The 144,179-nt window shown below is 40.6% G+C and overlaps 1 protein-coding gene and 2 non-coding genes across 3 annotated transcripts; 2 read left to right on the top strand and 1 right to left on the bottom strand.

The window, feature by feature from the left end:
* Positions 1-39,079: 39,079 nt before the first annotated feature.
* LOC124721505 (tubulin alpha-1 chain-like) lies at positions 39,080-82,628 on the top strand. Its single transcript, XM_047246521.1, has 4 exons — positions 39,080-39,222; positions 67,617-67,836; positions 75,351-75,652; positions 81,663-82,628. The coding sequence occupies exons 1-4, from the start codon at positions 39,220-39,222 to the stop codon at positions 82,482-82,484; spliced, it is 1,347 nt and encodes a 448-aa protein (XP_047102477.1). The 5' UTR covers positions 39,080-39,219; the 3' UTR covers positions 82,485-82,628.
* Positions 82,629-92,521: 9,893 nt separating this feature from the next.
* On the bottom strand, positions 92,522-92,596 carry Trnat-ugu. The gene has a single exon. It is a non-coding gene; the product is annotated as a tRNA-Thr (tRNA).
* An 895-nt stretch (positions 92,597-93,491) lies between these two features.
* Positions 93,492-93,566, top strand: Trnat-ugu. Its single transcript has one exon. It is a non-coding gene; the product is annotated as a tRNA-Thr (tRNA).
* Positions 93,567-144,179: the final 50,613 nt, after the last annotated feature.

Below are 144,179 nucleotides of genomic sequence, written 5' to 3'. Positions count from 1 at the left end.
GTTTTTCCATTAATTTAAGGGGAGACCGGCAGTCCACCTATAAATTTTCTAATATTTTCGTATCGACTACATCAACATTTATCTGATAGCTTCCCTGGCATCCTTGTACTCAAGGACATCTGCAAAATTGTTTGCTTTAAACCATACGTTATTCTTTTCATCTGATACCATAAATACATGTTTACCTTTGTATATAAGCTTCTTGTTGATGAGATGTATGCTTGACACAATTTATATTTAATAAAAATTTAAATATAATAACTGAGTTGCTGTTGCTAGGTTGATTCATGCATTGAGAAAATTTTGTATTGTTGACGTATCTGTTATCACTACTATTCATTATTTGCTTATTTCATATTTTTTCTTTCTTTCTTGGGGCATTTGTCCCACTTCGACGTTGGGTCGGCCGTGTTACTATTGATTTGACAGTGTTAGTTTCAGAAACTGGCCAGATGCCCCTCCTACCGCTACCCCGAACCCCCCGGATGGAATTAGTGTGCCCCAGCTGTGTGCATCTAGTGTAAGCCATGTAATAGTGTGAACGTTTTCAAATGCCTGCAAGTCGTGTAACTGAGGAAGAACGTGGGGACCAGCCTAGTATTCACCTAACAGGATGCGGAAAACTGCCTAAAAACCACATCCAGGCAAGCCGGCATACTGGTCCTCGTCGTTAATCTGCTGGGCAGATTCGATATGGGGCCGGCGCGCGTACCCAAGTCCAGGAAGCAGAGCACAAGCGCTCTTGGCTACCCTGGCGGGTGTCCTGACAGAAATAAAATTTATTTCATATTTTTTACTGAAATCTATTATAATGAACGAATGAAGGCAAATGAAAATAGTATAATGTTAACAAAATGTAATGAACTAAAATTATCTGAAGCCGTGATACACTCTATTTATATTACTCTCTCTCTCTCTCTCTCTCTCTGTCTATACAGGGTGAGTTACCTAACGTTACCGCTGGATATATTTCGTAAACCACATCAAATACTGACGAACCGATTCCACAGACCGAACGTGAGGAGAGGGGCTAGTGTAATTGTTTAATACAAACCATACAAAAATGCACGGAAGTATGTTTTTTAACACAGACCTACGTTTTTTTAAATGGAACCACGTTAGTTTTGTTAGCACATCTGAACATATAAACAAATACGTAATCAGTGCCGTTTGTTGCATTGTAAAATGTCAATTTCATCCGGAGATATTGTAACCTAAAGTTGACGCTTGAAACCTCCGACGTTCAGTTGCGTGTTGTAACAAACACGGGCCACGGTCGGCGAGCAGCATCTGCAGGGACATGTTTACGATGACGACCGTGTTTACGAGTGTGGCTGTAGTGCACTGTTGTGGTTTGGTCTAGCTGTCGCAGTGTCCGCATGTAGCGCTTGCTGCTATTGTTATTCTGCATTCGTCTCCGCACGCAGACCAACTGTAGTAAACCGTGTTACCAGACGTCTGTGATAGTGTAGTGTTGTAGGAACTGTGACCATGGTGTATTCGAACTCTGAAAAGGCGGAGATGATACTCATCTATGGCGAGTGTCGACGAAATGCAGCTGAAGCATGCAGGGTGTATGCAGAACGGTACCCGGACAGAGAGCATCCAACGTGCCGCACATTGCAAAACATCTATCGCCAACTGTATGCAACAGGTATGGTCGTAGCACGCAAACGGGTCCGTAACAGGCCCGTCACAGGAGAAGCGGGTGCAGTTGGTGTGTTAGCTGCTGTTGCCATGAACCCACACATGAGTACACGGGACATTGCGAGAGCCAGTGGACTGAGTCAAAGTAGTGTCATGCGCATACTGCATCGTCACCGCTTTCACCCGTTTCATGTGTCACTACATCAGCAATCACATGGTGGTGACTTTAACCATCGAGTGCAATTCTGTCAATGGGCATTAACAGAGAATGTGTGGCAGTTCTATCTGTTTACCGATGAAGCGGGTTTCACAAACCACGGGGCAGTGAATCTACGGAACATGCATTACTGGTCCGTGGACAATCCTCGCTGGCTAAGACAGGTAGAGCGACAGCGACCATGGACTGTAAATGTATGGTGCGGAATCATTGGCGACCACCCCATTGGTCCTCATTTCACTGCAGGGGCCCAAACAGCTGCAACATACATCGCGTTTCTACAGAATGATCTGCCAACGTTGCTCGAAAATGTCCCTCTGGAAACGCGTCGACGTATGTAGTATCAGCATATGGTGCACCAGCACATTCCACAATTAACACTAGGCTGACCCTTGACAGGATGTTCAACGGGCGTTTCATAGGACGTGGAGGACGTATAAATTGGCCAGCCCGTTCTACTGATCTTACACCTCTGGACTTCTTTCTGTGGGGTACGTTAAAGGAGAATGTGTACCGTGATGTGCCTACAACCCCAGTGGATATGAAACAACGTATTGTGGCAGCCTGCGACGACATTACACCAGATGTACTTCGGCGTGTACGACATTCATTACGCCAGAGATTGCAATTGTGTGCAGCAAATGATGGCCACCACATTGAACATCTATTGGCCTGACATGTCGGGACACACTCTATGCCACTCCGTAATTGAAAACCGAAATCATGTGTGTACGTGTACCTCACCCCTCATGGTAATTTACATGTGCGTCAGTGAAAAAGACCAGTAAAAAGGTGTTAGCATGTGGACGTAATGTACTGTTCCAGTCTCTTCTGTAGCTAAGGTCCATCACCGTTCCCTTTGGATCCCTACGTAAATCGGTGCTCTCCGATACACACGATCGACAGCGGAGGAGTGGTACTCAAGTGTCAACTTTAGGTTACAATATCTCTGGATGTAATTAACATTTTACAATGCAACAAACGGCACTGATTACGTATTTGTTTATATGTTCAGATGTGCTAACAAAACTAACGGGGTTCCATTAAAAAAAACGTAAGTTTGTGTTAAAAAACATACCTCCCTGCATTTTTTTATGGTTTGTATTAACCAATTACACTAGCCCCCTCTCCTCACGTTCGGTCTGTGGAATCGATTCGTCAGTATTTGATGTGGTTTACGAAATATATCCAGCGGTATATGTAATTTTGCTACAGCTAGAAAATATCTAGCTAAATCGCAAATGGTTTTACCATAATGAAGATAATTATCATTTTCTTTTTCCCAAAATTTACTCTGTTTAATACTATCTTATTGATTAATGTTGGCCAGGGTATAAATTAATTTAAGCAAATCTTCAATTTTCTCAAAGTCTTTCTCAAAACGTTTTTTAATTCTTCTTCCTTTTTTGGATTTTACATTGCCATTGTATTTACTAGATAATAATTTATTTATACCTAATACAAATAGTCTCTGCTAAATGGGAGTGATCAAGTACTAGAAGTGTAAAAATTGTGAACTGGAGAAGTTAACTGATGAAACTTCCTGGCAGATTAAAACTGTGTGCCAGACCGAGAGTTGAACTTGGGACGGGCAAGGTTCGCAGAAGAGCTTCTGTAAAGATTGGAAGGTAGGAGACGAGATACTGGCAGAAGTAAGGCTGTGAGGACGGGGTGTGAGTCGTGCTTGGGTAGCTCAGTTGGTAGAGCACTTGCCCGTGAAAGGCAAAGGTCCCGAGTTCGAGTCTCGGTCTGGCACATAGTTTTAATCTGCCAGGAAGTTTCATATCAGCGCACGCTCCGCTGCAGAGTGAAAATCTCATTCTGGAAGTTAACTGATGTTTTTCACCCACATAAATATTCAGAGAATAAGCGTTCACATATACATAAAGAATGTGTTAGTAAATATTAAATAAATAGGCATAATAAAATGATTGGTGTTTGTGGAAAATATATTACACCTAAATATTATAAGAATCGTTTAAAACGAATTTCAAGTGGTGAACATTCTAAAATATTATCCATAAAAAATGGTGCTAATGAGCGACTAACAGGTTGTGAAACATGTATTAATTGTAAAGAAACTAAAAACTTTGGTTGTTTTTACTTAAATCTTACATCTAGCGAACATCTCTCAAGTAGTTGCAGGATTTGTTAACGAGATAATGTATAAAATAGAAAAGTGATGTGTAAATGTGGAAAAAAATAATTAAAAATGATCTCAAAAAACATTTCCTGTCAGCAAACCACATAAAATTAACTGAAAATGAAATTTAATTAATCACTGTAGTTGCTATTACTGTGTAGAATTTCTTAAATGTACCTGATTTTTTTTCATTTTTCACAAGTTAATAAATTCTTCTCTATTAAGTGGAGACTAAATTGAGATCTTTTACAGTCTCTCAACTTTGTAATGTTCGCAGAAGAAGTAGTTTAAATAATTATAGCAGTTTAAGGAAAGGTAATTTAACTACTTCACATAATTTATCTTTCCATATTAATAACACTTCAAAGTTAAATACCATGAAAATTCTTGAGACCAAAAATCTTGGCATTAGAGGCTACAGCAAAGTAAGGAAATCAAAATTAACTAATTTAGTTTTGTCACGAAATTTCCCACTCCATACTCAATTATTCCAAAAGACTAGCTCAAAACCAAACTTTGTACTTACTACAAATTACTTTTGAAAATTTTATGATGATAATTTTGAAGAAACTCAACCACAAATAACAAAAAAAAATAGTGAAACTAGATCATGTATTTCCATTCAGTAATAAACAGTCTGAACCAAAAAAAGGAGATAAATCAGAAAGAGTTACTGGAAATTAAGTAATCAAGATCAAAATTTAATAAAAAAATTAAGGCATGGTATATTGACTAAAAATTGTGTTTAACGAAACTAATATTAGCCTTAGTATTAGATACTACAGCATCAGCCACTATTCAGGTCAGCTGCACTTTTAAATACATGCTCCGCCAGGTATGCTGCAGTGTCTCCTACAGCCACCACTGTACATGAGGGTGCTGCCAATGAGAAGCAAGCAACCAGTCTCCAAAGCTCCAGTTGTGGCTATACTGTCCCCATTCAGACTTTCATAGTGACCAGGGCTCACTATCTTCTTAATTGATTTTGTATTGAAGAGTGACAGATTTATAGATCTTTTGTATCTGTATGTATTTCTACATTCAAATCTACTGTTAGCAACTGGCACAACTAAGTTATGTACATTTTTTACTATTTGGCATTAGGTGTAGAATAAATAAATATTTGAATTCTCTGTACATGAACGGCACCTGTTCCTTGGTCTTGCATCCACTAAAGAACCACACAGTGTAAAAGAAGACATAACAGATACCATTAATGAAAAAAGAGATTGTGTTATGAAAGCACTCAGTTCTGTGCTAGAGGCAGCTGCAAACGAGAACTGACTTCATGAAAGGAAATAAACATAACAACCACAAATCCAAAAATGTTTTATCCAATTTCTATGGGATGTAAAGTATCAGATAATACTAAACACTCTGTTCAACTTTTGTGCAGTTAAATTGCAGATATTGTTATATTAGTAGAGTATACCAAGATTATTATATTTTCCAGTGCTTAAAAGTAAAAAAAATAGTTTCCACATATTTTCAAGACTCAAAAAAATTAAAACTTCATAGAACCTATTCCTGATATCAGATATTATTGTGTTTATACTATGAAAAAAAAGAAGAAAAATATTTCTCAGGTGGCATAGTCAAAATCTAAAAAAAATATGTATTCAATATAAGCAGAGATATTAAAGAATACTGTAATTCTGATGAAGATATGTTGAAAAGAGGCTGCTTAGAACTAAGTCAACAGCTCCTTGAAATAGATAATATAGATCCATTCTGTTATTTTACAACTGCTTGAGTTTATATGGCTATAGACAGATTTAAATATTTTCCTAATGGAAAAATTGGTGTACAAAAAGAAAAACATAGTAAAGAGTCTATTGCTTGGCTAAACAGTTCAAATAATAATAATAATATTCAACATGTTCTTAAAGGTGCTGAAGTAAGTATAGCTGGAGAAAAAGTAGATGGTTTTGATAAAGAAAACAATACTGTTTATCATTGTTTAAAAACTGAAACGATTAATAATAAAATAACGAATCTATGGATGACCTACATCAAAAAACATTAAGAAAAAGTACAAAACTGCGAAATTCTGGATGTAATTTAGTAGAGATGTGAGAATGTGATTGGATCAGTTCAGTAGAATATAAAAAACTTAAGAAAGTGAAACAGTTACCTGAAGTTATTGGACCTTAGAATTAAAAAAAATACGTTTTATGTGATCTCACCTGTTTTGGCATATGATGCATTGGTAACAACTACTGAAGTAAAATTGGAATTTATTACAGACATAGAAAAATTACAATTTCTTGAGCATGGTGTCTGAGGTGGAAATACGAAAAACGTGCCACATGATTCTGGCATATGCTACATTTTAGAAGTAGATCTCAAATAGCCCTGATATCCATGGTGACCAGCCTACTCCGACGTGCCCAAAAACTCAAGGTGGTCTTTGGTCTTTCCATTCCTTCAAACAGACAATGACGATGACTGCTGCTACAAATTTCGTGACATATCTTTTGGAGACAGCTCTTGCTGCATGCGTTTTGTGCTCCCAGCTATTCCAGATTCTGTAACTTTAAATGAGAAATAGCGTCCCTGTGTTGCAGCCAGTAATAAGTTGGTGAAATATGTCAAAATGTTAACAGTAAGGTATGTCATACTATGGTTCTTTTTTTGTGATGTGTGTGTGTCCAAAGTATGTGTTGAACAATTGCTAAGATAGCTCAACATCAGTAACGTGAACATTTCGCTTCCTCACTTGATTATCCAACTTTTTTTTCTTAATCTGCATGTTAACACTTTCAGAATCTCAAGGCATATAATACCATACTCGGAAAAAACGTAAGGCTTGTTCTAACTAGCAAAAATGCTTTGTCAGAGAGTTCGACTTGATGGTGCTTGCCTGCCTGTCAAGGAACCGTCATGTGTGTCATATTACGCCAAGCAAGCTGAGTCAAATGCGTTGGCGAGAATCACGAACTACATTCATGACACAAGTAGTATGATACACAATGGAGTGTAATTAGAACACCCAACAGAGCTTTCGGATACTTTTGAACACGACGACAGTTTAATTAAAATTCGGATCACTAGCATACTTTTGAACACGACTCTAATTTGACCAACATTCGAATACTTTTGAACAGGACAGGTTGTGTTACCGCTTGACAGCCCGTGTCCGGCGGCGCGGTGGCAGTCAGCTCCACGCATAACGTGAACTGTGTCCCGCTATCGGACTTCATTTGAAAAAAGCCGCCGCCGGCTCTCATATTTTGCAATCTTAAATCGTTGTCAGCTCTTAACCGCACATCCACAGTCATCTCGCAAAATGTGGATATGTTTTTTGCTTCTTAATTGTGATACTTCCTGTGTATGAGTAAGATGTAATCACCGTTTACAAAATGTGGTGTCTGCAAATAACGAAAATAGGAAACACTTCTTTGATGTTCTGCAGCTATTGTCTATAGGAAGTTAGTAAGGCCAGAAAGCTGCAGCGAAATACAGGTGATCTTGAACTTAAATAAATGCAATACACTTTTTTATGTTACAGGATAAAAAAGGGCGATTTGGATGTTACATTGCACTTTATCGAATTACCTAACCTCCATCTCAATAAAACTTGGTGGCGAGAAATTGCGAAATGGCTTTCTCGTGTTTAAAGATGAAAGTGTTCTCAAAATTCTGGTATGAGATCCTTCAGTTTTACTTCTTTTTCCTTCTCGATGCAATCTGTTTTAATCTTCTTTCATAGGCAACATAAAATATTATTTGCACATACCTACATCACAGGTACTAACAGCAAACTTTATTTTGACAGCTAGTTTTAAGTAAGTATAAGGGCCGATCAAAAAGTTTCCTTTTGAGGGCGTTGCTACAGTGTAGATGCTGGTATATAAGCATTGACATGTAGGGAAGGCATTTGTGTGGCCTTCATATCTTTTCGACGTGATTGCATTAAATGCAGAAACGTTAACTATGGTGACGTTGTTACGAAATGCGTCCAAACAGGACCTAAGTGCCCTTATTCTTTTCTTGGTAGGTGAACGACAAACACCTGTAGACATCCATCGAGGAATGAAGAATGTGCATGGGGCAGCATGTCTGTCGGAAACCACCATTGTGGAACGATACGCCAAGTTCCATGCTGGTCGCGATTCGAAACAAGACGGGGGTCGATCTGGGAGGCCAACCTCTTCCATTACAACTCAAGTGGGAGACACTCGAACATCCGTCGTATAATTCTGATCTCTGCTCATGCTATTGTGACGCCTTCGGTCCTTAGAAAAGGTCCTGAAGGGTTTAAGATTCCTGTTAGAAGAGGATGTGCAGCAGGCAGTTACAATGTTCTTCACGGAGCAGGACGTGGTGTTTACCAAATGGGTATCTTCAATCTGGTGCATTGGTGTTATCATTACCGCAAGTCCCTTGATGATTTTTTCTGATTAGCATAGCGAATCTGCACTGTGTGGCTTTCTAATGGAAACTTTTTGATCGTCCCTTATACTTACTTAAAACTAGTTGTAATAGGAAAATGTGCTACTAGTACCTATTATGTAGGTATGTGCGAATAATATTTTATATTGCCTATGAAAGGAGATTAAAATAGATTGGCCCAAGAACTAAAAAAGAAGAAAAACTGAACGATTTCATCCCAGAATTTTGAGGACACGTTCAGCTTTAAACACTGGTGTCCAAAACTAAAGCAACAAACGGCTATTTCCTCATCCTATGTCTTATTCACAATATGGTCAAACAAACTGTCAACGATCGTGTTCTGCATGCAAGACGGCATTCCGGTTAACGGGCAACCACGCCAACGATGACGACAGGGAACCTATTAAACTGGTTAGAGTTTCGGAGGTCTCCTGTATGTGTACCTCTGGCATGTCTTCACAGGAGGGAACGTCTAGAATGGAGTCGTCAAAATGCCACCTGGATGGTCGAACAGTGGCCAATGTTCTTTTCACGGATGCGTCCCAAATTGATCTGGAGAGTGATTCACGGCAGATTCGCATCTGGAAGGAACGTGTACACGATTTCGGGACCCAAACATTGTGGAGAGAGACCAGTATCGAGGAGGATCCCTAATGATGTTGGCAGGGATTATGCTGGCCACTCGGAAAACTTGTATGGGTGAATCGGCATATTGTAACTGCTGTCACGTATTAAAAAAATGTTGAAATGTGTGTGAAATCTTATGGGATTTAACTGCTAAGGTCATCAGTCCCTAAGCTTACACACTACTTAACCTAAATTATCCTAAGGACAAACACACACACCATGCCCGAGGAGGACTCGAACCTCCACCGGGACCAGCCGTACAGTCCATGACTGCAGCGCCTGAGGCCGCTCGGCTAATCCCACGCGGCGTGTCACGTATCGTGCCGATATCTTGGGGCCTCATGTGTCGTTGTTGCGAGGTGCTGTTGGCCCAGACTCTGTATTGATGAATCTCATAGAGCACAGGTGGCTGATTTTTTTTTTTTTTTTTGGGGGGGGGGGGGGCGGGGGACGTTATTACATGAATAGCGTGGCCTGCTCGCTCTCCCGATTTGAATCCCATAGTCCACGTCTGGGATGCACTAGGGAGATGGTCTGCATCGCGTCAACGTCTACCAACTACTCTCCTATACTTGCGAACAGCTCTGCAGGAATAATGGGCGTTGTTGCCATTGGCATCCAGAGCAAGCCCCATCGTTGTCAGAATGTTTTATGGCAAAATAAACGCAACCTAGCAAAATATCAATTTGTAGCTTTAATTTTGGACACCACTGTATAATCCAGAGGAGATGATTCGCATCGTCGTATACTCTATGTGAGCAAAAGTATCTAGAAACCCCTATGTGATGCAGAATTGACCACTAGATGTTACAAGAGGCGAACCCGCCAGTATAAAAAGAGGAAGAGGTTATTATGTTGCCAATAGAGAAGCAGTAAGAGCAGAATGGATAGTTCAGGGTGTTGTGTCCTACTTACTCGTCGAATATGGGGTGCCTTTCTCGGATCGCTAGATAACAATTCAAGCAAATTGAATTAATGGATTTTTATTACAAAAGGAAATGATTACAATATTTAAGTTTGGGGAAAACAGATGTGTCGCAAGCAGTGGTCGACAGACAAATAATAAGTCTCTTCAGTATATATAATTCGTAATACTGTGAAATTATACAGTTCCTAAGTCGCCCCTGTACAGCTCGTAGAACGGCTAGTCTAGTGGCCGCTTCTGTCTCGTTGTCGTCGTAGAGAGAGGTCGGTCAGCGTACTATTGGCTGACGTATTCTTCACAGCTCACTCTGTTGTACCGTTCTTGGTCGGCGTGCCGGCGCTTGACGTTACACCGGAACACAGGGGTGCTCAGTGACGTCAGTGCTAAGTGACGCTATATGTGCTGTAAAGATTGACGCCACTGGAGAGTGGATGGTTGGAAACTAACGATTTGGAATGATGGGTCACGCTATGCTCTGTGGCAATGTGATGCAGAACGTGCATCATATGTACACTATGTGATCAAATGTATCCGGACACCCCAAAAATCACACGTCTTTTTATGTTACGTGCATTGTGCTGCCACCTAGTGCCAGGTACACCATATCAGCGACATCAGTAGTCATTAGACATAGTGAGAGAGCAGACTGAGGCGCTCTGCGGAACTCACGGACTTCGAACGTAGTCAGGTGATTGGGTACCACTTGTGTCATACGTGTGCGCGCGAGATTTACACACTCCCAAACATCCATAGGTCCACTGTTTCCCATGTGATAGTGAAGTGGAAACGTGAAAGGACACGTACAGCACAAAAGCGTACAGGCCAACCTCGTCTGTTGACTGACAGAGACCGCCGACAGTTGAACAAAGTCGTAATGTGTTATAGGCAGACGTCTATCCAGGCCATCACACAGGAATAGGAATTCCAAACTGCATCAGGATCCACTGCAAGTGCTATGACAGTTACGAGGGAGGTGAGAAAACTTGGATTTCATGGTCGAGAGGCTGTTCATAAGCCACACATCACGCCGGTAAATGCCAAACGACGCCTCGCTTGGTGTAAGGAGCGTAAACATTGGACGATTGAACAATGGAAAAACGTTGTGTGGAGTGACGAATCACGGTACACAATTTAGCTATCCGATGGCAGGGTGTGGGTATGGCGAATGATGAGTGAACGTCATTTGCCAGCGTGTGTAGGGCCAACAGTAAAGTTCGGAGGCGGTGGTGTTATCGTGTGGTCGTGTTAAACATGGAGGGGGCTTGCACCCTTCGTTCTTTTGCATGGCACTATCACAGCACTAGCCTACACTGATGTTTTAAGCACCTTCTCGCTTCCCACTGTTGAAGAGCAATTCAGGGATGGCGACTGCATCTTTCAACACGATCGAGGACCTGTTCATAATGCACGGTCTGTGGCGAAGTGGTTACACGACAATAACATCCCTGAAATGGACTGGCCTGCGCAGAGTCCTGACCTGAATCCTACAGAACACCTGTGGGATGTTTTGGAACGCCGACTTCGTGTCAGGCTTCACCGACCGACATCGATACGTCCCCTCAGTGCAGCACTCCATGAAGAATGGGCTGCCATTCCCCAAGAAACCTTCCAGCACCTGACTGAACGTATCCCTGCGAGAGTGGAAGCTGTCATCAAGGCTAATGGTGGGCCAACACCATATTGAATTCCAGCATTACCGATGGAGGGCGCCACGAATTTGTGAGTCACTTTCAGCCAGATGCCCGGATACTTTGAATCACATAGTGTAGTTCCAACAGTGAAGTATGGAGGAGGTGGTGTTACGGTATGGGGATGTTTTCCGTGGTCAGGGCTGATTGTGCTTAAGGAAAGGCTAAATGCCAAAAGACATGAACACGTTTCACAGCACTGTGTACTGTGTACAGTTGAGGAACAATTCAGAGACATGACTCTTTGTATAAACATGATAACACACCCCAGCAGTACATGTGAGGCAATTGTTTGCGGGTAATAACATTCCTGTAATAGAGTGGCCTGTCCAGAGTTCCAACCACACCCCCACTGAACACCTTTGGGATGAGTTACAATACGGACTTCGCTCCAGGCCCCAGAATTCGACATCACTACCTTCTCTGGTTTCAGAACTTTAGGATTAATGGACTGCCATTTTCCACAGACATTGAGAAACCTCATTGGAAGCATCACCATCAGAGTTGAAACTGTCATAAAGACAAAGGGTGGTCACACATCATATTTATATCCACTTTTAGATGTCCATACAGTTTTGATCAGGCAGTGTACAGATCTTATCTGCAGATGGAAATTGCTTCAAATGTCTATACATTCAACGGATTGACTCCCAAATTCATCTGCAAATATATGCTCACGCAACCAAATACTTTAGTCGTATGATATTAACCCTTTGTCTCGATATTTGTCAACTCAGAAAGCTCCTTTTACTACACTCGTGTGCAAAACTGAAAGATGAAAGTAACTCTCACATGGTGTGTCATTGCCAAGTAATATAGCTGGGTGAAACTTCCACCTTGCATAGAAAGAACTGCTACACTGTAGTACTGGCGCTGCTCTAAAAAAGGCAAGCTGAAGCTACCTCTGTGCTGGAAAATGTGTTTAAACCTGTTGCTCAACCGCTACAGAGATTACAACAGCTATTGCGAAAGATGATAGACCAAGACAAGGAAGATGGAACCAAAGAAAACACTGTATTTATGAAAGCAGCCAGATAGAGATACTAGAAGAGAAAGAGAAGACGAGGAAGAAAAAGAAGAGGAAGAAGCATAAAATTATGAATATCACAAGGAAAATGATGATATAAACGAAGACGAGATACGAAAGACAATTATAGCAGAGATTAAATTTTTGTTGAACTAAAAGACAAAAATGTGTTACTTTGTATAAGGCATCAGATAGGAACCAAAAGCAAGAGTGTGAATGATTGGTGATTCACCGACAGATAGATGGAGATGACTGAATAATTCGCAATGTAAGATACCAAGAGTGACATAAAGACATTACCATTTGTTTAAAATATAACCTACGAATAAGAGTTACACAACATAAAACTTAAAAATTATAGTAAAATTCTCAGCGCTTCCAATGCTCTCCCCTTCAGACAAGTAAATTTTGACTGATTCTGTAAATCTACACATATCTTTAAGTCTGCATTACATAAAATTAGTGGATCATTACTGAGAGATGATGACATACGTATCAACATGGGAAAGAACACAATTTCAGATCCGTATTCAGCTGTGCCTAATGTTGGATCCAAAAAAATCGGACCAGGTACAGTCAGATGAGCGGATGCAATTCTAGAAGCATCCATTTCAACTTACCATCACATCTGATCAGATCAGATTTATTCAGGGTGGACCAATTCTGAAAGGAGAAGAAACAGTTGAAGAAGAAGGAGAGGAGTACAGACCCATATGAAGGAGATGTAAATGCTGAAGTCAAAGAAAACAATGTATTTATGAATTCAGAAGCTGGAGACATTACAGAAGAAAAAGAAGATAATGATTACAGTGAAGAAGCAGAAGAGCAGACGAGTACACGGAGTAAAATGACGTTCATAATCGGAAGATGGTCTCCAACAAATTGCCAGCATGTGTCGGTTTTGTCCACTGGAATGATCGAAATGAATTGGTAGAAAAGTTAGTTTTCTTGTTAGCTTTGAATGCGGTAGGCAACAGTTCAAATGATAACGATATATTATCTACTTCAAGAGGAACTTCGAGATGTATCAATTATTAATTGAATTTTACAGCGACTGTCAAAAATAGCAAATTGGATGTCTCACGGGATGAGAAGTTGCACATTAAAACATTCTGTCAGGAGAGAGACATTCACAAAAGAAGCGTATTTCAAATTGGAAAAATTTGGAAACATTGCCCGTAATTATTGTATGGTATTTCACATACCGACCAGCACACTTCAGATGTTGCGAACAGATGACGAGAAATCGTATTCAGTTTGAAAGAAGGAATTAATATATAGCAGAATTATAGTGATAATATTACAAGGTGGTCGTCACAGATAGTGATAATATGGAAAAATATTAAGTGTAAAAATCATTAAATGTAAAAACATTGCGCAATTTCCTCTTTGTAGCTAGAGGATATCTAACAGACTTTGCATGACTATGTTTGTATATGTGTTTGGTTGTGGTTGGCTTATACTGAGTGCAGTCATTCAAATGTGCATCTAACTTTCTTTTGAATATAATCTATTTTATATCTAGAGTATGTTTGTGTTGCGTATCTGAGTGAGAAAACATGTAAAAACATTAAATATGTGAATAAAGTAAAACATTAAACTTAAAAATATTATACAGTTTAAGCTCTGAATATCCCTCGATGCAGTTAGAGTGCGCACCTAACTTTTCTTTGGTATGTAATCTTTTTATAATAAAATTTTATAGATAGGATATTTTTGTTTGGATATTCCCCCCTCCCATTGCCCTTCTGCAATATATTACAAAAGGAGAGATGAAATTTACTGAATCAATGGAATTTTTGGTGGCTTTTTATGTTGGAAGTACTGTTAGAGAGAATAGTTTGAACATGACACAAAAATTTAGGTGTGTGCGAGTGTGTGTGTCCGCAGCTCGTGGTCGTGCGGTAGCGTTCTCGCTTCTCGCGCCCGGGTTCCCGGGTTCGATTCCCGGCGGGGTCAGGGATTTACTTCGCCTCGTGATGACTGGGTGTTCTGTGATGTCCTTAGGTTAGTTAGGTTTAAGTGGTTCTAAGTTCTAGGGGACTGATGACCATAGATGTTACGCCCCATAGTGCTCAGAGCCATTTGAACCATTTTTTTTTTTTTTTTTTTTTTTTTGCGTGTGTGTGTGTGTGTGTGTGTGTGTGTGTGTGTGCTAAAGTCATTTTAATAAATAATCTAATGCTTTTGAAGATGCCACAAAAGTGAAATTCAGGTATGTACTTCTGGATCAACAGACGTTGATGACGACTGACAGCTGTCCGAAATTAATTCAAGATGAATTCGCTGAATGTGAATATCTAGGCAACAGCCGTGCTAGGTATAGAATACTACCTATTAGTAAAATAAGAAAATTTGTGCCGGACTCGGACTCGAACCAGCCGAAATGCTTAAGGTGATCGTTTGCAATAAGTGGGAAATGCTAGTTCAAGTCCTGGTCCGACATAAACAGCGGCAGCTGCTGTGTAAGATCACATGAGCACGTAAACACCCAAACTTTTGACACGTTGCGGATTTATTGGCTATTTTTCTTTGAATGCTGTTAAATGTAATATAGATGCAGTAATCTGAAATACATTGCACTTAAATCTGTCGCACTATGCCACATTGCATGCCTCTAGACTCCATGATACTTGGCATCAGGGGCGCGAGCACACAGTTAGTTGTGCATGTTTTAAGGAGCTTCTGCGTAGGTGCGACTGGCATGACGTAATTGCCATATAGGTCAAAAACATGCGGATCAGATAAACAATGTGCACGGGTTGTGACGTGCACGACTAGGCCATACCACTCAACCACACGTCTATGTCAATGCCACTAGATGGTAGCACACTCCATTCGCTTGGCAATTGGCGTAAATCCCGTTAGGTGTTAGCACACTCTTCAGGTATGCCGATTCACTTGACATATAGTAAAATTAAATCGGGCTCAGTATATGTTATAGTTACAACTACAGAAAAATATGTTTTGTGGGCTACTGAATTAGTTGTAGTATATTAAGTTTTGAATTTTATCATACAGTAATCCTTTTGGATTCATAACAGGAGAGTGCACCAGTTTAGTTGGTTTCATTGACTTGTAGTCAGGTGACTATGTTGGTAGAAATTAAGGCGTTACTGCCTGAATTTACTCATTTCCATAAATGGCAGTTTTGTTGTAGTTGGTTGGGTACTGTGTGGGTGACAGTACGGCCAGGAAACAGTGAATCGTCTTTCGTGTGCAGTGTCAAAATGAACTCGATTTTAAGAGCTAACGGAAAACTAAATTACCAGGACAAGTTAGCCGCAAAGGAACTAGGGCCCCCCAGAACAGATTTGTTGATTGAGAGTGTTACAAAATCAAATAAACGTGACTACAAACGAACATTTAACAAAGAAGTGTACAATAAGCATAAGTGGTTGTGTGTGTGCAACATAAGACAGGCACTCTGTTGTTTCCCATGTCTGATTTTCATCCGGAAATTAATTCGTCTACTAGCACTGGTGTTAGTACCCGAACGCTCAATTCCTGGCAAAGCGAACATCAGTACTCAGCCTGACAGCGTATACAGAGTCTCTCAGGAAATATAACGAGCATGTGGACAGGAATAACATTTCCTCTCCGGGTTAATAGACTGCATAAAATTTTATGGGGCGTTTGATTTAGCTTTACGTGGAGACGATGAAAGGGAAGATTCAGAAAACGAAGGAGTGTTTCGTGGACTTCTAAATTTAGTAAGTTCAAAATGTTCAAATCAGTGTGAAATCTTATGGGACTTAACTGCTATGGTCATCAGTCCCGAAGCTTACACACTACTTAACCTAAATTATCGTAAGGACAAACACACGCTCCCATGCCCGAGGGAGGACTCGAACCTCCGCCGGGACCAACCGCACAGTCCATGACAGCATTTAGTAAGTGCTATTGACGTTTCAATGTAGGAACACTTGGAAACTGCAACTGTGTTTAAAGTTACATCCCAAACAGTTGAAAATAAACTTCTGAATTGTATGCTAAGTATATGCAGAGAAATAATAACACTAGAAATTTTAATTGCGCATTATTTAGCTATAATGGCGGACGAAACAACAGATATGTTCACCATGCAACAATTGGTGACTGCGTATAGATACGAACTTCATGGCTCTGTTGTGGAGAGATTTTGAGTCTTCATTAATCCTGACGCACAGGGTACTAGACGTTACTTAAGGTGATAAATTCTGAATTGCAAACGCATGCAGATGAAAAGAAGGAAAAGGTGATTGCACTAATGTTATGATGGTGCTGCTGCTATGAGCTGAGGCATTAACGGTGTTCAGGCAAGGATTAAGCAAGTATATCCTAGGGCTTGTCATGTTCACAGCTATGCTCGTCAATTTAATTTAGTCCTGCAAAAGCTGCATCTATAAAGAAATCTGGTTGAATATTTTTTTCTAATATCTCCGGCATTTCAACTTTTTTCTCCTGGTCGTCACACAGAATAAGTGTGCTGGACAGAAGTGCGCAGACTGGAGTACCACGGATAGTAGCTACAAGACGGGTGTTTAACATTTGGACAGTCAACACAGTTAAGGAGAACAAGAAAAATCTGATTGCGAGTTTGAAGAAATTATCGTCTCTGATCGTGCAGATGACAAAACCAGACGAGAAAGTTACCGCCTCCTCTCCAATTTGAAAGACCCTGAGTTCTTATTTCGGCAAGAATTTTTTCATAGGATCATGCCACACGCACCATACTCTTCACGTAATTTCAGGAATATGAAATACTGCCACTGAAGAACTTTCGTCATCTTGTGAAGAACAAATTCGGACGAAAAGGAAATCAGAATATAAAGTAGCAGATGCGAAGGAACTTTGTGACGCCATTATAAGTCGTGGCGCTGCTACAATGGTGCAGCTTCTATTAGACAACAGCTTAGATCTACACACATTTCCGCAATTATGTGAACGAATGACGATAATTATAACAAGTCCTCTTACAACAGTTGAACATGAATGTTGTCTCTCAACAATTTATTTATTTATTTATTTATTTATTGTTCCGTGGGACCAAATTAAGAAGAAGTCTCCATGGTCATGGAACGAGTCAATACATGAAATTATAACACGATTTTAGAAACAAATATAGTGAAATATAAGAAAAACATATTCAGGTGACAAGTCGTAAGTTTAAATAAAGAAAATCAACAATGTAACACAGGAATTTGCTTAATTTTTTAGCTCTTCCAGGAGCTCCTCGACAGAATAGAATGAGTGAGCCATGAGGAAACTCTTCAGTTTGGACTTAAAAGAGTTTGGGCTACGGCTAAGATTTTTGAGTTCTTGTGGTAGCTTATTGAAAATGGATGCAGCAGAATACTGCACTCCTTTCTGCACAAGAGTCAAGGAAGTGCAATCCACATGCAGATTTCTGCCTAGTATTAACTGAGTGAAAGCTGCTAACTCTTGGGAATAGGCTAATATTGCTAACAACAAACGACATTAAAGAAAATGTATACTGTGAGGGCAATGTCAAAATTCCCAGACTATTGAATAGGGGTCGACAAGAGTTTCTCGAACTTACACCACATATAGCTCGAATAGCCCGTTTTTGAGCCAAAAATACCCTTTTTGAATCAGAAGAATTACCCCAAAAAATAATACCATACGACATAAGCGTATGAAAATATGCGAAGTAGACTACTTTTCGTGTTGAAGTGTCACTTATTTCAGATACTGTTCTAATGCTAAATCAAGCAGCATTTAATTTCTGAACAAGATCCTGGACATGGGCTTTCCACAACAGCTTACTATCTATTCGAACGCCTAGGAACTTGAACTGTTCCGTCTCGCTTATAATATTCCCATTCTGTGTGATCAAAATATCGGTTCTTGTTGAATTGTGAGTTAGAAATTGTAAAAACTGAGTCTTACTGTGATTTAGCATCAAATTATTTTCCACAAGCCACGAACTTATTTCATGAACTACATTATTTGATACTGTTTCAATATTACACACAAGATCCTTCACTACCAAGCTGGTGTCATCAGCAAACAGAAATATTTTTGAATCACCTGTAATACTAGAAGGCATATCATTTATATAAATAAGAAACAGCAGTGGCCCCAGCACCGACCCTTGGGGAACGCCCCACTTAACGGTGCCTCATTGGGACTGAACATCACTACCACTCTCAATATTGTGGAGCATTACCTTCTGCTTTCTGTTCTTAAAGTAAGAGGCGAACCAATTGTAAGCTACTCCCCTTACTCCATAATGGTCCAACTTCTGCAGTAATATTTTGTGGTCAACACAGTCAAAAGCCTTCGTTAAAGCAAAGAAAACACCTAGCGTTCGCAACCTTTTATTTAATCCATCCAAAACCTCACAGAGAAAAGAGAATATAGCATTTTCAGTTGTTAAACCATTTCTAAAACCAAACTGAACATTTGACAGCAAATTATGTGAATTTAAATGCTCCAGTAACCTTGAATATAGAACCTTCTCAATAACTTTAGCAAACACCGATGGCATGGAAATAGGTCTAAAGTTGTCATCATTATCAATGTCTCCCTTTTTATAAAGTGGCTTCACTACCGAGTACTTTAATCGGTCAGGAAACCGACCACTCCTAAAGGAAAAGTTACAGATATGGCTAAGTACTGGGCTAACATACATAGAACAATACTTCAGTATTCTGCTAGATACCCCGTCATATCCATGAGAGTTCTTGGTCTTTAGTGATTTAATTATTAACTCAATCTCCCTCTTGTCAGCATCATGGAGGAGCATTTCAGGTAACAGTCTCGGAACACTTTTTTCTAAAAGCGCTATATGATTCCCTCTTGGGACTAGGTATCTATTTAGTTCACCTGCTATATTCAGAAAGTGATAATTAAATACTGTACATATATGCGACTTATCAGTAACACGGACATTCCCACTACGCACTGATTCTATATCCTCAACCTGTCTCTGCAGACCTGCCACTTCCTTTACGACTGACCATATGGTTTTAATTTTATCCTGAGACTTAACTATTCTATCTGCATACCACATACTTTTTGCCTTCCTAATAACATTTTTAAGCACCTTACAATACTGTTTGTAATGGGCTGCTGCATTTAGATTTTGACTGTTTCTAACGTTTTGATGTAATTGCCACTTTGTTCTACAAGATATTCTTATCCCTCTAGTCAGCCACCCAGGCTGCCTGTTTGTGCTAGTACCCTGTTTTGAACGTTCTAACGGAAAGCAACTTTCAAAGAGCATGAGAAAAGTCTTGAGAAAAGTATTATATTTATCGTCTACTGTATCAGCGCTATAAACATCTTGCCACTCTTGTTCCTTGATAAGGTTTACAAAGGTCTCTACAGCAACTGGATCAGCTTTCCTAAACAGGTGATGACTATATTTAACACGTGTTACAGCACAAAAATCTTTTAGAGTTAAAATTTGTGTAACATGATCTGAAAGGCCATTCACCTTTTTGCTAACAGAATGCCCTTCTAGTAATGAGGAATGAACAAAAATGTTGTCTATGGTTGTTCTACTGTTCCCTTGCACTCTCGTTGGAAAGAATACGGTTTGCATAAGATTATATGAATTAAGGAGGTCTACCAGTATGAGAAGGATGAGAACCTATCTTCTAAACACAATGGCGGAGAACAGACTTGTGGCATTGGTAGTGCTTGCAATTGAGAAAAAGTTTGTGAATCATACTAAAGACTTCAATCATAGAGTGAAGGAGGCATTTGCGAGATTGAAAAAGAAAAAATTGGTTCAAATGGTTCTGAGCACTATGGGACTTAACATCTGAGGTCGTCAGTCCCCTAGAACTAAGAACTACTTAAACGTAACTAACCTAAGGACATCACACACATCCATGCCCGAGGCAGGATTCGAACCTGCGACCGTAGCAGTCGCGCGGTTCCGGACTGAGCGCCTAGAACCGCTCGGCCACCGCGGCTGGCTGATTGAAAACAGACAATAGGCAATGTCATTTTACCGTATAGTTTTCTCTATTTTATGTGTACCTATAGTGCAGAGTATCAATATTAACTTTTGTGTGGACTATCCGGAGGAACAGGACATTTCAGAAGAAGAGATTATGCCTTTTTCCTGCTTCAGAAACAGAGACTTGGTGAGTGATAAAACTTCAGTGATATTAATATTTGACTGACGAGAAAGACAGTAGTGAAAGCTTATACATTATTTCGTTAAACTCCACTTAATTATGCAGAAAACAAAAAAGACCGAATGACGTGGTGAAGTGGGTAGCACATTGGACTCGCATTCGGGAGGACGACGGTTCAATCCCGCGTCCGGCTATCCTGATTCAGGCTTTCCGTGATTTCCCTAAATCGTTCCAGGTTAATGCAGGGACAGTTACTTTGAAAGGGCACGGTCGACCTCCTTCCCCGTCCTTCCCTAATCCGACGAGACCGATGACCTCGCAGTTTGGTCTCCTCTCTCAAAAACAACCCAACCCAACAACAAAGTTTCACAAAGGCGAGTCTTTCTTTAGTCAGACAAGTTATGCATATTATTATTATTGACACTGAACGCAGTTGTACAAATTGGTTTATAATCACAACTGTAATACAGCACATACTGTTTCACACATTCAGGTTGATCTGAGTCCAAAAGTTTGTGAACACCCAAAATGTATACTCACGAGCCGCCACTGGCCACAAATTTGCATATGTCACTAATAGGCAGTGCATCTATACCTAAAACAACCTATGCTTAGATATTCGCACTCAGCTAATTCACTTCGAGTTAAAATTCAGGTACCTTTATCATGGTGGGGCTATACATTGTGATTGCTAAAATGTACTTTACTATTATTGGCTGTATCCCTTTAATGAATGTCATAACTTTTTTCTCTGACACCGTCATCTTGCGTTTTTAAGCACCTTAATTGTACGTTTCAATTTTAATGGATGCTAAAAAATTTCCCATCTTACATTTTTTGAAGTGCTGTGAGTGGCTGAATAATTGAAAAATTTCTCGCCAGCGCCATCTTGATATGTTTAAATTTCTCACCAACGTGGCGTCATCGAAAGAGAGGTCTGATTTGTGACGTAATGCTGATGGCGTCATAGATAATGAGGCGCGGCTTTTGACGTCACAAATGTGAACAAATTAAAACTTTTAGCTTGTGAAGAAAGTGGTTTGGAAGCTCCGTAACTATACTACCGCCACTCAGATTCACCATGCCTCTTGGTGGTTGGGTCTTCGTCTTTTTCGGTGGTTTCAGGAGCACGACGGTTCAAATCCGCATCCGGCCAGCGTGATTTACGTTTCCCTTGATTTCCCTTGATCACTCTAGGAAAATGCCACGATGGTTACTTTGAAAAGGGCACGACAGATTTCCTTCTTCATCCTTTCATAATACGAGCATGTGCTCCATCTCTAATGACCTCGCTGTCGACGGGACGTTAAACTCTAATCTCCCATCTTTTTTTCGGTGGTGATGAATCCACGTGTTTCCACTGCTTCTTTGCTCCTTTGTTACGGGGTCGTACTGATATACCCAGCACTAGTCCATTGGTGATTAGGAAGCTAAAAAGTCATCTGGATTGGCCTGACACGCTGTAACATTTTCGCTGATGCCTCAGTTCTGGGGGGCTCTCTTTGAATGAGTGTGAGGAATCGTGGTATCCAGCCAGTGACGACGTTTTTCAAGTTCAAAATGTCGTACAAGATATTGACAACTGATCCAAAACTATTTTCACTTTTTATACTATCTCCGGGATTACGATGCGCCTATTTCGAGAACTAGGGCTTCAGCTTCTCTTGCGATTTCCGGTTCTTTCCAGAGATTTGACCTGTCACTTTGTTCTTCATCATTCAGGCTTGTCCGAGCACAATGGAAGCGTATACGATACAAACCACGGTGTCATATCATGACGCATTGCTACCATACGCTTTCACCAGCTCAGCATGTATTGTTGCACCGTTTTCCCCCTTCAGATTTAGAAAACGAATTATCACGCGATACTCCACTTTCCCCTTGTCTGCACCACTTTGTTTTGTCTCCTTTAGCAGTGTACTACGGTACTGTGACATGGTAATTTCAATGTGCACCAGGAGTACAGACATAGACCTACGAACAAATAGCCGAAATTAATTGCATAACTTAACCTTTTCGAAAAGACAACTGAAACTTAATGCCTATCCTCGTATTAGGCGCTATAACATGAACTTCTTGAACCATGATTAAAGTGCATAGTAATGGGAAGGGAAAGAAGTCACACATTGCAACATGGGAAGATTTGGACGATTAAGCGTCGCTCCACCGTTGAGGTCACTAACGATGGAGCCCAAGTTCGGATTGGACGAGGATAGCGAAGGAAATTCAAATGGAACATGCTGACATTTGCCTGAGGAGATTTATGAAAACTCTCGGAAACCTAAATCGGGATGACTGGAAAGGGATTTGAACTTTTTTCCTCCTGCATACTATGCCAGTTCGTTTACAATAGTATCTCCTCGCTAGGAAATAATCGTGAAGGAAGTAACAGCGGTGACTAAGCGACGCGTGGCCTTGGCATAACTACTCTCTAACCAGAAGCGAAGCGTTAATTTACATCTGAAACAGGAAACGCATGTTAGTTCTCCGCTGCTATTGAGGGAAGGCAGCAGCTGTTGCCTGCAGTGGAAAATCATTTACTGCTCTGACGACATCCTTCTCCTGTTCTCGTTACGCTCCTAAGGCCGAAGAAATTCCTCGTTGTGTACCAGGAGTAAAGTGAAGAAAAGTCAGTTGTTTTTCAATAATTGTTATTGCTAGAGAAAAATAAATGAAAAGCATGTGATGTAATAATCGTTGACTGACAGACTGACAGTTTAAATTGTTCTCCCACCTCCCTCCCCACCCCCCCACCCCCCTCCAAGTGAAAACCTTTATGTAACATATTCTTGCGGAATCTACATCTACATGACTACTCTGCAATTCACATTTAAGTGCTTGGCAGAGGGTTCATCTAACCACAATCATACTATCTCTCTACCATTCCACTCCCGAACAGCGCGCGGGATAAACGAACACCTAAACCTTTCTGTTCGAGCTGTGATTTCTCTTATTTTATTTTGATGATCATTCCTACCTATGTAGGTTGGGCTCAACAAAATATTTTCGCATTCGGAAGAGAAAGTTGGTGACTGAAATTTCGTAAATAGATCTCGCCGCGACGAAAAACGTCTTTGCTTTAATGACTTCCATCCCAATTCGCGTATCACATCTGCCACACTCTCTCCCCTATTACGTGATAATACAAAACGAGCTGCCCTTTTTTGCACCCTTTCGATGTCCTCCGTCAATCCCACCTGGTAAGGATCCCACACCGTGCAGCAATATTCTAACAGAGGACGAACGAGTGTAGTGTAAGCTTTCTCTTTAGTGGTCTTGTTGCATCTTCTAAGTGTCCTGCCAATGAAACGCAACCTTTGGCTCGCCTTCCCCACAATATAATCTATGTGGTCTTTCCAACTGAAGTTGTTGGTTGGTTGGTTGGTTGGTTTGGGGAAGGAGACCAGACAGCGTGGTCATCGGTCTCATCGTATTAGGGAAGGATTGGGAAGGAAGTCGGCCGTGCCCTTTCAGAGGAACCATCCCGGCATTTGCCTGGAGTGATTTAGGGAAATCACGGAAAACCTAAATCAGAATGGCCGGACGCGGGATTGAACCGTCGTCCTCCCGAATGCGAGTCCAGTGTCTAACCACTGCGCCACCCCGCTCGGTCTGAAGTTGTTCGTAATTTTTACACCCAGGTACTTAGTTGAATTGACAGCCTTGAAACTTGTACTATTTATCGAGTAATCGAATTCCAACGGATTTCTTTTGGAACTCATGTGGATCACCTCACACTTTTCGTTATTTAGCGTCAACTGCCACCTGCCACACCATACAGCAATCTTTTCTAAATCGCTTTGCAACTGATACTGATCTTCAGATGACCTTACTAGACGGTAAATTACAGCATCATCTGCGAACAACCTAAGAGAACTGCTCAGATTGTCACCCAGGTCATTTATATAGATCAGGAACAGCAGAGGTCCCAGGACGCTTCCCTGGGGAACACCTGACATCACTTCAGTTTTACTCGATGATTTGCCGTCTATTACTACGAACTGCGACCTTCCTGACAGGAAATCACGAATCCAGTCGCACAACTGAGACGATACCCCATAGGTCCGCAGCTTGATTAGAAGTCGCTTGTGAGGAACGGTGTCAAAAGCTTTCCGGAAATCTAGAAATACGGAATCAACTTGAGATCCTCTGCCGACAGCGGCCATTACTTCGTGCGAATAAAGAGCTAGCTGCGTTGCACAAGAACTATGTTTTCTGAAACCATGCTGATTACGTATCAATAGATCGTTCCCTTCGAGGTGATTCATAATGTTTGAATACAGTATATGCTCCAAAACCCTACTGCAAACCGACGTCAATGATATAGGTCTGTAGTTCGATGGATTACTCCTACTACCCTTCTTAAACACTGGTGCGACCTGCGCAATTTTCCAATCTGTAGATCCAGGATAGAGTAGCATGGAGAGCTGCATCAAACCAGTCTCAGGACTGAAGACCACAACAACAACAACAAGGTACAGATCTATCGGTGAGCGAGCGGTTGTATATGATTGCTAAGTAGGGAGCTATTGTATCAGCGTAATCTGAAAGGAACCTAATCGGTATACAATCTGGACCTGAAGACTTGCCCGTATCAAGCGATTTGAGTTGCTTCGCAACCCCTAAGGTATTTACTTCTAAGAACCTCATGCTAGCAGCTGTTCGTGTTTCAAATTCTGGAATATTCCATTCGTCTTCCCTGGTGAAGGAATTTCGGAAAACTGCGTTCAATAACTCCGCTTTAGCGGCACAGTCGTCGGTAACAGTACCATCGGCACTGCGCAGCGAAGGTATTGACTGCGTCTTGCCGCTTGTGTACTTTACATACGGCAAGAATTTCTTCGGATTTTCTACCAAATTTCGAGACAATGTTTCATTGTGGAACCTATTAAAGGCATCTCGCATTGAAGTCCGTGCCAAATTTCGCGCGTCTGTAAATTTTAGCCAATCTTCGGGATTTCGCTTTCTTCTGAACTTCGCATGCTTTTTCCGTTGCCTCTGCAACAGCGTTCAGACCTGTTTTGTGTACCACGGGGGATCAGTTCCATCTTTTATCAATTTATGAGGTACGAATCTCGCAATTGCTGTTGCTACTATATCTTTGAATTTGAGCCACATCTCGTCGACATTTGCATAGTCAGTTCAGAAGGAATGGAGATTGTCTCTTAGGAAGGCTTCTAGTGAGACTTTATCCACTTTTTTAAATAAAATTATTTTGCGTTTGTTTCTGGTGGATTTGGAAGAAACGGTATTGAGCCTAGCTACAACGACCTTGTGATCACTGATCCCTGTATCAGTCATGATGCTCTCTATCAGCTCTGGATTGTTTGTGGCTAAGAGGTCAAGTGTGTTTTCGCAAGCATTTACAATTCGCGTGGGTTCGTAGACTAACTGCTCGAAATAATTTTCTGAGAAAGCATTTAGGACAATCTCGGAAGATGTTTTCTGCCTACCACCGGTTTTGAACAAGTATTTTTGCCAACATGTCGAGGGAAGGTTGAAGGCTGAAGTCCCCACCAACTATAACAATAGAATGCAAAAGATTCTTGAAGTCATTTAAGAGGATTCTCCAGTCGTAGAATTTGTTTCTGCTATTATGCTTGTATTTAAAATCCCTGTTAAACTGGTTTTGTACCTTTGCTCAATCAACTATTCGTAAATGCACTGCGTAGCACAACATCCTTTTCGAAACCCTGTAATTGTCTCCCATTGCGACGCAGAAGATTGAAATTCTATTGTAAGCTGCTTATAATCTTCTTCTGTCATGGCGCAAAAGAACGGCGCCCTGCAATGTTACCCACGGGTTCGACAACGCTTCAAATTGGAAACTGTCGACACAAGCGAAGAACTGCCAGAGCTGAAGAAGCTCATTTAAGGTGTAAGATTAGTTAATGACATCAATTGCCAGAGTGGCACCAAAATTTACCACAATTTAACCCAACGCTACCGTGGACGCGTCAGACGATGGGAAGGTCATTATACCCCTTCTTACCCACATTTCACCCCTTTTTTCGACGACTCTGTGATGGAGGTCAGAGCGTCGACGCCCAGCGTAGAAATCACGCGGTTTTCTTATGTGAGGCCGAGGACAACATTTCAGATACACCACGTCTCTGTACCAACACGAAAAGGCATCAGGGTGTGGCATAAAAGGCGCCAGTTAAAGCACCAAACGTGTAATATGGTGGAGAAGGACTCAAAATTCCCATTAAGCAATCCAGATTAAGGCTTTCTGTGGTTTCTCTAACGTGATTACGGCAAGTGCCAAGAGGGTTTTCTCGAAGGGCACATGGTCAATTTCGTTTTCCATCTTTGACCTATCTGAACTGCACCCTGTCTCTGACGACTCCGCCGTCGACGGCATGTTAAGTATTGATCTTTCTGTCTTTGGTTTTCAAACATAAAGGAGCAGTCAATGAAAAGAAGACAGATGGAAATGATTAAATAAACTGTTTATTACGTCAAAAGTAATCGGCATAACTGTTAATACATTTATCCCACTGTGAGAAAACACGATCAATCTCTTATGGAAAAATGTTTGCTGTTGCCTACGGAACTATGGTTGTATCTCTACGTGCACTTCTTTGTTCAAAGGAAATCGGCGGCCACGAATGTCTCTCTTCAGGGCTCCAAAAATGGGGAAATCACATGGGGAGAAATCTGGACTGTATGGAAGATATGTAAGGGCTTACCAGCGAAACTGCTGCAGCGTACTCGAAACAACGTTGGCAATATGTGGGTGGTCCCATATATTGCAGAAGTTTCGGTGGAAAACCCTTGCACATTCTCCATACAGTCCCTATCTCTGCCCATGCGATTTCCGCTTTTTCTTGGAGACCGGAAGAAACACACTCATATTCGTCGATTTGCTTCGGACGTCGAGGTGCACGCGTAGGCACAGTTTTGGTTCCGTAGGCTAGTATGCTACGCAGATTCAAGTCAGCGTTGTTGAATGTACATCTGGACGACTTTCTTTCAGACACTGTTAAATCTATCGGTTGCATCTAGATTGGAAAGGGTCCTTAGAGTGCAAGTCGTTGATCGCATCCAGCTGAGCAGTGTCCACTCTTGAACTGCTTGAGATATTCTCTCTTCAAAGAACGAAAGTGGCTGAAGGCTTGTGCTTGCGACAGCTCGAAAATGAGCGCAGGCGGTGTTCGTACTTCTTAGCTGTTACATTCATTTAGTCTCATAAACGGGCACTGCGTTCTGGAACTGTACAATAATATCATAGTGAGTGTATATTTTCTAAAGATATCTTAGGGAAAACGCCAATTTGTATATTTTACGTAGCTGGATCAGCTTTTGACTCTACAGATAGAGCAAATGACGCGTGGTTCGATTGGTTTACTGTCGCTGTTTTGATCTTTTCCTTCCAGGTCTGTCTTTTTTCCAATTTTTGTGTTGGTGAGTGGAACAGGAGGGGAGTAGTTCTTTCCTTTGTATGTTGTATTATATTCTTATGTTTACCTTTCTCAGCCTACCGATGAGAATTAATGAGCTTTATTCTGCTATTCTACAGTAACTGCAGCACTACGAGGCAGGCGCCGGTGTTTTTGGCAATTGGCTCAAAAAAAAAATAATAATAATTGTAGTGTCGGTAGCTGGACCGACACCGGGATGTTGATGGCTGAAAATGAAAGCTTGACTACGCGGTAGCCGATAGTGCACGGCATACAGCAGACGGGCGTGAAGTCTGGAACATGAGAACTTATAAATGAATACGAAGAAAAGTATGTAGATGCTTTTTACTTAACTTTTATTGATTCCTTGGAATACATCTCTCTTGAATACTCGTAAGCTATAGGCACTGATACAAATGGCTCCTTGCTAGTTCGTAGCCATTAACTTCTGATGGCTATTCTGTCTCTCGGCTAATGAGAGAGAAAGGCTTCGTACAACTGGGCGATAGCTAGGTTCGCGTACACTGGGCGGTAGCTTGGTTCTCGTACAACTGGGGTCGAGTCCACTCTCGTATCACGAGACCTGCCTTGGTGGTGGCGCTAGGTCTGCGATCACAGTGGCGACACGCGGGTCCGACATGTACTACATGGACCGCGGCCGATTTAAACTACCACCTAGCAAGTGTGGTGTCTGGCGGTGACACCACATTCCTCCCCCGCAAATCGGCGAACGGTCGTGTAAGAAGGCTTCCGCCCGCCGTGGGGAGGACCACATGTTGACGTATGCGATGAGGTGGGTAGCCTAACAACAGGCGAGGCTGTGCCACCCGCACCCGGCCATCCGGTCCGAGGGGAGCTAGGAAACGCCTGCAAAACTAGTCCAGGGTGCACGTCAACATGTGGTGTATGCGCCCGTAATAAGACAGAAGGTAGTGAAGGGTCGACCTCCATTGCGTCGGGGTAGCCGACGCGCGATGACGTCATGTGGTCCGGAGCGGGCGGGCGTTCCATGGCGGAGGACAGCTGGTCACGGGAAGCGATCGGCGGCGCGTGACCCTGGGAGGCGCTTGGCGGCTGCAACGAAGCGTCGAATGCGGTCGGCGGCGGCGGCGGCTGCTGCTGCTGCTGCTGCTGCGGCGGCGGCTGCGGCGCGTCGCCATGGGGCAAAATGGAAGGCATCGTCGGTAACACCTGGGGATGAGGCGAGCCAGTAGATGGGTCCCCAGGGCGCTGACCGGACGGCACCGTCGCTGAAAGCAGACGGGGAGCGGCAGAACCCGAGCGACGACAGAGGCGCAGCTGATTGAGATGCCGACGCACCTCACCAGAGGCCCCCAAAACCAAATAGATCGCTTTTCCAAGTGTTAAGGATAATTTACTTCTGTCCGTGCTCTCAATGTCATTAACTACACACACACTGGCAAATTGAGTTTTCTTAAAACAGAAAATCTTGTACCTGAGAAATCTTTCTCCTGCAAGTTATCTGTCAACATGGACAGGCCTAGATGACAAGAACCTCATAATGACTATAAGCAATCTCTCTTCCTCCATAAGGAATGTAGCAGACTGAATGCGACTGGTGAACCTTTCTGCGCTGTACGTGGAGGTACAGGCTTGGACGGATGAAAAAGCGATGTCAAAGGTTTGTGGTCTGTGATGATGGTAAAGTGCCGACCATACAAGAAATCATGGAACTTAGTAACACCAAACACGAGAGCCAAAGCTTCTTTCTCTATCTGTGAATAATTTCTTTGCGCAGACGAGAGCAATTTGGACGCAAAGGCAATAGGGCGATCATGGGAGCCAACTTGGTGCGAAAGCACAGCACCGATCCCGAAATCCGATGCATCTACCATCAACAATAGGGGTTTCTGGGGATCGAATGGCGTAAGGCAAGTATTAGAAAGCAACGCCGATTTCAACTGGCGAAAGGCGCGTTCACATTCCGTCGTCCAGACGAACGGAACACCTTTACGGCGTAAGCGATGAAGCGGAGCTGAAATGGAAGAGGCATTGCGCACATATGTATGGTAATAATTAATTTTACCCAACACACTCTGTAGCTGTTTTAGATTTTGAGGGGAAGGCAAGTCGTGTATGGCACGGAGGTGCGCTGGACTCGGATGTATGCCTTGGGCATTAATGACATGTCCCAGGTATGGTAAGTCACGAGCAAAAAACACACATTTGTCCTTCCTCAAGCGAAGACCATTTTGCCGCAAGACCTGAAATAATGTTCGTAAATTCGCAAGATGATCTTCTTCTGTCTGTCCGGAGATCACTATATCGTCCAGAGAGTTTGCTGCAGTAGGGACCGACGCACAAATAGTTTGTAAATATTGCTGAAACAAGGCAGGGGCGGATGCACACCCGAATGGCAGTCTTTTGAAGCGGTACAATCCAAGATGCGTGTTAACCACCAATACGCGCTGGGATTCGTCGTCCACCGGTATTTGCAAGTACGCATCGGCTAGGTCCAACTTTGAAAAATATTTTCCCGGGCACAGTTTAGCAAAAAGATCTTCCGGGCGGGGCAAAGGAAAAGTAGCAGTCACTAGCTGTGGATTCACTGTGGCCTTGAAGTCCACGCAAAGTCTCAATTTTCCGGAAGGTTTTGGCAAAATTACTAAGGGTGAGGCCCAGAGAGAAGCTTGCACACATTCAATTACACCCTGTGATTCGAGATCGTGTAACGTTCGTGCGACCTCATCACGCAATGCGTGGGGAACATTGCGCGCCCTGAAAAATTTCGGTTGCGCGTTTACCTTCAGTTCTAAATGTGCTTCATAGTTTTTAGCGCAACCTAAGCCCGGTGCAAAAACGTCTGCAAATTCGTCACACAGCCGAGAAACACTGTCTGTAGGCACATTCTGATTCACTGATAGGACCTGATTGACAATAGACATGTTAAACAACTTAAATAAATCTAGACCAAATAAGTTCACTGCAGAAGAAGAACGAAGAACGTAAAATGACACAAGTTTTGTTTGTCCCTTGAATGTTGCAAGAAGGCTGCACTGTCCCAACACAGGAATTTTCTGTCCGGAATATGTAGTTAGCTTAACATTTGCGGCACGCAACGGAGGTGCGCCCAGTTGTTTGTATGTGTCGTGATTGAGCAATGAAACTGCAGCTCCGGTATCGAGCTGGAATGGTATCACTTTGCCTTCAAAGTCTAAGTCCACAAAAAGTTTATTGTCCTGCTGACGACAAGAGCGACTGTTTTGTGCAATTGGAACAGACACTGGTACAGAATCACTTGCTAATTGACGTGATTTCCGGCGACGTCGACGCACAGTTTTTGTGGGACGATCACAGTCACTGTGAGAGAAAGTGTCACTGGACGAAGTGGAATTAACGACATGAATGTCCATAGGCGAAGGTCCACGAGCCTGAGTGTCCTTGGTTCGATTCCGGCGCGAAGCAAAGGGCCTGGAATGATTGTGATTGTCTGATCTGAGCTTTTTCTGGCAAACACTTTGAACATGTCCTTTCTTATTGCAGAAAAAGCAAATAGCTTGGCGTGACGGGCAATGTTCACGCGAATGTCTAGTAGCACACCGCGGGCATGATTTCACTGCATTTGTGGGCTGGCGCGGCACACCTGGCTTAGCGCGCGGCGTCAGCTGTGCGGACGGCCGCGAGGGCAGTTGACTGGGCCGCGTTGCGCGAGCGCGCCCGGCGGGCCGGTTAATGTTACACACAGCTGGCGAAGATTCAAAAGATTCCTGAGCACAGTCAAGTGTGTCCTGTCTATCCAATATGTCTATCGCTTGTTGAAGGGAGGGATTAACTAGTTTCAAAATTTGCTCCCGTATGCGAACATCAGAAACGTTCTGTGCAATTGCATCACGCACCATTGTATCGGAATAAGAAAGACCACAGTCACATTCAAAGGCACAGTCCCTAGTAAGTCCTTGCAATGTTGCTACCCACTCCCTATTAGTTTGACCGGCCGTACGTTTTGTACGAAAAAACGTATACCGTTTTGCAACCACATTAACTGTTTCTTTGAAATAGGCATCTAAGGCAGACAAAATTTCCTCGTATGACAAAGTTGCTACGTCGCGTCGGGGAAACAATTTCACTATCACACGGTATGTGGACACACCGACACAAGAAAGCAAAAACGGCTGCCGCTCATTACCTTGAATTCTGTAGGCAGCCATGTGAAAGGCGAACTGACGAGACCACTCTTGCCAGGTCTCATCGGCTGCCACGTATGGTCGAAAGGGAGGTGCAACAGCGTTCAGTGGCAGCGGTAGCGAAGAAGCGGCGGCGGCCGCATCGGTGTGAATGGTACGTTGACCCTGGACGAGCTGTCCAAGGGCATCCAGTAACGCCTGCGTCTGCTGATTCTGCAAGCGATAAAATTCGGACAGTACATCTGGAGATTGTGGCGAAGCCATGACACAATTAAATGTAAGCAATCAGAAATAAATGTAAGCAATCAGAAAAAGGTCCTTTTCCCTCGTCGCCAATAATTGTAGTGTCGGTAGCTGGACCGACACCGGGATGTTGATGGCTGAAAATGAAAGCTTGACTACGCGGTAGCCGATAGTGCACGGCATACAGCAGACGGGCGTGAAGTCTGGAACATGAGAACTTATAAATGAATACGAAGAAAAGTATGTAGATGCTTTTTACTTAACTTTTATTGATTCCTTGGAATACATCTCTCTTGAATACTCGTAAGCTATAGGCACTGATACAAATGGCTCCTTGCTAGTTCGTAGCCATTAACTTCTGATGGCTATTCTGTCTCTCGGCTAATGAGAGAGAAAGGCTTCGTACAACTGGGCGATAGCTAGGTTCGCGTACACTGGGCGGTAGCTTGGTTCTCGTACAACTGGGGTCGAGTCCACTCTCGTATCACGAGACCTGCCTTGGTGGTGGCGCTAGGTCTGCGATCACAGTGGCGACACGCGGGTCCGACATGTACTACATGGACCGCGGCCGATTTAAACTACCACCTAGCAAGTGTGGTGTCTGGCGGTGACACCACAATAATAATAATAACATGGCTATGAGCACTATGGGACTTAACTTCTGAGGTCATCAGTCCAATAGAACTTAGAACTACTTAAACCTAACTAACCTAAGGACATCACACACATCCATGCCCGAGGCAGGATTCGAACCTGCGACCGTAGCGGTCTCGCGGTTCCAGACTGTAGCGCCTAGAACCGCTCGGCCACCCTGGCCGGCCTTTTGGCAATTGTAACCACTGATACATCCACTCGCACCATTACGACAGCCATTTATCCAACATGAACTGTGAAACGCTTCCTGTAGTATCCATATACACCGGTGTGCAAAATTAAGGGCGAAAGTAACTGCCAAGTAACATGGCTCGTTGGAACTTGGACCATGCGTAGAACGAACTGCCACGATAGAGTACAGAAGGTAACTGAAAGAAATACGCCGTGAGACGAGCATGATAGACACTTTTATTCACTTATTTATTTATTAAGCTTAAGTGACCGCGATTCATGATGGTCCCCTGGACATTCCAAAAGGCGGCGCATGGAACTTACGAGGGGCATTTGAAAAGTCCGTGCAAAGTCCGAGAGATGGCGCCACCGGCTCGTATCGAGGTCATGTTTAGTTAGTAGCATCTTTGGAAAGAATGCACACCAAGTTTCATCCGTATTGGTGTATTTCTTTGTGTTTGGCATTCATGTGAATCAAGGAAGTCGAATGATTGTCAAAAAATGGACGAAAAATAATTTCGTGTGGTGATTAAACATTACTTTATGAAAAGCAAAACGCCTCAGGAGACTAAAGAGAAGCTTGATAAACATTACGGTCACTCTGCACCTTCGATTAGAACGTTTATAAGTGATTTCAAAATTTTGGGAGTGTCCATAAGGGCACAAGGGTTGCTGAACGTTCTGGACGCCCTGTGGATGTTACGACTCCAGAAATAACTGATAAAATCCGTGCTATGGTGATAGATGACAGAAGAGTTGAGGTGCGTGAGATTGCTAGTGCTGTAGGCATCTCGAATGAACGGGTACATAATATTTTGCATAAACATTTGAAAATGAGAAAGCTGTCCGCAAGATAGGTTCCACGATTGCTCACGCTTGACCAAAAATGGAATTGTGTGAAGTGTTGCAAGGATGGTTTGCAGCTGTTCAGGAAGAATCCGCAGGACTTTAAGCGTCGTTACGCCACTGCGGATGAAACATGGATAAATTACTATACTCCTGCGACCAAAGAACAATCTAAACAATGAGTTGCCAATGGAGAATCTGCACCAAACCAGGGGAAGACCATTCCTTAGGCCGGAAAGCTTATGGCGACTGTCTTTTGGGATTCACAAGTGATAATTCTCATCGACTATCTGAAAACGGTTAAAACTATTACAGGTGTATATTATTCATCGTTATTGGACCGTCTGAAACCCAAGGTGCAATAAAACGCCGGCGATTGGACCGCAAAATAGGCCTTTTCGGTCACGACAATGCACCAGCATACACCTCAGCAGTTGTGGTCGCAAAATTAATGGAAATAGGATTCCAAATCGTTTCACATTCCCCATGTTCTCCAGACTTGGCTCCCTCGGACTACTATTTGTTCCCGAATTTGGAGAAATGGCTGGCGGGACAAAGATTTTATTCAAACGAGGAGGTGACTGCAGCAACTAATAGCTATTTTGCAGACTTGGACAATTCCTATTATTCAGAAGGGATCAACAAATTAGAACAGCGTTGGACGAAGCGTATAAGTCTAAAAGGAGACTTTGTCGAAAAATACAAAAGGTTTACTGCAAACACGTAAGTAGTTTTTATTTTTGCACGGACCTTTCAAACGCCCCTCGTAATACGCTATGTGATCACTATGCAGTGCATGCTCTGAAACGCGCTTGCATGCTGGCCGCAAGGTGGGTAAGAAGTTAATGTGGTGGTGCGTTCCATTCCTCCACCAGCGCGATAGGCAACTGCTGGATGGTCGTTGGTGCCTGTGGAAGTGCTGCAATACGTATGTTCAACACATCCCACACGTGCTCTATGGGGAGCGGAGAGGCCAGTCCATTCGCCGAATATGCTCTCGTTGCAAGAGCTCTTCCGCCTGTGCTGTTGATGCCGCTGCGCATGATGATTCATAAAAAATGAAGTAGGGGCCGAATACACCCCTGAAAACACGCGGGTGGGGAAGAAGTACTGTGTCACAATAACCTTGACCAGTGAGTGTACCGCCTTCAAAGATTTTAACACCAATGCGCCCACGCAACATTATGCCTCCCCACACCGCAACACCTCGACCACCAAAACGATCATGTTCGACAATGCTCAATGCACCTTCATATGGCGAGAGGTGGGTGCACTAATGCACCCAGCAACATTGTCGAGCATCATCGTTTTGGTGGTACAGGTGTTACGGCGTGGGGAGGTATATAATGTTTCGCAAAGTGCACAGGCGTTTGAAAAACGTCGCTGTTAGATGTCGAAATTTGTATATGAAGCCGTTGCATGTTAGGATAAATGCTGTCGTTTTGTCCAGTGTACCGTTTTTCTCCTTCATTATAACAACGTCTGTGACTACTCTTCCTGCAACTGCACGTTTATGTTCCCGATGTTGCGGCACATCGTAGTATCATTACAAAATCTGAGTATGTTATGAAGTTCTCGATTATTAAGACAGTTATCCAATTTTTTTATTCCTACCGCTTTTCCTCCCTGTTGTACTGTGGCAGCGCCCATCAGATTGCCAATACGTGCCATTTGCTCAGTATTCAAGATACCTATTAATCCAGGTAATTCTTCTTGGTGCAAAAAAGGGAAATATCATAATTGCTTCACCTTTCCTGCCGGCTGGGGTGGCAGAGCGGTTCTAGGCGCTACAGTATGGAACCGCGCGACCGCTGCGGTCGCAGGTTCGAATCCTGCCTCGGGCGTGGAAGTTTGTGATGTCCTTAGGTTAGTTAGGTTTAAGTAGTTCTAAGTTCTAGGGGACTGATGATTTCAGAAGTTAAGTCCCATAGTGCTCAGAGCCTTCTCCTTTCCTAACAACGGCGAACTGATTTTTATTCATTGGTACTTACTTATTGTGCTTTGGTTTCATCTTATTTGAAGGTTGATCAGGAAAACTCCCCTTTCAAAACACTCTGTTATTCAGTTTCGTGTTAATACTCTCCGTTAGTCCATCCAACCCGCTAGGATTATGAAAGTATTGGTCGTTCTGTTCCATGAATTTATTCTCACCAGCAGCTAAGGATATGCGTTTCGCCACAGGCAGATCCCAGTATACGCAATAAAGCCAAATACAACTGGATGCATCAGTCGCCGCAAAGGCTGCTGGCTAGCAACTGTTTCACATCACCTACCCAGTCCATGGACTCGCAGCTAAAGTTGAGCATGAGATGGTTTTTGTTCTAGAGTTTGCTCCTTCCTTGCTGTCTGAGTGTTAACGACAACTTCCCTGTTCTCTCTGACATAATACTCCACTGTCTTGACAATATGTGGTTGCTGAAGAGTTCCCGGAGCTTATGGCTACTGGGGATTGGAGGCACCAAACAGTCTCCAGTTGGGGCATCACAGGTTCGGCAAACCCGAACTCAGTCGTAGGTGACTGCGATCCCTGAGCTGTTAGCTATTTGGCAGGATTCTGAAAGCACATGTAGCGTGAGCACGGTGAGAATTCTGTTTTATGAGCTTTAGAAGGTACTGGTGTCACTGTCTCTGAGAAACGATAGTCGTCGACAGACTTGGTTATTTTCGTGTGTCGTGTGATCCTAAAGCGATACCTTGAAAATAGCAGAGAAAACGTCATATTCGCAATAATAAATTATTGCTTTACTCCAGTTGTCACCGTACACGTACCATCTGCTTGCAATTTTATTTGCTATCTATTTTTAGTCTATATAGCAGATTACCCGCTTGGTCACAGAAAGGGGGCGGAGCGTGTATTCGTAAGAAGTAAAACTGGTGAAAACGTGTGGTTATGGCGCATATATCGGCATGATATGTAGTACCAAATGCAATCACTGTATTTTGTGGGCATGTGTATTTATAACCACTCTTATTCATTTACAGAAAGAAACTAAAGCCAAAGTAGCTAAGTGTCCGAATAATTTTTCACACTGACCGTAACACGTTACTGACTCTATCTGTATTTTCCAAAAGAACGTTTGGACGGCCCTGCATAAGCCATGCACATGTATTTAATAATGATATCTAACCACGATCACTATCTACTCTGATTTACATTTTCCATGACTTTCAAGTTTCTTCTGTGGAGCTGGAGCGTTTACAAATATTCCACAAGTAATCCTTTCACATCTTTTATCTCAACATGTTTCAAGAAAGTAGGGACAGGTCAAGTTTTATTCGTAAAGTTTGTGTAAATCCGAAACTTCCCATCATCTAAAAAATTGCGCAGGTGATGAGAAAAATGGGACTGCACATGGCAGAAATTCAGAATGAGAAGATCGGGCACGAATATCGGGAGGCAGTCTCAAGTCTCTCTCTAAGTTTCAGAGTTCAAAACACTAGACTGGAAATACACAAAGTATTTGTCTTTCTGTGTTGATTAATGACGTAATTCATTTCCCTTCAGAAGATACAATATCTTCGACTGTCTCTTCGATTTGGTCGGAACGAGGTGGTCCTCTCTTCAATACAGCATTAACGCTCTGACAATTAAGATTTAGAATTTCTATTGTATTTCTAGATCACTGAGGTAAATACCCCGTAGATCCTGGACACGCCAAGAGCCATTTCCTCTCCTATCCTTGAAGAATCTCTAATACCTCTAAGTCAGACAGATAGCTGTATTCTAACCTTCCTCCCTTCTTCGACGTGTACAGAATTCTCGTGAACGACCAAAACCTATTGCAACACTCATTCATTCTCAGCTGAATTTATTAGATGATTTTTAAATTCAAGAAAGATATCTAATGAACAGTTGAAATAATATCTAATGAACAAATATCCTTAGAAGCATCATTCGATCATGGGGAAATAATGAAATCGTTTTTCACCCTGCTAAAGACCTGTTTAGAATAAGAATGAGTATTTAGTGATCACACTTTGCTTCTAAGTGCATTGTAAATTTGGTTTTATGACACAGGTATTTTAAACCTATTCTGAGAACTAACAGAAGCTGGTGATTTGAAATTATGTAAATTAAAGAGGAAAGGTCTCTTACCTGATAAAAATGTTTACTATCGATTTTGTTAGCTTGGCGTGACAACTCATTAGGTAAAGCACAATACATTAAATGTCCAGCCGTTTAAGCAAATAAAAAAAGAAGCTGGATGATCACAGGATCCAATGAAAAAGTAAGTTTCACACGAAAACCACAAATTCAAAAGCTGAGGCGACGTCAAACTGCGCTAGTAACATCTCGACACTGAAATGATAAAATTGATATTAATATAAAAAAAACACGTGCTTCACTGGTTAAAACCCAAAGAAAACAAATAGAAATATTTGAATTGCTGTAAACAGTATTTTGGACCGCGTGCAGTATAAAGGATAACAAAAAAGTGCGGAAATTGTCCTGACGTACGCAAGTTCTTAACGAAACTTCCAGCGGTAAGACAAGCTCATCTTATGTTTGTGAGACCTGTAGTAATTTGTATCCTGCTCAAAATTGTTCGTTCGTTAATACATTTGGGTGTGACAGGTTTGTAAGTGTACTGCAGATACTTCTGCCGGTGAAGTACCCCATAGTAACACGCCAAGAAAAGAACTGTAATTTCAGGAAAGAAGTCTGTTTGTGTGACTCTCCAGTACCTAAGTGACCTCTTTGCGAGAATACAGGGCAGTTTTCTGTATCGGCATCCGTGTCCGCTGCAGTTGCTTCGACTTATACTTGTTCCATCTCTCCCCGACACATCATTGAAATCCCGGTCCTCTCATTCTTCCGAAACGAGCCGCGTGTTGTCACAGTGTAGGAAGCTCCACCCTGAGGGCCATTTCTTGCGTGGCGTCCCAAAAATAAACCTTCTCCGGCCGTCTGCCAGCAGAGTCTTTAGTAGCGAAGACGCGAGTGTCTCGAATACCTGTTGCAGCGAGAGATCTTACGGAAATTGGATAAAAATGGTTGGTTTATGTACCTTATTCATTTCTTTTGAACGTAGTTATAGTTTTACGTATCTTTTATCTTTCCTCGTGTTTGAAAGCTGTTGTTGTAAGTTCAAAGCTAAGGATAAGTATGACCACGTGCATGAAACCTGTGGGGGTATGTATCTATACTTTCCTGAATGAAGTGTGTGAAGGCCATCTGATTGTAGTTATTTCAGAATACTATCTGAACACTTAAAAACTAAACTGTGTAAAGGAACAAAGGAAACTGCCCGACTACATTACGCCTGAGTGAGCCGGATAAATTCGGATTTAATAAGTAGAAGTACTGAGACGTGATCATATAATTTATTAGTATTCATTTCCTTCTCCTTTTATCGTCGAAGAGTGTGAGTACTTGTTAATACAAATTCATGATATGATGTAATCTGCAACATGTGCACACTTGCCAATACGTTACAACTCTTTGGCATCTTCATAGAAAGTGACAATGATCCTATATTTACTGACTAATAAAGCCGCGCAACGAGCGTCAGATTCTTGAAGCTTTGAAGATGATGTCCAACTGAAAATTCATGAAATCTTAGAATATGGATGCCAACCTTTGCAAGCGCCTTTGTTTCGTTAATTGCATTGATAGTGGTACCACTCCATAAGTACATACAATGATATAAAAGGTGTGCATTAGAAATAAATTTTGCTTCTTCTTCCGGACAAGGAATATATTTACAAAATAATGCCTCTTTAAATGTTCTTGTGCTTTTTAGTGTATGATGATTGTTAGGCAGATCCTAAGAGAGGATTAACTCACAAAAATGACAGACTATTTTGATGATCAGTTCCATGTATTAATATCAATAGTGCCAAGGTTGCTCAGTGGAAAATTCATTGCAAGGTGATTTGTTTTAGAACAGATTAGCGACACATTTGCCAGAGTAGAAATATATAACATACACAGAAACTGTATCAAATTCAGTTGTTTGGATTCGAGCCACGATGTGACCCACAATGTTAACCTATCTCAAATACTGACAAGAATTGTAGCTACAAGTAAGCAGTGATAATGTAAAAACAAGGTAAACTGTTGATACGTGAAATAAAATCAAAGAAACCTACGTTTTAAGCTCAGATTTCATCTAATGAGAGGTAAGAGGCAGCATCCGTACATAAGTCAATCATCTGACCAGAATATATACTTTCAGTTCAGTGATCTTTCATGCTGTCCGCCTGTTTAACTGAGCGATAAATACTTGCCTCCCATATACTGGGCCTGGGTTCGATTCCGGGCTGGTTTGGAGATTTTTCTCCGCGTGGGGACTGGGTGTTGTGTTATCAATTTTCATCCTTATCATCGGCCGCAAGTCACCCAAAAGTGGCGCCGACTGAAATAAGACTTGCGCTTGGCGGCCGAACCCAAATGGGACATCCCGGCCAGCAGTGCTATACGACCATTTCATTTCCATCTGTCATGCTCTGTTAATTTTCATTAGGTCACAGGTTTACAATACAGTGTTTTCTCCCTTGTTTGACGATAGTCAGGAATACTGTAAATAGCGGATATAAGCGTAATGTGTTTATATACATAGTAAAATGACGTAAAACTTAAATATTGCAAATACTTGTCAGCGAACGTGCTCCATTATGAAGAAAAGTCACGAAACACTGTTTTACTTTTGGTATACGAGAAGTATGTCTTTCTCCATCGAAATATTTAACTGAGCTACCTCCTGCATACAACAATACTTACAGTAATTTAAATGCATGTTGTAATTCTTTTCCATCTTCACGGAAAGTGACAATGACGCTATATTTACTGGCTAATAAACTCAGACTACTCGCGTCACGTTCTTGAAGCTCTGAAGAAGAAGATGTTCAACTGCAAATCCATGGAATCTCAGAATATGAACTGAATTCGTAAAACCGTATCCTGATATTACTATCCAGTTCTATTATTTATCCAGTTGTGCATCAGGGCGCAAATGGAGTCCAGGGCCATTGTGTAAAAGGTTCTGCAATTTGTAGAATAAGCAGTCAGTTATGTATCAACATGAAGGTCCAAATGCTATGCCTCATCATTGTGATTACACTGTTCTGCTAAGAGCTATTGAGTTCTTGACTTAGCAGATTTGGATGCTCACCATTCTGTATATATCCTCAATATGCTGACTTCAAAATGTTTCAAGTTTAGTTATTGTGTTGAATTATGGAGAGTATGAAATGTATTTTTCTGTTGTTGACAGTTTTCACCATGTACCTTAATAGGGTTCCCATAATTTATGTGTAACTGACCGAGAAATTTCTCTTAAACTGACTAAAAATGGACGAAATTTCGGAAGCAGAAACCAGGAGAAATCTCGAGGACATTTCTATTACGCTTAAAAAATGACATAATTAATAAAAATATTTTATCGGATTTGTGATTACCACTGTCTGTAGCTGTACCACAATAGCTAGCCTTTGAAAGATCATCGCTATTTTTATTTTATTTTTTTGCGGGGAGGGGGGGGGGCGGGGGGGCGCGGGGGGTTTCGCGTGCTAACACTGATTTCACAATTGCTGTTGATTTTATTCCGCCCAACGTCACATTTTTTACTACTCGCAATCATTAAAATTCTTGGAACTTAGCCTAGAAGTACAGTCCACTGATTTCAAAGACATATGATGTTTAATAGTATGATAGCACATTGCTGACTCCTCTGCTGTTACTAATTTGCCTTGTTTAAATGAATTTGGAATAAAATAACTGTCCATTTTTTGTTCTTGCAGATTACACGTTTGATTTACGCTTTACGGCAGTTAAATGATCCTTAATATCTACTCTACCTGCATGTGCAATGGAAACGCAACGCTTACAAATTATAACTTCCACTTCATAGTGACTTCTCCCTCATTTTATGAAAAACCTCTTGGAATGAACACTTCCCCTTTGGCACTGTGAGTTCACTTGAAAGAATCAAATACTTTAATAACAAATTAACTGCTATGTGACTTAGAGCAACATAGAAGCACATTGGTGGAAAGCTTAACCTAAATTGAGATAAGGGGCAACAATGGAAACTTAGCAGCATTACCACACAATAAGATTTCTTAACGGACTCAGTTAGCTGCGATAATAAAACCTTAGTTATTTAGATAACAGCCCGCATCTCGTGGTCGTGCGGTAGCGTTCTCGCTTCCCACGCCCGGGTTCCCGGGTTCGATTCCCGGCGGGGTCATGGATTTTCTCTGTCTCGTGATGGCTGGGTGTTGTGTGCTGTCCTTAGGTTAGTTAGGTTTAAGTAGTTCTAAGTACTGGGGGACTGATGACCATAGATGTTAAGTCCCATAGTGCTCAGAGCCATTTGAGCCATTTAGATTACAGCTGGAGTTGAAATACAGATTAAGGCAAGAATTTGGAGAAAAAGTAGACAGTCTTAGAATATTCCTCTGAAATCCGAAATCCGGATCAAACTGCCGTCCGGAAAACCGGGACATTTGGCAACCCTAAGTCCTTTCTTCATTTATCATTATTCTCTCTTCGTTTGTATTCATTTCAGTTCAATGTATTATAGGCATTTCTGTCCGTATTCACATTTCCTTCCTTCTTCTTTCTTCCAAGACATTTGGCTTAAAAATGTTCCAAAGAGGGCCGTTCGAAGTGCATGACGAGATAGGCCCACGCCAAAGGTGCAGGCACAGAGAGGGCACAGAATCTGACCAATTAAAAAAATGTGGTTTACAAATTAACCCGAAGAAGTACGTGAATTCTCCTACCCCTCGTATTCCTACCTTCCGCCCATGAGAAGAAGCACTTCCCTCGGCCGGTGACTGTAAAAGCACGCTGTGTCCTTTCTAAAGTGTCATTTCGTCCTTGCAATATGATGAAGACACTACTACGATCAAACAGACGTCTATCGATAACATGGTTTACGTGGTAACAGTGGGCTTAGTTCACACAGTTTGTCGTGTACACAACTTGCTCCTGCTCAACAATGGGTTTATTTCTGCAGCTTTGCTACGGTATTGTACGACCTCGGAGGTCGGTAAGCCGTTGCTGAACGAATATGGTATTTTACTGACGGCATCCGGTTTTTACCGTATGAGGACTGGAGCGACACTGTTTGAACAAGAGTGCTTTAAAGTATTTAACACAATCATAAGTGCACTAGATAACAGATCCCACAAGTACCAAAACATTTCATCTGACTAACTTCCTGTCAGGAAACGCCTTAAACGAAAGCTCTGTGTCTTATATTGAAATATGTGCAGCTGATTTTGTTGTCAAATATAGCAGAGATGTTGATACAGCGTAGCTAGTTAAAGTAATAGCTGCTTTGAAATTCCAGGTTTTCAGAACAGATCAAAAGCATTGAAACGGATTTCCATTTGGATATTTCGAAGGTTTTGCGAAGCACTGGTGTAAGTAAGTGATGCTTATCCAAACGTCGAAATAGATTTGCGAGCGACTGCAGTATTTTGAGTGAAAGCAGGCTGTTAACTCTAAAATAATGTCCATAGGATGTGACACAGCTGTTAAACTTGACTTCAGTGAGGATATCAGTTTGTTTTTTCGCTCAAAACGAAGAAACGCAAGTTAAAATTATAATACAAACATAATTATTGAAAGGGATATTTTCTCAGCTCTTAATTAAAACCTTTTTTCTTCTATTTCTGGTTAGTAATGTATTCACAATTGACAATTTATAAAGAACAAATAAAACCTGTTCTTTGTTATTGTTGTTATTATTTGCATATGGATTCTGTTGCATCACGCAGTAGTTTCAGATTAGTTTTCCCGATGTTCCACATGGTTCTTCTTCTCTCTGCGTAGGCCATTTTTCTTTCTTCAGTTCAATTGATTCCTTTTTCGTTTTAATCTTTCGACTCAACAGACTCCTGTCTACCACTTCCATTGCTTTTCTCGACTTCCTTTTTAACTTGTTTGGTCCATGACATATTCTTTAATTGTCCAATGTATCCCATAATCTTGTGTCAAAGCCTTGTTGTTGGGAGTCTTTGAACATGTCCATAAAATTTATATCCTCGTTTTCTAATGTTTGCTGCCAGGTTTGACAATTTCTCTGTTGCTTTACGGTATTTTAGTCTCAGGTCTTCCGTTTTGTCTGGGCCCAGAATTTTCCTCACAGTTCTTTGTGCTTTCCCAGTACGTTTTCCAGATCGCCTTTTCTGTTGAGAATTAAAACTTACGCTCACGTACAGAGCTTCAGGTGTTTTAACGTCTAACTTTTGTAAGTGTGGATAAGAACTTTTGGTTGTAAATGCCATGAGTTCTCCTGCACGCTGTCTAGAGTTTTTGTAATCGAAGTCTCAGTGCTTCCTTTACTGGTCTCGTTTGTTCTATGACCATTTTCGTTTGCCATACTTCGTGTCTAATTTCTGAACGTTAAATTTAGTACAAATCAAATCAGTCAAAAAATAAAAAAATAAAATAAAAAAACGGGGATTAGTTGGCCAGCTTTTTCATCGCATTCTTTAAAGACTTCTGTCATCGCTGTAACTTCACTGTCCGCTGATATCGCTGAATCTCCGAAAGTTAAGCAAGAGTTATTAACGTTATCTTTGTTCTTTCAAGCAGAATAAATTTCCAGAGATTTCGATTTTTTAAATTCTTTTTCCTATTTGATTTTTTAATTATTTTTCTCATTTCCTAAAGAATTCACTAAAATGAGATTGAAGCTGAATAGTGATAGCCCATTTGCTTCGCGAACTCTTGTTTTAGATTCAATCTTTCCCACTCAATTTTTACTTTGGACGTTGTGTCTGTCAGTGTTTCATTAATGACACTTGCTGTTTTTCAGTCTAGTCCCTGCCCTTCTAGGATATGAAACAGAGAAAGTCGGTCTTCCAAGTCATTCTTCTTGAAGTCGACAAAAGGGTAGATGATAGAGCTGGTTCGAGTTGTCATATATTTTTAATTTCTTTTTAGATTGAAGCTCTGTTCTACGCATCATCACCACGGTAGAAAGATCGTTTGGTATTCGCCCATCTTAAGTTCACGCTGTGTTTGTGTTCCTTTGAAGTAAACATACTGAGAGTATCTTCTACGTGAGTCGAAGGAGGAGGGTTTTCCTGCAGTTACTGACGCCTGTCCTGTCACCCTTTTTGAGGGGTGGATGGATGAATGCGTACTTCAAATCTTCTGGCAGATTTTCTGTGTGCCAAATATCCGTGATGATTTAAGTGAAAGTTCTGAAAGTGAGTTTTTCCCTATGTACTTCAATAACTCTGCGATTATTCCATTTTCCCCATATGTGCTGCTGCATTTTAGTCTAAGAGTATGTTTGTAGATTTCATCTCTGTTAGATGAATGTGATTCTGTGTGTGTGTGTGTGTGTGTGTGTGTGTGTGTGTGTGTGTGCGTGTGTAATAGTAATAGTAGTAGTAGTAGTAGTCGTCTCCCTGGGAAATCTTGTAGGTGGTTCTGGACAGTTGTGTAGGTGAGAGAAGGACCGAAATTGCTCCCTACAGTTGTGAATTATCAGAGCGAGTCGACCGTCCTGCTTTCTAAAACACCCTTTCCGCGTTGTGTATCCACTGATCCCTCCAATGAACGACCTGCATTAGTCACGCTTGTTGTACTTCGTAAAGCTAATTTAAAAAATTTAATATTGGTATTGATGTGTCTCCTCCATCTCTGCCTGATTAATATTACAACCTGCTTTTTAATCTCGAAAAAGTGTTCTTCAGTTCACGGTGATTTTTTGCTGTTGTATTTCTGTAAGGCTCTCTTTCGTTCTTCCAAAGTGTGGTACCATGCTTTGTCCCAGTAAGATTGTTTCCAGTGGGTTAGCTTTATGGCTTTCTGTATGGTCTTGGTTTGGAACTCTTCCCAGTGTCTGCCCTTTGTTTCTCCCATTCCTATTTTATATTGCAGGAGTTTTTTGGATCCTTTTTGTGTCAATTTTCTGAAGGTGTATACTGATGCAGTGTGATCTTTTGGAGTAAATTTAACTTTGGTGCGAACACGATCGATCCGAGTCGACGTCTGAAGCTCTGTGGATTTGTACATCATGATCTTCAAATTTTTTTGTTGGCACAACGCAATGAAACAGCCCATTCTTGTTTGTGAATTTCTGTGCTGAGAAATTGCTAATCGTTTGTTGGTGTACTTTTTCTCTGCCAAGTTGTGCTATGGAATTGCCTTGTAAGATTCTTACACCTGTTCGTTATTATACATCTTAATGTACAGTAGCTCCATAAACAATACATCAATACATCAATGCAATACCGTTTTACTTTTATACTACTTGCGATTTTTTTGCTGCAATTATACATTTAGTTCGTTGTGTGCGATGTTTTATATAAATATAGTTCAGTTAAGTAATATTTTCAATAATGCTTAATTTTTCTTAAACCTACTCAAACCTACTCAAAAACTAGGTGAAACTACGTAGAAAAAAAATGCAGAAATGTAGTTTTACGATTCGAGGGGGAAGGAGGTGGAGCAGAATTAACAGTTCTGTAAAGGGTACGGGGTCACTTCGGTACGGCGCCGGTTCGTAATAATGTTACTGTGTCGAATTAAGAGAACGTATGAAACGTAAAATAATTTGAAATGTTTTCAGCTCTTGGTGCCTCACAGCTAGCAAATCGTGTTTCACACCTCCGTCAGCTGCTATGAAAATCTCATCAACAGGCACAACGAAATTTTCAAATACAGCATCTGTGTGGACACATACATGACATTGCATCTCCCTTTACATGAAGTCGAAAACAGGAACTGGACAAGAGAACTCAATTTATATAATCCTTAATATAGTAGCACACCGCATCCATGAAAGGTGTTCATTTGAAACCGTGGGAGTTCACTGTAGGTTTTACGTGATTCATCCTTTTCTGTTCTGTGAAGAAAGTAGGAGGGTCAACGCTGGTTGTCGTTTGACATTCCTGGAAGAAGTTTCCAAGTAATTTCAGCGCAGTACCTTAAAACATGTTGGGACGTCAATCCACAAAAAGTATAGTACCAACACGTACTAGCTGGTACTCAAGCCTCATATTTCATTAAAACTCAGTGCGAGATACATAAAACACTACAACAGCAACCAATTGAACGAAACATACTGGTCTAAAGGCGGGAAGGCAGAGAGTCTAAAAACAAAGATATTTTACACTTAACTATACAGAGATAGTTCTCGTCTAATTGCGTCGTCACATAGGTTCCCCCCACCCCTTACAGAGTGGAGCATCTGGAATGAAGGGAGATTCGTGGCATACAGTTCTATCAGCCCCAGTGGGGGTTGGGGGTAAAATCGGAGAAGCCGATTGTCTGATGAAGAATGGTCTGATGATGACGTACACCTGACAACAGCCGTATTTAGGAGTCGGGGCGAATACAGGGGGAGCGGCCCAAAGCATTGTCTTCTTGCAACAGGTAGACCAGTCTGACACGTTCCAAGGACACCGTAGTGGGCTTGCCAGAAACCAACATCGTCACAATGTGTTCATACCGCGACAATACGAGGTAAGGAACTGAGTGTGTTTTCAATGGAATTTTGACAGAGTCAGGACACAGTATAACATGAGAGTACGTATATAACATGAGAGCATGTACGTAAATCTTAATGTACGAAGATATCAAGATCCGCGTGCCAATGTGCTGGAGATGGCGAAATTTGGAAATACAATTATTGACTTGTTGCAAGATGAATGGAGGGTCTCGCAGCATGTAGTCGTATAGCTGTTCTAAAACATTCGAAGGATGTCTGAATGGCTCACCATGCATTAACTCTCCTGCAGAAACTCGAATATCGGATTTAATTGCAGCACATAGTCTCAGTAACAGTAGCGGTAGGGTAGATAGCCACAAAGAGCCATGGCAGACTAGGGAAGACTTTAAAGTGCGATGCTATCGTTCCATCATCCCGTTACTGACCGGCTGATAGCTGGTGGTATGATCGTGTTTAAAGACATGTAAGTGTACCAGTTCGTGGAACCAACTAAACTTAAATTGACGTTCTTGTTCAGTTGTGATGTTGTTGGTTAGACTCTTCAGTTCAGAGCGACTGGTCGTGCTTATTTCCGGTCGCTGTTGTTCTTTGGGTAGCTGCGAGGAGTTTTGTATTTTCTCTCCTCTTGGCCGAATCGGAAATAATACCAATACCAGTTGTGTAACTGGTTGTTGACATCGCGGCGAGAGCTCAAATGGTTCAAATGGCTCTAAGCACTATGGGATTTAACATCTGATGTCTTCAATCCCCTGGACTTAGAACTACTTAAACCTAACTAACCTAAGGACATCACACACATCCATGCCCGAGGCAGGATTCGAATCTGCGACCGTAGCAGCCCCGTGGTTCCGGACTGAAGTGCCTAGAACCGCTCGAACACAGCGGCCGGCGGTGAGAACTTCGCCGGCTGCTGTGCTGTGGGCTTTTGTGAATTTGTGCTGTTTCTGTCAGATTGTGGGAGTTGCTGCCCTCTAGAGACGTCCAAAGCATTTAAATGTGTGACGCTATTACTACTTTGTGGGTCCCCGCACGACTTATTATGTAATAAAATACTACGTATGCGTTCAGTTACCAGTAACTAATAATACAAGTCCGCAGTATCATCTGAAACTACAGCACTTTTGATAGCGAAAGCCAAATGACTGCAGCATACTTGTTTTAATGTTGCATCAGACACTTCAGCTTCATTCACTGGTGTTCTTATGTTATATCAGAATTCAGACGGAGATTTATCACCAGTATCTTTACTTTTAAGAAATTGTTGAATGCGTAGGTCTCTTGATTTGCCAACGTAGCGGAGCATATCGTTTTTAAGCTGTTCATGCTTGTAAGGAAGGTTGTGTTATGAACGATGTTTGACAAAAATAAAAGAGTTTGAGTGTCTAAAGCACTGACAGTCGGGATGAAGTATAGACTGTCATCACATACACCATAGGCCACAAACGGAAGTTCCAGTTGTTTGTACCGTAGGTCCAGGTGTTGTGGCATGTACAGTGGAGCAACGATTTTGTTTTGTGGCACTTACGACGTGATGCAGCTAACCATAAATTGTATATGGGCTAAATATCGTGCAAATTGTCAGGCAATACTCCATCATTTGGAAGTACTGGAAGGGCAAGGATTACTGTTATTTTTTCCGAATTGCACGGTAACTGTTCTGACAAGACAGCATCTGTTGCAGCAAGCGTAGTATCCCCACACTTAATGTGTTTCTCACGATCCGTGGGTTTCTTTGGAATCAACTCGTCCGAGGACATATATCCACAGAAAATACAATAAGTATTCGATGATGATGAAACCGCACACTTTATTAAAACTCAATGAAAAAATACTACAACAGCGATCACTCGAAAAAAATTGCCAGCCAAAAGATGGAAAGACAGAGCGTCTAAAAACAAGGGTATTTTACACTTCATTGGTTCAGAGAGAGTTTTCGACTAAATGCGTGTCCCTAATGTTATGGGTAATATAATATATATTAGCTGATTTAGCTGTTTCATAAGCTTGTATGCCACTCTTCAGTCTGCAATGAAACCTTTCAATTTTTCCATTAACTTGTTGATGGTATCAGTAATCCTAGTCTATTTACTTTGCTAAGATTTGGGATACGCTAGTCTGAAACTGTATTGTTTGATTTGGTATTATCTGTTGTCGGGTTCCAAATCTGATAATACATGAATCAAAGGATGTTGGTGTTACTGTAACTGGTTAAATGTTTCGAAGGAGTACAACTTGTATCCAGCTGGTAAATCTATATGTGCTGTGCTTAATTTGTAAAGAAAAAAATGCATTAAACCATTTTAGCACACTTTTTTCGTCAGAGAGATGGTAAACAGTACACTAACCTTTTGGAGTGTGGTAGAGGACCCACTACATGAATACGTACACGTGAAAATAGTCACCAACAGTGTGGAATAGGCGATGTAGTATGTGCTATAATTTTGCTCTCCTCGCAGGCTGTAAATGCCTTAGTCAGTTGTCACTCATCCTTCTTTAAGTTTGGCCAGAAAAATTTGTATGTTATGAGCTTGACTGAAGATCACTCTCTTGGATGAGCCGTGTTGTGGTAATGCTTAAAACTCTGATCCTAAATTGTTTAGGAATATATAGACAAACGGTTTCAACAGATATATCACACTACAGTCTTAATCCATTAGGAGTAGTAAACTGCTTCGATTTCAGTGAAGTGTTGCAACTTGACTTAAGAGCTTGAGCTTAATCTTTCTCTTTTGAGATAGCTATTTCATCGTAGTCTATCATCTGTAATTCTTCCAGTCTAGACAGATGATCAGCCACTTCATTTTCTGTGCCGGACACAGAACACAAATCTGGTGTTAACTAAGAACTATAGTGGAGATAAAGGAGTGGTAATGGTGAAGTCTTCGCATTCTTTTATTTGAATGCATTAGTTTATGGGACTCTATCGGTGCAGGTAGAAAATGTTATTCCTTCAAGTAGATATTTGAAATATTTTACCATTAAATAAAGGGTAAGAAGTTTAGTGCAATTTTGCACATATATATTCGTAAAGTAATTGAACATAAAATTATGAACTGCTTGAGAAAAATTAAGTATTTTTGTATGGCCTAACACCACTACTGTCAGTCTTGATTCAGACGTATGACAGATGTTGTTCCAACTATTTATAAGACTCGAGACGTGCTTGGATTCTGTGAGCTATTATATTAAAAACATAATTACTAGCACATCTAAACAATGTTTAGTTCTGATATCCAGTTTCTGTTTTTGGCATTATATACGAGTGGAGGGAATATCGTGTAGCCTGTGTCTTGTCACAGATACTGTAACTGAATTACTTCTTGTGCCTGCTGATGATAAGTAACAATCGAAACTGCTAGAAATAATAGCGCTTTTCATAACAGCTGACAGTAACCTGTCCAGATAGCCATGCATATTAAAGCACCATTTCAGGGATGGGAAGGTGCACTGGCCCCGGATTGAATCTGCCTGGTGGATTAACAATTAGGGTCAGTGTTCTGGCCAACCTGGATGTGGTGTTCAGGCAGTCTCCCACATCCGGTAAGGTGAATACCGAGCTGATACTTAACTCCCAATTCAGTAACACGATTCATAAATATTTAGAAAACTTTTTCCCACTTCCACGTGGATAACGCTATATGTAGACAACTGGGGTACACATCCATCACGGGGGAGGGTGGTGGGGGAGGTGTAGGGCGAAAGGGGGGGGGCGGAATGGGGTGGTACAGGAAGGGCACCCGGCTGCCTCTTACATTAATCATGCCAAAACCGATACAGAACCATGCCGACCCTGTGCAAGATGCGTGGCAAATGCGTATGGAAAAGAAGGAGATAGCAGCTGACGATAGTACAACACCATTTTCTGTGAAATAATTTGATGAATGTTCCGTATAATTGAGCTGCCATAGCTGTTAAAACATTAAAGTAACTTATATCTAACTCACCACTGCAGCTGAGATAATGTGTTGCAAATAACTTCAACCGATGAAATGTAATTTTCTATTGTTGATTCTGTTCACGAGTTACCTTTCTTTATGAATCATTATCCCTTGTTCGTTTATTCTCCTCTCAATTCAGTGTTAGTCAATGGGCAACATCTGTGTAAAAGTGTGCAGCAGATAAATTATGGAATAAATTCTTCCTTGCACTCATTTTCTTTTTTCTTTTTTTTTTGTGAGAGCACAATTGTTTTATTGGAATATGTCTGATCTAAAAATTTTAGAATTTGAAATATTTTGCACATAATCACAAAATAATTTATACACGATTTCTGCAAAAATGATAAAAATTAAAATCTCAAGGATATGAAGATAACAAATATTGTCTCAAAATTAATACACTGTTGGAAGGAAATTAGAACACCGTTTTAGAAGTTTCCAATTCACTCAAGATCTATTGTTGCAATGGTGCATATGGATTACATGAAATGATTACATTTACAGATCAATAGCACAATCGGGTCCGAGGCATCAGGCATCGACCCTTGCTGAAACACCCATATTAGTATGTGGCGTAGCCTCCACAGTGGATACAGGTGCTGACTGGCAACTAGTCGATCATGCAGGTGGCGAATACTGTCCTGGGATACGTTATGCCACACGCTCGACCTGTTAACGTGTTTTTGTAAGAGTTATTCTCCGACAAGTCACACAGGTCACTTCTCATTCCATCACATCCAACACATGCTTGATTGGAGACACGTCTAGTGATCGTGCTGGCCAAGGAAGTTGCTGCAGGTCTTGTAAATCATGTTCAGTTTTAGGGGAGTGTGTGGACGAGAGTTATCCTGCTGGAACAACACATCACCTTCCTGTTGCAAGAATGGCAAAAGAACGTGTTTAGCAACATTCTGCAGGTACTGAACGTTGGTTGGTGTCCACTCCAGTAACACCAAAGGTGAACAAGAGTTTTAGCTAAACACACACCAGGCCACGAATTCTGGGGTGAGGACAGTGTGTCTTGGACGAATACACTCTACGAGACAGTGCTCACCAGTTCTATGTTGTACATGCAAACGACCATCACTTGTGCAGAGGCATAACCTGTTTTCGTCGCTGAAGACCGTAGTGTGCTATTTCATCTTCCAAGTGATCCTCTAATGGCACCAGTCGAGCCGTGCACGATGATGCTGTAGCACGAGCGGAATACGGGCCAGAGGTATGCACACCCATAGTCCCGTTGCTAACAACTGTTTCGCAACTTTTCGTGTTGACACGTCTGGGCTCACAAGCCCTCTCATCTCTGCTGTAGTAGCTGTTCGATCTGTCACTGCTGCCCTTACAACACTACGATCCTGGCGGGTGTCTGTGTTGCGTGGACATCCAGAACCTCATCTACGAGTGAGGAATGTTCACGTGACCACTAATACCAGCACTGTTGCACAACTGATGCAACACGTCCAACTTGTGAGTCAGTTCTTCTAAAGGATCGCCCTGCCATTCGGAAACCCCCAATTTGACACCTTTCAAAGCCGCTCAGTTGGCTGTAGGAAGCACGAGTTCGTGCATCTCTGTGGCATGGGTGCCTAATTGCTACACACGTTTGCATCACACTGAACCTTCTGACTGGTAGCATTCTCTGTTAGAGGGTAGACACAGATGGCGCTCAGCTAGCTATGCCATATGCTATCTGTTGGCGGATGACACTGAAACCATTATCAGTACATCCACTATTCCCATGGAGGCATATGACGGTTATCGGAGCACAATCGACGTCTTCTCATCATGTCTAGTTATTCTTTCCTTGCGCGAGTGAAAGTATGCAAATAAATATTTGCTACTCGTACTGTTGGATGAAAAGCACTGAAAGAAAAGCAGCTCAGCATTCATTACGCAAGTACCGTATACTGGAACAATTAAACATAAAAAATTAGGTGTATTATGAATGTGCTAGAGCAACCAGTTAAAAGTCAGGACACTAAGAAATACTACAATCTGAATGTTTAATACACTCCTGGAAATGGAAAAAAGAACACATTGACACCGGTGTGTCAGACCCACCATACTTGCTCCGGACACTGCGAGAGGGCTGTACAAGCTATGATCACACGCACGGCACAGCGGACACACCAGGAACCGCGGTGTTGGCCGTCGAATGGCGCTAGCTGCGCAGCATTTGTGCACCGCCGCCGTCAGTGTCAGCCAGTTTGCCGTGGCATACGGAGCTCCATCGCAGTCTTTAACACTGGTAGCATGCCGCGACAGCGTGGACGTGAACCGTATGTGCAGTTGACGGACTTTGAGCGAGGGCGTATAGTGGGCATGCGGGAGGCCGGGTGGACGTACCGCCGAATTGCTCAACACGTGGGGCGTGAGGTCTCCACAGTACATCGATGTTGTCGCCAGTGGTCGGCGGAAGGTGCACGTGCCCGTCGACCTGGGACCGGACCGCAGCGACGCACGGATGCACGCCAAGACCGTAGGATCCTACGCAGTGCCGTAGGGGACCGCACCGCCACTTCCCAGCAAATCAGGGACACTGTTGCTCCTGGGGTATCGGCGAGGACCATTCGCAACCGTCTCCATGAAGCTGGGCTACGGTCCCGCACACCGTTAGGCCGTCTTCCGCTCACGCCCCAACATCGTGCAGCCCGCCTCCAGTGGTGTCGCGACAGGCGTGAATGGAGGGACGAATGGAGACGTGTCGTCTTCAGCGATGAGAGTCGCTTCTGCCTTGGTGCCAATGATGGTCGTATGCGTGTTTGGCGCCGTGCAGGTGAGCGCCACAATCAGGACTGCATACGACCGAGGCACACAGGGCCAACACCTGGCATCATGGTGTGGGGAGCGATCTCCTACACTGGCCGTACACCACTGGTGATCGTCGAGGGGACACTGAATAGTGCACGGTACATCCAAACCGTCATCGAACCCATCGTTCTACCATTCCTAGACCGGCAAGGGAACTTGCTGTTCCAACAGGACAATGCACGTCCGCATGTATCCCGTGCCACCCAACGTGCTCTAGAAGGTGTAAGTCAACTACCCTGGCCAGCAAGATCTCCGGATCTGTCCCCCATTGAGCATGTTTGGGACTGGATGAAGCGTCGTCTCACGCGGTCTGCACGTCCAGCACGAACGCTGGTCCAACTGAGGCGCCAGGTGGAAATGGCATGGCAAGCCGTTCCACAGGACTACATCCAGCATCTCTACGATCTTCTCCATGGGAGAATAGCAGCCTGCATTGCTGCGAAAGGTGGATATACACTGTACTAGTGCCGACATTGTGCATGCTCTGTTGCCTGTGTCTATGTGCCTGTGGTTCTGTCAGTGTGATCATGTGATGTATCTGACCCCAGGAATGTGTCAATAAAGTTTCCCCTTCCTGGGACAATGAATTCACGGTGTTCTTATTTCAATTTCCAGGAGTGTAGATGTTGAATGAAAGGTTCCAGCAACATAAGAATCAGTTAATACCAAAATTATAATAGCAAAGTTAATAATACAATGAGATCATTGTTAAACCATTTTCGTGTTTTACCTCTTACAATGAGCATAAATCTTAATGCCAACTATGAAAAGATTTTTGGCCATGTGGTCACTAAGCATTGTTGACAGAATCACAGAGAATTATTCTCTACTAACTGAGAAACCTGATGTTGCCAGAGTATTTATTTATAGCTGTGCCTCAGACTTTGTATGCATGTAATTTATTTTTGATTTGTAAATCCTCTTTGCATACAATGTTTGAAGTAATAAGTTTTGGGACATGAACACAGAGCTTATTTGATTCACTTACGTGGGAGAGAGCCACATAGAGCTGGCAGTACAAAAAGCAAGTCACAGTAAGGTCCACGGCCACAACACGCAGCATCTGACCTTGTGCTTTGTTCATGGTCATGGCATAAGATAAACTCACTGGTGCACACGTTTAATTGTTAGGAATAAGGGGGTATAAAACCTCTCTTGCCTGCGTCACTTCTCGTCAAAATTTCTGCTTCTGCGATGTTACTTTGGTCAGAAGTAACTTTATGCCTCTGTGAGTGAAGGGTTGTGAGGAACGAGACAATGAATGACGTTCTCGATCAGAGTTACATCACGCCTCACTTTCGGAAGGAGTTCCCACAGAGTGAATTAAAGCCTGATGTTCTCGAACCACAGCAATTCTCACCTCACGATCTTCATTGAATTCTTGAAACAGCATAGTCCTCAGTCTTTCAGCTGTTCGAGTGTATTCAGAAAGACTCGACTGTTCTCTAATCATTTTTATTCTTAAATAAAATGAAACAAAAATGTAATGAGTAGGCACCCAGTTCACAAAGAAAACCTGATAAATTAGTTTTTCCTACGAAAAAATATAAATAAAATTTATCGGAAGAAGCAAAACTATGCCGTTAAGTTTTTAAGACAAAACTTGAAATCAGTAAATCCATACATATTAGCCAAGGAAATTCGCTGTTAGTTTGTATTCGTAAAAGTATGAGTGTGGCGCTGAATTCTGTCACTGCCATAAACTTCTGAAAATACATCTGTCACTGAGTTAAAATAAGCCCTGAATAAAGGAAGTAGGTACAACCTTCTATGTCTGGATTTCCGACAGTTGAACGATGTCATTGGTCAGTTTAACATCACGTGGTAGGCAAGACAGCCATCTTGGACCCAAGTTCCACAGTAGAGTAAATTGGCGAATTGATCTAATTAGCGGTTATCTTAGTGTATAGGGGCGTATGAAACATATAGCCTCATTTTATTTACATTAAGAGCTTAACAAAACGGACTTTTCTGTGGCGAAGACTACCGCAGTGTTATGCAGTGAACTATTGACGGGCAGAACGTGGTAGTAAGTTTTTCCAAATTCCGCAAGCCAAAAGGAATGCAGAAAGATGCAAAATATGACAACATCAAATTGCGAAGAAAGATACATTTCCATACAAGACAGGTAAACTATGTGAAATAAATAAACATTCCTTTCATTGATGCTTACTTAAATATGAACTTGATTATGTTTCATTATATCATAGTAATATTGCATGTGCATTTAAAGCACATTTAATAGCGTGCCAGATTAAAATTTCATATGATATTATATTTTAAAACCGGTATCTGTTTTCATTTCAAAAAATGGTTCAAATGGCTCTGAGCACTATGGGACTTAACATCTGAGGTCATCAGTCCCCTAGGACTTAGACCTTCTTAAACCTAACTAGCCTAAGGACATCACACACATCCATGCTCGAGACAGGTTTCGCACCTGCGATCGTAGCGGTCGCGCGTTTCCGGACTGAAGCGCCTAGAACCGCTCGGCCACACCGGCCGGCGTTTTCATTTCTTAGCTCAATTTAACACCTAATCAATTTGAGATGAATTGCAATTAAGAAATTGTATTTCACGCCACGAAACTGTTTAAAAATTTCTGGTCACATTACTCTTCCCAAACAAGTCATTGAAGACAATAGTTTGCCATTTCCAGTTGTCTCTGTTGTAAAACTGTACGATTTCTTCCAAACAGAAAAATGATAAAATTAAACATTGCCGGAAACCTACGAGAAAATATAATAGGAGCAGAGTATTATGGTAAAATGAAAGTTGATCCTGCTTATCAGTTTCAGATCGTAGTTTTTCAGCAGCTGTTAAATATACAGTAGGACAAAGGATACGTTAAAGTTCTGTTGTGTCAGCTGCATATTTTATAGCGGTTTTTTTGGTTTTAAATTAATGACCTCGAGAAACAGAAAAACTACAAAGCATACAGCTGTCGAAGGCAAACTCGATGATGCTGGCAGTTCTTCCTGAGTTATTAGGTCTACGCTGTTTGAAAATTTGGGAAAGAGGTATGAGGGAAACGGTATTAGTAATGGCAACAACCACAGCAAGTACCAATAAGAATTATCTTCTGAACGAAAACGGTTTCCATTATGTTTTATTGTGTACGATTTCACACGATGCCTTGTAAAACCTTTTCATCATAGTCCAAGCGATTAATTCAGTGCCATATTTTCCCAGTTGTAAGACAATAATGTGCCTTATTGCAGTTTCGCAATATTTTCATCCCAGTAACCATGGCAATTATCATCAGTAAATGCTGAATTCCTCATCGACTAGCTAGAACACAAGGGCAGGTCTATCTGTGATGAGTCAGAAAGCAACAGCGATGCAATTATGCATTTAGGCATAAGAGACAAAGATGAGATTGGGCGGGCAAGGACAGTCTTTGCATTATCTAGTTGGGAGAACAGCGAAAAGTTAAACAGAAATATACACTGCAAGATGTGGACTACATGCGACTTTTAGTAAGTCAACAGTATGGGAGTAAAAGAGTTCATAGATTAACACATTACCGCCAGCTGAGAGATGTGCCACAGCAAAAACTGGCTGTGAAAGTGTAAACATGAGAAATGCGTACAGCTATTGTAAGAGATAGTCACCAGTCAGATAATTTACTGCTTGTATTTTTTCACTTATTAAGATAAGTTGATAGTTATGTTAATGTAAAAAGAGTTATAATCTGCAAAGGAAACAGAAACGTCAAAGACATTAACATGTAATCAGAAGTATGAACTTGTGTTTCAATATGGTCATCAATTTCAAAATATCTCCCTGAAGCAAACTGAATGGCAATAATGTATATTGCTGTTATATCTGAAGGATACATTACTTATCACAAAAGTAACTGCAAAGAATTTTTCGTATTATGAGGAAAATAAAATGCTATGATTTAAGTGATGGACTTAATGAAAGTAATTTTAATCAGTTTGTACTATCAATAAAAACAAGGAAATAATTAAAAACTGTAGTTAATTGTTTACTTTATACACATACAGTCCCGTAAAATTCTTCGTAAATGAGCGTTTAACAATTCTGTCCATAGCGCTACTGTAGCTTCTTGCGTCCAAAACGGCGGCCGCCGCCAAATTGAAGGTACTTTCTTTATTCAGGGCTTTAAGTTAAAAAAACTAACAGCACCATCGATGGGATCTTTGATGTACTATGCTGTGATGATTAAACATCTGTACTACCAAGCTGTACAGACGATTTTAGATAACAAGTTAAATTATGAATGTTTTTTCTGTGTTCTAATTAGAATGAACCGAAGCCTGTATGTTGCCCCAATCTGTGCCCAATTTAGCTATAAAAACTCCATGAAAATGAGTCAAGTACTTTCGGAGTACTTACGCATGACATAGTAATAAGCATCCCTGGCGTAGAGAAGCAACTGAAAGAGCTGAAAACAAATAAGTCGCGAGGTCTGGATGGAATCTCAATTCGGTTTTACAAAGTAGCCTACGTCATTGTCCCCTGACTTAGTTTTCATCTATTGCGAATCTCTCGACCAGCGCAAAGTGCGAAGTGACTGGAAGAAAACGCAGGTGACTCTGGTATATAAGTATGTAAAAGAACGGACCCGCATAATTACAGACCAAATCCTTAACATCGGTTTGCTGCAGAATTCTAGAGCATATTCTGAGTTCGGATATAATAAATTTACTAGACATCGAAAAGATCATGTCCACGAATCAGCATGGGTTTAGAACGCATCGCTTCTGCGAAATCCAGCTTGCTCTTTTCTCACATACTACAGGGTGTTACAAAAAGGTACGGCCAAACTTTCAGGAAACATTCCTCACACACAAAGAAAGAAAATATGTTATGTTGACATGTGTCCGGAAACGCTTACTTTCCATGTTAGAGCTCATTTTATTAATTCTCTTCAAATCACATTAATCATGGAATGGAAACACACAGCAACAGAACGTATCAGCGTGACTTCAAACACTTTGTTACAAGAAATGTTCAAAATGTCCTCCGTTAGCGAGGATACATGCATCCACCCTCTGTCGCATGGAATCCTTGATGCGCTGATGCAGCCCTGGAGAATGGTGTATTGTATCACAGCCGTCCACAATACGAGAACGAGGAGTCTCTACATTTGGTACCGGGGTTGCGTAGACAAGAGCTTTCAAATGCCCCCATAAATGAAAGTCAAGAGGGTTGAGGTCAGGAGAGCGTGGAGGCCATGGAACTTGTCCGCCTCTACCAATCCATCGGTCACCGAATCTGTTGTTGAGAAGCGTACGAACACTTCGACTGACCACATGTTGTGTCGTACTTGTAAAGGTACATGTTCTAGCAGCATAGGTAGAGTATCCCGTATGAAATCATGGCGGTGAATCGAGGAAGTACAGTACATAATGACGAAACTAAAATGAGCTCTAACATGGAAATTAAGCGTTTCCGGACACATGTCCACATAACTTCTTTTCTTTATTTGTGTGTGAGAAATGTTTCCTGAAAGTTTGGCCGTACCTTTTAGTAACACCCTGTATACCACGAACTATGGATGAAGGGCAACAGGCAGATTTCGTAAATCTCGATTTCCAGAAAGCATTCGACACAGTACCCCACTGTAGACTGTTAACGAAGGTACGTGCATACGGAATGAGCTCCCAGACATATGACTGGCTCGAAGATTTCTTAAGTAATAGAACCAATAGAGCCCAGTATGTTGTCCTCAATGGCGAGTGTTCATCAGAGACAGGGGTAACGTCAGGAGTGCCCCAGGGAAGTGTGTCAGGATCATTGCTATTTTCTATACACATACATGATCTGGCACACAGGGTGGGCAGAAGTCTGTGGTTATTCACTCATGATGCTATAGTATACAGGAAGAAGTTGAAGATAAGTTACTGTAGGTTGATACAAGATGACCTAGACAAAATTTCTAGTTGGTATGATAAATGGCAGCTGGCTCTTAATGTATCAAAATGTAAGTTAATGCGGATGAGCAGGAAAAATAAACCCTTCATGTTCAGGAATAGCATTAGTAGTGTCCTTCTTGACACTATCCTGTTGTTTAAATATTTGGGCATAACGTTGCGAAGTGATATCAAATGGAACGAGCATGTAAGGATTGTGGTAGGGAAGGCAAATGGTTGACTTCAATTTATTGGGAGAATCTTAGGAAAGTGTGGTTCACCTGTAAAGGAGACGGTATATAGGGCGCTAGTGCGACCCATTCTTGAGTACTGCTCGAGTGTTCGGAATCCACACTAGGTCAGATTGAAAGACGACATCGAAGCAATTCAGAGGCGAGTTGCTAGATTTGCTACTGGTAGGTTCGATCAGCAAGCAAGTGTTACTTTTATGCTTCAGGAGCTTAAGTGGGAATCCCTGCAGGCAAGAAGATATTCATTTCAAACATTCTCTTGCAGGGTTTGCTCAAGAGATAGGATTATAGCTGAACAGGAGGAGAAAATTAGAGCCCTTCAGGCTGGTTTGGACAGTGTCTGCAAGTTTCCCAATTGGCACAACCAATAAATTTGCCTTGCTAACCACAGTTAAGTAAGGAAGAGGCTCCAGTAGAAGTAGATGTAGTTAAGATGCAACAGAATTTCACTAGGAAGCCAACTGTTTCAAAAAATGTAGAAAGTAAGAGGAAAGTTCTGTTGCTAGGTAGCAGCCATGGAAGAGGTGTGGGCCAGATTTTGCAGGGAAAATCAGGTGACAGGTACCAGGTCACAAACTTTTTCAAGCCAAGTGCAAGTCTTAGCCAGGTGGTAGAGGATATAGGTTCCTTGTGCAAGGGATTCACAAAGCATGATCATGTGATGGTAGTGGGTGGAGTGGGAAACAGTATTGATAGGGATCAGGGCAACAGCATTGAGTGTGACCAGGTGAAAATAGCCTCGGCAACGACCCATACCAATGTTGGGCTGGTGCCTGCTTTCGTGCGGCATGATCAGCCCCAGTTGAACCGCTCTGTCAGGAGGGTAAATATGGAGTTGGATCAGTTGTGTAGGGTGGCCACTCTGTCGAACATTGGATTGGTTCCTGTCGAGGCTACTGATAGGGGGGATTTCACAAGGCATGGCCTACATCTCAATAGGAAAGGGAAGGGTAAGCTGGCAGGGTTGTTAGCGAAATCTATAAGGGGTGACACTAGTACTCATGGATGTACCTCTTTTTTAGGCTAATATCAGTGTCCAACGAGAAGTTCAGGCAGGCAGGTGCTAAAGAGGTCCAAAACTCACAAAATTCTCACAACAGGAAAATAAATAATAATGTTACCATATTTAACCAAAATATTGGTGGATTAAAGAAAAAAGTAGATTCTCAGAAAAGTAAAGTGAAAAATAATGTTACCATTTTTCACCAAAATATTCCGGGATTGAAGAATAAAGTAGATGAGCTCCTGGTTTGTTTAGATGACATTGAATCTAATAATGTAATAGATATACTATGCCTGTCTGAGCATCACATTGTGTCTGATGTGGAAAAGGTAAATATCAGTGGTTATAAACTAGCTGCACATATGAGTAGAGAGAATAAGGTGGGAGGAGGAGTTGCCACATATGTCAAAAGTTATCACTGTGTAGAAAGCTTAGATACAAAAAAGTTTTCTCTAGAGCAACATATAGAAGCATGTGCCTGTCAACTTAAACTGAAGGAAGGCTCTTTTATAATTGTAACAGTGTATAGGTCCCCTTCAGGAAACTTTCATTTATTCCTGGAAAACTTGGATACCTTGTTGTGCTATCTGTCAGATAGGGGAAAGAAAATTATTATTTGTGGTGACTTTAATGTTGATTCACTGAAAGAGTGTAATAGGAAGAATGACTTGGAAGTCTTGCTCGGCTCTTTCAGTTTGACATCTGTCATTAATTTTCCTACTCGGGTAGCAAAGGACAGCAGCACATTGATAGATAACACTTTTATAGACCAAGATAGGTTTAAAAACATAAATTCTTGTCCTGTTGAGAATCGGCTTTCTGTTCATGATGCTCAGCTAGTTACAGTATATGACATAGCTCCTTACAGTAATTCAAAACTACCCTCCAAAGTTGTGCATTCAATTAATGACTCAACAATTAGAAACTTCAGAGAAAATCTTCAGCAGCTAGACTGGGATGAGGTGTACAACGAACCCGATGCTAATTTAAAATATAACTTATTTCATGATTCACTTGTAAGAGAATTTGAAAACTGTTTCCCCAAGAAAGTAGTTAAATCTAATTATAAGAAACTATTCAAAAAACCTTGGCTTACTAAAGGAATAAAAATATCTTGTAACCACAAAAGGGAACTGTATCTAATAACAAGAAAGAGAAAAGACCCAGAAACAGCCAAATATTATAAAAACTACTGTGCTACATTGAGAGACGTCATTAAAAAGTCCAGAAGCATGTGCATCATGTCTGAGATTAATACTTCTGATAACAAAATCAAAACAATTTGGAATATTATTACAAGGGAGACAGGACAACCAAGAGTACAGTATGATGGCATTACCATCAAAGCGAATGGAAACTTGATAAACAGCAAGCCGGAAGTCAAAAACTTTTGAATAATCATCTTTAAATGTTGTAGAGAAAATAGGATCTAAATGTTCATTAAAAGAAGCAAGGCAGTTAATGGAAGAGGCCTTACCCACACCATTTGATACAATTTAAATTCCACCTACCTCTCCATCTGAAATTAGGAAGATAATAAACTCTCTCAAGAATAAAAGCTTACATGGGATTGATGGCATTTCCAGCAGGATAATAAAAGCTTGTTCCCAAGAAATAAGTGGGATTCTTAGCCACATATGTAATAGCTCTCTGAAGCAGGGTATTTTCCCAGATAGACTGAAGTATGCCATTGTTATACCACCGCATAAAAAAGGGGATACGTCTGGTGTCAACAACTACTGTCCAATCTCTCTTCTGACTGCCTTATCCAAAATTCTTGAAAAAAGTAATGTATTGTAGAGTAGCTTCACACCTTTGTAAAAATAAAGTTTTAACAAAATATCAGTTTGGTTTCCAGAAGGGTTTTTCAACGGAAAATGCTATATATACTTTCACTAATGAAATATTAAATGCTCTGAGTAACCGGAAGTTACCTGTTGGGATTTTTTGTGAGCTATCAAAGGCTTTTGATTGTGTAAATCATGGCATACTTCTACATAAGCTCAAGTATTGTGGTATGAATGGGACAGTGCTCAAATGGTTTAAATCACACCTAACTGTAAGAGTGCAGAAAGTTGAAATAAACAGTTCACATAATATGCAAAAGACTGGTGATTTCTCAGAGAGGGGAACAATCAAGAATGGGGTGCCGCAAGGTTCAGTCTTGGGTCCTCTGCTGTTCTTAATATATATTAATGACTTGCCATTCTATATTCACGAAGATGCAAAGCTGGTACTTTTTGCCGATGATACAACTATAGCTATCACACCTGACAGACAAGAATTAACTGGTGAAATTGTAAATGATGTTTTTCAGAAAATCATTAAGTGGTTCTCTGCAAATGGGCTCTCATTAAACTTTGACAAAACACAGTATAAACAGTTCCACAAAGTAAACGGAATGACCCCATTAATAAATATAGACTTCGATCAGAAATCGGTAGCTAAGGTAGAATATTCAAAATTTCTAGGTGTATGCATTGATGAGGGGTTGAACTGGAAAAAACACACTGAGGATCTGCTGAAACATTTGAGTTCAGCTACTTATGCTATTAGGGTCATTGCAAATTTTGGCGATATACATCTGAGTAAATTACCTTACCACGCCTATTTTCATTCTCTGCATTCATATGGCATCATATTCTGCGTTAACTCATCATTGAGTAAAAGAGTGTTCATTGCACAAAAGCGTGTAATCAGAATAATTGCTGGAGCTCATCCAAGATCATCCTGCAGACACTTATTTGAAGAGCTAGAAACTTCACTGTAGCCTCACAATATATATATTCACTTATGAAACTTGTTATCGCCCGCATCTCGTGGTCGTGCGGTAGCGTTCTCGCTTCCCACGTCCGGGTTCCCGGGTTTGATTCCCGGCGGGGTCAGGGATTTTCTCTGCCTCGTGATGGCTGGGTGTTGTGTGATGTCCTTAGGTTAGTTAGGTTTAAGTAGTTCTAAGTTCTAGGGGACTGATGACCATAGATGTTAAGTCCCATAGTGCTCAGAGCCATCTGAACCAAACTTGTTATTAACAATCCAAACGAATTCAAAAGTAATAGCAGTGTACATGGCTACAACACTAGGAGAAAGGATGATCTTCACAAGTCAAGGTTAAATCTAACTTTGGCTCAGAAGGGGTAAATTATGCTGCCACAAAAATCTTTGGACACTTACCTAATAGCATCAAAAATCTGACAGATTGCCATATAGCATTTAAAAGGAAATTAAAACAATTTCTTAATGGCAACTCCTTCTACTCATTAGATGAATTTTTGGATATAGTAAGTGGGTAATTTCCCAACCTCAAAAATAGATAAATAAATAAATAAATTTGAGTGTCATGTTATATCTTGTCTAATGTAATATCTTGTATAGACACCTTTTATTAACCTGACCCGTCCCACATCATTACAAAGTGTCGTATTCATGATCTATGGAACAAGTACTAATCTAACCTACTGAGAAAGTTTAGAGAACTGACATTTGAAGCTGACTGCAGAACTATCCTACTGCCGAAAACACTCATTTCATGCGGGGACCATAAAGATAAGGTATGAGAAATTAGGGCACATACAGAGGCATATAGACACACATTTTTCCTTCGCTCTCTCTGTGAGTGGAACAGGAAAGGAAACCACTAGTCGTCATTAAGGGTACCCTCTGTCACGCGTGTTCAAACAAACACAGTTTTAGATAAAATTTTCAGTCACGATTTTTTTTTTTTTTTTTTTTTTTTTTTTTTTTTTTTTTTTTTTTTTTTTTTGTGTGATACGATTTTGATGAAATAAAGCCTATACGTTGCCACAAGCTATGTTCAAGTTACTGTGAAAGCCCTATGGAACTTGGTATAGTAGTTCTGGAGATTAGCATGTTAAAACAGACAAACATACATGTCAGTTTTACAGTTTTATTATCAGTACCATACAGATATACACTATGTCATCAAAAGTACCTGGACACCTGGCTGAAAATGACTTACAACTTCCTAGTGCCCTCCATCGGTAATGCTGGAATTCAGTATGGTGTTGGCCCACCCTTAGCCTTGATGATAGCTTCCACTCTCGCAGGCATACGTTCAATCAGGTGCTGGAAAGTTTCTTGGGGAATAGCAGCCCACACTCCACGGAGTACTCCACTGAGGAGAGGTATCGATGTCAGTTGGTGAGGCCTGGCACGAAGTCAGCATTCCAAACATCCCAAAGGTGTTCTATAGAATTCAGGTCAGGACTGTTTAGGAGTGTAGAAATTTCATGTACAGACATATGACAGAGTGACATCCAATCACCTGACAACGTTTGAAGTTGGTGAGTTCTGCAGAGTGCGCCATTCTGCTCTCCATGATGTCTAATGACTACTGAGGTCACTGATATGGAGTACTTGGTGGTACATGGCAGCCCAGTGCACCTAATACAAAAAACGTATGGTTTTGAGGGTGTTGGGATACTTTTGATCACATAGTGCAGATCATGCATCAGAGAGAAGAGCAGAACACTATTTTCTCCTGGTTGGTAGTGTTGTTTGGGATGCATATCAGTTATATGGTGTTTATAAAATGTAGTGGTGAACCTTAATAGTTGTGAAGTAGTTATGAAATCTGGAGAAGTCAAGTGTTATGAACAGTTGTCTCAAGTGATATATCATATATCTTGATCACATACTATCACAACTAAGCATTCTGATGTAAACTGCTCTCCTTATAATAGTTTTTTGTATAAAGTCCATAGCCATTATAAATTTCTGGAAAGGCATTCTTCTGAGTTAACTTCCCCTTAATAAAATTGAAATTAACATTCATCATTAATGATTCACTAATTACTTCCACCAGGGCATTATCAAGCTACATACATGTAAGTATTAGACACTATTTTTGAATGTCATTGATTTGACAGTGGACATTCTGTACAAAGTTTTCTATTACCAGAATAAAACAATGTTATTAATGAGTTAGTCTACATGTGCATCTTTCTCGTATCTTCAGATCTATGTACCAAAAGTATAGATATCAAAATGCATTATACTCACTGAAATTTTACATAGGTAGTAACAAAATAAAAAAAAAATAATGATAAAGTGTCTCACTGGTAAAATGTCAATTATTAATTATGTGTTATAGTTTCAGAACTGTAAATGATTGTAATAATGGCTGACATATTTTCAAGGGAGAAGCCATACCTATAACAATGTTTTTTAAATATTTATAACAAGGGTCTTAGTTGCCATTAGTATTGATTGATGGCAAACTCCGATTGCATTTAATTATCAATCACTTCTCACAGCACATGCTTAATCAGACCTGAAGATAGTCATTAAATATGAGGGAATCTAGTTATCAAGTGTGACTAATTGTATCTGAGACTGTTGTAATAAATATTTTAAAAATAGCAAATGATTGTGTCAAAAAGTTGTACTTCATTAAGGTTCCAATACATGGTAGACTTTACATGTGACATGTACTGTACATCAATAAATATTGTGACTATTTGGTGATAGAATTCACTTTCAATTGACCATGAATTTAAAGTTATAATAATAAACATTTAAACTTATTTAAAGCTATTGTTATAGTATAAGAAAAACTCAAAGCTACAGTTCTATATTAAGTTAATACTTCTGGAAATAAAAATTTTCTTAACTAACTAAGCAATGCAGCTTTATTTTCCTTTCTACAAATTTAAGGTATAAATTTTAACATTTTAAATTTATGCAGTGCAGCATCTTTTACCCAGTGAACTCAAGTGTGGCACTGTTTTTTTGTTGTATCATACAACACTGCAAGATTATGCTGGTTCATTCTTTTCTGTTATGTATGTTACATTTTCATCAGTTTCAGTTGATAAGTATATATTGTTCTTATGAGCTACGGATTTACATTATGAACGTTTGAAATTTACTGAACAATAATTTGTTCTTTCTCTTTTATCAATATCTTTATAGTATTTGGTTGTATAATATGGACTGTGTAAGTTGGGATGGTTGTTGAAACACATTATTTTTTCTTTTGTGTTAATTCTGAAACACAGAGTTGAATGTTGTGTAATGTGTACTTGTAAATAAAATTCATATTATGTTCTTATTTTCAGCGTGAATGCATCTCAATACATGTTGGTCAAGCTGGTGTTCAAATTGGTAACTCTTGTTGGGAACTTTATTGCCTTGAACATGGCATCAGTCCTGATGGGCACATGCCATCAGATAAAGTGCAGGGAGGTGATGACAGCTTCAACACATTCTTCAGTGAGACAGGAGCTGGGAAGCATGTACCAAGAGCTGTCTTTGTTGATCTAGAACCAACTGTAATAGGTAAATACTGTAGACATACTTATATATCTATAAAAAGTTCTAAATTACTGTATTGTAATATATCAGTGTAAGATAACTTTCATGATTGGCCTGATTATCATAAATTCTGTAATGATCTTTTTCAGAGGTCTAACTTACAAGTTAGTCACAACACACCTAAAAGTTGTAAATACTTACAGAAAATTTTAAGATATAGAATAATTTAACTTATGAAAGAAATCACATGACTATGTATTACAGTTGCAGACATGTATTTGTAATGACAGTAATTTTGAACATTTCTAGTTCATTAACAACACAATTGTGACTGATGACTGAATCAATGAGAGAAATAATACAACACCATCAATACGTACCTTTTTGTGCATGTAATTTTTCTTCTCCTGCATTCAGGATGTAAATTTGAAAAATAGTCAGCTTTTAGATCTGTACATCTCCCTGTACTACATAATCTTCTGGTATAAAATTGCTGTAGCAATGTGGAAATATGTAAAAAGTATACACAAAATACACTGTCCAATCCCAGGATTTAGATGTGAATAAGCACTGTTCTGTTCAGATACTGTGGCATATTAGTGGGTTAAGCAACACAAAAAATAGCAGTCCTGTGTATAAGCTACCAGTGGAGAATGTTTTATTCTACATCGGACAGTTGGACAGAATATTAATAAGAATTTGCACAAGTAATTGCCTTACTGGTACAGTACACTTGCACATTGAAATCTTAATATTGATTTTATGTCAGAAAGCAATGATTACATGAACTCCAAATAGCTGATGTCTCATTTTGGCTTATTTCCTACAGTAATATTTTCAACAAAGATAGAAGACTGTATTCAATGGTCTTTCATGAATCAGATGTGAAATCCTCTGTAAGTAATTTGAATGACCATGGTGTCCAGTATTATCAACAAAAATAAAAAAACTTGAAGTTATGTATACAGGATGCAATACATCCTTTGAGTGCTTGTTTATTCATGTCTTTTTTTCCCAAAGTGTGTGCACGTATGCAAAACACCACACTACTTCCCTAACAAAATTACACAACAGATGTTGGATTACGTGAGAAGTAAATTAGCCCTGTGACATGCAGCCCAAGATTGGGAATCTTGACATATGGATAATCTATCTTTCTACAAACTTAATGAAAAATTACTCATCTGACAAAAATACTTGCGTGAAATTCAGTCAGGTCCCTCTCACCCTTAAGAATCATATACAGATTAAAAGTGATGCCTGGTAGTAGTAACTTGAAAGAAAGGTGGTATGTTTAATGAATTTCATTTGTTTTCTGAACAAACAAAAAAAGAGCACACTGAACACGTTTCAGTAACATTGCTGATTGAGTGGTGAATATAAACAACAGTTTTTTAAAAAAAGAACTTAATTAGCTGACAAATGTTATTAAAGCAAGAGGAAAGTAATGGAATGACGTAACAGTTTTCCTACTGCTCATTCACAAAAGAATATGCCCTTCCTGATCAACAATGAATGTGCATTATAAAATTAAAGTTGCCATGCAAGTCTAAAGATCAGCTGAATCATGACCAGAGCTGAGCAAGGAGGAAACACCAAGATTCCCTAAACTGCCTGAGCTGAGCTGTACTTTACCATATGAGCATAAGTGCTAGATTGTCATTGTTGTGAAAGGTGGTGTGTTTAAGTGCTACATGACAGATCTATTTGTACAAACACTTCTGCTGGTTGGTGTCCAAAATCTTACCCTACTCTGAAATAAATACTGAAAAATCCCTGTTCAAATTTATGTCAATTAGGATGATGGTAGGCATCCAATCCAATGTACAGCCTATCTTTAAACTTTCAAACAACCAAATCTGCAAAGTTATTGAATAGTCTCTTGATATGAATAAAGTCAGAAGGACCCAGATCAATAAAATAAATGATGCTCATATTGCACCTGCACTTAGAGTGAAGCTCTCCTATTTGGGTCAGAAAATGCTAAGCACTCTACACTTTCAGAAATCTGAACCAGACATCCATCAAATTTCATATCTATTGACAAATTTTAATCAGACAAAGCCAGAGGCTAAATATGAATCTGTCTACTTGGCTGAATGGTAAGGCAGAAAGTCATTCCAAAATGGCATAGCACCATATGCCAAGGCAAAAGTTTTCCTGCAGTCATATAGGTTCAATAAAGTGACTGATTTGTGAAGTCTGCAAACAATGTGGCCAGACCCATCTGGTGTCAGAGTATCAAGAGTGTCCGTAGTAGAGAGAAGAGAGATGCATATGTCTCCTAGTGGGAATTATATAAACTTGTACCACCACTATATTTCTGTCTTTTCCCCTTGTCTTTTCAAATCACAGGCCTGAGCTACATGAAAGTCTCCTTACTACCAAAAGAAAAAGAGTCTTATCCAACTGAACTGAACTCTTGGTTTCAGTCTTCTAGAACAGATAAGGAGTACGACAGTTAGCCTAATGATATCACAATGTCTTTGCCAATAGGAATTGTGCTCTCTAAATGCTACAATATTCCCATGTAACAGCTTGGAGGTAAAAAAAAAGGAAAACATTTTAGAATTGGGTGGTGGGTGATAGCTTTGCATCCTCTGTCCACATTTTTGAAGTTCCAGTCTGTTGACAGAGTTATCTTCCCAGAATGGAGAAAGAGAGAGAGAGAGAGAGAGAGACAGAGTGTGTAGATATATAGACATACTGGAGAGTAAATAAAAAATAAACAAGGGAGAATGACTAACATCTGTATTTAAAGTACTATGAGTAGGGGACATCTAGATCCATACTGTGCACACCACTGTGCTTCTTCCTGTTCCATTCATATATGGAGTGCAAGAAGAAGACTGTTTCATAGCCCCATTAATTTAATCTTGTCCTCAATGATCCCTATTGGAGTTATTTGTAGGACACTGGAGTGAGTCCCTAGATTCATCTTTTAAAACTGGTTCTTGAAACTTTGTAAGTAGGTTTCTCAGGATAGTTGCCATCTATCTTCATGTATCTGCTAGGTCAGCTTCTTCAGCATCTCCATGACCCTCTACCATGGGTCAAACAAATTTGTGACCATTTATGCTGCCCTTCTCTGTGTATGTTCAATATAACCTCTTAATCCTGTTTACACACTTGAGCAGTATTCTAGGATGGTGTACATGAGAGTTTTGTAACAAGTCTCCTTTGTAGACTGATTGCACTATAAATAACTTGGCTAAGTAGCTAAGTAGCTTATTATAAATGATACATTAATTTTTAGTATGAATGTGATGTGGGGCACTCAAAGCTTATTCACTAATGAAAAATCTTGGTTTCAGATAAAGCACATTTTAAACAGAGTTTGAAAGACTTTTTGGTAGGCAACTCCTTTTACTCTATAGATGAATAACTTAACAGGGACTGTTAGACCAGCTTAACCAAAAATGTCTGTTTGATTTCAGTTCTGACAGCACTTAGTCACAATAGTCAAGATCAGGTTTTCTGTATATGATAAGATTATTAAAAGTGCATAACCATGTTTCATTCTGACAGTATATTAATTCTGTAAATATTACCAGTTCCAGTTTACTGTAATGTCTTCACATAGCAGACTTCATGGATAGTGTTAAGTTCTTAGGTATTACTATATATAGTAAATTGACTTGGGAGCCACATATTAAATACATTAGTGCAAGGCTGTCTAGAGTGGTGTATTTGTTAAGGAATTTAAAAAACCATGTACCTGTGGCCTATGTAAGATCAGCCTTCTTTTCTTTTTTTTTCAAAGCGTTATATCTTATAGGCTTTTAATATGGGGCAATAGCTCACACCTTCAGGACATTTTGGTACTTCAGAAGAAAGTAATTTGAATTACAACAGTGATAAACTGGCCTACTGCAAACCACTATTTATCAACTTAAAAATATTAACTGTTATAAACATGTATATTTACACTGCCCTACTGCATATAAAGAGAAACTTATCAGAATACCAGCATAGAAGAGATGTACACTCTCATGGCACCTTATCACAGATTATCCAAGTCACTGAACAGCTAAAAAGTAGTGGGTATGAAGATGTTTAACAAACTGCCACTAGAAGGGGTAGTAGCTCCATTTGATTTATTTAAAGACAAATTATTCACTTGGTTAGCTGCAAATCCTTGTTACTCACTTCAGGAATTTTATGACTGTAAAATATCATAGTGGTACTGGTTTAGGGAGTTCAGCATAATTTCTTTAACTGAGTAATTTATGATGCAATGCTTTTCATATTATTTGATTTTAACCAACAGTGACATATTGATCTTCAACTCATGTATATATGCTGTATAACTTGTATTTATGTAACTTGACTTTGTCAATTGCTGTAATAGCTAAACGACAATGAAATTTCATACAATCCAATTCAATTCAATCTCCTGGCAAATGATCAGGGATGTCAGTATTACATTCAAATGTTCTATGTTTTTTATCTAATACATTCTGACATATTCCACACCCATGACAATCATATAATTTTTAGGTCTATGGAATGAAAACTGAAACTAATCTGAATCTAATCTAATCCAAACAAATAACTGAGAGATGACAGTTGATTCACAATTTGTGGCACCACTTCCTCATCAATATTCCACAACCAGGATAGTGCATAGCTTTTCAGCATGAAAAATTGTCATGTGTAATGTTTTCCTTTTTTTAAATTTTGTAATTGAAGTCATTGTATACAATCACTGTGAAGAAGCACCAACCAAACTGATAAAACTGGAACAGAAGCACTTCAGTTTAATATACACCAGCAGTAAGAATGTGTCAGTCTTTAATTTTGTGACACTTCAGCCATTGGAAGTACGGAATGCCAGTAACCTAACTGTAAATTTAAAAGGGGTTCAGCTTTCAATACATACCAAATATCTACATACTGGATGCCACATACACATGTAATTCTAAAGACTATGTCATATGAGTTGATCAGAAGTCTTTGGAAAGCTGTTTATTCAGAGCAGAAGATATGCAGTAATTGTGTTCTGACTCGAAACATGACATAACATTAATAACATCTAAAGCTCCTCCATGTGATGCAGACATCATCATTCATGGCTTAAAACTCAGATACTTTTGTTTTATGGCTATAAGTGATGAATGAAACTGCAGTTCTTATATTTGTAAGCTAGACACATATACATGAATTACAATCACACAAGCCACCAAACCAGCATGATACCAAAAGGTAGCACAATGCTACTTTACAATTTAGAAACAGGAGGTTTTCTGTTTGTACTTTAGAGGACTCTGTTGTTATTTCTGTAAATAGAAAAAAAAATTTGAAGAATGAGACCTATATATCTGAGATGAATTCAATGTCAGCAAATCCCACAGAAAACTTATTATGATTCTAATTTTTATGAATGAAACTGTCGAGTAATAAATTGTGTTATTATTTAAGGAAGAAAGATTTAGGAATCTATACCTGTAGTTTTTGCAAACTTCAATGAAGTTCATGTGTATAGATCAGTCCTCAGAAAATTATTTAAAATGTAAAAATAAGTGTAATGAAGTTAGTTATTTCTTCATGCACATGTACAATTTTCAAGAAGTTCTAAGTAATCATTTTGCATCTCTAGCCTATTTGCGTTTCTTTTTTTAACTACAAATCATAATTTAATCATTTAATTTTACCCATTTGGGAAATAAATATACCACCTGTTCACAAATTATCCTTGTGTTCACCAACACTGGATTTACATACACTTGAAGATAATTGTGGAAAGTATAACATACATTACTGTTCCATGTCATAGTTTTTTCAGAGCTTACTCGTGATATGATTGAGATTATTGCTGTATTAACTCAATAACAATTTTGATCTACAACATTGTAACCCAGTAATCTTCCAGATGAAAAGTGGAACTTCTGTAGTTTTCAGTAATTGACTAATAATAATAAATAACTTAGTAAGGTGAAGAGTTCTCTTGTTTTATACACTCCTGGAAATTGAAATAAGAACACCGTGAATTCATTGTCCCAGGAAGGGGAAACTTTATTGACACATTCCTGGGGTCAGATACATCACATGATCACACTGACAGAACCACAGGCACATAGACACAGGCAACAGAGCATGCACAATGTCGGCACTAGTACAGTGTATATCCACCTTTCGCAGCAATGCAGGCTGCTATTCTCCCATGGAGACGATCGTAGAGATGCTGGATGTAGTCCTGTGGAACGGCTTGCCATGCCATTTCCACCTGGCGCCTCAGTTGGACCAGCGTTCGTGCTGGACGTGCAGACCGCGTGAGATGACGCTTCATCCAGTCCCAAACATGCTCAATGGGGGACAGATCCGGAGATCTTGCTGGCCAGGGTAGTTGACTTACACCTTCTAGAGCACGTTGGGTGGCACGGGATACATGCGGACGTGCATTGTCCTGTTGGAACAGCAAGTTCCCTTGCCGGTCTAGGAATGGTAGAACGATGGGTTCGATGACGGTTTGGATGTACCGTGCACTATTCAGTGTCCCCTCGACGATCACCAGTGGTGTACGGCCAGTGTAGGAGATCGCTCCCCACACCATGATGCTGGGTGTTGGCCCTGTGTGCCTCGGTCGTATGCAGTCCTGATTGTGGCGCTCACCTGCACGACGCCAAACACGCATACGACCATCATTGGCACCAAGGCAGAAGCGACTCTCATCGCTGAAGATGACACGTCTCCATTCGTCCCTCCATTCACGCCTGTCGCGACACCACAGGAGGCGGGCTGCACGATGTTGGGGCGTGAGCGGAAGACGGCCTAACGGTGTGCGGGACCGTAGCCCAGCTTCATGGAGACGGTTGCAAATGGTCCTCGCCGATACCCCAGGAGCAACAGTGTCCCTAATTTGCTGGGAAGTGGCGGTGCGGTCCCCTACGGCACTGCGTAGGATCTTACGGTCTTGGCGTGCATCCGTGCGTCGCTGCGGTCCGGTCCCAGGTCGACGGGCACGTGCACCTTCCGCCGACCACTGGCAACAACATCGATGTACTGTGGAGACCTCACGCCCCACGTGTTGAGCAATTCGGCGGTAAGTCCACCCGGCCTCCCGCATGCCCACTATACGCCCTCGCTCAAAGTCCGTCAACTGCACATACGGTTCACGTCCACGCTGTCGCGGCATGCTACCAGTGTTATAGACTGCGATGGAGCTCCGTATGCCACGGCAAACTGGCTGACACTGACGGCGGCGGTGCACAAATGCTGCGCAGCTAGCGCCATTCGACGGCCAATACCGCGGTTCCTGGTGTGTCCGCTGTGCCGTGCGTGTGATCATTGCTTGTACAGCCCTCTCGCAGTGTCCAGAGCAAGTATGGTGGGTCTGACAGACCGGTGTCAATGTGTTCTTTTTTCCACTTCCAGGAGTGTATTATTCATTAGCTTACTGATTGTATTTATGTTTATAATTGTTGAAATTAAATTTTGTCACATTGTTGTATGCTGAGTTTCTGACAGGAATCATGAATATGAATTGTGTGACTGCTGGAAAGTGCATAAATTCTAAAATGAAAATAACTTGTTTGCAGATGAGGTTCGTGCAGGTCCATATCGACAACTATTTCATCCAGAACAGCTTATTACTGGAAAGGAAGATGCAGCAAACAACTATGCAAGGGGGCACTATACAATTGGAAAGGAATTTGTTGATATTGTTTTAGACCGTGTAAGGAAACTTGCTGATCAGTGCACAGGTCTTCAGGGATTTCTCATTTTTCATTCATTTGGTGGAGGCACAGGATCTGGTTTTACATCACTTTTAATGGAAAGACTGTCTGTTGATTATGGGAAGAAGAGTAAACTGGAGTTTGCTATTTACCCTGCCCCTCAGGTATGACATTCACAATTTTATATGTGTGTGTACATTCTACATCTCCTCCTAAACTATTGGATCCATTTCAACCAAGTTTGGCAAACATATTACTTATTGTCTGGAAAGAAGTTCTATGGGGTAAAAACCATCCAGCTCCCATAGGTATGGGCTGAGAGTTAAGAGATTTGGTTATGCCTGACATCTAGGCTACCCTACACAACTGGTGTATTGTGCAACTAGTATCAGAATGTGTTTCAGAGTGTGTGCATGCAAATGGGCATGGACAAGTAGAGAGAGGGGGGAAGAGGAGGTGGATAGTTAACAGGGGGCAAGATGAGATGGACAGATAGAAATGCGAGCAGGAGATGGACAGAGGGAGGGAGGAGAAGTGAGTGTATGGAGAGACAGAGAGGGGGAGGCAGAGGAGAGAGGCACAGAGAGTGGGAGAAGTAGATGGACAGAGAGAACAGGGAATTGGGGAAGGTGTACAAGACACATGGGAGATGTAGAGGGGTAACTTTCATGTGGAAACAGAAGAAAGTGTGAGGAGGCATGTGGAAGGGGGATAGGCTGTGAGGTGAAAGAGTGATGGTGTGTGTGGAGGCTGGTGGAAGAGGGACAGGTTGTGAGATGGCAGGGGGAACAGGTATATATTGTGAAGGATCAGTTTCAAGAGGGGAGAGAAAACTAGTTCATTTTCTTTTCCTTTCTAATAGAAGACTCTTTGATTGATAAAGTGTCTTTGAGACTGAGTCGGTATTATTATGAACACAAAAGCTACTGCTATAAGATAATGTGACTTTCACTATCACATGACAACCATAATACTGAGCACATAACATCCAATAGACTACTGTACATCTTGGTGTTAATATCTGCAATTATTCAGATACCAACAGGAGATACACGCGAACACAAACTTGTCTATTTAGTTTCTAATTCACACATCATTTCATGCAAATGTCAGCAGAGAAGCTTCAGAGACATGAAACAAATGAAAGACTATAATAATGGTACTAAGCTGCTGCTATAATTTTTTCTGTGTTCTTCAGTTACTAATTATCAATAATGACAGAAAACATATACATGTCAATTTTTTTAAAATGGGGACAAAAATTATCCCTGAGAGAAAAAGAGCAAAAAAGTCATATGGACATACAAACATGAGCCAAGGGAGTTACACCCACTTGAAGGAAAAGATAAAAGATTTTCAGCAGTGTAGGTTATAGTGATTAAAAGCATACTTGAGACCACACCAGGCAAATGGGAACAGTCTGTCTCTACTAGCATTTTAGCTACGCACTCAAGAGGACAGTGAGCTGGAGCATCACAATGTCATACTCACACTACCCTTCATACCACCAAAGACATATATTCCAGCCAGGGAGACAGGGTCACCCACAGGAAGTGCAGAGATATTTCATGTGACAGGCATTGTAGAAGAGCAACTGGTCCCTCAAGTCAGTCGCCAATAAACCCTAATCACTCACTAAGGCTAAACTGGTGCTATAGTTCTCTGCCACCATAGCTAGGGGATTCTCTGCAGGCTACAGGCACATGTTGTGAAAGTTAATGATACTGCCCTCATGAAGGCAGCTTTGTATATGGTTAGAATGGATGACAGAAATCTCAGCACAAGGGTGGCTTGTGGGATGAGCCAGTGATGGAATTCAAGCCCAGCATGTTTTATAAGTGATAATGACAACTGCAGTTGTCTTACAGAACATTCCACTTGGTCATCTGGCTTACCTAATGCTGATGGGCCACCTGCCTGTTGCTGATACCAGAGTGTGATCAAAGAACTTTTACATCCACCTTCAAGTGGGCGTACTTTTCTTGGAACACATTTACATCTGTATGTACATATGACTTGTTATCAGGGATCATTTCCTGTAATTGGTCCCCATTTAGTAAGAGTGTGCTGTATAATGTTAATCACATGAACCTGTTTCAACAGATGTAAGCTTACAATGATTGTAGGTGAATACATTGCCTGAGGTACAGAAATACCATCATTTTCAACAAATAAATATTAAGCAAATAAATTGTGGATCCACAATATCCCAATGAAATGCACATGTTTCCATTTGTGTCACAAGTCACTGGTCATGGACAGTTAGTTACTTGTGCGTTCCAGGGTTCATAATTGTTACCTGTTGCTGTGATACAAAAAGAGTCAGTTTTAATAACAGTACATCTTCTCAACAAAAAATATGGCAGCATGCCATTTACATGATTGCTTCCTTTTGTGTGCATACTGTGGCCTATGATTAAGTATGTTCATTTTTATTGTCAGTGTCTTACACACACACAAACACACAAAATTTGGAAATTTGTGGTAAGTTCTATGGGACCAAACTGCTGAGGTCATGAGTCCATAGGCTTGCACACTACTTAATGTAACTTAAACTAACTTACGCTAAATAAAACACACACACCCATACCCAAGAGAGGACTCAAACCTCTGACAGGGGGAGCCATGCGAACCGTGGCAAGGCACCTTAGACCGCATGGCTACCCCATGCGGTACACACACACACACACACACACACACACACACACAAATCATACTACTACACATTCATAAATTCTTCTATGGAGTAGGAGGAGCTGTGAAGCGATTTGATTTCAAAGTTTGTGTTTGAAGATAGTTTCTTTATGCACTAAATAATCATTGAGTATGTTGTCAAAGATTTTTATGACTGAATACCCCACTGTTCTCTGTAAGCCTGGCTTTTGCAGCCAGAGACCGTAGTCACATGTGAATTGTGTGTGTGTGTGTGTGTGTGTGTGTGTGTGTGTGTGTGTGTGTGTGTGTGTGTGTGTGTGTGTGTGTGTGTGTCTATATATACAGGGTGGTCAGTTGATTGTGACTGGGCCCAAATAACTCATGAAATAAGCGTCAAATGAAAAAACTACAAAGAACTTGTCTAGCTTGAAGGGGGAAACCAGATGCTGCTATGGTTGGCCCACTAGATGGCGCTGCCATAAGTCAAACGGATATCAACTGTGTTTTTTTAAATAGGAATCCCCATTTTTTATTATATATTCGTGTAGTACATAAAAAAATATGAATGTTTTAGTTGGACCACTTTCTTTGCTTTGTGATAGATGGTGCTGTATTAGTCATAAACATGTAGCTCACAATTTTAGATGAACAGTTGGCTACAGGTAGGTTTTTTAAATTAAAATACAGAACGTAGGTACATCTGAACATTTTATTTCAGTTGTTTCAATGTGATACATGTACCTTTGTGAACTTATCATTTCTGAGAACGCATGCTGTTACAGTATGATTACCTGTAAATACCACATTAATGCAATAAATGCTCAAAATGATGTCCGTCAACCTCAATGCATTTGGCATTATGTGTAGCGACATTCCTCCCGACAGTGAGAAGTTCGCCTTTTGTAATGTTCGCACATACATTGACAATGTGCTGACGCATGTTGTCAGGTGTTGTTGGTGGATCACGATAGCAAATATCCTTCAACTTTCCCCACAGAAAGAAATCTGGGAATGTCAGATATGGTGAATGTGCAGGCCATGGTATGGTGCTTTGACAACCAATCCACCTGTCATGAAATATGCTATTCAATACCTCTTCAACCACACGCAAGCTATGTGCTGGACATCCATCATGTTGGAAGTACATTGCCATTCTGTCATGCAGTGAAACATCTTGTAGTAACATCAGTAGAACATTACGTAGGAAATCAGCATACATTGCACTATTTAGATTGCCATAGATAAAATGGGGGACAATTATCCTTCCTCCCATAATGCCGCACCATACATTAACCCACCAAGGTCGCTGATGTTCCACTTGTCGCAGCCATCATGGATTTTCCATTGCTCAATAGTCCATATTATGCCGGTTTACATTACCGCTGTTGGTGAATGACGCTTTGTTGCTAAATAGAATGCGTGCAAAAAATCTGTCATCATTCATAATTTCTTTTGTGCCCAGTGACAGAACTGTACATGATGTTCAAAGTCATCGCCATGCAATTCCTGGTACATAGAAATATGGTATGGGTGCAATCGATGTTGATGTAGCATTCTCAACATCGACGTTTTGAGAGTCTCGATTCTTGCACAGTTTGTCTCCTATTGATGTGCGGATTAGCTGCAACAGCAGCTAAAACACCTACTAGGGCATCATCATTTGTTGCAGGTCATGGTAGACATTTCACATGTGGCTGAACACTTCCTGTTTTCTTAAATAACGTAACTATCCGGCAAACGGTCAGAACACTTAGATGATGTTGTCCAGGATACCGAACAGCATACATAGCACACGCCCTTTGGGCATTTTGTTCACAATAGCCATACATCAACATGATATCGACCTTTTCTGCAATTGGTAAATGGTCCATTTTAACATGGGTAATTTATCACGAAGCAAATACTGTCCGCAGTGGCGGAATGTTACGTGGTAGCACATACTTATACATTTGTGACTATTACGGCACCATCTATCACAAAGCGAGAAAAGTGGTCCGACTAAAACATTCATATTTCTTCATATTTCTTTATGTACTAGACGAATATGTAATAAAAATTGGGGGTTCCTATTTAAAAAAAAAAAAAAAATACGCAGTTGATATCCGTTTGACCTATGGCAGTGCCATGTGGCGGGGCAACCATAGCACCATCTGGTTTCCGCCTTCAAGCTAGACAAGTTTTGTTCTTTGTAGTTTTTTTTAGTTTGACACTTATTTCGTGAGATATTTGGCCCAGTCACTATCAATGTGTGTGTGTGTGTGTGTGTGTGTGTGTGTGTGTGTGTGTGTGTGTGTGTTTTGTCTAACTCTGAAGAAGGCCTTTTGGCTGAAAGCTTCCTTGTTTAGCTGTCCTTTTAGTGTGCCTGTCTGTGACACATTTCCATTACATGGTGTCTAGCAGTCTATTCTTTTCATAATATTATGATTATTGCATCCTGGATTTTCCATTGTTTCATGTCACTGCTTTCTGTGCCACACCAATGCTGTGTTATGGATAGTGTATATCCTTCCTCCTCTAGTATTATATGTATGAATGTTACAATTGTTTAACAAACTTCACACTGTACTGTAAGGCTATTGTCAGAGTGCTCAACTGTTTACAAGAGGTTCCAGACTGAACACCACACATTATCCTTACAATATGCTTTTATGCAACACAAAGATTTTTCCTCACTTCTGAGCTATAGTAAAATATGATGCCATAAAACATTACTGAATGAAAACAGGAAAAGTAAGTTAACTTTTTTAAATTTTCATCTCCAGAATCTGATGTTGTATGTAATGAAAAAGTTGCAGAGCTAAGACATTTAAGACCTATACCATAACATGTGACTTCCAGTTCAGGTTATTATAAACATAAACACAAAATAATTTAGAATATTCTTTTTCATTTATTGGTTTACCCTCACGAATTACTTCTAATGACATGGTTGTGCCTTATGCAGTACTAAACTGTATGACCTTTTTAATTATTTATTTATTTTTTTTAAATTCAGTGAGAGACCATTTGCAGAGAAGTTATAAATTTACACACATAACTAGACAGTTTATTCTGTCATAAACTATGTCTTCATGCTGTTATATTTTTCTGTTGAGGAGTTCTGTATTATGCCATATCATTGTTGAAAAGAACACTTATACCTACTTTTCTTTGTCCCCCCCCCCTCCCCCCTTGTATTCGGGATCAAGCATGTTATGGGAAATTCCTCATTGTGGACAGTCTGTTCACATTTTTTCCTGTTTGTCTTCACATTCATCATTTTCCCTTATGGATGGCTGGAGAGGACTGCCACAATTGCCACCTACTTATGCACCGTTTAAAATCTAGTCTTTGTGTTTTAACATCTTAACTTTCATGTGTTGTCTATCTGAAACTGACATGTGGTTAAAAGCCAGAATTCACTAGAAATGCAGAGAATCATTGGCACAAAAATGAAATAAATGCAGATTATAAACCTTTTATATTTGAGTTTATAAATAAGTAGTGCAGCATTATAGTGAAAAATGCTTTTTGTTTCAGGTTTCAACAGCTGTTGTGGAGCCGTATAACTCTATTCTTACAACACACACAACTTTAGAACATTCTGATTGTGCATTTATGTGTGACAATGAAGCCATTTTTGATATTTGCCGACGGAATTTGGACATAGAGCGACCTACATACACAAATCTGAATCGGCTTATTGGTCAAATTGTATCATCAATTACAGCCTCTCTGAGGTTTGATGGTGCCTTGAATGTGGATCTGACTGAATTCCAGACAAATTTAGTTCCATATCCTCGAATCCACTTCCCTTTGGTGACATATGCTCCAGTAGTATCAGCAGAGAAAGCTTATCATGAACAATTGTCTGTTGCAGAAATAACAAATTCATGTTTTGAGCCTGCAAATCAGATGGTTAAATGTGATCCACGTAATGGAAAATACATGGCTTGCTGTATGCTCTATAGAGGTGATGTTGTTCCCAAAGATGTTAATGCTGCTATTGCAACTATAAAAACAAAACGGTCCATTCAGTTTGTTGACTGGTGTCCAACAGGATTTAAAGTTGGAATCAATTATCAGCCACCAACTGTAGTCCCAGGTGGAGATCTTGCTAAAGTCCAGCGTGCTGTCTGCATGCTGTCAAACACAACAGCAATAGCTGAAGCATGGGCACGTCTAGATCACAAATTTGATTTGATGTATGCTAAGAGAGCTTTTGTACATTGGTATGTAGGAGAGGGTATGGAGGAAGGTGAATTTGCTGAAGCACGAGAGGATTTAGCTGCCCTGGAGAAGGACTACGAGGAAGTAGGATTGGATTCAGTTGAAGTTGAAGAAGGCCTTGAAGAGTACTGATGTTATTCCATAATCATGTGAATTTTCTTAAAACATACTCTCTACTTAAATAGGTACCAGTAAAATGCTATTTATGAACCATTCTGTAACTTATTGTTTCATGCAGTATTACATTTACATTGAAATAAATTTTTTTGCACTCCATTTCCTGTTATTATTTTATTCATTTTTCAAATCTGAGATAAAAACTTATTAATATCAAACACTATTTTTACTAATATCTATTATCTGCAACCTAACAATACAACATACAAATAATGAATTTAATGCAAGTTACAAAACTTCTCAGAGAGAATTTTTTATAGCATCCATGCAACTGGAGTCACACATTAGATATTATACTTACTTGTATTATCAGCCAGAGACAGTGGTCATATGTGTGTGTGTGTGTGTGTGTGTGTGTGTGTGTGTGTGTGTGTGTGTGTTGTCTACTTAAGAAGAAGACCTTTTGACTGAAAGCTTACTTGTTTAACAGTCTTTTTGTTGTGCTTGTCTGAGAATGAACATCTCTACAATATTGTGAGTGGAAATCTACCCTTTTCATAATATTGTCATTGTCATGGATATTTTTCATTGTTTGATTTTATGTTTATTAATAGTGACATACAAGCATGCTTCTTTGCCTGATATACAAGCCCTGCTCTCTTATTTCCCTAAGAGTTTTTCTGCATATCTGATAGGATGACCTGAACAAAAAGTGCCACGACAATGTTCAGTTGACTGTAATGTATTATATTCACAGTAAAAAGCATTTGACTGTGGCTAAGACATTTCCCCCATATACTTTTAATGAGGAATGCTATTTCAGCCAGTTTAGCCAGGTATGAGAACTTCTTCATTGTATCTTTTATTTATTGTTAATTTATACCATAGGTCCTTACAGCAATGAGCTCATCCAGAATTTGTCTAGATTATTATTAAACATATTTCCTTGTAAATCAGTTGAACATTATGGAATGGGCGCCCTTGGAATTGCTGTGGACCAAACATAGATTTTTATTCATAGTGAATGTCATTCTTATACATGACATCATGAATCTGGGCATCTGTGTTACTATCAAAGAGTTAGAGTTTTTGGTTGAGGAGGACAAGAATTCCCTGGAAAATAATTACATAACATACCAAAACAAGCAAAAAGCCAAAATAAGCTGCCTTTATTACTGTCTGTGCAAGAGGCATCTCTTGGTAGACTGAAAATTTGAATTGTGTGCTGGTTCAGCTAGCTGAAACATTGTCCAAAAAAGACAAAAATTCTTGGTACAAGTTCTCAGCTGGGAAACAGTTACAATCTCTCAGGAAATTTTGTTGCATTTTATTCTGTAACAAATGTAAGAGATAAATTATGGAAACAAACTGCTTAGTCTTAGTTAAGCCATTCTCCTCCACAGCCTTTCTTCCAGAAATATTAGGTCATCAACTTATACAGGAGAGTTTCTGCAAAGTCTGGAAGAGTAGTAAAAGGTGCTCTCAGATTGAACATTTGAGTCGGGTTATTGGGCATTCTGAGATGACTCATTTCATATGAGTATTCCATGCAGAAGGCAAAAGTATGTTTTTGAATCCCATGTGAATATACAGATATAACTTGTCACTGCAGATTCATTCAGGGAAAATTATGTATTTTGTAATAAACATGAATATATAATTTTACAGTCATTTCTTTAGCTAAAACATGTACAGATACATATCCACAGAGATGAATGTGCAATAAAATGGAAACCTAGTGAGGTGGCGCAGTGGTTAGCACACTGGACTTGCATTCAGGAGGATGACACTTCAATCCTGCATCTGGCCATTCTGATTTAGGCTTTCCATGATTTCCCTAAATTGCTTCAGGCAAATTCCGGGGTGGTACCTATGAAAGGGCATGGCCAACTTCCTTCCCCATCCTTCTCTAATCCAATGAGACTGATGACATCGCTATTTGGTCTCTTCCCCTCACAACCCAACCCAACCCAATAAAATGGAAACATAGTTTAATTTGAAAGCCATTCATACATGAACATACATTTTTCAAGAGGCAGTCAAGTGAAACTGAGAAAGATGGAAAAAAGTAAGTAAATTGTGTATTATTTCAAAATTAATTGCCATAGCTGTTAGTATATTTATCCCACTGTGATACAAGATGGTTAGTGCTTCCTGAAAAAATATTTGCGGTTGTCTATTGAAGCATAAATGTACCCTGTCATGCACATCTTTGATTAAACAAATCAATAATCACACATGTTTTCTTCAGGTCTTCAAAAACATGGAAATAAAAGGGGCAGATAGTGGTGGTGGTGGTTAGTGTTTAACGTCCCATCGACAACGAGGTCATTAGAGACGGATCACAAGCTCGGGTTAGGGAAGGATTGGGAAGGAAATCAGCCATGCCCTTTCAAAGGAACCATCTCAGCATTCGCCTGAAACGATTTAGGGAAATCACGGAAAACCTAAATCAGGATGGCCGGAGACGGGATTGAACCGTCGTCCTCCCGAATGCGAGTCCAGTGTGCTAACCACTGCGCCACCTCGCTCGGTAACAGGGGCAGAGATCAGGGCTGTATGGAGGATGGGTAAGGGCATCCAATTAGAACTACTGCAGCATAACCAAAACAACTGCCTTATCCTTTTCCTCTGACTGCAAGGACCTGTTGTTCCTTGACTTTCTGGAAAACAGCAGCAGAATTAAAGCACAGTGGCATGTAAGCAATATGCAAAAATTACAGGGTGCCATCAAGTTGAAATGCCCAGGAATATTGATGGAGGTCATCATTTTCCTCCATGGTAAGCAGTCACTATAAAGAAACTTCTAAAGAAACAGAGATTACTGCACAATAGGTATAAAACAGTGTATAAGGCTATAGATAGAAAGATGCTGAATGATACACATTTGGCTGTCAAGAGAGCAATGCATTATGCCTTCAATGACTTCCCCAGCAGAATAGTGTCAAATGATATTTCACAAAACCCAAAGAAATTTTGGTCATATGTAAACACTGCTAGTGGCACCAAAGTTAGTGGCCAGTCTCTAGTGAATGAGACAGGAACAGAAATTGAGGGTAGCAACACAAAAGCTGGAATTCCTAACTCTATTTTCAAATGCTCCTTTATGAAGGAAAATTGAATTTAATCCTCATACCACTGAAAAGATGAGTGAAATAAGTATTAATGTCAGTAGTGTTGAGAAACAGTTAAATTATTTAAATTGAACATAGGTCCAGGGCCTGATGAATCCCTATCAGATTCTATATAGAATCTGTGGCTGAGTTAACCCCTCTTCTAGATATAATCTATCATAGATCCCTCAAGCAAAAATCCATGCCCAGTGGTTGAAACAAAGCACAGGTCACACCTCTTTACAAGAAGTTTAGAAGAACTGATCTACAAAATTACAGTCCATTATGCTTGATGTCAGTTTATTGTAGAATCTTAGAACATATTCTAAGTTCAAACATATTGGGATACCTTGAAGAGATTGACTACCTCCTTGCCAGCCAGCATTGATTCTGAAAACACTGATCATGTGAAATCCAACTTGCACTTTTGTCACGTGATGTACTGGAGCCTTTGGATCAAGGCAATCAGGTAGATGCAGTATTTCTTGATTTCCAAAAAGCAGTTGATTCAGTACAATATCTATGCTTACTGACCAAAGTATGATCATGTGGGATATCAAGCTAAATGTGTGTTTGGATTGAGGATTTTTTTTGTAGGACAGATGCAGCATATTACCTGGGATGGAGAGTCATAGTCAGATGTAGAAGTAACTTCAGATGTGCCTCAGGGAAGTGTGTTGAAACCCCTGCTGTTCATGTTGTATATTAATGACCTTGCAGATGATATAAATAGTAATATCGGAGTTTTTGCAGATGATGCAGTTATCTGTAATAAACTACTCTCTGAGAGAAGTTGTATAAATATTCAGTCAGATCTTGATGAGTTTTCAAAGTCGAAGACTGTCAGATTGCTTTAAATGTTCAGAAATGTAAAATTGTGCACTTCACACACAAAAAATACATAGCATCCTATGACTATAATACCAATGAGTCGCAGCTGGAATTGGCCCACTCACACAAATACCTGGGTGCAACACTTCATGGGGGTATGAAATGGAATGGTCATGTAGACACAGCTGTGGGTAGAGCAGGTGGTAGACTCACATTAGTTGGTAAAATACTGGGGAAGTGCAATCAGTCTACAAAGGAGATTACTTACAATTCACTTATGTGACTGGTTCTAGAATATTGCTCAAGTGTGTGGAATTCATACCAAATAGGATTAACAGGGGATATTGAACGCATACAGAGAAGGGCAGCATGAATGGTCACAGCTTGTCTGATCCATGGCAAAGTGTCACAGAAATGCTGGAGGAAATGAAATGAAAGACTCTTGAAGATAGGTATAAACTATCCTGAGAAATTATGTTGACAAAGTTTCAGGAACTGGCTTTAAATGATGACACTAGGAATATATTACAACCCACAATATATCGCTCACATAGGGATCGTGAGGATAAGATTAGAATAATTACTGTATGCACAGAAGCATTCGAACAATCATTCTTTCCATGATCCATACGTAAATGGAACAGGAAGAAACCCCAATAACTGGTACAATAGGACATACCCTCTGCCATGCACCTCACAGTGGTTTGCTGAGTATAGATGTAGATGTAGATGTAGGTTCTGTTGCAGGATAATGTCCACCCACATGTTGCCAAGGTTGTTTCAACTACGCTGCAAAAGTTTCATTGGGAAGCCTTTAGACATCTTCCATACAGTCCAGATCTCTCCCACTGTGATTACCATATTTTTGGAGCCATAAAGAAAGACATTCATGGTCATCAATTTACTTTGGACAAAGAGGTGCACACAAGCATATATTCATGATTCTATAGGTAACCACAAACATTTTTGCTAGAAGACATTGAGCATCCTGTTTCACAGTGGGATAAATGTATTAACAATTATGACCAGAATGAAATTTTCACTCTGCAGCAGAGTGTGCACTGACATGAAACTTCCTGGCAGATTAAAACTGTGTGCCGTACCGAGACTCAAATCGGGTCCTGAGTTCGAGTCTCAGTCCAGCACACAGTTTTAATCTGTCAGAAAGTTTCAACAATTATGACAATTATTTTTGAAATACTAAACAGTTTACTTTTTTCCATCTGTCTAGTTTTCATTTTTCTGTCCTTATATCAATGTAGATCCAGTAGGAAGATTATCAGATGCTTAGCTCCTTTGCTCAAAGTCGGTATTTCATAAGTTGCCAAAGTGTAACACAGTTACTGTAGCCAGGATTCTTTGAATTCATTTTATATAGCCAACAGTTTTCTTTTTTACACAATTTTCTATTCTGCAATATGCAATGAAATTCAATATCTCCAGTTTTGCCTGTTTTATTCCTTTATTGGGCTCTTCTTAATTCAAAGACTAATTAAATTTAGCAGACACTTGAACTTACAGATTATTACTGAATTTTAATTGTGTCATTTCTGCTGGTTTCCTTCCAGTTTTTTTAGGCTATTCTGGTAAAAACATGCACATTATAGCATTTATTGGGAGACCATAAAACAGGCATCGTAGCTGTGAAAAAATCATGAGCAACAGTAGCAAAGAATCTATTACAAGGTCTAATTAGTGTGCTGAAATTTTCAGTAGCTAACAAAATGCCACAATATGGTAAATAGATGTTGCAGCCAGTGAAGTGAATAGAGTATTTAAGAAGAGAGTTGGATGTGACAATTCAAACACATTTTGTACTACAATCTAAGAGATGTTGTTATGCAACACAAGTTGTCAGAAAGTCTTTAATGTGTTGTCAGGTGCTAAGTGTCAGAAAAAATCAATTATGAAAGGTGTGTTCAACAAAGTAGTACAGGAGATCCATACATACATATCTCATGTACATTTCTGAAATCTTTCTTGACAAAAAGTTCCCATTAAAATAACAATGCATCATTGGTAAAGATATTACATCTATAAGAACTGGGGTCAAGTACATGTAAGGCCTAGACTTCTAGTGTTAAGTCCAAGTAATGTGGTTTCTGATTTGTAAGGGACCTATTTAGAAAAAATGGTGGCTATGACACTTTTTGAATGTTGTACACTTATATCAAGAATACCAGTAATATCAAGCAGAGTCATAGCAATGAATGTTCAAGAGTTTTCAAGTTTGTGATGTGACCTGTTGAGTGTATGTGTCTGTACAACAGAAAAGTCAGTTATTTCCATTGCATGAGAGTGTTCACAGTGTAAAGATAATTGTATTTCCCATGTTCTTAATAAATATTTTTATATGGTACAATCTGTGGTTGTTAACTGAAAATAAGATTGTTATTTGATAAAGTAGTGATTTGTGAAATTGGATATGGTTGACATTAAGAAATGGGTGTTTGATGGAGAGCACTATGAGACATGGAAAAGGTGAACGGAAATGTGTTTGAAGATTAAGAAATGATATACAGTGGCATCAAGAGCAAAAATGAGTGTGAACAAAGAAAATCTGATTACAACGAAATACATATATGGAGTCATTTCAAGCAAGCAACTGGAATTTGTGTGTGATAAGAAAAGTGAGTTTGAGATACTGAAAAAGTCTGACAAATTATACTCAAAGGAATCAACACACTGCAGATTGCTTCCAGGAATGTCAAACAAACAGAGGTTAAAAGAGTGTAGTGACTCAGCATTATTCTTCAGTATTTTTGAAGAAAACAGTGAATGAACTAATATTAGCAGGCATGAAAGTGACGTAAAAGGAGCAGGTATACTAATTGTTGAGAACCATACCAGAATGTTAGACCTGTATTGAGGATTTGGTTGACATTTTGAAACAAGAAGATCACACAGATGAGCACTTTAGAAGTAAAATTCAAATGATGGATTTGAAATACAATGAAGGAAGTATGGGTATAAAATTCAATGGATTTCTCATTTTAAAAATAGAGTGAAAGGTACTAGGAGCAGTTTTGTTATGGACATGACAAAATGGAGCATTTCAAGAGGAACTGTCATTAGCCAGAAACCAGCACAGGTTCATGGACATGTGGCAGACATCATCAAGGAGGTGGCTGAAGAAATTTTAGTCATCACAGTAGTTAAAAACCAGGGAAAAACAATCAGCACAGAGATAACAATAACTGTTAACATGCTTGAAGTGAGCAATATGATTCAAGAGACTCAGCATCAAGAAGTTCAAGGCTATCCACAAAACAGAAACAACATGAGCAGCTATGTGATGACATGTAATAATATTGACTCATGTAACAACATACAGCATGATTGGTTATTGGGTAGTGGTTGCACAGATTATGTCATTAATAAAGCAAATTATTTTTCTGAGAGTGTAACTGCAGAAGATTCTGTAAATACAAAAATTGCAGACAGTAAAGTTTTGGAAGCTACAACAATAGGAGATATAAGTAGTTATTCGGGCATTTATGGTGAAATGCTTAAAATGAAACGAAAAAATCTTATATGTCAAGGCACAGATAGAAATTTTGTTAGTTGTGCTAAAATAACAGGAAAACATACATGTATACCTGTAGCCAAAAGCTTTTCATTAAGCTGGCAATGAATTTCAGTTGCTTTGGAAGAAGACAGGCTGTATACAAGTGAGGTAGAATTTATAAGAAATTGATTAATGTAAATAGGGTGAGTAGTAAAGATAGTATTACAGTACAGGAGAAAAGGTACCATACACTGGGACATGTAAATTTAAACAATTTAAATACTTTTTGTAAATGTCACTTAACAGATGGACTACCAACCAATTTATCATCAGAACTTACAAAATGTAAAGTTTGGATTTTTGAAAACAATAGAAACAAAGCAAACAAAGCATTGGAGATTATTCATACTGATTTAAATCGGTCTCATTCTACTCATGGTTTGCATGTGGAAAGATATTTTATTACTTGTATTGACAGTTATAATAAAGCAGCTAGACTCTACATTATCAAACATAAAATTCAGGATTATAATAGTTTTGTAGAATATGTTAATGTCTATTAATTTATGAAATAGGAGGGAATCATTTTAAATGCATGTCCTCACTATGTACATGAATTAAATGGTACTACTGAAAGACACAACAGGTCAATAATGGATGCCTGGTAATGGGAACAAAAGTAAATAGGAGATTTTGGACCAATGTAGTTTGGGCAGCTGTGTACCTTAAAAACAAACGTTTAGCTAGTACCATTGAAAGGAAAACTTCTTGTGAGATATTTTTTGGGAGAAATCTAATATTAAATATTAAAAGTTGTATGGAAGTAGGGTTTCTGTATATATACCAGAATAATTGAGATGATCAAAATGGGATCATAAAACAGACTTGGAAATTTTGACAGTCTACAGTGAATTTGGATACAGAGTACTAACATTAAAAACAAAATTATCATTGTCAGACATGTTGATACTGTGGAAGAGAACTTCACATGTATGGGGCTGAAGGACTCTGATTCAGGGAGTGAACATGAAACTGCTTCTGAGTCTAGAAACATATAAAATGAGTCAATTATTGACTAAATGGAAGAAAAGGGTATCAAGGGGTTCCAACAATTATAAACAAGGCCAAGAACAGAAGCTGAGGTAGTGAACTGGAGAATCAGTGCCTGACAGATTTAATGATTATGTCATGAAAAATTTCATTTATGTAAGCTTCTGTAGTACTAATAGTCCAGAAAATTTTAAGGAGGTGATGAATAGTAATGGCACAAAATTTCGGAAACAAACAGGGCTTTCAACAGAAAGGTATCATGGATGATGTTTATTCACCAGTTGCTATGATGTATGTATTAAAACTTGGCTGTCATACTATTGTCAAAAAGGTTTAATTTGAGAACAAATGGATGTATAGACTATGTTTCGTAATGGTAAAGTTTCATCAGGAAATTTATTTATAGCAGCCTCCAGGATACAAGATTTCAACAGATAGGGTTTGTAAGCTAGTTAAGATGCTTTGTGGTTTGAGAGAGAGTCCTTGAGCATGGTATTATTGTTTGGGCGAGTTTTAAAAATTCTAGGTATTAAAATAAATAAAGGTGATTATTGCCTACACATCTTGATAACTGCTAATTATGTGATTTATATAATTGTGTTTGTTCATGACTTGCTAATTTGTTGTAAAAGTAAAGACTGTTTTACCAAGCAATTTCAAATGAAAGACTTAGGTTAGGTAAAGAATTATCTTTGGATTAATATTAAGTATAACTGGGCCAAGAATGTAATGACTTTTTTTCAGGAAAGTCATATTGAAACTCTAGCTGAGAAACACAGGGTGAAATAAGTTACAGTGTAAACTATATGAGTAGATTTAATTTTTTTTTACAATGATATTCACTTAAAATATGCTTTGTGCGTGCTGAAATACTTGTATCTAGCCAAAGGTTTGAATTTAACGTATGGAAGGATCGAAAATTTTGATCTCTTAGATTCTCTTGTAGTGCAGATTGGGCAGGTAATTATTTAAATTGTAATCCCACGTCAGTTTATGTAGTTAGATTATTTGAAAATGTAATATTTTGAAAATTTGAGAAAAAAGAAAGTGTCACAAGATCTAATACTTTTGCTTAGTTTGTAGCATTGTAAAAAACTGTCACTGAGATTAAGACAATCTAGGTATTTTGATTATTCTTTAAGTAAAGTCTTACAAGTCTATTAAAGCACACAAAGGCAATGTAGGGGCAGTCAGTATTGTCAAATATGGTAACTTTCCTAAAGTTTCAAAGTGTCTCAAAGTACGCTACCTTTTTTTGACTGAATATTATATGAATGGAATTATAGACATTTGTAAAGTATGAATGTGTATATTCATATATTTGTAAAGTAGATTCAGAAAACATTTTAGCTGATAAATTTGTAAACTTCTGAGAAATGTTCGGTATAATTGATTAAGCTTTAACTATATATGATGGTAGTATCTGTTCCCGAAAGAACAGCTACTGTGGATGACCATGCAGCTTTGCTAGAAATGAAATGATAATTAAATAGACACCCTAGCTGCAAGCAGGCGTTGATACACTTCATTGGGGACATGTTGAAAATGTGTGCCCCGACCGGGACTCGAACCCGGGATCTCCTGCTTACATGGCAGACGCTCTATTCATCTGAGCCACCGCGGGCACAGAGGATAGTGCGTCTGCAGGGACTTATCCCTTGCACACTCCCCGTGAGATCCACATTCCCAACATGTCCACAACACTACATTCGTAGTGCGTCTAATAGATGTTTGCCCCTCATACTCATTGCTCGTGGCAGATTAATCTACCAAGTCCCGTACGAGTTCAGGCATAGCGTGTGTGTTTGCACAAGAAGGTCAAAGGCTGGGAAGCCATATTTTTAACTATATATTATGACGGTAGTATCTGTTCCCGAAAGAACAGTTACCGTGGATGACCATGCAGCTTTGCTAGAAATGAAATGATAATTAAATAGACACCCTGATTTAAATTTTTTTACAATGATGGGCAAACATCTATTAGGCGCACTACAAATGTAGTGTTGTGGACATGTTGGGAATGTGGATCTCATGGGGAGTGTGCAAGGGATAAGTCCCTGCAGACGCACTATCCTCTGTGCCCGCGGTGGCTCAGAAAGATAGAGCGTCTGCCATGTAAGCAGGAGATCCCGGGTTCTGGTCCCGGTCAGGGCACACATTTTCAACATGTCCCCAATGAAGTGTATCAACGCCTGCTTGCAGCTAGGGTATCTATTTAATTATCATTTCATTTCTAGCAAAGCTGCATGGTCATCCACGGTAATTGTTCTTTCGGGAACAGATACTACCATCATATATAGTTGAAAATATGGCTTCCCGGCCTTTGACCTTCTTGTGCGAACGCACACGCTATGCCCAAACTCGTATGGGACTTGGTAGATTAATCTGCCATGAGTAATGAGTATGATGGGCAAACATCTATTAGGCGCACTACGAATGTAGTGTTGTGGACATGTTGGGAATGTGGATCTCACGGGGAGCGTGCAAGGGATAAGTCCCTGCAGACGCACTATCCTCTGTGCCCGCGGTGGCTCAGATGGATAGAGCGTCTGCCATGTAAGCAGGAGATCCCGGGTTCGAGTCCCGGTCGGGGCACACATTTTCAACATGTCCCCAATGAAGTGTATCAACGCCTGCTTGCAGCTAGGGTGTCTATTTAATTATCATTTCATTGATTAAGCTTTGTTATTGCAATCTGATTGTCATATAAATGTAAGGAGGCCTGTTGAAATGGAGTACTTTTATATTGAAAATATCAACAATCGTGAGAAGGTTCTTAACAAAAATTGTTCCAGAATTTTTGTGTTTGTAGTACTGCCTGTTGAGTGTGCCAGTGTACATACCTCATACAACCTCTGAATTTTCTCAAACCTCCAATGAATGCAGTTCTTGTTACTACACTTACAGACAGACAATTCCTTCCTTTTTCTGCAATAACTATAAGCCTACCCATTTCACGGCATAATGTAGGATGTCTCCTTACTATGAGGTAATTTTCTAGGATGGCCTACGGCTGTGCATCTGAGGTATGACTTGTGAGGTTTTAACTTATTGAAGTTCTAATATGTATACCACAGAGGTTGATAATGACCCTGCCTAAAATCGTAATAACTATTAGCACATCTTATACCATTAGGCATAAATACATATTCTCCGTAGGTGTCCCTGAACTGTCTTAACAACTGTTCTACATTAGGTTTGTAGTACCACAATTCTTCTAATACAATAACTGCAGCCGATGCATTTATTTTGTTTCCCTAAAAAGTCCTTGTGAGGATATCAATATATGCTTCTGTGTCAGGCACCGGGAATGCACACTGGAGAGTATCACGATTGTGACTGATATGCTTCCAGTTTTCATAAAAAAATAATAACGCTAACATCAGCTGCAACAATATACCTTTATTTAGAACGATATTAGTGTGTTCACAGTTTGTGGCATACAGTGTGACTGTAGCGGCTATAAAGCTAAGTACTGAAAAACTTATTTGTGCACTGTTATACAGTTATTAAATTTAATAGTTTTCAGCAGTGTTTTGTGCTGTTTGTGGCAAAATAACAATTTAATAAACTTCTGGAAACGTTAGATCTGTGTGTTTTAGAGATTTCTGTGCATTGAAGTCATTCAGTAAATTTCGTGCTTTAGTTTTCAGGTGATGTTACTTATCGTTTCTAGTGAAATATTTCAGCAAAATTTTCATTCAGTATTTTAACTTTGTTGAGTGTTCCAGTGGCAGTTTGAATGTTTGATTTTCCCTAATAATTTTGTGAAGTTTTGTTGGTACTGGTATTAGCTGTGGTGTAGTAGTATTAATAAAGTACTTGCTTTCTTAGTAGACAGAGAATTTTGAGACTGCTATTGTTAGTTCTATAAATAGTTCTGCTGGTGTAACTGAACTGTGGTAACGCAGATGTATAGTTTTTTTCAGTAACAGAAAAATCTTACTGTGGGTGAGAGGTGTGGGCTCTGTTGTAGGTTTGTGAGTAGTGGGTTACAGTGTGGGATTTTTTCATAGTATTTTAATTGGGGGGAATGCAGTGGGGAAGCCAGTGGGCAGTCTAGTGAGATATTCTCCTGGGAATGCAGAATCTGTAGTAGAAAAAAGTTGATAGAGGAGCAGGAGTATAAGATCCCTGGGAATGGAGAATCTGTAGTATAAAAAAGTTGATAAAGGAGCAGGAGCATAAGATCTGTGCCCTTCTGGTGCAGTTAAAATGTGCAAAGAAGGAACTAGATAGGTTGAGGAGGGTGAAGGGTGGTGGAGAATGGAAACTGGCAGTTGACAAGAAGGAGCTGGGAAGAGGAGGTATTCAGACAGTTACACTTTGTGTATATGCAAAAGATTTGACCAACTGTCAGTGTTGAGTGGAGAGGAGCCTTGTGTAGTTGTAGATGTAGGGAACGTGCACCAGTCATCAGCTGTTAGGGGGCCCAGGTCAGCTGCAAAGTCTAACAGAAAGAAGAATGTTGTGCTGTTAAATAATTTGTACGGTAGTGGTGTGGGCCAGCAGTTGCAAGAAGTGTTGGCGAGTGAGTACCAGGTCACCAGCATTGTGAAGCCTAGCGCAGGGTTGGCTCAAGTGACTGACAGCATAGGGGAGTTATGTACAAATTTTATGAAGGAGGATCAAGTAGTGATAGTGGGTGGAGCAGGGAACAGTCTTGATAGGGATGGGGAATATGATGTAGGTGGTGACCTGGTAAAGATAGCTACTCAAACTGGTGGCACTAATGTGCATTTTGTCCAACTGTTTCAGCGCCATGATCGGCCTCATCTGAATGTGGCTGTTAGGTGCATTAACATGGGGTGGGGAGGGAGCTGATGGCAGAGGGCATGGGTCACATCTCAGTGGTGCCAGCTGGGTCTATCAGTAGATCAGGATTCACTAGGCACGGCCTGCACCTCAATAGGTATGGGAAGGGGCGGCTGGCAAAGCTTATAGGTGACAGTGTAGTGGGTGGTGGTGGGATCACTCATTGAAAAATTCCTGTAGTAGTTGGTGTTAGAGCTGCGCTTTTTTTAGATTGAAGTCAGCTGATAGGTATACCTGCTTGAAGGTATTCCCTCTAACTAAGGGCTCACCTTCGGAGGATGTAACGTTTCCAAGTAGAGAAGGAATTAGCATATTTCATCAAAAGGTATTAGAGATAAAGTTAGTGAACTGCTTATAGATGTTGATTCTGAAATTATTGGTATACCAGAGCACCACTTAAATAATTTTACAGTTCAGAGGCTTCCTTTTCCAGGATACAGATTATCTGGCCATTTTTCAAGGAGTTCCTTGAGGTGTGGGGAAGTAGCTATGTACATAAAAAACAGTATTCCATTTGAGTCCATAGATGTATCACAGCACTGCACTGAACAGATATTTGAATGTTGTGCAGGGGCAGTTGAATTTAGTGAAACTAAATTTCTAATTGTTGCTGTTTATAGGTCCCATAACTCTGACTTAGAGCACTTCTGCTCAAGCTAGAGGGGTTCTTGATTCACTTTGTAGGAAGTACCAGAAATTAGTTATATGTGGCGACTCCAATACAAATTTTGTCGCTGATGGTGCAAGAAAAAGGATGTTGGTAGATCTCATAAATTCATATGATCTGATGCAGACTATGTTTTTCCCAACTAGGGTGCAGGGGAACAATAGCAGAGCCATAAACAATATATTTATTCATTCTTCATTACTAGATGGGCATTCTGTTAGTAAAAGGGTGAATGGCCTTTCAGACAATGATGCACAATTTTTAACACTAAAAGGCTTTAGTACTCAAACAAATGTCACATTTAATTACAAATTATGTAGGAAAGTTAATCCCACAGCAATAGAGAGCTTTTTAAACCTTGTCAAGGAACAAGAGTGGCAGGATGTTTACAGCGCCAATCACATAGATGATATATATATAATGCTTTCCTTAACACATTTCTCATGGTCTTTGAGAGTAGCAGTAATAGGCAGCTCGGGTGGCTAACTATTAATGATATCATGTAGAACAAAGTGGGAATTATATCAAAATGTTAAAAGTAGTCACAATCAAGCTACATATCCCATTACAAACAGTATTGTAAGGTGCTTAGAAATGTTAATAGGAAGGCAAAGAGTATGAAGTATGCAAATAGAATAACTAATTCACAGGATAAAATTACAACCATATGGTCAGTTATGAAGGAAGTGTCTGGTCAGCAGCACAAGGTCAACGATATAAAGTCAGTCTGTAGTAAAAATATTTCTGTTACTGATAAATCAGATATATGTACAGTATTTAACAATCATTTTCTGAGCATTGCTGGTGAATTAAACAAAAATTTAGTTTCTACAAGGAATCGTATAACTTCCTTGGCAAATGCCTTTCTAAGATTGATGTCTGAAATACTCCTCTGTGATACAGACAAGGGAGAGATTGAGTCAGTAATTAAATCACTGAAGACTAAGAACTGGTTATGATGAAGTGCCTAGCAGAATATTAAAGTACTGTGGTGCACATGTTAGCTCTGTATTTAGCTGCATTCGTAATTATTCCTTTAGGGATGGTCAGTTTCCTGATCGATTAAAGTTCTTTAACAACTGAAAATGCTATATTCTCTCTGTGAGGTACTGGATGGGTTAAACAAAAGGGTTTGAACACTAGGCATATTTTTTTATTTAACTAAGGCATTTGATTGTGTTGATCACAAAATATTGCTCCAGAAGTTGGACCATTAAGGAATATGGGGAATAGCTCATAATTGGTTCACCTCTTACTTTAGCAACAGACAGCAAAAGGTCATTATTCACAATGTTGAGAATGGCTGTGATGTGGGGTCTCAATGGGGTATGGTCAAGTGGGGAGTGCCCCAGGGATCAGTGTTGGGACCACTCATGTCCATTATTTATATAAATGATATGCCCTCTAGTATTACAGATAATTCTAAAATATTTTTGTTTGCTGATGACACTAGCTTGGTAGTAAAGGATGTTGTGTGCAACATTGGCTCGGTTTGAAATAGTACAGTTCATGACCTAAGTTCATGGTCTGTAGAAAATAAACGAACACCGAATCACTGTAAGACTCAGTTTTTACAGTTTCTAACACACAACTCAAGAAAACCTGACGTTTTAATTTCATAGAATGGGCATATGACTAATGAAGTTGAACAGTTCAAATTTTTAGGTGTTCAGTTAGATAGTAAGCTGTCATGGAAAGCCCACGTTCAGGATCTTGTTCAAAGACTTAATGCTGCCATTTTTACTATTCAAACGGTATCTGAAGTGAGTGATCATTCAACATGAAAATTTGTCTACTTTGCCTATTTTTGTTCACTTATGTTGTATGGCATTATATTTTGGGGTAGCTCTTCCTATTCTAAAGGGATATTTTTGGCTCAGAAACAGGCAGTTCGGGCGATAAGTAGTGCCAGTTCACGAACCTCTTGTCGACCCCTGTTCACGAGTCTGGCTATTTAGACATTGGCCTCAACCGTTGGTTGCGAAAGCTAGAATTTTGTGTGTATGTTTGTGTGTCTATCGACGTGCCAGCGCTTTCGTTTGGTAAGTCACATCATCCTTGTTTTTATATGTATATATTCCTCACTGTCATTTATTGTTAACAATATTAGTTTATTTCAAACCTGCATTTGGATCGGACTGCCTTAAGACTTGTGCAGAAAGGTATACAGTATACTGCTGCATTAATTTTCAATAAGCTACCACTTGAATTAAAAAATCTTAGCACTAATCCACGCACTTTCAAATTGAAATTGAAGAGTTTCCTTGTGGGTCATTCCCTCTATTCTGTCGAGGAGTTCCTTGAAAAATTAAGCTGATTTTTGTTACATTGTTGATTGCATTTACTTAAACTTATGGATTGATTTTTTTGGGTTCATAAACATTTATTTTTATCTGTTATTACTTTTATGTTGTAATTTCATGTGCTGACACATTCCATGGCCTTGGAGGTTTGTCCCTCAATCTGGTCCTACAGAACTTGACGTGTAAATAAAATGAAATAAATGTGTAAGGCAGAACAGTCAGTTTGGCTTCATGAGGATGTTCACAGTCTAAACATGAATGTATTTACCTTGTTAATGAGAAATTCATGAAAAAGGATTTTTATTTGGTGGACTTCGCTAACAGTACAGAAATGGTTGAAGGCCAATCTTTTTGACCGTTTCAGGTGTTACATAAAATATATTTTTAAAGAGGCATCCCTGATAATGATAAAATTTTTCAGCTGAATCTAAAGTTCTTTCAATTACCAGATGCCTCTTTATAACATTGTGTTCATGAATATCACATCAAGGACATTCATTCAGTAAATTTCCTACTCATTTGATACACAGGGTGAGTCATACTGAATTTACCAATTTCAGAAAGGTGTGTAATAAAAAAAGCAAGATAGAACGAAAATTATTTTATTATTTGAAAGAATATAAAATGCTGTTTTAATTTACATGATTCTGAAAATGATATCTTGTAAATACACACCTCCATTGTCCACACACTGATGTAGCCTATTCCAGGAGTTGTCCATGACTCTGGGAATCATATTCTGGGAAATAGCATTAATTTCTTTGGTGATGGTAATCTTCAGTCCATTGATAATTTGGGGAGGATGTGTTACACTTTTTCCTTGATGTAACCCCAGAGAAAAAAAAATCACATGGAATTAAATCAGATGATCTAGGGGGGCACACACCATCACCTTCCAAAGAGATAAACAGACCAAGAAATATTTGTCATAGAATTTCCATTGAAAAAGTGTTGTATGGTCTTTAGCACTGTCTCACTGGAATCAGATGTTGTCCTTGTCATGGACGTGCAATAATTCATCCAATTTCAGTTACATAATATTTTAAAGCATGTAACAATGCTGAGCAGAAGTCTCTGTTATGACTTGACCATATTCTTTGAAGAAGTAGGGACCCCAGACACCAAAATCCGAAACAGCACACCACACTGTTACTCGAGGGCTGTGGAGTGATCATTTATGAAGACTCCAGGAGTTACTCTCAGCTCACTATCAAAAATTTTGTTTATTAACAGTTCTGGCCAGCCGGCTGGGGTGGCCGAGCAGTTCTAGGCACTACAGTCTGGAACCGCGCGACCCCTATGGTCGCAGGTTCGAATCCTGCCTTAGGCATGGATGTGTGTGATGTCCTTAGGTTAGTTAGGTTTAAGTAGTTCTAAGTTCTAGGGGAGTGATGACCTCCAAAGTTAAGTCCCATAGTGCTCAGAGCCATTTGAACCATTTAGTTCTGGCCAGGTGAAAATGGGCTGCATCACTATGGATCAACAGCAGTATGAGGGATACTCTGCAGAAAGTCATGTCACAAACCTTTTCACGTTTCAAGGTCTCTTTGACTTAACTCTTTCACTATTTGTATCTTGTATGAGTGCAGTTTAATGTCTCTATGCAGGAGTCTTCTGACGCTATTGGCAGATAATTCAAGAGGAGTGGCACAGTTATGAACAGAATGCTTGGGGGATTATTCAACTGAAACCTGCACTCTATTAATGTCACCAACTTTGATTCCATATGGAACCACTGGAAACATAGTGCACAATGATAGTAAATTATTAGAAGCAAGGATAGGAATTCCAATTGTTTTTTTATTAGTCTTGCATATCCAGATTTCAGTTATAAATAGCTAACTGCAGTGCATTTGAGTGAGTTATAATCAACAAACTGCCAGCAGTATATGTCACCATATGACCGTACTAAGGTACAGGCAAAATGAGTTTCCCTCTCCTGTACTCCTGTAAGGCCATATGGTGACATGTACTGCAGGGAGTTTGTTGGATCATTACTCACCCAAATGCACTGAAATGGCTATTTATTGTTGAAATCTGGATACTCAAGTATAATAAGAAACCAATGGGATTGTGACTGATTGCTGTGTTCCTATCCTTCCTCTATCCATGCTTCTCAGTGTGACATGCTAATACAGCCTGATTGTTTACTTCCCACTGCAGAGGAGATCACTCTAAAATTAGATTCTCAGTTCCTAATTGGTGGTCAAATAAGAATGGGGTCATAACAACCAAGAGTAAAATGTATACAAAGCATACGCCATGTTTTGATCAGAGATCTGCCACTTTGAATCAGATCTTCCATCACGGATGCTTGATGTTGCTCTGACAAAGCCATTACATGCACTGAAAATTGCATTTTATGGGGCGTTTAACGAAGCCATTCCTACTTTCTACCCCCTCCTCCATTTGGGCAATGACCTAATGAAATCAGAAAGTTTAATATGACTCACCCTGTATAATGATATGTTGCAGCAATATGTTTTAACATTGTTTTCTCATATGGTGAAAATATTTCCTTACCAAAGCAATATGTTAATTTGGGTTTTCAGTTACACAATCAAATTAGAAAAACTGATAAAAATGAAACACCATGTATATTCTGATTATTGAAATCTTTATATTGTTACTTTTGTTCATGACATCTTATTTATTGGCTTTGTACTTAAAAGTTTTGTCAGAGATACATTTATGATCTTTTGTTTTACTTTTATTATCACAACTTCATTCAGCTGAAACCACAAACATTCAAGTAAAAGAAGCATAACAGACGCTGCCATTCCTGTTGCAAGAACAGTAAAGATTGGTGTAGCTGCTACCATATTCACGCTGGAGAATGTGTTTTCCTCAATTTCTTTCTGATGTGATTGCATCCTTTCTATTCTGTTGTAAACACCACCTGTCTGCATCATGCTGATGCTGTAAAAGAGTCATTTTACATAATACATGAAAGTGTAATCGAACAACAGGTTATGACAGTCATGTATCAAATTTACATTTCAGTTGTGGGGTAACTGCAGCATATTCAGTGTTTAGTTACCTGTGATAATAATTTCACATGATTTTCAGCTTATTAAAAATACTCAACTCTAAGAATATTCATTTATGTACCTATCTCAATTGATTTAGCTCAACACAGTATTTGGTTCACATACTTTTAGGAACAATATGACCCACATGTACAGTTAATTAGTCAATCTGTGCATACAGAACGCGATTTGGCATAACCCAAATAAAAATATTCAAGCTATGATCTCATCAACAGATAAATACACACATCAAAAAAAGTTTTGCATCACCTCGGTTTGGAGAGTTCCAGAACCTGAACAGAAAATTGGAATAGAGATCAACATAAACTTCATTTCTGCCGTTTTTATTGCTCATGAAAACCACACATTGCATGTTGTACCACCATACAGCGAGACCTTCAGAGGTGGTGGTCCACATTGCTGTATACACTGATACCTCTAACACCCAGTAGCATGTCCTCTTGCATTGATGCATGCATTTATTCATTGTGGCATACTTTCCACAAGTTCATCAAGGCACTGTTGGTTCAGATTGTCCCACTTCTCAGTGGAGATTTGACGTAGATCACTCAGAGTGGTTGGTGAGTCATGTCATTCATAAGCAGCCTTTTTCAATTTATCCCAGGCATGTTCGATAGGTTTCATGTCTTGAGAACATGCTGGCCACTTTAGTTGAGCGATGTCATTATTCTGAAGGAAGTCATTCACAAGATGTGCATGATGATGGCGCGAATTGTCGTCCATGAAGACGAAAGCCTCACCAATATGCTGCCGATGTGGTGGCACTATCAGCCAGAGGATGACATTCACGTATGATACAGCCATTATGGTGCCTTCCATGACCACCACCAGCGTACGTCGGCCCTACATAATGCCACCCCAAGACAGCTGGGAATCTCCACCTTGCTGCACTCGCTGGACAGTGTGTCTAAGGCATTCAGCCTCACCGGGTTCCCTCCGAACACATCTCCGATAATTGTCTGGTTGAACGCATATGTGACACTCACTGGTGAAGACAATGTGATGCCAGTCCTGAGCAGTCCATTCGGTATGTTGCTGGGCCCATCCATGTTGCGTTGCATGGTGTTGTGGTTGCAAAGATGTAGCTCGGGAGTGAAACTGCGCATCATGCAGCCTACTGGGCACAGTTTGAGTCATAACACGACGTCTTGTGGCTGCACAAAAAGCATTATTCAACATGGTGACATTGCTGTCAGGGTTCCTCCAAAACATAATCCATAGGTAACAGTCATCCAATGCAGTAGCAGCCCATGGGCGGCTTGAGCAAGGCATGTAATCGACAGTTCCTGTCTCTCTGTATCTCCTCAAAGTCTGAACAGCATCGCTTTGGTTCACTCCAGGATCTCTGGACACTTTCCTTGCTGGCACAAAGCAACAATGTGGACGCGATCGAACCACAGTATTGACCATCTAGTCATGGTTGAACTACAGACAACATGAGCTGTGTACCTCCTTCCTGGAGGAATGATTGGACCTGATTGGCTGTTGGACCCCTCCATCTAATAGGCATGGCTCATGCATGGTTGTTTACATCTTTTGGTTGGATAGTGACAATTCTGAACAGTCAAAAGGACTGTGTCTATGATACAATATACACAGTCAACGTCTATCTTCAGGAGTTCTGGGAACCATGGTGATGCAAAACTTTTCTTGATGTGTGTAGATCTAACAAGAGAATGAACACTGAATGAACTGATGCAGTGGAAAAATACTGTACTGTCAAACTAGATGTCTGTTCCGTTTACATCCGTGCAGCTACCATGACTTCAGCAATAATAGGTTTATCTAATCACTCAGCAAGTGATAAAAGGTGTCCTTAAAAAACAAAATATAGATCCCTTTCCTCATCTCTTTCAATAAATGCTTTATCCCTAAGAACTCTATTTTGTACAGGACTTTAAATTCTTTTTCTGTTAATGAGAGACTTGCCACTTTTTTACTGTAAGTGTTATTTCTCATATGGGTTACTATTTTAATGAAGATATCTCAGAAATCATTGTGGAGCTGAAAAACTGGAAGTTCACTGTCAAAGAATGGATAACAGAAGTACAACTTCAGGACCACAGTTCTCGTAACATCCAGGTGTAAAAAGAAATGATTAAATACTTCAGATTCTCACTAGAACTGAAGTAAATGGTGATTGTTTGATAATAGTGAAAGGCAATATCCCTACTTAACACTGTGAATGACATTATCCAGCACTGTGAATTACATTATATGGGGATATCTAAACCATCTACATGTTATATCTGTCATACTGATACACAAGATGGAAAGAAGAAGAGAATTATGGGGTGTCACTGATTTGGTCATTAGAAATTGAGCACAAGCTCAGAACGGACACTGATGCAAAAGAAATATGGCAGCACTATTTCCAAAGAAATTATCTCTGTACGTGCCTTAATTCACAGATGTTAACTCTGGTAACCATGCAGGCAAATTTGTGTTTCCCAAATGATAGATCCAATCATCCCCAAATGTACCATTGAGAAGGTTTGTAAGGGTGGGACATCTATCGTGTTGGTACCACATGGAAAATCCTTCGCCTTGGTACCACATGGATTGCCTTAGGTCGTGTCTGTATTTTTTATATGTTGTGGCGACAAGTGAGGCATAACATTACTTGGCCAAGTATATGTAAACCCCTCAAAAAACATTTTTCACTGCCTACATATCTGAGAAAGGCTGCATTCCTAGATTTAAAAGGACTAGGGAAATAAAGAATAAATGTTATAAAACAAAAAAACAAAAACAAAAATAACATTACTGTGAAATAAAAACAAAATAAATAGTCAAAATAAAGGAGTCTGTTTGAAAGTGCACAGCTTTACAAATCTGTGAATTTAAAATCTGCTGCTGGGTAACACATAATACCATGTTGTTCTATTTTGTGCATTGTGACATGCTTGCACCCTATTTGTATACTGTTCACATGATGGTTGAGAATTGCTGCTCAAGTCCATCCTAGTTTTTGCCATCAGGTCTCCTGAGGTGATTCAATGTTTCAGGAAAACTCCTGCAACCATGCTCAAAACATTTCAATTGGTCACAACAATGCTCAGTTGGTTTCATGTCAGCAGGTACCATAATCCATTCCATTCAGCTGAGTGAGCAGCATATGTTCCACATGGATAAAATAGTTCATGATGTGGACAACATTTTCATTATCTTGAAAGTTGGAAATATGCAGAAATGTGGACAGTAGAGCTCATCAATAAGTCAGGATGATGTTCTGATATTGTACAGCTCTCAAATTAGCCTTCATAGTGATGAAGTCACATGACATCTGTGTATGTTAACAGTGCAAAGTATAATTTACCCACAGTCCTGCTGACCCTAAGGGTCTGCATGCTTGAGATGCATGTAGTTACCTGACTGTCTCCACACTCTTCTATGATGATCATTTGGCATCAGCAAAATTTTTCACTCATCCATGGTTCATGGTGTGCGTTCCTGTTGTCATGTCCTATTTCATGAACCACGGGCACATTTGTGCTCAGACGGCAAAGACTACCAAATCCACCGGTTAGTCCCTCAACCATTAGAGGTAAAACTCAATGGAACCTGGGGCAAGTAAGGCTAGCAATCTGCTTCCCTGGTACTTTCAATATGATGCTGGCAACAATCAGAGCAATATGCCTCGGACCTTTGGAGGTGACAGAGTCCCTACTCTAATTGACAAACCAGGGGCTCCTAAGATACGACTCGGCAAATGAATGGTAACGAGATGGGAAGCTATTAATATCAATGGGGGCTACTCTGGGAAGAAGGTAGAGCTGGCAGAGGATGCAAGTAAGATGGGGTTGGACGTTTTAGCTGTTAGTGACATTCGGGTAAGGGGTGAGAAAGAAGAGGAAGTGGGAGAATACAAGGTCTACCTGTGAGGAGTCAAAGCAGGAATAGCACAATGGGGTGTAGGGCTTTACATCAGGAAAGAAATGGAACCCAGCATAGTTGCAGTAAGGTATGTAAACGAACAACTGATGTGGATAGATTTGACAGTGTCTCGCAAGAAAATTAGAATTGTGTCAGTATATTCGCTTTGTGATGGGACAGATCAAGATAAGATGGATAGTTTTATGACGCACTCAGTGATGTAGTTATCAGAGTAAAGGACAAGCACAGTGTTCTGCTCATGGATGATTTTAATGCCAGAATTGGAAATCGAACAGAAGGGTATGAAAAGCTTATGGGTAAATTTGGAGAGGATATTGAGGCCACCAGGAATGGGAAACAACTCTTGGATTTCTGTGCCAGTATGGGCTTAGTAATCAAAAACCCCTTTTTTAAACATAAGAATATTCACCGGTAGACTTGAGAAGGCAGGGGAGCCAGATCTGTCATTGACTATATAATAACAGATCAGGAATTCAGGAAGGCTGTGAGGGACACATGTGTATTCAGGGGATTCTTTGAAAGCACTGATCACTATTTAATCTGCAGTGAAATTGGTATTGTGAGGCTGAAAGTGCAGGAAGTCAGGTCCATATGTAGAAGGATAAGAGTGGAGAAACTTCAGGATAAGGAAATCAGGCACAAGTACATAGCAGTGATCTCAGAAAGGTACCAGTTAGTTGAATGTAGTCAATTACAGTCATTGGAAAAGGAATGGGCAAGGTACAGGGACACAGTACCAGAAGTGGCTAAAGAATGTCTTGGAACAGAAGTGTGTAAAGGTAGGATGAAGCAAACAGCTTGGTGGAGTGACACAGTCAAGGAAGCCTGTAAAAGGAAAAAGAAGACGTATCAAAAATGGCTACATACTAGAATTCAAGTAGACAGAGAAAGTTATGTTGAAGAAAGAAACAAAGCCAAACAGATAATTGCAGCATCCAAGAAGAAATCTTGGGAAGACTTTGGAAACAGGTTGGAGACTTTTGGGTCATGCTGCTGGAAAACCATTCTGGAGTGTAATTAGTAGTCTTTGAAAGGGAGGTAAGAAGGAAATGACAAGTATTTTGGACAGGCCAGGAAAACTGCTGGTAAATCCTGTTGATGCCTTGGGCAGATGGAGTGAATATTTTGAAGAGTTGCTCAATGTAGGTGAAAATACGATCAGTAATGTTTCAGATTTCGATGTACAATGGTATAGGAATGATGATGGAAATAGGGTCACATTTGAGGAAGTGGAGAAAATGGTCAATAGATTGCAGTGCAATAAAGTGGCTGGGGTGGATGAAATTAAGTCGGAACCCATCAAATACAGTGGAATGTCAGGTCTTAAATGGCAACACAGGATAATAGAAATGGCATGGGAGTCGGGACAGGTTCCATCAGACTGGACGAAAGCAGTAATCACACCAGTCTTTAAACATGGAAACAGAAAAGATTGTAACAACTACAGAGGTATCTCTTTAATCAGCGTTGTGGGTAAAATCTTCTCAGGTATTGTTGAAAGGAAAGTGTGAGTATTAGTTGAGGACAAATTGGATGAACATCAGTGTGGGTTTAGGCCTCTTAGAGGTTTTCAGGACCAGATCTTTAGCTTATGGCAAATAATGGAGAAGTGTTACGAGTAGAACAGGGAATTGTATCTATGCTTTATAGATCTAGAAAAGGCATATGACCGGGTTCCTAGGAGGAAGTTATTGTCTGTTCTACGAGATTATGGAATAGGAGGCAAACTTTTGCAAGCAATTAAAGGTCTTTAGATAGATAGTCAGGCAGCAGTTAGAGTTGACGGTAAATTGAGTTCATGGTTCAGAGTAGTTTCAGGTGTAAGACAAGGCTGCAACATGTCTCCATTGTTGTTCATATTATTTATGGATCATATGTTGAAAACAATAGACTAGCTGGGTGAGATTAAGATATGTGAACACAAAATAAGCAGTCTCGCATATGCGGATGACTTAGTTCTGATGGCAGATTCGATTGAAAGTTTGCAAAGTAATATTTCAGAGCTAGATCAGAAATGTAAGGACTATGGTATGAAGATTAGCATCTCCAAAACAAAAGTAATGTCAATGGGGAAGAGATATAAACGGATTGAGTGCCAAATAGGAGGAACAAAGTTAGAACAGGTGGACGGTTTCAAGTACTTAGGATGCATATTCTCACAGGATGGCAACATAGTGAAAAAACTGGAAGTGAGGTGTAGCAAAGCTAATGCAGAGAGTGCTCAGCTACAATCTACTCTCTTCTGCAAGAAGGAAGTCAGTACCAAGACTTTGTTGTATGGGAACGAAAGCTGGGTGGATTCAGGTTACCTTATCAATAAGGTTGAGGTTAGGGATATGAAAGTAGCTAGGATGGTTGCAGGTACTAGTAGATAGGAATAATGACAGGAGGGTGTCCACAATGAGGAAATCAAAGAAAAACTGGGAATGAACTCTATAGATGTAGCAGTCAGGTCAAACAGGCTTAGATGGTGGGGTCATGTTACTCGCATTGGAGAAGCAAGGTTACCCAAGAGACTCATGGGTTTAGCAGTAGAGGGTAAGAGGAGTCAGGGTAGACCAAGGAGAAGGTACCTGGATTCGGTTAACAATGATTTTGAAGTAATAGGCTTAACATCAGAAGAGGCACCAATGTTAGCACTGACTAGGGGATCATGGAGGAATTTTATAAGGGGGACTATGCTCCAGACTGAACGCTAAAAGGCATAATCAGTCTTAAATGATGATGATGATGATGGTGATGATCCGTGAAGAGGACCTGACATCACTGATTCAGGCTCCATTCCAGAGTCTCCTGAATCCATTTTCTTTGTGGCACATGGATTTGGGGAATTCAACTGTCATTCATAATGAACGCCTACACCCCAGACTGATCATATGGATATGACTGTGTACTGCTTAGGTCAACACAGCCCTCCCAGTTGCAATTTGCAACACTGACAGCGCTTCTTGCCTAAAGATGGCATATACACAGTGTCTGAAGTGTCTTTGAGGTAAGTTAACAAACTGAACAGTGTCCACAAGCCACACTGCACTGTTCACAATTTATTAAATGTCTACAGGGCAGTACACAATTACAATGAGAATATAGGTCCACTTTCCTCATATGCAGTAGTCTCAAATCTTTGACATGTTGCTTATCTTCCAATCTAATGAGATGATGCTGTACTTTTGAAATTTATAATGCATTAGGTCTAGTATGAATGCTCTAATCCTATGGTGAATAAAGCCAGACTCTACATATCCTAAAAGAACCAGCGAGCTATAAATATGAGTGTAAAAGCGGCTACTTCCTCAAAATTTTTTGTTGAGTCTGTCAGAAGCTTTCATACCACACATTGCCCTAGAGTTCAGTTTTGCACATTCCACGTGAGATGGCCAGTTCTTCAAGGCAAGCTACTTGCATACACTTCGCATAGAAAAAATATTAACTACAGTACATCCTTATGAGTTATTAAAAACACATCTGACAATACAACTGTTACGAAATCTTTGTTAATGATATTAATTAACTACAGCATGAATTTCAGTTTAATATCTAAACTAATTTCTGAAATACACAAAATCGCTTGAAACATAGAATTTATAACTTTCCACAATAAATAACTCACTTGAATCCAGAACTCCCTTAGATATTTATACATTTCACATAAAAGTCAATGAAGAACTTAAGCTAAATAGTTTATTAAACTACTAAGTAAACAGCAATTTGATGTAAAAGCCGATATTTATATACCAGTAATACTTGCAGTTTCAATTATTGTATCTGTTGGATGACATTATTTTTGAAACTTCCTGGCAGATTAAAACTGTGTGCCCAACCGAGACTCGAACTCGGGACCTTTGCCTTTCGCCGGCAAGTGCTCTACCATCTGAGCTACCAAAGCACGACTCACGCCCGCTACTCTCAGCTTTAGTTCTGCCAGTTTCTCGTTTCCTACCTTCCAAACTTTACAGAAGCTCTCCTGCGAAACTTGCAGAACTAGCACTCCTGGAAGAAAGGATACTGCGGAAACATGGCTTAGCCACAGCCTGGGGGATGTTTCCAGAATGAGATTTCCATTCTGCAGCGGAGTGTACGCTGATATGAAACTTCCTGGCAGATTAAAACTGTGTGCCCGACCGAGACTCGAACTCGGGGCCTTTGCCTTTCGCGGGCAAATGCTCATTCTGGAAACATCCCCCAGGCTGCGGCTAAGCCATGTCTCCGCAGTATCCTTTCTTTCAGGAGTGCTAGTTCTGCAAGTTTCGCAGGAGAGCTTCTGTAAAGTTTGGAATGTAGGAGACGAGATACTGGCAGAACTACAGCTGTGGGTACCGGGCGTGAGTCGCGCTTCGGTAGCTGAGATGGTAGAGCACTTGCCTGCGAAAGGCAAAGGTCCCGAGTTTGAGTCTCGGTCGGGCACACAGTTTTAATCTGCCAGGAAGTTTCATATCGGCGTACACTCCGCTGCAGAGTGAAAATCTCATTCTGACATTATTTTTATTTGTTGTATTGTCTGAGTGGATAAGGGGTGAATGCAGCATGTAGCCTATGTGAAGTACAAATAGCTGAAACTGTTAATAACTATGTATGAGTGAGTGTGGGGATTAGATTGTGCAAGTTTTATGTAAGTCACATATATGGGGGAGTATGAAGTTTGTAAAATAGCAAGTTTTTCGTACAGTAATGTGCAGTTATTTGCGGCCATAACTATGAACAGCTCTGCATGTGGGTAATGGTGGAGCTCTTTTTATTCTAATTGCTTTGTGGAAATTGTTAGTTTAAATAGATTTTGGAACTGTAATTGGTCCACAGAGGGAGATTACCAAATTGTATGGGTTGACATAGGAAGCTCATTGCCTGCTGTGTAATTCAGTCAGTGAGAAACTAGATGTTTCTCACGTTCTGGCACCAGGACACAATTTAGCATTGTCGTCTCTGGGGATCTGCGGTCAGCTCTTATGAGGGATGTTAGGCCTATGTAGCACGAAGCTCTGGTCGCTTTTGTTGAGACTGAACACTTTTTGTTTTATGAAGAAATATATTAATTGTGATCAGTTGGTGATGACATCTATGGAAATTTCGACTTTTTTTAGTGAAAATTGAGACTTTCTTTTGAGGGTGCAAATTCCGCTTGGCATGGTGTGCAGTCATAACTATGAACTTCCATAGTCCAAAGTGTGATCAACTGCATATTACTTCAGCAAACATTGAAAACAATTAAACGACTTGTGTTTTTAAAAACTGCTTGTTAACTGATAAAAAGTGCGGCTCTTTGAATAACAGTGCTTGATTTTAAATCTTAAGCTGGCTGCTAGAGAGAGAGAGAGAGAGAGAGAGAGAGAGAGAGAGAGAGAGAGAGCTATAAACAAGTGCGAAAGAATTATTGCAAACTGCGATTATTTCAGTACTTTCTTTTGTGGAACAGTCTGCTAGAACGGATTTGATGGCAAAATTTGTGTACTCAAAGTGATAATACAAAATATACATTTTATTTAAGAATTTTTCTTCATTCAGTGGATACAACCAGACCTAATGAAATGGACACACTTCGCAGGGATAAAACAGTTGAGTCCATGCACCCTGTTGTGCAGCGCCGGACTTTTGCACGACTTTACTCGGCCAATGGCCAGTACATCGCTTCAAGACAGGCCACGCTTCTGAAGAACTCACTAAGGTGTACATTTTCGGTATTCGTAGAAAGATGGATCAGGCTGCGGCCTGCACTGAGATACTTTCGCCCATTTGTCACCCCCTGACGATAAGTTTCACCTGAACAGCCATTTATTCAACGGTAAAATAATATACTTCCAATCTGAGAGGTCTTCAATATAGGTTTCTACCATCATTTCAGTAGGAGAGTAATGTCCTCTTTGGACACAAATTGACCTTTGACCTTTAAGTTGCTCACATACAGGGGCAGCGGCAAACACATGAAAGTCTTCATTGGATAGCTACCTGTGTAGTAAAGTACTGTTCTCAATGATTAGTGAGACCTCTGACTGATTTACTAAACTTAACCTTGGAAATGGGATATTTCCTAATTGTCTAGAAAGAGTAAGGTTGTGCCCATTTATAAGGGTGGTGATAACAAAAATCCTACAAACTATGGACCAATTACCATCACATCCATCTTATCTAAAATTGTGGAAACAGTCTTGAAAGAGAAAACATTACATTTCATAGAGAAGAATGGTATACTAAATGAGGCACTTATGGTTTTAGAAACAGCTAACTTTGTAGCTGATCGTATTGGAGCATTAAATCAACAAAGAAAAGTCTGTGGTATTTTCCTTGATCTCTCAAAGGTATATGATTGTGTGTGGCGCGTGGTACTGCAAACTAAACTATTATATCATGGATAAGGCAGCTGACATCACAAAATCATTTTTGGAAAACAGACAATAGTGTGTAAAATGAGGTATAAAATGAGTGGTGGTATTGTAAACAAACACTCTAATTTTCAGGCAGCTAAGTATCGTGTACCTCAGGGATCAATTCTGAACCCCCTTCTTTTAATTCTGTGTGTAAATGATATGACATCAGCAATAGGTGACAAAGTTGTGATGTTTGCAGATGACACTTCACTCACGGGAAACGTGACTTGGTAAAAGAACTGGGACCAAGTGCTTTTGCAAATTTGAATGCGGCTTACAAATATTTCAGTGAAAACAACATGTTTGTGAATGCAAATAAGTCAACATACATATATTTACACGCAAATAAAACTGCACAGACTGACAATATTTCCCTTGAAATGGGTAATGCAGTTCTCAGATAGGTAAGAAACTACAAATTCTTGGGTGTCATCGTTGTTAAGCATTTGACATGGGAGGATCATATCAGCAAAGCAAGCTCAAAAATAAGCATGAACACTTCCTTAATTGGGAAGATGTCAAGGACAGTAAACACAGATATGCTATTAAAAATGTTCTATGGTCTAGTCTGCCCCCACTTATTACACTGCATTTTAGTTTGAGGAATGCTGCATATACACTACGTGATCAAAAGTGTCTGGCCACCTGGCTGAAAATGACTTACAAGCTCGTGGCGCCCTCCATCGGTAATGCTGGAATTCAATATGGTGTTGGCCCACCCTTAGCCTCGATGACAGCTTCCACTCTCGCAGGCATACGTTCAATCAGCTGCTGCAAGGTTTCTAGGGGAATGGCGACCCATTCTTCATGGAGTGCTGCACTGAGGAGAGGTATCGATGTCGGTTGGTGAGGCCTGGCACGAAGCCGGCGTTCCAAATCATCCCAAAGGTGTTCTATAGGATTCAGGTCAGGACTCTGTGCAGGCCAGTCCATTACAGGGATGTTATTGTCGTGTAACCACTCCACCACAGGCTGTGTGTTATGGATAGGTGCTCGATCGTGTTAAAAGATGCAATCGCCATCCCCAAATTGCTGTGCAACAGTGGGAAGCAAGCAGGTGCTTAAAACATCAATGTAGGCCTGTGCTGTGATAGTGCCACGAAAAACAACAAGGGGTGCAAGCCCCCTCCATGAAAAACACGACCACACCATAACACCACCGCCTCTGAATTTTACTGTTGGCACTACACACTCTGGCAGATGACGTTCACCGGACATTCGCCATACCCACACTCTGCCATCGGATCTTCACAGTGTGTACCGCTATTCGTCACTCCACACAACGTTTTCCGACTGTTCCATCGTCCAATGTTTACGCTCCTTAGACCAAGCGAGGAGTCGTTTGGCATTTACCGGCGTGATGTGTGGCTTACGAGCAGCCGATCGGCGATGAAATCCAAGTTTTCTCACCTCCCGCCTAACTGTCATAGTACTTGCAGTGGATCCTGATGCAGTTCGGAATTCCTGTGGGATGGTCTGGATAGATGTCTGCCTATTACACATTAAGATCCTCTTCAACTGTCAGCTGTTTCTGTCAGTCAACAGATGAGGTCGGCCTGCACGCTTTTGTGCTGTACGTGATCCTTGACGTTTCCATTGCACTATCACATCGGAAATAGTGGACCCAGGGATGTTTAGAAGTGTGGGAATCTGGCGTACAGAGGTATGACGCAAGTCACACCCAATCACCTGACCATGTTCTTGTTTGAAGTCCGTGAGTTCCGCGGAGCGTCCCACTCTGCTCTCTCACAATGTCTAATGAGTACTGAGGTCACTGATATGGATTACCTGGCAGTAGGTGGCAGCAAATGCACCTAATATGAAAAAGTACGTTTTTGAGGGTGTATGGATACTTTTGATCACATAGTGTAAGCATATCTATAGGTTAGTGAAGCTTCACAATATGGCTGTTAGATGCATTGCAAATCTGACCCGAAGGCTATCTTGCAGAAATAAATTCACGGAACTTAATATCATGACAGTCCCTTAACTACATATATTTGAAACAGTTATGCATGTGAAAGCCGTTAATACTATCCAGCTAAATAGAGATATATACAATTACAATACAAGAAAAGGGGATGTTTTTCATCTACACAGGAAGCAGCTCAAGTTATCCGGAAAAGATCCTATAACTGCTTGGCACATTTTACACAATAAATTGCCACCCAGAACAAAATGTATTGAAAAGACGTCATTTTGCAGAAACAAAACAAAAGGTTATTTAGTCTCGTAAGTCATATATAGTTTAAATGAATACCTAGAAGCTAAGCATAGAGACAATCTTGTAGAAGAAGGGAAGCCATAACGAATTGTGTAACTATAAACCATAAGAACAAATATAAAATACACTACTGGACATTAAAATTGCTACACCAAGAAGAAATGCAGATGATAAACGGGTATTCATTGGACAAATACATTATACTAGAACTGACATGCGATTACATTTTCACGCAATTTGGGTGCATGGATCCTGAGAAATCAGTACACGGAACAACCACCTCTGGCCGTAATAACGGCCTTGATACGCCTGGGCATTGAGTCAAACAGAGCTTGGATGGCGAGTACAGGTACAGCTGCCCATGCAGCTTCAACACGATACCACAGTTCTCAAGAGTACTGACTGGCGTATTGTCACGAGCCAGTTGCTCGGCCACCATTGACCAGACGTTTCCAATTCGTGAGAGATCAGGAGAATGTGCTGGCCAGGGCAACAGTCGAACATTTTCTGTATCCAGAAAGGCCCGTACAGGACCTGCAACATGCGTTCGTGCATTATCCTGCTGAAATGTAGGGTTTCACAGGGATCGAATGGAGGGTAGAGCCACGGGTCGTAACACATCTGAAATGTAACGTCCACTGTTCAAAGTGCCGTCAATGCGAACCAGTGGTGACCGAGGCGTGTAGGCACCACATACCATCACACCGGGTGATACGCCAGTATGGCGATGACGAATACACGCTTCCAATGTGCGTTCACCGCGATGTCGCCAAACACGGATGCGACCATCACGATGCTGTAAACAGAACATGGATTCATCCGAAAAAATGATGTTTTGCCATTCGTGCACCCAGGTTCGTCGTTGTGTACACCATCGCAGGCGCTCCTGTCTGTGATGCAGCGTCAAGGGTAACTGCAGCCATGGTCTCCGAGCTGATAGTCCTTGCTGCTGCAAACGTCATCGAACTGTTTGTGCAGATGGTTATTGTCTTGCAAACGACCCCATCTGTTGGCTCAGGGATCGAGACGCGGCTGCACGATCCGTTACAGCCATGCGGATAAGATGCCTGTCATCTCGACTGCTAGTGATACGAGGCCGTTGAGATACAGCACGGGGTTCCGTATTACCCTCCTGAACCCACCGATTCCATATTCTGCTAACAGTCATTGGATCTCGACCAACGCGAGCAGCAATGTCGCGATACGATAAGCCGCAATCGCGATAGGCTACAATCCGACCTTTATCAAAGTCGGAAACGTGATGGTACGCATTTCTCCTCCTTACACGAGGCATCGCAACAACGTTTCACCAGGCAACGCCGATCAACTGCTGTTTGTGTATGAGAAATCGCTTGGAAACTTTCCTCATGTCAGCACGTTGTAGGTGTCGCCACTGGCGCCAATCTTGTGTGAATGCTCTGAAAAGCTAATCATTCGCATATCACAGCATCTTCTTCCTGTCGGTTAAATTTCGCGTCTGTAGTACGTCATCTTCGTGGTGTAGCAATTTTAATGGCCAGTAGCGTACATTTACAATCTTACTATATAAGAATGATCCTGCTGCCATTTGCCCTTTTTTATTTGTTTCACGCGCTTGAAAGACGTGCTACTACAAAATGAGGCCGCCAGCGCGTAAAATGGCAGAGGTTACTCAGTGCTTGGTATGCACTAATGAAGTGTGATGGAGAAAGCATAATATTGTGAAAACGTGAAGATGAGCGTGGGTTTATCGTGTTGTCATGAAAGTGTTAGTATCCATGTTTCGGTCTGTTTCAGGTTATGTTAAATATAGTTTTTTTCTTTTTAGTGATTAGGTATTTATCATACAGTAATAATTTACGTTTTACTAAATTATGTATGTCTGTTTCATTTGATATGCAGGGTAATTTTTTACATCGTGTACAAACTCTAGGGATTGATCAATGAGAGAATGCGGAACAAAAAAGGTCTAAGGAACTTAGGTCCAGAAATGCATGGTTTCCATGCTACAGACCACTTGTACAATCATAGACTGTAACGAACGCTGCGGTCTAATACACGATCTACAATGCAGTCAGTGACAAAACTGCTCCCGGTGTGGAAAGTCTGTCGCTAGTTAAGCTCTGCTCACGCTGTAGGTGATAAGGGTTATAACAATTGTCATGGAGAATGTTCCACACCGTCGTCTGGCTTACACTGTACAAGTCTGGTGTCCGAACATTTCGGGTACATTCTTCATGATTTCTTGCTTCCTGAAACGACCCTGTCTTAGAAAAATGGCGGAACACTGTTGTAGACATTGAATGCTGTGGTTGTTGCGGTGGGGATAGGTCTCCTGATACAACCTTGCTGCTGCCCACCCGTTGCTATTTGCCTTTGGCCGGCCAGAGTGGCCGAGCGGTTCTAGGCGCTTCAGTCTGGAACCGCGCGACCGCTACGGTCGCAGGTTCGAATCCTGCCTAGGGCATAGATGTGTGTGATGTCCTTAGGTTAGTTAGGTTTAAGTAGTTCTGAATTCTAGGGGACTGATGACCTCAGATGTTAAGCCCCATAGTGCTCAGAGCCATTTGAACCATATTTGCCTTTCCGAAAGTAAACATCATATCAGCAAGCTCTTCATTCGAAAACGGAACCATTGTGTGCGACGGTGTATCACATCCACTACAAGGTGAGTCAGCAAGAGAAGTGAATAGGACACCACATTACAAATTACTATGACAGGAGAGGGCGCTAGGGCATGACACATGAGGAACAATACCACCCTCTAGGAGGAAACCATGCATACTGTAACTGTGGCTGCATGGTAAAGCCTGTATCAGACCACAGTCTCTGTAACAATATATGACAGAATAAACGGTCTCTAACATGGAAACCATTCATTTCTAGACATACATTCATTAGACCTTTTTTATTCCATAACCTCTCAATGATCAATCCCTAAAGTTTGTACACGGTGGAAAAAATTATCCTTTCACATCTATTCAATGAAAATTGTCTACAGGTGGATTAAGAAATAAGAAATCATGCTCCACCCCTCTCACCTCCCTCTACTCTCCAGTGCCCATTTATAAACACCACTTTCTTGAAGACAGTCCAGTCAGTGGTGCTTCTAAGCCCACACACACATACTTAGATCTTCAAACCACAACCCAGTATTTTACCACCTTAAAAACGAAAAAGGCAATCAGTTCCTGTCCTAGAGGCTGGCCAGCTTCTTCTCTGTACCCCACCTGGCACCCAAACATGATTGTTCTTTGATCTTTGCCCCTACTTGGTGCAAAGCACAATAGATGCTCAAATTAAGCGCCACAGAGTTATTTCCACTTCTAAATTGTCTGTATTATTTAGCAAAGTACGTAAAAATTTTGGCACTACTTGTGTAACGCGTAAGTTATACACACTTGGTGCCAAGACATGACTGTTGCTCTGTTTATGTACCCACTTGGTGCAAGGCAGTGACACAGTGCAGTTTCCACACGTAAATTATCTATACTATTTATCGATATATGTAAAGACATTGACACTGCTTATGTAACTTACACAGTTAGTGCGCTAACACAGCTGTTGTTCGATCTTTGTGCACACTTGATGCAAGGCACAATGAGCCGCTAAATTAATTGCCACAATGTTATAATCATGTCTAAATTGTCTGTATTATTTATGAATGTACGTAGAGATATTGGTATTACTGGTATGGCTGACAGGTTAAAGTAGCGAACATGATCCCAAAACGCGACTGTTTTGATCTTCATACCAAAGTAAACTAGTCCCTCAGAGAAACCAAACATTTTCTGTATTATTTATGAAAATACGTAAATATTTGTTCCATAACAGTGTAAAACACATGTGGCTCTTCTATAAGCAGTACTGGTTGATGGGGCAACAACTCCTCAATGGACGTGTAGGTGAGCTGCTTATGAAATCTTTCTTCTGGGTGCTAGGAAACTACTGCCACAGCATGCTGCAATTGTACAGTATGCTGTTGTGGTGGGCTGGAATTCCACATGACGTGGCACAATGCTGCACTTATGTAGTCACCTACACGAACTTCCGACTACAGCCGCCACTGAAGCAGTCTCCACACCAGCTTTTGTTCCATCGTGGTTTCAAGCAGTTTCAACCTTTGTCTAACAGGATCATCAACTAGTCACTGGTCTACATGCTACCACTACACCTCCTGGTTCTGGGTATCAGGCTGATGACACTGAGTGAAGTCCAACACTAGGATATCTTTATCCAGTACTCCAGGTGACTCCAAGAGGTCCTGGGTGCAGGACAGCGGACTTGCACGCCTAACCTGCTATTCATGGGTGCCACTGCGGGAAGCTCGCTGGCTCCTGGGGCTGCTTTGCTTGATCACTGACGACGCTTTGCCAGCAGCAGCTCTTCCATTGCGGCAGCAGCCTGCTGCATAATGTACATATGCGTTGCTGCAGTGAGCGCTTCTGATTCTACACTTGTGGTGGCTCTGTTAGAATGTAACCCATAGTTCTCACACTCGCCGTTCTGTGGCAGAAGTGACCATCCTGGCTAGTAGTGGACTCCGCACTGCCGATATCATTACATTTGGAGTCAGAAGAAAAGCCAGTAACAATCATCTAAATCACGAGACACTGATCAGCAGCACCATTTCACCGTGGAGGGTGGATTCTCTGGTATTAAGGTCTACGGAAGTTGAATGCCCGCTGGAGGAAATGGACATGGATGGCCGTTAGAGGGCAGAGAATCGCCGCAAGTGCTGCGTTTGCATAGTGAGCGTACCAGCAGTCTCCACATGTGAATACTACAAGCAGTAGTGTTCCTCGCGGCTGTTATAAATACAGCGGCCCAGATTTTGTCGACAGGCGAAGCCCACTTCCATCTGACAGGATATGTCAATGTACAGAGTTGCCGAATATGGGCAACGGAAAATCCACACACAAATCAACCAGTACCACTTCATCCTGAAAAGGTCACTGTGTGGTGCAGGTTTATGGCATCATTTATCATAGGGCCATATTGTTTCAATGAGACAGGTGTTTCTAGTCCTGTTGCTTGTACCATCACTGTTAAGCGCTATGAATGTCTTTTGCGCAACCACGTCATTCTAGCTCTCCAACAGCGTGGCTGTGTGGATGTGATCATTTTTATGCAAGATGGCGCACCTCTGCACATTGCAAATGCAGTTAAACAACTGCTGAAGCGCCATTTCGGAAATGCTAGAATTATCAGCCGCCATTTCCCTACAGCCTGGCCGTCCCGATTACCTGATCTTAATCCGTGTGACTTCTGTCTGTGGGGCTATCTGAAAGATGATGTGTTCAGTGTTCCGATTGCCAACATAGCTGCATTGAAGGCACATATTGCGCAAAACATTCGGAACGTGGCCCAGGAAACATTTCGATCAGTTGTGGAACATGCTGTTTCTCGATTTCAGCTTATTGCAGAAAACGGTGGACAGCATATTGAACATGTTTTGGGCCAATCACGCGGGAGTTAATAATCCGATTTCATTTTGATTGATGCTTCTTATGCGGTTTTTGGCCTCAGGGTAATTAAAAACCGATGTGATTGATGCTTTTTATTCGGTTTTTGGCCTCGCTCTTTATTCGGTTTTTCGCCTCAGGACAGTTAAAAACCAACTTTTCCCATCGGATGTTATATGACCTTGCTGTGGTGAATGGGCTTACGTAACTAACAGTATCAACCTATACACCCATGCACACCGAGTAGTACAGTTTGTTTAACGTCAAACGTATACCTTAGGCATTGTTGTATGATTCATTTGTCATTTGTAGACGACCACTATTAAATTATGACGCTTACAGCGCCATCTAATTCTACATGTTGTATCTATTTTATTTTCTTCCATACGTTTTCTCCCTTCTCCAATAATATTCTGTTGCAATTTGACGTCATTCTGAGCAGTGGTGTTATTTCTACATCGGTTTGAAAGTTTAATTATAATCAGCCTGGATATACTATGGGAGAGGCACTGGAGACATACAGTAAATTTTGTTTAGATCCCTGCTCACTCACACTCCCTCCCAATTGTTAAACTATTACACTTTTATGGAATAGGAATAATTTCACAGCAGGCTTATTTGGATATGATAACAGATGTGTATGTCTTTTCTGATAATTAAATTCATTGTCAGATTTTTCATGTTGTTTCTGTTGGGTAACATAAGGTATACTGGCTATATGCCATGTTCAGATTAGTAGTAAATTAGTTTAATGAAACTGGTTAGGGATAGAGAATAGGGTCACATTTGTTGTAATAAAATGAATAATACAATCTCTGTATGACACCATTAGAAGTGATTTTAGCTTTGATGTCTCAAATGGTTACTTCTGATATGGACTGGATACTGGAATTCTTTCGGCTGTTGTTTAGTTTTTATGCTTTCTGGTTTTAATGGTCATTGCTCCTCATAATGTTTTAACATTATATGTCTATGTACATTTTTATCGTATTCACACAAAATCTACGATTTGTTATGTGACATTGTAATTCCACTGGATTTTGTAATAGTATCATGAGATTATTGTATGACACAATACTGTACATAATATGCAGCTCTTCATTTTATTACACTATTCATATCTTAAAACCACTGGCTGCCGCTAGTCTGAATGATTCATGGTAGTTGGATTGCCTAATATAATTTTTTCAACATTGCATAGCTATGTGCAGTTTCATATGATTTAGATCTCACTAAAGGGTCATTTAATTTTTATCAAGTGACATTATACTATCATGTGACACTGCACTAGCGTCATGTGACTGTTTTAATGCATGTTATTTTAGATGGCCATGTATAGTTTTCTTTTGTGGTGGTTTACACCAAATGATTAGCATCATGTGGCTACTGTATTACATAAAATTGTGTTGAAATGATATGAGAAAAAATAGGATTTAAAACATTATACATTTGTATCTCATTTTATTGTAATTCATGCATTTGTATCAATTTTTATTTATTTATTTTGTTGTAATTTTAGTGCATGCGTATTTCTCTGTGACTGTACTGTAATGTATATATATTTTGGAACTTGTTCTTTGACCTTGTTCTTTTACTTTGGCTCGTAGCTTCTTTGATCAAAAATTGTGTTATAGCAAACTGGATGTTGTTGTGCCTTAGCAATGGTGCTGTGCACTTACTGGTGTTACATCGTTTCATTTTTCAATGTCTCCTGCTTTCTTAAGCTGGTATTATGGCGTGAAGTATCTTTTTTTGATGTTCGCAAGTCAGCTATGGCATCTTTCCTGGTTAAATAGCGTGTATGAAATATGCAGTTGTCACAATATTTTTCGTAAGTGCACTTAATTTTTCCGACTAATAATTCTCATGAAAATGTAATTTGCGTTGCTAGTCACAGTTTTCGCTATGCTTCCATTTTTTTGCTAGCATGGTGAAAATGATCAATAACCGAAACCAGTTGTGAATAAATATATTGTTAGACAGCACAGTGTTTAACGTGCATTTCTCCAAGCGTGTCTACATCTACATCTACATCTACATGATTACTCTGCAATTCACATTTAAGTGCTTGGCAGTGGGTTCATCGGACCACTATCATACTATCTCTCTACCATTCCACTCTCGAACAGCGCGAGGGAAAAACGAACACCTAAACCTTTCTGTTCGAGCTCTGATTTCTCTTATTTTATTTTGATGATCATTCCTACCTATGTAGGTTGGGCTCAACAAAATATTTTCGCATACGGAAGAGAAAGTTGGTGACTGAAATTTCGTAAATAGATCTCGCCGCGGCGAAAAACGTCTTTGCTTTAATGACTTCCATCCCAACTCGCGTATCATATCTGCCACACTCTCTCCCCTATTACGCGATAATACAAAACGAGCTGCCCTTTTTTGCACCCTTTCGATGTCCTCGGTCAATCCCACCTGGTAAGGATCCCACACCGCGCAGCAATATTCTAACAGAGGACGAACGAGTGTAGTGTAAGCTGTCTGTTTAGTGGACTTGTTGCATCTTCTAAGTGTCCTGCCAATGAAACTCAACCTTTGGCTCGCCTTCCCCACAATATTATCTATGTGGTCTTTCCAATTGAAGTTGTTTGTAATTTTTACACCCAGGTACTTAGTTGAATTGACAGCCTTGAAAATTGTACTATTTATCGAGTAATCGAATTCCAACGGATTTCTTTTGGAACTCATGTGGATCACCTCACACTTTTCGTTATTTTGCGTCAACTGCCACCTGCCACACCATACAGCAATCTTTTCTAAATCGCTTTGCAACTGATACTGGTCTTCGGATGACCTTACTAGACGGTAAATTACAGCATCATCTGCGAACAACCTAAGAGAACTGCTCAGATTGTCACCCAGGTCATTTATATAGATCAGGAACAGCAGAGGTCCCAGGACGCTTCCCTGGGGAACACCTGATATCACTTCAGTTTTACTCGATGATTTGCCGTCTATTACTACGAACTGCGACCTTCCTGACAGTAAATCACGAGTCCAGTTGCACAACTGAGACGATACCCCATAGGCCCGCATGTCGATGCTGTTGACGATCACTTGAACAAAAAATTGACAGTGATAAAGGTTTGCTCTGATACCTTCATTTGGGTAAAACCTCCGCTGATAGTGAGAAGTGGGAGAGAGCGATCACTGTTATCCAACCCAATAGTAGAGGAGTGATACAGGGGCAAAATGGTAGCAGATGAAAAGCTAGTTCAGTGCCGAACAATGGAATATATGAACTGCCATATCATGCTTAAACATCTTGTTTATTATGTAACACCATAACTCTAATGCTCTACTGATTTATTTTGCCTTTTGTTTTATTTAATGTTACATCGTTGAGCTCTGTAAATGTGTTTGATTGAATAGATAACATAAAATTGTTTACTCCTTTCTTTTTTAAAACTTTGTCGTGGTTTGAGTCTATGCAATGTAGTATATCTGTCATTTAATTTCTTTGTCCCATTTGGAAGGAACAAAACTTACAGTATATAATTGTAATTTGTGTGTGAATAATTTTTTTTGTAGAAATGTCAATATGTGCAAATGTTGTTTTATTGAACATGTTTGTTTACTGTTATTTAAACTGCTGATCCTCGCTTAGGGTTCTTAGTTATTCTGTGTATAAGAGATAGTGTGGTTCCCCTCGGGAACGGAACTGTGTAGCGCGCGCAAATTGTGGTGGGCCTAGGTAGAAAAGGTGGAACAAGAGTCAGTCGGGGACGAGCTACCAAACTGTCCACTGGCATGTAAAAGTTGTATATTGTGCTAGAGAGGCTTTTTCTGCCACTGTCCAATGCCTCGGATGGATGGATAAATAGCTGGAACGATTCTGGAATGGGTATCTATCATCGCCACCAAGAAGGGACAGAATCCAGCAATTCTGCCTGCAAATCCACCTACCAACATGCAGTTGCCACCACATTGCGCAATCACTGTAACGGAATGCTATAATAATGTACAGTGAAGGATCAGCTTATTGGATGTGTTAGTGTGCTCAAATATAAGGTAACTTATAATCTGATTCATGTACCTACCTTGATTTTTCCCTATCACAACACCTTTCAGGTTCCTCTCCATTCAAACTATGATTATCGAGTGTCCTATTTTGTGGAAAAAATGAAAGCCCCAAAGTTAGACCGTTAATTACATAATGTTGTTTGATCTTTGATGAGAAGGGAATATTCAGATTACTGTGGATTTAGTGAAATTGTGGGAGGCAGTAAATGTAGTTTTGTGAAGTTTCAAAGTCACCTATTTAATCATGTACTTGAAAGTAGAAGACTATGGTAATAAAGACAATTTGTTGTTTCTTTTATAAATTAAAGTTCTTAAAATTGAGGCTTATAAAGTTTTGCTTGGTTAATGATCATAGTGCTACCTGCAATAAATTCTGAAATGTGAGTCAGTTTCTTGCAATTTTGTCAACATTGTGTTTTACTGTAGTAAAAATGGAAAACTGCAATAGTAGAAAATTATATGTTCATGATTGCTAAGTGTTTGTCTCTCTTATGTATTGGAAGTGCATATTAATAGTATAACAGGATCCACAGTTTGTCTATTGTGCTAATGCTAGGTAACAGGTAACGAGAAGAACACTATTTATGAAAACCATAATTTCTTTATTCAAAAGATAGTGAGAAGCAACCTGTTAGTGGATTCCAATTTACTCTCATTTTAAATAGTAAAGTATTTAACTGAGAGACTTTACCTATCTCCAATTTATGATCCTGCAGTTAATGTTAATAGTAATGTTATAAAGACCATTCAGTTTGAACAAGCCCTGAAAGTAATAGTGTGTTTCGGTATCTGTTATGTTTTTGCCAATAGTTTGTGCTGCCCTAACTGATAGCTTCAATCTTACCGTAAACATAGGTATGTGTCAGAGTTCATTGCACTCGCGTGTGACAAAGTATAGGTCGAGTTTATCCGTTAAAGATACTAATAACCATTTTCTTGAACAAGAATGTTAATCATTCTCTTGCCTAATTAGGCTGGCGACCGTTTTCTTTATCTGTTAAACAGTGCAGATAGGCAAAAATTTTGTTTGTTACTGTTTAAATGCTTACATAATACTGACTTTCACTTCCGATAAGCCACCTCCGTTAGGTACAACACGGTCAACATAACAAAATTCCTCTCAGAGGAGATAGTTACATTTCACGACCTGCCTCCTACTTTAGGGCAATGGTATAGCAGTAGCAGACGAGAGTGTTATAATTAGATATAAGAAATTACACTACTGGCCATTAAAATTGCTACACCAAGAAGAAATGCAGATGATAAACGGGTATTCATTGGACAAATATGTTATACTAGAACTGACATGTGATTACATTTTCACACAATTTGGGTGCATACATCCTGAGAGATCAGTACCCCGAACAACCACCTCTGGCCGTAATAACGGCCTTGATACGCCTGGGCATTGAGTCAAACAGAGCTTGAATGGGGTGTACAGGTGCAGCTGCCCATGCAGCTTCAACACGATACCACGGTTCATCAGGAGTAGTGACTGACATATTGCGACGAGCCAGTTGTTCGGCCAGCATTGACCAAACGTTTTCAATTCATGAGAGATCTGGAGAACGTGCTGGCCAGGGCAACAGTCGAACATTTTCTGTATCCAGAAAGGCCCGTACAGAACCTGCAACATTCGGTCGTGCATTATCGTGCGGAAATGTAGGGTTTCACAGGGATCGAATGAAGGGTAGAGCCACGGGTCGCAACACATCCACACGTCCACTGTTCAAAGTGCCGTCAATGCGAACAACAGGTGACCGAGAAGTGTAACTAATGGCACCCCGTACCATCACGCCGGGTGATACGCCAGTATGGCTATGACGAATACACGCTTCCAATGTGCGTTCACTGCGATGTCGCCAAACACGGATACGACCATCATGATGCTATAAACAGAACCTGGATTCATCTGAAAAAAAAAAATGACGTTTTGCCATTCGTGCACACAGGTTCGTCGTTGAGTACACCATCGCAGGCGCTCCTGTCTGTGTTACTTAAAATCCGTCTTGATTGCAAATTTTTTTATTATTCGTATGACCGGTTTCGGTTCATTCAGAACCATCTTCAGATCTGATATTTCAGTTACAGGAGTAACCCGTCCAAATCCACCAACTTTCACATGCTACGTCACATAAGTACACTTAATTCGTAAGTACACTTAATTTTTCCGACTAATAATTCTCATAAAAATGTAATTTGTGTTGCTAGGCACAGTTTTCACCATGTTTCCATTTTTTTGCTAGCATGGTGAAAATGATCAATAACCGAAACCAGTTGTGAATAAATATATTGTTAGACAGCACAGTGTTTAACGTGCATTTCTCCAAGCATGTCGATGCTGTTGACGGTTACCTGAAAAAGAATTTGACAGTGACAAAGGTTTGCTCTGATACCTTTATTTGGGTAAAACCTCCGCTGGTAGTGAGAAGTGGGAGAGAGCTATCACTGTTATCCAGCCCAATAGTAGAGGAGTGATACAGAGGCAAAATTGTAGCAGATGAAGCGCTAATTCAATGCTGAACAATGGAATATGTGAGCTGCCATATCATGCTTAAACATCTTGTTTATTAGATATAAGAAATTATCATCACCACACAAGTACATCTCGGTTTCACAAGACATAATAGTTCAGCCGTGCCAAAGGGACGTCACCAATGAAAACTTCAAGCATCAGAAAATATCACTGGCTGTAGAGTCAATGTGTTTGTCACCTCTTCATCTACTATTCATACACTATATGTTCAAAATTATCTGAGCGTTCCAATGTAATTCGCAGTTGCCCCTTAGTCGTTATGAGAGATGGACACACCGGTACAAACGGAGGCAGAAGTATCGTATTATTTGTAGATAAGACGTAAGAGGGAAATGGGTCAGTCAGGAGATCTCATTGACTTTGAGCATGGACTAGTCAATGTATGACATATGAGTAAAAAATTCATCAGAGAGATTTCAACCATTCTAACTAAGGCTGTACAACTAGGCTCCTGGTGATATGACTGGAGCAGAAACGCGAAGGAAGGAGCACCATCATGTGGAAGTGGCAACAGTCAAGTACAGAGGGTGCAGTGTTACGACATGGGGGTGATTTCGTGATAAGTGTGTGGTCCCCATATTGTACTTAATAAAACGCTAAATGTGGATGGACATGAACATATAGTACAACACTCTGTGCCGCATACAGTAGAGGAAGGGTTTCTGAGACGATGATTGTTAGTATCAGCACGAGATTGCACCTTGTCATAAAACAGCATCTACAAGGCAATGGTTTGTGGACAGTAATATTCCTGCCCAGAGTCCCAACCTGAACCCAAAGGAACACCGTTGGGATGGATTACAACGTTGACTTCGCTCCAGATCCAAGTATCCAACATGAGTATCTCATACGGTTCTTGATGTGGAATCAGCTGCCATTCCTCCACATTCAGACTTCCTCTTTGACACAGTCCGCAGCAGAGTCCAAACTGTCATCAAGGCGAAAGACAGACACACCTCATCTTAATATCCACTAACAGGTGTCTACATACTTTCGATCTAACAGTGTACATAAGACAGTAGAAGCTATTCGGAGGTCATAGACCAGCATGGCATCCCAACATACTGAACTTAAGGATTTCAAGTTTCACCGACAGTTATATCACTGCAAATAGCGAACTGGTTATATTGAACGAGAGTAGCAAGACTTGGCAGTGGCCTTCTTTCATGCGTCGACCAGGCATTTGCCTTCAGTGATTTTGGGAAACTATGCAAACCTAAAACATAATAGCTGGAGGAGGATTTTAGTTCTGCTCCCGTGCAATGCAAGTCTAGTATCTTAACCACTGCCGTTCTTCGCTCATTAGCTCGTCTCACGACGAGTCTCTCAAAGGCATCATCCCACCTTAGGCAATTTAGGGAAATCACAGAAACATAAACCTGGATAGCTGCATGCTCAGTCGATATGTAAATTAGATATGGTACAAATTAAAATTTAATTCGTGAACCATAAGTTCTACTGTTCTTACTTCAAAAGCAATAATGCATTAGTTTACTCACTACTGGTTAATTATCCTGCGGTGTGTGCTGTTCTTCGGGAAGACGATAGCGCCCACTACTCTGAAATAGCGAGATGGGAGAGCCAGTGTGCTGCAGTGAATCTTGGACAGCAGAGATTTGGCTGACTGGCATGGCATCATGAACGCTGTATGCTTCATACACGTCTCTTGCAGGCCATCTTCCTGGGTCTTCGGAAGTGAAGCCTCATTTGGTTTTATCAGCTTCTTGTAAATTGTCCTTAAGACTGGTTCAGCCGAAGTCTGTGCATTAAATGCAATTTACCATTAGATATGTTATAAATAAATTTAATACTACTACCGCCTTTTCATGTAGTCCAATCAAGCGCACTAAAAGTCTGGTATGAGTTGTCTTGTGCTTCAGAGTGCAGCAAATTGAACAATTAGTGTACTCAAGGCAAATGGAAAGTTGAAAATTAAATGTATTCTTTTAAGGTATGCATCAGCCTCTTCCATGGAGAGACGATGTAAAAGAAATACGGACAAGTATTACTGCTCCACCAGTAGTTTGAAAAATACATTTTCCCTTTCAGGAGTACACTACACTTGGTTGGGCTACATTTCATAAACAATAAAAGTATGATAGTTCTGCTTATCGGCAGAGATATTTAAACACACCATTTACATGATTTTTACTTGGGAGAGTCAGTAAGTGATAATGCAAGGAGCTGGGAACAGTATATGTAGTGACTGGACTTACGTTACAGACGGTGACTTGAACAGCTAGCGCATCTGTCCTGGCATGACGATCAACTCCGTCTTGATAATGCACTAGTGTGACTTAATACAAGAATAGACAATTGCTGACAAGTCATGGATTTCTGTGGTGCATGGAGAGAGTAAGTCAGGCTAGACTCAAAACGGCGTCTATCTGAGTAAGAGATCCTGCGAACACTCTTGGAAAGATAATATTTACTAAAATTATTGGCTGTCATAATTATGACCTCAGAATCAGTTTTCTTACGATTTGGAAATGAAATCGAAACCTTAACATGGCACTGCGCTACTGAATAGCGGCAGTGATCACAGCATGTCAGAAAAAGTAAATGGTTTATGTCAAGCAGCTATGGAAAATCTCTTAACCAAATGACACTGACTGAAAACAGCTCAATTAGAACTTGGTGGCTTCTCATAGTAAATCAGACACAGATGTTCCGTTGCTATTTAATCAGCACTTATGTCCAAAGTCTTATGCTAAGTCTCAAATAGAGGTGACTATGGGCCATGAGATGTGCGCATTGTATGTGACATACAAGAACAAGTATGCAGGTGAATCTGTGGAGAAAAGACAAATATACAATGATGGAAAGAAAATCACAACAAGAAGGAGTTGTGCGACATAAACGAAACTTGACAGGTGTGTTTCTACATCTGAAAGATGATGTCTGATGTCTGTTCAAATTTCGTGCCATTTTTGCTACACTAGGTCTATGGCCGTCTCAACAAACGCCCTCATCGAGGTGAGCGGCAGCTCGAAACGTTCAGCGCACCAAGGACACAGTCTGGTGGGAGCATTATTATGCTGTGGGAGACATTCTCATGCACTTGCATAGCATCTGTAGTACTAATCAAGGGCTGCGCGGAGTGGCCAGACGGTTTGAGGCGCCATGTCACGGATTGCGCGGCCTCAAAAAAAAAAAAAAAAAAAAACTTCAAATGGCTCTGAGCACATCTGAGGTCATGAGTCCCCTAGAACTTAGAACTACTTAAACCTAACTAACCTATGGACATCACACGCATCCATGCCCGAGGCAGGATTCGAACCTGCGACCGTAGCAGTCGCGCGGTTCCGGACTGAAGTGCCTAGAACCGATCGGCCACAGCGGCCGGCGCGGCCCCTCCCAGGTTCGAGTCCTCCTCCGGGCATGTTTATGTGTGTGATTCTTAGCATAAGTTAGTTTAAGTAGTGTGTAAGTCTAGGGACCGGTGACCTCAGCAGTTTGGTCTCTTAGGAATTCACACACATTTCAACCTTTTTCTTAGCAATGAAAAACACCCTGATAGCTGGGAACCACCTGCATCCCCTCATACTTGATGTCTTCCCCGACAGCGATGTCATTTTTCAGCAATAAAACTGTCTGTGTCTCGGTGCCAGAGCTGTGTTGCAGTGGTTTGAGAAGCGTTATCGTGAACTCGCGTTGATGTCTCGGCGACGAAATTCGCCTGATGTAAATCGTATGGAACCCATGTGGGTCGCTATCGGGCGCCATCACCGCGTACTCAGATCAGCGGCCCGTTATTTAAGCGAATTACGTGACCTGTGCATGGATGCCCAATGCCATATACCTCCACAAACATATCAACAAGCTATCGGATCCCTGATAAGCAAACCAGTGATGTATTTCGTTCCAAAGACGAACAAACAAGCTATTAAGCAGGTGGTCATAATGTTTTGGCTCATCAGTGTATATACTAGACTTTTTCCTGCAAATTTTCCTGTATATGTGTTAAATACATGTACTGAATGAACATTTTCCTCCCCCTCTCCGTGTCCAGCTCTTCCTCCGTCTGTTTGTCCACATCATCCTCTCACAGCAATCTGTCTATCTCTTCCTCGTCACTCTCTCTGTCTTTCCATCTCCTCCTGCCCCTCTGTCTTTCCAGCTCCACTTTCCCCTCGTCCTTTTCCACCTGCCCACTAGCGATTTACGCGTTCCACCTGCTTCACGTATCCCTCCCCCTACCTTCTCTGTGTCCATTTCCTCCTCCTCTGTCTGTTCCCTCCTTTGTATATCTCAACCTTTTTCCCGCCATACACAGTGGCGCATGTATTCCCTGCGCTACAGTTTAAAATAAGCCGATTGATACTATCCACTCAACATGCCTGCTTGCATAGCATGCTACACATCAGTGGCTTGAAAATTATTTGTCTGCCCCTGATGTACAGACCGCGATGCAAAGCTGGTCGATAAACCAGGCTGACACTACTCCAGCACAACCAAATTGTCGTCCAGGACAGCCTATATGACTGGGGTTGAAAACTATTTCTTATCCTTGCCATGCAAAACAGGTTGATAAGGCAAGCCTACACTGCTTCTTCACAACACACATATTGTGCACGACTGTCTATACAATAGAGGCTGAAGAAAACACAGCCCTCCCTATATCTCCACTCATATTGGAGCTAGGAGTTTATAAATACCACACCGCTAATATTTGTGAAGTTTTCCGTTTGTATGCCAAATTTAGCTGAAATCGATCCAGGTGTCGGAAGCAGACCCTAGACATACATACCTACAGTCTGCTTTATATATACACTGACAGAAAAAAATCGCAATTCCAAAAAATAGTTCATGTAGACTAATGAAATATCGAGAATACATCTGTCTACGTAATATATTTAAGTGATTAATATTGCAAGATCACAGGTTGATGTAAGCACGAGATAATCAATTACAAGAATGAAATGCTGGTACATAAATAATCGGTGTAACAGCCAAAATGTTGAATGCATCCATAGTGTCAGTCTGTGGAATGAAATTGCATGCCTGATACGCTTGGTTGGACAATACAGAGACGATTAGTGCTGGTTGTGGATGACACTGGAGTTATCCTTCGATGACGCCCAATATGTGCTCTATTTGGAGACAGATCTGGTGATCGAGCTGGGCAAGGCAACATTTCGACACACTGTAGAGCATGTTGTGTTTTAACAGCGGTATGTGGGCGAGCGTTACGCTATTGAGAAACATGCCCTGGAATGCTGTTCATGAATGACAGCACAACAGGTCGAATCACCAACCTGACAATAAATTTGCGTGCACGCGATGCCCACGAGAGTGCTCCTGCTGTCATACGAAATCGCATCCCAGACCATAACTCCAGGTATAGATCCAGTGTGTCTAGCAGCAGACAGGTTGGTGGCAGGCCTTCAACTGGCTTCCTTCTAATCAACACTCGGCCATCACTGCCACCGAGACAGAACCAGCTTTCATCAGAAAACACAAAAGACCTTTACGCTGCCCTCCAATTAGCTCTCACTTGGCAACACTGAAGTCGCAAATGGCGGTGGTTTAAGGTCAGTGAAATGTGCATTACAGGACATCTGGCTCCGAGCTGTTCTTGAAATAACAGATTTGAAACAGTTCGTTGTGTCACTGTGGCGTCAACTGCTGCTCAAATTGCTGCTGATGATGCAGTATGATGCTCCAGAGCCAAATGCCAAACATGATAGCCTTCCCTCTCGGTAGCGCCACGTGGCCACAGAGTCCGCTCTTCTTGCGATCATACATTCTCGTGACCACCATTGACAGCAATCATGTACGGCGGCTATATTCCGGTTAAGTCTTCCTGCAATATCGCAGAATATCCTGTTTCCCATTGCCCTATTACACGACCTCATTTAAACTCACTAGGTTTTGATAAAGGTGTCTTTGTCGCCTTAAAGAAATTCTTGACTAACATAAACAGACCACGTTCAATCTCAAAGGTATTAGTTACCTTTGAGATTGAACGTCACAGCGTGTATTTGAAGCAAACCTGATATACATTCTTATAGTGGCGCTACTATCGTAACTTTTACCGAAGAGCAGACAATTTCACATTGATGATGGTCCAATCCTGATGGTCTTGTACCCACTGCAACCGTAACTGACGATGTCGTTGGGTCCACATGCGAAGATGTAGGGTTGCTCTGCTGCGGAGCTCCATGTTCATCAGTGCACGATGAACGGTGTGCTCCGAAGCACTAGTGCAGGCACCACCATTGTGTTGTTTCGGCAGAGAAGCCGCAGAACACCATCTATCTTACTTTACAGAGCATTCAAGCCTTGAATCTCACGTTCTGTGAAGAGTCGTTGACGTCCAACCATTTAGTGGCTAGTGGTAGTTTCACTGTCCTACCTCTTTACATAGATGCTCACGACAGTAGCACGTGAACATTCGACCAGATTAGCCGTTTCGAGATATTCGTTCAAAGGCTCTGTATAATAATAATCTTCCTTTTGCCAAAGTCGCTTATCTCAATAGATTTCCCCTTTTCCAGTCCATATCTTCGCTATGGTGGTTCTCTTCGTGTCTGCTCCGCTTACATATTTTGGCTACAGTGTCACATGCCCGCAAAGCCACCAGGCGGCATCCCACGTCGCAGAGGGCGATGGTCATAATGTTTTGGCTTATCAGTGTGTGTGTGTGTGTGTGTGTGTGTGTGTGTGTGTGTGTGTGTGTGTGTGTGTGTGTGTGTGTGTGCATGTATGCTGATCATGTATGTGCACATTATCTGAAGAATACAAACTGCAGGTCTCTCAAACTTACATACATTACCTGTGATATTCCTTCAAAAGAAAATAAATAGGTAAGTGTGAACATGTGCACCACTCAGAATTACTTACCTACACTATTGGTTATTCTCTATTGGTAAAATCTTCATTATTTTGTAAAATATGTATTTAAATTTTTTTTCGTGCTTATTACAATTCTTTCGTGGGAGAATTCCACGGATTTACCAGTGAGATCGTAAACAGAAAGAGAAGTTTGATTCTACACCATCGTAGAAGTTAAGGAAATACTGAATTATGTGACTGAAACCGAGTGCTGAATTGCTCTCAAAACAGTCAGTGACGTCACTACTGAGACACAAAACCACGTACCTAGCAAGGGTGGATCACTATGATGTTTTACAGCATAATACTATAACCACAAGTTCATAACATCTGTAAAATAGAATTGCCAGACAAGTAAACTGTTCTTCATTCACAATGGCTAAGTTATGTCACTTAGTAACTTTTCAAAAGTCCATTAGTAACACAGACATATTCCTACACCGAGGTATGCAGACTTCTCTCACATAATCACTGAGGCATCTGTGTAATGGTGACTGTATCTAGGATTTTATTAAAGCTTCTCCTAACACTATGCCTTGTCGTTGCAACCATTCTTCACTATACTGCGCTGTTCTCTTCATTTCTTAACAATTTTGACACTTTATTACTTCCCTTAGACCTTCAACTGATTTTTCTGTCTTGGTTTTCTTTCCCAAAAATTTCCCTTCCAATGTCACCTAAGAGTTTAAACTACACATCACTTACACTTCTTATGTGGTAACCCAACCAAGGAAATACGTATGAACAACAGGCAGTTTCATTGACACTGAACATGACATTACGATAAGAATACAACTACATGTACAAAGAGCTGCATCATGAGAGAAGTCCAATACCGAGCAGAGTAACACAGGCTATGTGATTACAGATAAGCAAGCAGTATCAACATTGGCAAGTGAATGCTGGACAATAGGAGAGACAGCTTAAATGATGGCAGACAATATGTCAGGTGTTCACTATGGTGTTGGTGGAAGGAGTGCTGGTGGCAACTTCTAGTGCGGCCCTGCCCTCTGACAATGGATGGTGGGCCCTTGTGTTCTCACTTCATGCTAGACAGATGACTGTGGCGCTTGGCGACCATCAAGCTGCTACCATCACACTGAGATAGCACGCAGAACTTGTCGTGACCAGGCCTCTTACCAAAGTCCTCCCCAAATGTGGGTGCGATATAAAACCATAGCCCAAGATGTGGATGCAGAAGTGGAAAGAAAGGCCCCCTTCTGGACAGTGTCGTCTTAGACATTGGTCTGAGTCCAACAGGCCCAATGATGTCGGTTCGATGGTGCTGCCTGTGCTGGGGCCCCTGTCATGACGACAGCATCAGTGACGTCCATTGATTCTACACATGGAGTCTGTAGAGGGGAGAGGAGATCTCTGTTGGCCGGAACAGTCATGTTGCGACGGTAGTGCCCAGGCCAGGTGCTCGTCCAGCGGTGTTGGTGAGCTGATAAGCCATCCATGATGGACGGTTGCTCGGCTGTGGGTGCATGGAGGAGCTCTACATCCTGCTAGTCTGCAGGGGCATGGTGGTAGCTGCTCATGACATGACTGCTGCCAGTGCTGGAAGTGCAACCGCCAGTGTTACGTCGCGAAGAAACCTGGAACATGTGGGCTGAAGTGTGCTGTGCCAGGTGAAAGGCCCCAAATTTCTGGCATTGGGGAGGAGCAAAGATGGGTAGCATAGGCATGGGATGGCAGGGTGTGGGGTTCAGTAACAAGTTATGGTCGCCAGTGTGATGATGCTGGGCTTACCAGCCTTGCTGGTGCGTGCTCGTCCAAGTGAGGGTATATCTGGTTCTGATGGCAAGCAATCTGCCGGACAGACGACTGCAGCGTGAACAGGCGCTGACTACGCTGCTGCTACTGTATGACTGCTAGAACCCATTGCTCTTTACAGCCAATGATATGGGTCCAAATCCAGGACCCTTTCTTGAACATTAATGATAAGCAGCCTTTTAGCAGGTGAGGTGAGGGTACCAGCAAATATAGCAGGATACGAGGCTGGCAGCCATGAAGAAGTTCGGCTGGACTTTTGTCTGTAGAATATGTGAATCTATAAGAACTGTTGATATATCCTCGACATATTTCCTCATTTGTTGCTTGAATGCGTGCATTACTCACTACACCAGTGTGGCTTGTTGTTTGGCACATTTTCTGCAAAAAAAAAAAAAAAAAAAAAAAAAAAATGGTTCAAATGGCTCTGAGCCCTATGGGGCTTAACTTCTGAGGTCATCAGTCCCCTAGAACTTAGAACTACTTAAACTTAACTAACCTAAGGACATCACACACATCCATGCCCGAGGCAGGATTCGAACCTGCGACCGTAGCGGTCCTGCGGTTGCGGATTGTAGCGCCTAGAACCGCTCGGCCACCTCGACCGACATCTTCTGCAAGCACACCTAATTACTCTACGTGGTTCTCGATGCCTGGCCAGTGGACATGACGACAGGCTAATACTTTGTTGCACAACGTTCCTTAATGGCTTTGATGAAGTAACTTGAGGATATCTGGTTGGAATGATGCCTCTATAACTACTATTGGTGCATCGCGTTCCCTTGAGAGCAAAATAAAGCCGCCTACCAAAATCGATCGATCCAATAATAATAAATAGTGATACACAGCTCTTTTCAGTGTAGGACGTTCAGGCCACCGAAGTAATATACTGAAGCGTCAAAGAAACTAGTATAGGCGTACGTATTCAAATACAGAGATATGTAAACAGGCAGAATACGGCGCTGCGGTCGGCAACGCCTATATAAGACAAGTACCTAGTGTAGTTGTTAGATCGTTACTGCTGCTACAATGGCAGGTTATCAGATTTAAGTGAGTTTGCACGTAGTGTTATAGTCGTCGCACGAGCGATGGGACAGTCTATTCCAGGTAGCGACGAAGTGGGGATTTTTCCGTATGACCACTTCAAAAGTGTACCGTGAATATCATCAAATTTCCGACATAGCAGCGGACCTGAAACAGATCCTACAAGAACCGGACCAACGATGACTGAAGACAATCATTCAACGTGACGGAATTGCAACCCTTCTGCAAACTGCCGCACACTTCAATGCTGAGCCATCAGCAAGTGTCAGTGTGCGAACCATTCAACGAAACATGAACGATATGGGCTTTCGGTGTACCCTTGATGACGGCACGACACAAAGCTTTACGTCTCGCCTGGGCCCATCAACGCCGCCATTGGACTGTTGATGACTGGAAACATATTGCCTGGTCGGTCGAGTCTTGTTTAAAATTGTATAGAGCGGATGGACGTATACGGATATGGAGACAACCACACAAATCCATGGGCCCTGCATGGCAGAAGGGGATTCTTCAAGCTGGTGGAGGCTCTGTAATGGTGTAGGAAGTGTGCAGTTGGAGTGATATGGGACCTCTGATTCGTCTACATACGACTCTGACAGGTGACACGTACTTAAGCATCCCGTATAATCACCCGCATCCATTCATGTCCATTGTGCATTCCAACGGACTTGGGAAATTCCAGCAGGAGAATGTGGAACCCCCCACCCCACCCCCCTCCAGAATTGCAACAGAGTGGTTCCAGGAACACTCTTATGCGTTTAAATACTTCCGATGGCCACCAAACTTCCCAGACATGAACATTATTGAGCATATCTGGGATGCCTTGCAACATGCTCGTTAGAAGAGATCTCAGCCCTCTCGTACTCTTATGGAGTTATGGACAGCTCTGCAGGATTCACTGTGTCCCTCAAGCACTACTTCAGACATTAGTCGAGTCCATGTCACGTAGTGTTGCAGCACTTCTGCCTGCTTGTGGTGGCCCTACATGATATTAGGCAGGTGTAGCAGTTTCTTTGGCTCTTCAGTGTATGTGACAGTGGGTGCACTGCAGGACTGCATGTGGCATTGATGACGCAGTTGCTGGTGATAGGGAAGTTGTCTATTGCAAGATGTGCCTCAATAACAGAAAAATGTTGGCTTAAGAACCTATTTTGAGATTATAAGGCCGAGGTATTCAATAGATGGTTGAAAGAAAATTTATTTCTGTAAGTTACATTTGAGACCAGCTTCTTTTAGGACGTAAAAAGAATGTATACGTTTTGTAAGTGTTCCCACCTCACAGCCCCAATGACGACGATACTGTGTAATACAAACAACTCTCTAGAGAGCGTAGTCAGAGCTCAAAGGCATTATGAATAACAGCAACAACACTCAATAACCATTTAAATTATCATAAAAATTCATTGGCTTTATACAGGCGGTATTGAGTGTTGTTGTTGTCTGAATGATTTATGCAGCAATAAACCTGCTGTGTTGGTTGCTTCAAGTATCTTTACTAAATAGCGGGGGCACTGGCTTCACCAAAAGCTAACCACTTCTATCTACGTAGTCTTGGTAGTCAAAATTACTTTCAAAACTGCGACACTTAACTGTGTTTTGTCACTTGTCCATATCTTATTCATTACACAAAAAAAACTCTTTCGACAGGTGCGCTACTTCCAGACAAACGTAGAAAGTATTCAATAATTACGCGAAATTTCGCGCAGTTCAGATTGTTGTCGTGGAAATGTGTGAACAGCTCCACCCAACGGTATTCAGTAGCTGCATTTTTAGCTTTCCAGCTTGATATTTTTTCATCTGTGACGAAGCTGTAAATAAGCGAAAACTCGTCCTCCGTCCCCGGTAGTTGAGTGGTTGCTCGGTCAGAGGGTTTAGCTCCCCTCTGTAATAAAAACTAAGTGAACGGATCAACGAATAACCTGAACGGATGTCATCGGACGTCCGCCACGAACAAATTCAACGAACAATATAGAACAAAATGAGATAAAAAAAAAGTGGTCAGAGCGACAGAGGCCGGCCGGTGTGGCCGAGCGGTTCTAGGCGCTTCAGTCTGGAACCGCGCGACCGCTACGGTCGCAGGTTCGAATCCTGCCACGGGCATGGATGTGTGTGATGTCCTTAGGTTAGTTAGGTTTAAGTAGTTCTAAGTTCTAGGGGACTGATGACCTCAGATGTCAAGTCCCATAGTTCTCAGAGCCATTTGAACCAGCGCGACAGAATGTCAATCCTAAGAGCGCGGGTTCGATTCCCGGCTGGGTCGGAGAAGTTCTCCGCTCAGGGACTGGGTGTTGTGTTGTCCTAATCATCGTCATTTCATCCCCATCGACACGCAAGTCGCCGAAGTGGCGTCAAATCGAAAGACTTGCACTCGGCGAACGGTCTACCGGACGGGAGGCCCTAGTCACACGACTTTTTATCGAATACATCCGTATCTTGCTCGCTGGTCAGAAATATTTGTGTAATCAGCAAATCCGTCACATTCTCTATTTCTTCGCACGTAGATATTTTTGTCAGAGTTGCCCATTCAAACACTTCTAAGTTTTCTCTGAACTGACACCACTGATCCAACTATCCCTTGCTCGTCTAATAAAATAAAGCCGCCGGAGTTTCTACACCTTGAACAACAGCGTCAGTTCCTTGTAACTATGTGACAAGGATGGTGTGAGGAAGTAAAAGCGAACTTTCTTTACGCCCCAAGTTATCCCCGAGACACTTAATTTCCTTTGTAGATTCTACAGCAGACAAGCACTGTGCTTGTCTTTAACAACGTTTGAAGGAAAGTCGCTGGCTGTGTATGCGAAAAGTATAGCCATAATTCAAAGGCGGAATTTAAAAAAAAAAAGGTTTTTAAAATATTTGGGCATTATCGATGTTCATAAAATAACTTTTTAAGGGCTGAAATTGAAAAGTCTGTCATGTGCCGGCATTAACGCGAGCCACCTGGTTTTTCTGTAGACCAGCAGTTTCTGATACTCTGTGTAATTGGAATCACAGAACTCTTTGACAGCTTCCACAAGAATTCTGTAGATGTAACAAAATGCTGTAAATGTAACAAAATGAGTAAATTTTTACAATGATACAGTCGAAGTACACAAGGGGACAATCTTGATCTGTTATGATCGCGTTGTGAACTATAAGTGCTCCACATCCAATCCCAATCAGTTGCCTTCCGAGTCATAGGTTCAGTTTTGCGTAAACATTATTACTCCCTTTTCCATTATTTCCTCCAAAATCGCAGTATTATCTCAACAACAGCCACAATTTTCTTATTTAAATCATTGCACGATAATACCTACTTCAAATAATCGATAACAATGTCCGATGTTTCACCAGGCTGCTCTCGAAGATCTAAAATCTTGACTTTAACCCCTCGATGAGGTAAAAAATATCGAATCAAAACAGGGAATAATTTTACTGAGCCATGATTTGAAGCATCGTTAACAAAGATTCACAAAGATGCTTTTTCAACTCATCCGTCACCATAGATGCCAGCACATTTATAATAATAGCCTGGGACTTTGTACGAGCGCATCTAAATTTTTTCTCAGAACATGTTTGAATTATATTAGAGTCACATACATTTGAGCTAAAGCTGTGGTTTTCTTGAATCTTGTGATACGATCATGCACATTCCGTTGCAGCTACATCCAAATCCTTCGAAGGCGAGGAAAATCGTTTCTTGTGAAAGAAGCAAGCATTGACAACCTGGAAGCAGCAGCTTGAACGGAAAGCCTGTGGTTTTCGATTATAAATGTTTCTCAACATCGCTGGTACCACCACGACCAACACTGAAATAAGTACGACACTTTTCACACGTAACATCTCATGCACCACTCCTTTCTTTTATAAATGGTTGCTGACTTTGCAATATAATATTAAAGGTACACTTGCGTTTAGGCATTTTTCTAACGTCAAAAACACACAAACACGAAAAGGCTGAATGACTTGTTTGATTGTGCGCGTGGACCCGAACACTCCAATACAAACTAAAACTAAACAATATTGCCACACGTCAATTTCGCTCTCGCGGGCTGAGCGGCAGCATCTGTCTCGCTCTCGCATGTTACTCGCTCTCTCTTCTTCGCGCCGCCCGCGCTGCCGCCGTTACCCTCGCGTTTCGAATGTAATGAATATAGGCAGGTAGGGGGTACGTCTAATCAGTTATCGTTAGGTCTGTTTGCAAAAGCGGGTCGTTTTTTCTCTGGCTGGAAACAACGGTAGAGACAGTCTGAAAGTGGGACATATGGTCACGTTAGTTAAATACCATGATTTGTTAGGATGGTTTGGCCAGTGGCGGCTGGAGTTATGTGTCTGACAAATATATTTTAGAGAAAACTGGCCACTGTGAGTTTAGCCAGTACTTCCTCAGGCGAGATTTAGAGGAAATTTCGGTTCGCTGCGAATAAACACTACTTCGTGGTTGTCACACTGAGTTTCACTGAATGAGGAAGTTTGTAGATTTCCTTACTCTGCTTGCACTGCTGTTACGTCGGCCCAACTTTCTAGCTGCTGACCAACTGCTCAGGAAATTTCAAAGGAATGCGCAGTCTGTAAGACCTGCTCCAAAGTAGGATGATTAAACTGGAGGGCTGTCTGACCGATTGCTTTGTCAGGGGCCAACGGGATAATGGCACCCGTAACCACTGATTCTTTGTGCAAAGCTGACACAAACTGACACCTGCGACTCACAAGAGACAGTCATGTCGAAGCCCACCCTCAAATTTTTGGGCGGGAGGGATACAAATAAAGAAATGCACTCTCAAAATTTTAGCCCCTAAAACGTACTGCAAATACTTTCTAAAAATTGTTCAAGTTACTCGTTTTTGTCGCACAAAGAACCACTTATGACAGCAGTTTGAACAGCCAATTCTGCATAGAGCGCGATCGGCCATGACAAGAGAGCGTAGCACCATGCAGTGCTAATATCCGGAGTGACACAAGTGAATTTGAAGCACCTAAGTTTAGGAGTGTCTGTGTGTCTGTACCTCAGCGCACTGCATTATTTCGGTGATTGACGAGTAGTTTGCTGGTCTGTAGGCTATTTACTGTGACCCCCAGCACACCAGGGCGAGTGTTTTGTATCAGTGTAATAAATAAGTTCAGTGAAATCCACCCTTAAATAAATTGTTCCAAAATAAATAAGTACACTTCTTCCTCTCTCCAGCAGCTGGACACAGACTCAGTCCTTCCCTGTCATTTCTCCCGAGACTACCATGGGATGACAGCATCCTCTGGTGGCAGTACTGTGTACTAGGTCAGTTGGACTCTGGACCTCATAGTGAACACACTGGAAGGAGCTACTGCCTATGACAACTCAAACTGTTTAAATAAACACTGCATGCAAAATAAATACTTATGTCCTTCGTATCCAACAGCCCAGCACATGCTGATCCCTTTTCCCGCCAATTCGAAGGAAGATGTGGTGGTTGGATGTCTTAGGTTAGTGGAGGTAGGACAGGTGACCTACTTTCCCACCAAAATGTCACCAAAAGTTCTCAATTTCACACCATGCATTAAATCTTACTCTCTTCCACACTTTACAGCACTTATCAAACATCTTGGTGCCGAAATATCACAGTATTAATATTCCCATTGGAGCACCTACCAATACGTCTGATCACTATGAGATCCAAGCCCTGACTCTACTCATCTCTCTACACAAAAGACGTTCCTAGTTCCCGAAATACACGTGAATATGGTAATTTCTGATTGGCAGAGAAACATCAAATCCAATGGGAAAGCGACATCAAATGCGCTGATTCCCTCACATACATATATACAGAACCGATCAAAATTTGTTACTGAATCAAAATAGTAAATTAACATAAATTTCGAAAACCCACAAATATAAAATTAACTCCTTCTTAACTTCTTTACCGAAATCGTATTCTCATTTCTCTTGTACCATAACGTGACGAAATAGTTTATAACAAATTCCCCGGTAATCACACATGCAGTTCTTGGACATTTCTCACGAGACCAGTTACTACAATATATAGCATAAAAACTTTACAAAAAACAAATATTTCACATTAACACCTTCATTGACTCTTATGACTAAGCACAATTATAATAGTAATCAACAAATAATTAGAAAATTAAAGAAACAGAACTGCAAATTAAAATAACAGTACTTTCACTGCACCTCAAACTGTGTCCGTCAGGTAGTGACCTCTACCGTATCGAAAGAAACTATATAAACTCGGCTATCTGACGCCACCTCTCCTATGCGTGACTCATACTGTACGCCTGTACGCCTGTTCACTCTCTTTAATTATGAGAAAGTTTTCCTCGTAAATAAGAATTTTGAATAATTTAACTTAAACATTGGGCCAATTCCAAAACCAAAATATAAACTCTAAGCTAAACTCCGCCCGAACTGGCCATGAAGGTCGAACAGTAACCACCGGCCGCCGTGTCATATTCAGCCTACAGGCGTCACTGGATGCGGATATAGAGGGGCTTGTGGACCAGCACACCGCTCTCCCGGCCGTTTTGTCAGTTTACGAGATTGGAATCGCTACTTCGTAATCAAGTAGCTCCTCAATGTGCCTCACAAAGGCTGAGTGTAGCCCGCTTACCAACAGCACTTGGCACACCAGATGGTCACCCATCGAAGTGTTAGCCCAGCCCGACAACGCTTAACTTCGTTGATCTGACGGGAACTGGTATAACCACTGCAACAAGGCCTTTGGAAAACCAAAATATAGTAAATTAAATTTCCTTTACTTCAGACTTGGTGGTTCTAAAACTAACCTAGCCTGGGACTTGACAAAATTATATTGCTTCCAAATACATCAAAATAGTTTTTCATATAAAATTAGTTTTTTCACACAACAATGAAACTTGAATTTCAGGGCATATTACAATATATATAAAATTTTTCGTTTTTGCTATGGGCGACGTCTCTTTATTTTACACCAATTAGATTCTCTCCTACCTTAATGATGGCACTTCATTAGCGTTACAGTTTTTTACACTCATTTGTCACATAGGTAGGGGACACAAGTACGTGGCGTCCATAACATTTGACTTTCAACTATAGTCCAGGCTTCAGTTAGAAGTCCATAGTTCCTGAAAACAGAGTTTCGTCTGAGCCTACAAATAACAGTTACATCTTCCTTAAATGAATCATTATTACGTATTTTTCTTTTACAGTTAACTAAATTTACAGATACTTTAACTAGTGTATTAAAGTGTCACCCAATTAAATATACTTGAAACCATAAGTAATTAAATCGAAATAATTTCAAATTTCAGCAAACTATGGTAGCTAATGCAAGCACTTTGTTTATTTACTAACATCTTGTACAAATCATTCCTTGACTATATTTACAACATAACAACACAGTCACCGCTGCTTATACTAATTCCTTCACTACAATTCATGTAGCCATTTATCTGATATAAATACTCTAGTGAAATCACAATGCCTCTCAATATCTTAAGCATAATGTTTTGACTTAATATATACACAGATTATATACAAATATACTAATCAATTAATCTCGGTAGTCACATGGGGTATCTTTACATGTTACAAAAATCTGTTAACCACTTTTTATCAGAACAACAGGCCATCTTCTTGCAACAAGTCATCTTAATCCATCATTATCTATTTTTCATTATGACACCACACCTCTGGTTGCAATAAAGCACCTTATTCCTCATTAGTCTCCAGTTAATAATATGTTCCCTCACATGTCGCTTTGAGTAAACTTTAGATAATTAGTTCAAAATCCACTACCTGTTTGTCATTAGCACAACACCTCTCACTACATCAAGTCACCTTAAATCATTACTAATTACTTCATTTTCACAACCACATCCTGTAATAACTTACAATTACATTAACCCTTCCCTCCACAGTCAAAAATTTCTGTTTGTTTATAGCTTTCAACGTGACAATACCCTCTGCTGCTTCTACTTTAATCCAGAAGTGAAAAAAGTTGAACTTGATACGCCAAAGTTCAGAATGACGGAAGAGGAAAATTGACAGCATGAAAACAAATTCACGTAATATCGTCAGTAACTCCAGTACCTGGTAATCGTCAATTACCCAGCATTGCAAAGAGTGCAATGCCCTCTGAGGCATTTACCCCCACTCCATTTTTTCTTTTTTTTTGGTTCAAAAATGGCTCTGAGCACTGTGCGACTTAACTTCTGAGGTCATCAGTCGCCTAGAACTTATAACCAATTAAGCCTATCTAACCTACGGACATCA

The sequence above is a fragment of the Schistocerca piceifrons genome, chromosome X (genome assembly GCF_021461385.2).
Source record: "Schistocerca piceifrons isolate TAMUIC-IGC-003096 chromosome X, iqSchPice1.1, whole genome shotgun sequence".
Taxonomy (NCBI): Eukaryota; Metazoa; Arthropoda; class Insecta; order Orthoptera; family Acrididae; genus Schistocerca; species Schistocerca piceifrons.
Note: the sequence above shows the minus strand (reverse complement) of the source record. Positions and strands in the feature narration are given on the sequence as shown.

Excerpts from the sequence above, each read along its gene's own strand:
- LOC124721505 (XM_047246521.1), top strand. Across the intron at positions 67,837-75,350 it reads TCTAGAACCAACTGTAATAG|ATGAGGTTCGTGCAGGTCCA; the intron begins GTAAATACTGTA and ends ACTTGTTTGCAG. Across the intron at positions 75,653-81,662 it reads CTATTTACCCTGCCCCTCAG|GTTTCAACAGCTGTTGTGGA; the intron begins GTATGACATTCA and ends TTTTTGTTTCAG.